This window comes from Sminthopsis crassicaudata, chromosome 6, assembly GCF_048593235.1.
Source record: "Sminthopsis crassicaudata isolate SCR6 chromosome 6, ASM4859323v1, whole genome shotgun sequence".
In the NCBI taxonomy this organism is placed as follows: domain Eukaryota; kingdom Metazoa; phylum Chordata; class Mammalia; order Dasyuromorphia; family Dasyuridae; genus Sminthopsis; species Sminthopsis crassicaudata.
Window position 1 is genome coordinate 115,471,394 of NC_133622.1, and position 144,179 is coordinate 115,615,572.

The window sequence follows — 144,179 nt, forward strand, 5'->3', positions numbered from 1 at the left end:
ACAACTCTGTGCTAGACAGAAGGAAGAGGAATTTAAAAGCAGTTTGTATTTGTCTGTTTTTGTGTGTGTGAGTGAGCCTATGTTTTGTCTTCTGTGTTTCTTTCAGCCAAATTATAAAGGAAAAAGATCTGGCCATTTGAGATTTAAAAGCACTTGTTTTGAACATAATTAGGCTTCCAAAAATAGCTTTTAGCTAGAGAGAAGAAGGATTAGTTCTCAGAAAGGGAAAGTTTTTAACTTCTGCATCAAAAAAAGAAGAAAAGAACCCAATATATTTCTGTGGACTGACTAATTTGTATTTGCAGAAATAGTTAAGGTTATAGAACTGTTAAAAGATTTCTTCAGATTCTGGGATTTTTGAGACTAATCATTAAATTGTTTGGTACTGTCTTTCAGTCAGTCAACTTGAGTTAGTATATTGTATTTTTAAGTAGTCCTAAGTTATGTGAATGGAAGACTTCTGAGGGACAGTAAATGGCTTACTGGAAAAACAAAAATAAAAATGCCCTCTTTAGGAGAGGCTTAGGAAATCTATCCCAGCTAGGTTGGTGTCCCTCACTGGTCTGTATTATTTTGTGGTTATCTTCTACATAGCCTCATCCCTGGCATTTCTGGCATGGAGGGTGGGCTAGTTACTATGCTTACAGACCTGCAGCTGGACACCTGAGTGCAAATTTCTCCAGTTCTCTCCCCCATCGTCCTAAAGTCTGCCAGTTTCTTAAAGTCCTGCTTGAAAGAGCAGTTTTCTGCTATCTTAAATTTTGGGACTGTATGTTTTTGAACATGTTTATTATGGTCTAAGATTTTAGAAATATGTGTGCATTTATACTGAAGTATTTCAAGAAGTTTAAATTTGTATTTGATTTGATTTTAACTTTAAAAAAATTCGGCATTGAAACAAAATTCTCTGGTAATTAATCTAAAAAGGCCACATTTGTTTGTCACATTTTTATTTGTCTCAGAAACAGGAATAAACCTGTTGGGAAAAAATTTAATTCTTAAATTAGATCTAGAGATAAAACATAGGAACGTGTCTGGCTGTTAGATTACATTTGTTAAGTATTGAATCCTATAGAGATATTAGACCAGAAGTTTGGGTAGGAGAAGGGAATGTTGGGGGGATGAAGGTTGGTTCAATGAAAATTAAAGATTCCTCAGGCTGTGTTAGGCAGCATCCTATCCTGATGGAGGGAAGGAAAGGACTGCAGCTGGTTATTAATCAACTATTAGATGAAGAGCCAGAGCAGTTAGAATGGTTAAAAGAGGAGGAAAAAAGATTTCTACAGGTAAAATCAGGTTCTGCTTACAACCCCAATATTGGTCCTGCCTATCCTGAACAAACCTTTCCATCTGTTTGTTATTGTAAATCAGTATTTCCCAAACTTTTGACATATGTGTACCCCTTCTATAATTTTCTTAATGCTGAGTACCCCTCATCAAAAAAGGATGTATTTTAATAACAATCAAAATATATATTTTTGATACATACAAATAATAATAAATGAAAAATAAAATTATTCATAATAAAATATAAATCCATACCAGAAAATTTGTTGCATGTGGAAGAAGAGCAATTGTTGGAATTGGCTTCAGATGGATTAGTGAAAAATAAACATAAGAAGTGTACTTTAACATCATTATGGTTACAAATGCAACATGTATATCCTGTTTTGACAGAAAAAGTTCTTACTTGCCTTTTCCAACTTCATATTTATATGAAGTTGCTTTTTCAGCATTTGTAGACATTAAGTCGAAAAAAAGGAACAGACTATTGGACGTGGAGCTGAATCTCAGATTAAAATTAATAACCAGGGAACCAAATTATGATGATCTGTTTTCTCAGCACAAACAATTTCATCCTTCTATATAAAAATAATCAATATTAGTGGGAGTTACTAAAGCACATAACAAACCTTTCCTATAAGAAAAATCGCACAAAAGCTAAAAATACACAGGTGCCTGGAGAAGCCACTAACTATTAACGAAGTAAGTTGTCTCTGTAACAAAGTGCGGTATAATCACGTCATGTCACACCGGACCATCTCATGACTCACAAGATTGTCTTGACTTGACTCATGAGAATGTAGAATTAGGTGCAGCTAAGCACGATGCAGTGCATATCCCCACCACACTCCCATGCAACTATCCCTACCAAACTCTTCCCATACCCCTGGAAGTACGCATACTACATTTTGGGAAACACTGTTGTAGATAATGGAACTGCCTTAAGGATTTTAACTCAGTTGTGGGCTAAAGAAAGGCAACCAGTTGCTTTCTTATCCAAAGTACTAGATCCCCTCTAAAGGATGTCCTTGAATGCATATAAGTAGTAGCTGCAACTGTCTTATTGGTAGCAGAAATTCAAAAATTGACTTTTAGGGGAGCATTGATAGTAAGCACCTCACATCAAATTAGGACCATCCTAAACTAAAGGGCAGGTGGTTGGCTGACTGATTCAAGAATTTTAAAATATGAATCATCATTGGTGGAAAAAGATGACTTGGTTTTAATCACTGAGAACTGTATTAATCAAACCACCTTCTAACAGAAAAATGAATCAAGTCAGGCAGAACCTGAACAGAGTTGTCTGAATGTAATAGACTTCCAAACCAAAGTTAGATTGGATTTGAGCAATGTTCCTTTTGAAACAGGAGAATGATTGTTTATAGATGGGTCTTCATGAATGATTGAAGGAAAGAGAATGCATAGTTATGCAACTGTAAATGAGAAAGATTGGTCGGTCCAAGAGTCTGAATCTCTGCCAAAGAATTGGTCAGCAAAGAAATTCTAACTGTCTCTTAAGAAACTGAGTGAGAAGGGTATATACAGACTCCAAATATGCCTATGGTGTATTCCATACTTTTGAAAAAAAATTGGGAGAAATGGGATCTCATAAATTGTTAAGGGAAAGGATTTGGCTCATGGTGAACTAGTCAAACAAGAGTTAGAAAATTTATTATTGCCGGCAGAAATAGCAGTGGTACACATTAAAGGTCATCAAAAGGGAAGCTTGTTACAAGTGAGAGGAAATAGGCTTGCAGCTGAGGAAGCAAGGTTAGCTGGGCTAAGTGACATGTTAGTTTTAATACCTCAAATAGGCCATCCCAAATTGATCCCCATCTTTAATGAAAGGGAAATAGAAGAGTCGTCTCTTCTTAGAGCGCTACTAAAGATGAGAAAGGATGGTGGGTACTCCCAAAATGTTAAGCAAAGAGATAATAAGAGACCTGATGGGAATTCTCAATAGGGGGAGTCATTGGGGAGCCCAGGCACTATGTGAAATGATTCTTAAACACTTTGGATGTATTGGGATTTATACAGTGACAAAACAAATCACAGAAAGATGTGTGATATGCCAGTAGATTAACAAAAAGGTCTTGAGGGGACAAATGAAGGGGGAAAGAGAAATCTTGTTAAGACTCTTCCAAAATATTCAGGTGGATTTCACTGAAATGCCACTAACAGGGAAACAAACATTACTAGTAATTATAGATCACTTAACTGGATGGGTGGAAGCCTATCTTCTGAGCTCAGCCATAGCAGCTGGGGTCAGTAAAATCCTTCTTGAACATCAGATCATTCCTCAGTTTGGGTTAGTGGAAAGGACTGACTCAGACAATGGAACCCATTTTACTGCTAGGGTTCTACAGAATGTTATGATATGTTTAGGAATGAAATGGAAATTCCATACCCCTTAGCATCCACCTTGCCCAGGAAGAGCGAATGAATCAAACTTTGAAACAACATGCATTGAAACAAGGTTACCTTGGATGAATATTTGCCACTAGTACTTTTTAGAGTCAGAACAGCTCCTAGGTGGGATATTGGATTATCACCCTTTGAAATGTTGTATGCTTTTATCCAGGGAGGGAAGGAGAGGTCCCATTCTTTCAAACATAGGATAGGTTTCTAAGAGCCTATATGCTGCTTATATACTGCCAGAACTTCCATTGAAAGGACTCTTTGCTCAAACTCCACCTCTTGAATTCACTGTACATCTATTCAAACTAGGTGACTGGGTAACTGATAAAATTGTGGAAAGGAGAAAGATTACTTCCTAACTGGGATGAACCATTCTGGATTCTACTAACCACTGGTTGTAGGAACTACTGAACAAGGTTAGACTCATTACATCAAAGTTAAGGGATCTCTTTCTGAACCAGGAGAATTGGAGGAATGGAGAAACCAAACAAACAAATTATGACTGGAGTGGGGGTAATTCCTACAGGAAATCCACTACAGGTAAAACTAAGGAGGGAGATTTAAAACACAAACAAGAATTTTCTAGTATGAATCTATTATTATTATTAATGTAGGATTATAGTCAATACTTATTTGGGATATGTGATCCTTGAGAACTAAATTCACCTGAAGCTTTGATTGAAGAGACTTGCTATTTGAGATAAAATCTCTTGGGACTGTAGGTTGTTGAGTTTTGAATTCAGACATCATTGCCTAACAAAGTCATCAAGTCAGTAATCCACCGTATGAGAGAAATGTGCCACTATCTACTCAGAGGAATGTGATCTTGATATGTGGAGGTTAATATCTGGACAAAAATTGGAGAGACAATCTTGACCTCTGCTTAGGTGGGATCCTTCTGACTCAGTTTCCCAGAGTTTCTTTCAATAAAAACCCACCCGATTATTTCTGAGTGGCTATAAGGTAGAACTGTTACTGCATAATTGATTATCAACTATAAACAGAGCTAAGGATGCTTTATCCTATCATGCATGTGCTGTCAGACTGAGGCCTAAAGGACCAGTTTTTTTGATTATTGTGTCCCAGTTTTTTCTTCTTATGACAAGCTTCTTTAATCAAAATAGGTGATCAATAGAAATCATGAATAAGATCTTGCACTTTTCAAGCTAGAAAATATCATTATATCCTAAATAAGTAGGTAAATGAATATTTGACTTAGTCAGTCTGTCTGTTGATAGATGCATAAATCTGTGTGAAATAAGGTCCTTAAAGGTTTACCCTGAAAGATGACTCAAATCTACACCCCTTTCCACTTTGAACTAGTCATGATTCCTGTGGAATATTGAGATTTCCATCCCTTGTCTCCAGAATTCCATCATTCCAAAGAGCAGAAGAAGGGGGATAATGGGTTCAAGCTGAGGATCTACTCAGAATCATGTACATAATTAAGGATTGTGGAACATATTATTGTTTTATCTTATTGTTTGTGCCAAGTTTATTGTATTCCTTTGTTAATCTTATTCCTTTCAGGTAACAAATTTTCAGTTTAAACAGAAATGTTAAATTAGAATAGTTATTTCTTTTATTAATTTTATAATTATAATTTTTTTCATTGTACATATGCATGGGTAATTTTTTTACAACATTATCCCTTGTATTCACTTTTCCAAATTTTCCCCTCCCTCCTTCTACCCCCTTCCCTAGATGACAGGCAATCCCATACATAATAAATGTGTTACAGTATATCCTAGATACAATATATGTGTGTAAAACCAAATTTCTTTTTGCACGGTAAGAATTGGATTCTGAAGGTATAAGTAACCTGGGTAGAAAGACAATAGTGCAAACATTTTATACTCCTTTCCCAGTGTTCCTTCTCTGGGTGTAGCTGTTTCTATCCATCACTGATCAACTGGAACTGAATTGGATCTTCTCTATGTTGAAGATATCCACTTCAATTAGAATACATCCTCATATAGGATCATTGCTGAAGTGTATAATGATCTCCTAGTTCTGCTCGTTTCACTCAGCATCAGTTGATGTAAGTCTTTCCAAGCCTCTCTGTATTCCTCCTGCTTGTCATTTCTTATAGAATAATAATATTCCATAACATTCATATACCATAATTTATCCAACCATTCTCCAATTGATGGGCATCCATAGAATGGCTACTTTTAAGGAAGATTAAAATATAGAAGAAGAATGTAAAATCATGTTAAAAGGTTTGAAGAAGGGGCAACATAAAAGATGTGGAAACCAAATCCTTATTAAAAATGAAGTGGGGAAATTGTGCAAATGCTGAAAAGTTGGGTTTCCACAGCTTGGAGGTAGTGTGGGATTGGGATAGCGTACCACTGACCAAGAGGTTTTCAGAATGTGAGAGGTTAAGGAATATTAGGATTCAAGAACAATTAAGTGATCAACAGAAGCTTTGAGCAAACAAGAAATTTGGGGCCTAGGAAGTGGCACAGGTGGATTTAGCCAACCCGAAAGAGTCTTGTGGGTTTTGAGAAAACCACAAACTTAAGATAATAGCCTATTCAGCCCAAACTGGTGAGAATCAATGACCTGACTTAACCAAATCACTCCTTATTATTATTTTATTAAGCTCCTGTGTAATGGGCTAATTAAATATTAAACAATACACCCCAGAGGAGTTTTCTGCCATTTTTGAACATGGAATGTATGGTGAGGGCAGGGGGACATGTTTTATACATAGTAAGAGAAACATGTAGTAGGTGTATCAGAAAGACTGTAACCTGGATAAAATGGATCAATCCATTTTCTAAAGGGAGGAGCTGCATCACACAAGCAAGTTTACAGGTTCCCCCAGTACAGACTCAATGCTCCCTCTTTCCAAAGAGGAGTGGGGCCCTCTTCTGGCCAGAAACATTTAAGATGATTTCTTAAGATGCTTTAATAAATTTTCCTTGATAGGTGATTTTCAGTGTCAACAGGGTTATTTCTAAAAATTACCTCTTGACAAATTCCATTCCTACTTTATTTATTTGGAAGTTTTTGTTTGTTTGTTTGTTTGTTTTAACCTGACATCAATACTAAATGCATTGCCATTTGGCTCCATTGCTCCAGGATCAGTTCTTTAGGGCCAAACAGAACAATACTATCTTTCACAAGACAGACTTTTGTATAGTCTTCCTTCACCCTATCTGGATAATTCAATACCCCCCTAACGATTCCCATTGAGCAGTTCTCTTAAGTAGCAATATAATTACCATTAATTTCCTCAAGATACATTTTTATGGGTTAAAACTCCTCAAAATCAAGCTTTATCACCCATTAAGACTTAATGTTAAAATGTTAATATTTTTGAAATTTTAATGAAGAATAAACAAAGGGAATCAAAATAAACAACAAAAATGATATAGTATCACCTAACAAGGTGACCTCAATGGAAAGGTGTTCTCTTTTCTCAATTGTTTTCTGAGTTACATGGCTTTATCACTTCTACAAACTAGCAAATCATTTCAGAAGAAAACTTAGTCCTTTTCCAACAATACAACTCTGAACATGACAGAATGAATGAGTAGCTCTCATCTCTTTGCACTTAGCAACATCAGGAATACAAGGACTTTAGCAAACTAGTCTTTGTAAAGATAAAGAAATGTCTCCTTATCTGAAGTAGTAATAACATTCTTCATAAAATCAAATTCCATGGTACCATAGTTACATCCCAGAAGTGGTCTTATAAAGATAAATCACAGCAGGACTCTTTATCTCGTTATTATTGATATGAATATCTCACTTAATGAAACCTAAGGTAACATTACTCCTTTTAGCTGCCTTATCATACTATTGGTTTTTAAATTATTTTCAATTTTCAATTATTTTCAAATCATTATGCAAACCTCAAAGCTCCATGGTAATGGTAGAGAACTACACTATTATTATCTTTTGGGGGGGATTATGTATTATCTAATCATACTTCCTTCATTTGATATTTGTGAAATTGCTTTTTCTTTTGAACCCGACTCAATCCCTTTACATTTTGACATATTAGCTTTAGTCCTAACATTTTAATATGTCAAGATGCTTTTGAATCTCCACTCTTTCAATTATTTGTTAACCTGCTTTTACAAGTTTCAACCCTAAAATTTGTTAAGCATTCTACTTATACCTTAATAATAATAATAAGAGGGAAAATAGGGAAAAACAGATGAAACAGACACAGTGGGAGTAGCTACTGCAAAGGGGAGAAAACAGGGGAAAGGGAAGAAGAAAAGGAAAAAGAGGAAGAGGTAGAAAAGGAGAAGACAAAGTAAGAGGAGGAGGAGGAAGATGGGAAAGAAAGAGATGGAAGAACAGAAAGCTAAAGGAAGGGAAGAGGAGGAAAAAGAAGAAGGAGGAAGGGAAGAAAGAGAAGAACCTAGTTCACCTTACTGGAAACCTCTTCCCAAGCTGACATTGAACATTCATTGACACTTTTTGTGTTTGCCCATCCAGTCAGTTTATATGTGCTACTCATATCCATTTGCCTCACATAAAAATAGTGAGACACAACATCAGAAACACTTTGCTACAGTTTAGGTCCTTACTCAACCAGGAATATTTCACTTCTGATAACAATGAACTCCTATTTTCAGGGTGCTGTGTTCATTTCATATTTAAGACCTGATTTGTAATTTCACTGGTGTGAAAAACTTCTGATGAGGAAACTCCCTCTTCAAATGTAGATCAAAGTACTCTGCACTTTGCAAACTAACTAAATTTGCACTAAGATATTAGTTTAATTAAATGGGGTCATACAGTCAATATTATCTCACAGACAGCAATGAAATCCAGATTTTCTTGACTTGAGATCCTTATCTACCATGGGAAATTGCTTCTCATTGCGATAAACAGAAACACAGATAGGAAAATGGTCAGTTAATTAGCATTTTTAAAGTACTATGTCAGGCCCTGTGATAATCATTAGGGATGTTAAAAAAAAAAAAAGGCAAAACAGAACAGTTCCTGCTCTCAAGAAACTCACAGTATAAGCAAGAAATAGGGTTGACAGATAACTGTTGCTGCTGACAATGATGATGATGATAACTAGCTAGATAGCTAATTAATTGTTGGCAGCTAGGGAGAATAGTGAAGAAAGTATTGAACTTGGACTCAGGAAGACCCAAATTTTAATCTTGCCTTAGATACTTATTAGCTGTGTGATTCTGGGTCAGTCATTTAACTTCTCAGCCTCAGTTTCCTCATTTGTAAAATGAGATAGTAGCTTCCAGGGCATGACAATCAGATGAAATCCCATAAGTAAAGTGCTTTGCAAATTATTCAGCCTTTTAAAAAAAAAATTCCATTTAAATTAAATGGGCTGGTCCTCCAGTTAGACAAACATTGTGTTGCAGGGCTTCTGCTTGAAATCATCAAAGAACAGTAACCTAAAAGGAAGCAAAAACCTAATAATAAATGGACTTGGAAACAGGAAGAACTGAGTTTAAATGATGACTCAGACACTTATTTTATTGTGATCTTGGAGAAGTAATTTGACCTCTTAGCTTCCATTTCTTCATCTACAAAGTGAAGGTAGTTTTAGTATCTACCTTTCAGGGTTACTGTGAAGATCAAATGAGAAAATGTAGAAAAATACCTTACAAAACTTGAGGCACTATAAAAATACTAGTTGTGGTTGGCCAACCTACTGATGATGATGAACTACCATCCCAACATCTTAACTAACTCTTGCCTAACCTTGGAAGTTTATAGCAAAATCCCTGGGGATTGAAAGGAAAATTGGTATAGCCAGCATGACTCAACTCACCTACCCTCAAGGGCAATTACATCTTCTTGACCCCCTGCAAAAACCCTGCTAGGCCTCTACTCCTCATGCACAAGCTTTGCATTCCATGTTCAATCCCCCTGTAAATACACCCCTTGACAAGGAAATTGCAATAAGCTCCTTCTTCTCTTAGGCCCCTAAGGGTTGTTTATGTTTTTCAATCAGCCACTTCCTTTGCTAACTCCCTGAAACATCTTAGGTAGTATGAGGTCTAAGGGCATCCTCAGAGAATGAACTGAAGACTGAATTTTTTTTGTTTCTGTACAACTATTGCTTATGACAATAAGGATCCCTCCTCATAGCAATTCTTGCTCCTTATAAGGTAGAAGCTTCATCTATTAAGACCTGAATGGATCCTTGTAGCCATGCTTACATGTCAATATTCCATTATTAGTAAATCAAATTCCTGTTGGGTTTCAGCTTGCATCTGTTATAGCACAATATACTGTATAGAGTATATACAATGGATGTACTGTAATACAATCCAATACAGTGGATAATTGTGGCATCTTTAGAGCGTGAACAAACTTTTCATAGTGCCTGTTTCATTTGCCTTCATGGTTATTGGAACAAATTGTTCTCAGATATCCATTTGACCTAAGGAAGTCTTTACATGCTTGGGACAGACATCTTCTTAATTCCCTGAAGGGTTTGTGATTCATCAGTTATTCTTTATCTAGGTTAGTCAGTCTGCTAAGTCTTTTTGACCAGGATATGGCCCCTGTACATGCTATAGTTTTATAAAGCCACGGATGAGAATTGGTGGTAGCTGGACACCAAAGGTGGATAAGCAGTTCTGAAAAGGACTCTACAAGGCCTCCCAGCAGAGGTGCTAATTCTCCTTAAATATTTTTAATCAGCACAATGCCTACAGCAAAGGCTTAATATATGCTTAATGGATTGGGTATACTGATAAGGAACTAAGAGCTCTGCTAGGCAATGTAATCAGTGGTATCTTCATTTTACAAATGAGAAACAGGTTTGAAGAAGAAAATTAACTTGCTCAAAGTAAGTGATAGAACAGACTTGCACTCAAGTATTTTGGCTCAAGTCCAGTGCTCTTCCTTCTACAAAACACTTCTTTGCACATACAAGCAGGAGGGAAAAGAATTATCTGAAAATATTTTTCCTTTCTACCTTTTAGTAGCAGGAAAGAAGTTGATTGAGACTACTGATAAAACAGAAAATGGGAAAGTAACATGAATTTTTAAAAAAGCATTTTTAAGAGCAGCTTTAACTGCTTTCAAAAAGATACCAATCAGAAAGTTGATATTTCATCTCTTGAACCTCTTAAGGAAAAAGAGTTTTAATTTATAGTTAATCTCTGAGAGGGGGAAAGAAAAATGAACTCTACCACCTCTTGAGATGATAATACAAAGTAGAACATGTACTGACATATTTATTAGAACTTATACAAAATTGCTGTCTACTGTATTTGAAAACTATAGTTATAGCTGAAGGATGATGATACTTAATTTAAAGTTGTGTTGCATTTTTCCCTAAAATCTAAATTAACTTCAGTTTTCCTGGATTTTGGAATGAGTCAAGACACAAATAATTAGCCCAACTCTCACCTTTGAACTAGAGAAGCTGACAAAAATAAAACCTCTTCCATATTCTCAGAGATACCTGAGTATATTGTAATTATTAGGTCCTCAGTCAATCAAATAATCAATAAATATTTAGTAAGTGCCTACTATGTGCCAGGCATTGTGCTAAATGTTGAGAATATAGAATCTAAAAGACTCTGCCTTTAAAGGACTTAAAATATATTGAGCCACATTAGTTCTGTTTGAATAGAAGTTCAAAAAGTTGTTGTTGAGTCATTTCAGTGATATCTGATTCTTCATGGCCCCACTTGAAGTTTTCTTGGCAAAGATATTATAGTGATTTGCCATTTTCTTCTTCAGTGCATTTTAAAGATTAGGAACTGAGGCAAACAGGGTAAATGACTTTCCCAGGGTCACATAAACAAGGATGTAGTAAAAGACTGAAATTTCAGCAGCGATGGGGAAGGTTATCTAAGAGAGCACTAAGATACTAGCATGAAATTCTGCTTCTGAGAAACTGTATGGAAGAATATATGCCCTTTCTAATCTGTAAGTTGCTTGTAGAAAATAATAATCCCAATTTTATAAGATACAACTTTATACCATCCTAAGAGTTTAGTTGTATAAGCATTATTTATCCCATTTTATAGATAAAAAATCTGAGTTTCAGGGAAGGTTAGTTACTTTCTTGAGTTTTCATAGGAAGAGATGGAGACAAGACTTAAAATGTTCTGACTCCACAGTCAATGTTCTTTATTGTTTTGTTATAATAAAGGGATACCCTATAGCATGGAAAAGTGGCTGGTAAGGATGGGATTTATACTACTTCATTTTTAAAATTAGGATACTGAGGCCTATGGAACTTAAATAATATGACCAATATGATCTATTGATATTCCTCTCAAATGATTTTTTTTTGCATCTGAAGCCTTTTATGTGTTATCTCTCCCATTAAAATATAGGTTCTTATAAGATAAAAACTTTTTATCTGTTGGTATCCTCAGAACATTGTTAAGCTCTGAATGTTTTCCTCTCCTTCATTAAAATGGTAGAGTCAGGATTCTGGGAAGATTGTGGAGTAGGCCAGAAAATTCCAAGCTTTCCAGATTTCCCCCATAATAACTCAAGACAAAACAAACAAGAGTTGGAGCAGTGGAGCAACACTGTCCTGTTGGGGCAGTGGGAGAAGATCTGAAGAAAAATCCCAGTACCAAGGTTTGACTCAGATGAAGTGCTTCCAGATTAGCTCCACTGAAACACCAAATGGAAAGCTTTTGTTGGGGTCACTCAAGAATTTTCAATTCTTGAACAATGTGGACAGTCCTATGTCTGAAAAGTGAGAGATTGATGGAACCTCTGCTGATAAGGAACACCAGACGCAGCTGCACTGCTGAAATGACTCCTGGGCAAAAAAGAACCAGCAAATCATGGTGAATGCAGAAGCAATGAGGAAGAGGTACTGCTAACTCTGGGAATTTACCAGTGGGTAGCATTCTCAGTTTGGGATTGCAGGCCAGACACAAGAAATAAAGGAAGTTTTAAGACCAGTGGCATTATCCTCCACTGAGTAGGCAAAGAAGAACCCAACCACAGAAAGTCATTATGGGAAGACAAAAGACCAGAGTTCATCTTCAGAGGAAAATACTGAAGTAAAAAATTCCTCTTCTACTCAAAAAAGTAACATCAAATGATCACCTCACCAAAAAAGAACTCAAATATTTTTTTAATTTAAAAAATCGAATGAGACAGATTAAGGAAAAACAAAAGAAAAATCCAAGGAAAAGAAGAGGGTTATGAAAAGAAAGTCAACTAATTGAAAAAGAAGATCCAGAATTTTAAGAAAACAACTTCTTGACAACTAGAATTGGGCAAGGAGAAGCCAACAAAGTGATGAGACCAAAAAATAATAAAACAAAATATAAAGAATGAAAAACATCTTCTAAAAAAAGCAGTTGATCTGGAGAACAGATCAAAAAGAGAAAACATAAGAATAATTGGACTATCTAAAAGCTATTATGAAAAAAAACTAAAGAAAATGATCCTGAAGTATTAGAATAGGGAAAAATAGAAATAGAAAAAAAATTCTCTTGAAAGATATCCTATGAGGAAAACCTATAGGAATATTATAGACAAATTCCCAAACTCCTAGATTAAGGGGAGAATATTCTGAGTAACAAGGGAAAAAATCAGATATGGTGGAGCCATAATTAGAACTACACAAAACCTAATAGTAATTATACAAAAAGACCACGGGTCTTAGAACACTATTTATTGAAGAGCAAAAAGAATTGGAATTGTAGCTGAAAATATTATACATAGCAAAGTTAAGCATAATCTTGAACTAAAAAAAGGTAAACTTTCAATAAATTGCCAGACTTTCAGGATTTTGTAGCAAAAAGACCTGAACCTAAATAGAAAATTTGACATAAGATCCAAGAGAAATCCAAGGGAAACATCAAAGACTGATTAGAAGGAACTGAATAAGGATAAATTGTTTACTTTTTCTATGTGGAGATATAAACTGTCTTTCTAAGACTATCATTAGAAATTGGGTATTTTTAAAGAAGGATTGAGTTAGAACTGAGTATGATGCAATTCTAAAAAATAAAACCATGTAGGAAAAGGTAAAAAGAGTAATTATACAAATGAGGTACAAATGGAAGAACCATCAGAGGAATTAGAAGAGCAAAAATTAAATATCTTAGAGGTACAGTTATATTCATTGACTGCTATTCATTGAAATTTAGGAATCAAATGAAAAATATTTATTTGAGAATTCAACAGGTATGAAACAAAATGAAATCTAAAATAAGGATTTGTATTTCTGCACTAGTAAGGTCTAGGAAAAACATATTTACCTGGAAACTTGAGGGTTTAAAACAGAGAAGGGAAAGAAGAAAACTACCATTATTTGCCAAATATGAAAAAAGAATAGAGAGAAACAGAAAATTAGGAACTGGAAAGAACTAGTAATCTATAGAAAACTTATTTTAAAAATCAGCAATAATAAAAACAGGATAGACTAAAATTATCTTAAGGCAAGGAAAATTTTTGTTACATTATGGCTATTAAAGAAAATGAAATGGGATTTGAGACTGAAATCTGTAATATAATAAAGGGGAAAAAACTATACAAACACTCATGTGTACACTAGAAGAAAAAACATTTCACAAAATTCAGGAAAAGGATAAATATAATCTAATAGCCTAATATATATATATATATATTATTTTCAAAACATATGTATGGTTAATTTTTCAACACTGACTCTTGTAAAACCTTGTGTTCCAAATTTTTCCTCTTTCTCCCATTTTTCATCCTCTATATGGCAAGTAATCCAATATATGTTAAACATGTTAAAATATATGTTAAATCCAATATTTGTATATATATTTATGCAATTATCTTGCACAAGAAAAATCAAATTAAAAAGAAAAAAAATGAGAAAAAACAAAATGCAAGCAAACAACAACAAAAAGAGTGAAAATGCTATGTTGTGGTCCACACTGAGTTCCCACAGTCCTTACTCTGGGTGTATGTAGATGGCCTCAATCATCTCATTATTGGAAAGAGTTACATTCATCAGAATTAATCATTGTATAATCTTGTTGCTGCCATGAATAATGATCTTCTGGTTCTGCTCATTTCACTTAGCATCAGTTCATTTAAGTTTCTTCCGGCCTCTCTAAAATCATCCTGCTGATTGTTTCTTATAGAAAAAGAATATTTCATAATATTCATATACCATAACTTATTCAGCCATTCTCCAACTGATGGGTAGTCATACATTTTCCAGTTTCTTGCCACTACAAAAAGGGCTGCCACAAACATTTTTGCATATGTGAGTCCCTTTTCATCTAAGATCTCTTTGGGATCTTAGAAACACTGATGGATCAAAGGATATGCACATTTTGATAGCCCTTTGGGTATAGTTCCAAATTGTTTTCCCACATTCCCTCCAACATTTATCATGATTTTTCCTGTCATTTTAACCAATCTGCTAGGTGTATAGTGGAATCTCAGAGTTGTCTTAATTTGCATTTCTCTGATCAATAGTGATTCAGAGCACTTTTTCATATGACTAGAAATGGTTTTAATTTCTTCACTGAAAAATCGTTTGTTCATATCCTTTATCCATTTATCAATTGGAGAATGGAATAGCCTAACATTTTGTAGAGAAAGTCAATTCTAGGAAAAATATTATGGAAGCTGATCAAAGAGATCTTTGAAGCTTAATTAGAAATATATTAACCAATTAAAGATTTTTTTATTTCATCTTTTTATTGATAATTTTTGATTTTATATTTCACTCATTGGATGACCATGGTCTTAAAATTCTCTTTATGTTCATTAAAGAACTTCTTTACATTTTGGGGGGTGTTAAATAAAAAAAATGGCTTATTTACATGGACAATATCTTAGTGCTCATTGTCTTGCCAATATTAGCATAAACCATGAGAATTAATTTATATTTTATTGCATCTCAGCTTTAGAGGCTTATAGAGACTCTGATAGGCTGACCACTTTGTTCAAATGCCAAATTTGTTTATCTAGATAATTTTATAGAGTACCTTGCATCAGGCAAGCCCTTACACAGAGGCCAGAAGAAGTGATTCAAGAGGGGCAGCTAGGTGGCACAGTGGATAAAGCACCAGCCCTGAAGTCAGAAAGACCTGAGTTCAAATGTGATCTCAGACACTTTAATACTTCCTAGCTGTGTGACCCTGAGCAAGTCATTTAACCCCAATTGCCTCAACAAAAAAAAGAAGTTATACAAAGGCAATCTCAAGATCTCTCTGTAGAACTTTATAGTTTCACTTGTAAGAAATGGGAGACACTGACTGACACATGACTGTCAAGCATGCTATGCCCTTCTCCGTAAAGGTACTGTGTGCTCTATTAGCAAAACAGAATTGCAATAGCCAAAGAAAATACGACACACATAAATCTAGAGGCATCTCCATTCCAAATATTCAAATGAACTATCTGTACCTGAGATGTGGCAGAGCCTTTTAAACTCTTATTGGATTAATTAGCCATAGTCCTACACACTGTACTGTTACCCTAATATTGTGATGTTATTGATGACAATAACATTGATAACAGAATCAAGGACAAGTAACCAATAAAGAACATAACAGAGTAGAGGGGAATGGAATAAGCACATATATAGTACCTACTATGTGCCATGCATTTTTCTTTCTTTATAGTGTTTATTTATTTTAATACACATTGCTTTATGAATCATGTGGGGAGATAAAATCAGAGCAAAAGGGAAAAAAACCATGGGAGGGATTAAAAAAAAAACAGAAAAAAGAAGAGTCCCAATTCAAATTTTATATTCCCCAACATGTCTTAATTTTATTGCTTTTCCACTGTTAATTATTTTCTATTTATCCTATATATAGTATGCTTTGTATATATATATATATTTGCATCTTTTTTTCCTCAATTATATTTTTAGCTTTTTGAAGGCAGAGATGTCTTTTGCCCCCACCCCTTTTCTTGGTATTCCCATTGCTTAGCACATTACCTAGTACATAGCTGGCACTTAATAAATGTTTATTGATTAACCTTGATTGAAGAATGTCAGGAATTTTGCCACCCAGTTTGAACTGAGACATAAAATAAAGGCAAACGACAACAACAAAATTCATTCAGTCTCCTTAGTTCTTTTTCTGGATGCAGATGGAATTTTCTGTTCAAAGTCTATTGGGATTGCTTTGCATTACTGAATCACTGACAAGAACCAAGCTTTTCATGGTTGATCATTGTATATTTCTACTGTTATTGTGTAACAATGTATTTCTGGTTCTGTTTGTTTTGCTCAGCATCAGTTCATGTAAATCTTTCTAGGCCTTTCTATAATCAGCTCGTCCATCATTTTTTATAGAACTATATATAATATTCCATTACCTTCATGTACCACAACTTGTTCAGCCATTCCCCAGTTGATGGGCAGTTCCATTTCTTTGCTACCACAAAAAGAGATGCTACAAATATTTTTTGTACATGTGTGCTCTTTTTCTTCCTTTATTATTTTCTTGGAATACAGATCCAGTAAAGATGCTGCTGGTATTCCCATTGTTTATAACATTATCTGGCACATAGCAGGCATTTAATAAATGTTTATTGATTGAAGAGTGTCAGGAACTGGGCCACCCAGCATGAACTAAGTCATACAATAGATGCAAAAGACAACAACAACAAAATTTTAATTTTATATTACAGAGTAAAGAAAAGATCAAAGAAGGGCAAGGACCACTATTCAGATAGATGAAATGAAGATTTTTGTATGTATGAAGATAGATAAAATAAAAATGAATATATAATACTGAAATTGAGGATAACTTAGAAGGTGGTAAGAGAGCAACTAGATCTCATTAATTTCAATACCTAAACTGAGTAATTCTATACCTAAAAGTACTGAGATAATTTTGGGAGATATGATTGATGATCTTTGAAAGACACTTGAGAAGAGCAAATGTTCCTTCATTGTTTTTCAATAATGGAAAGAAATGGAGATTGCAAATTATAAGGCAATTAACTTCACCTTGATCCTTGTTATGGACCCAGAACTCTGAACTTGAAACAAGGATTCTTATAAGGTTCTAATACAGTGGAACTGATGAGACATTGGTTACGTAATTTAGCATGGTGCTTAATTGTTCTCTAAGTTTAGTATGATTGATTTAATCTTACAACAAATAATGGTTTCCTAGTGATATAATGATTGGTTTATACTCAGCATATACTCAGCCAGGTTCATTCAGAGAGAGCTAGAGAAGACAAGCATACTGGAGGCTGAAGCACAAGGCCTTGGACTCAGATTCATTCATCCCATCTCACACCACCTTGGTGGCAGGCTCTCCTTCTTCAGTTTCTCCATTGAAACCAAGACTCTGGAAGGCCTTTAAGAAAGCTAACTGCATCCCAGGAAAAGAGACAAGACTTTGAAAGAGATAATAAAGGATTTGGACTTTAACACCTGGCTACTCTTATGGTGATTACTCTCCTGAAAGGAAGGCTGCTTCAGAGAGCATTATTAAAGATATAGTGAAAATAGGAAAAAATAACAAGGAAAAACAATGATATTTTGTAATGTCCTCTAAATTGTAATGTTCTCTGGGTACAGGTTTCTTGGGGAGCTTTTGGAGGCAGCTTTAGCTTCAGTTCAGAGTAATAACCCCCTCAAATTCAGCCAGGAGTTAAAATCCAAATCCTTTCTTGTTTCCTTTTAATTCTTGTCACTTTTCCTGGGGCCTGGTTAGCTTTAGTAGAGGCCCATCTCCTTGGTTCCAAGAGCTCTTGCTGCTAGTCCTTTGTCTCTTCCAGCTTCAGCCTCTCGTCCTCCCAGTCTCTCCAGCCATCACAAAGGTGGAATTTGGAATGAATCTGACTCTGCCTCCAAGAGAGTGGGCTTGTGGACTTCTGATTTGGGAATCTCCTCGACTGAATCCTGGCTCTGAATCTCCTGAAGTGCATCCTGGTTGAGGCTCCTAGCTTATATATGCTCTCTTAAAGGTGTGAACTCTAATAAGTACTAAGTACATTTAGAGAACTGTTAAGTACCCTGATAAACAACCATTGTCTCTATCAATTCCACTGACTTAGCACCTCATTTCAAGTTCTGGCCCATAACAATGCTTTGTCAGATCAACTAGACTAGTAAATTGGAATAATTAGTCCTGTAGATTACTTCAGACATAGTAACTCTAAGTTTGCTCAAAGCATTTTTACAGAGTTTATCATACTATTCTTCTAGAGGATAATACATACATATATATATATATATATATATATATATATACATATATATATATATATATATATATATATATATATATATATATATATATATATGTATATGTAAAATTCATAAGTTGCTAAAAAAAAAAAAACCCAAAAAAACAAAAAACAAAAAACTTCACCTAAAGAGTACTCATCAATGGGTCAATATAAATGTGAAGGAAAGTTCCTAGTTGAGTATTCTGTGGATTTTGATTTGTCCTTCTGCTCAATATTTTTATTAATATCTTAGATGAAACCAAAACTATGGTTGTAAAACTTGTTGAATAAGGATCTAAAAATTTCTCAGTAAGCTAGAAAAAGTGGGTCAAATGTAATTAAAGTTCTACCATGTGGTTCAAAGTTTCAATTTTATAAGCACAGGATGAGGTAAGTGGCCTTTTCTATAAGTTCTGGAAAACTTCTAATTGGACTGCAAGTTCTATATAAGAAACAGTATGATATGACTGCCAAAAAAAATCTAAATTTCTGTCTTAGGCTTTGTTAAGAGAGATATAGAACTCAGAATGATAGCTATTCTACTCCTACTTCAAGTGTCATATTCTATTCTGAGTACCACATTTTAGAAAGGATATCAGTAACCTAGACTATGTCTCAAAGAAAGCAATTAGGATGGTCAGATGATTGGAGATCTTGTCATAAAACCATTGATTAAAGAAAGTGAAGATGTTTGTTTACCTTAGAGAAGAAAAGATTTGGAGCAGGGAGGGAAGGGGCACAAAAGCAATTTTTAAGTATGTGAAGGATTGTTATGAAGAGATGTTAAATTTGGTATCACTAAAATGGATAACTAGCAGTTCTAGATGGAAGTTAAAGAAGAGAAATATTTCATCTTTATGTATAAAAAGCACTTTTAAAATGTAATCAGACTCTGGCAAGATGATGATATAATCATGGTCTTCAATATGTACATTTAGAGAATATTCGGGGAAGTTGATATATGGAGTGCTAAACCTCAATCATGTTGCCTTTTCCCTAGAGTCTTTCTCTCCCTTCAGGGACCTGAAAAGAATCTAGAACCATATGTCTTGCTTTTGAATTTCGGCGCCAGAAAACTTCCTCTTCTCTTAAACCTCCAATCCCATCTCTCATGCAAACATGGAAAATTAAGTAATCAGTTTTTGTCAATAAGGAAAGTCATATAAATATACTTTCAGCTGTGTGTCAAATGAAGAAGTAGAGTTATTTATTTTTTCTGAATAGAGAAGTGATCAAATCATATGACCTGGAACTTTTCATAGGAAGAAATTCTAGCTATCAATAGCCATATAAGATATCCCTAAATCATTAATAAATTAAAGAAATGCAAATTAAAATAACTCATAGTTCTTTCTTAAATTTATGAGCTAGGTAAGGATGACCAGAAAACAATTGTTGGAGATGGTATAGAAAGTCAGAAGCTTTCAGGTACTATTGGTAGAACTGGAAATGGTTCTAGTCATTCTAAAAAGTGATTTAGAACTATGTCTCCAAAGTTAATATATATTCATACCCTTTAATTCAATGAGAATGATTATCATATGTAAAATGGCTGAGCAAATTATGATATCATTAAACTGTTATTTAGAGCCTACTGTGTGCAAGGCACTGTACCAAGAACTGAAGATACAAAAAGAGATGAAAAACATTGATTCTTGAAATAGAGTGCTAAGTTTGAGGAATGGCAAGGAGACCCTGGATGTTTGAGCAATATTTGTAATAGAGTAAGGTACAAAGAACCAAAATGGTACAAGAAACCCAAATGGTAGGAGAGAGTCACAGTTAATCAACAAGAATTTTTTCAGTATTTACTATATTCCAGGTATCATGTTAAGTGCTGGAAATACAAACATAAACAAAAAGACAGTTTCTGACCTCAATAAATTTATATTCTTTTTTTTTAAATTCATAAGCCTTTAATGATGAGAGAGAGAGAGAGAGAAAGAGAGTGAGAGAGAAAGAGAGAGAGAGAGAAAGAGAGAGAGAGAGAGAGAGAGAGAGAGAGAGAGATCACCAGTAAAATATTTCAAAATATAAAAACAAATTCAGAAGGGATACAACTGGGACAATATTATTACTACTTCACTGAATGTAATTTCACTTTGAAAACACATTGTGCATAATAGTTCACAATTTCATTTTTTAAAATTAATTTTATAATTATAATTTTTGACAGTATATATGCATGGGTAATTTTTTTTATAACATTATCCCTTGTATTCACTTTTCTAAATTTTCCCCTCCCTCCCTCTCCTCCCTCCCCTAGATGACAGGCAATCCCATACATTTTACATGTGTTACAGTATAACCTAGATACAATATATGTGTGAAAATCTAATTTTCTTGTTGCACGTTAAGTATTAGATTCCGAAGGTATAAGTAACCTAGGTAGACAGACAGTAGTGCTAACAATTTACATTCACTTCCCAGTGTTCCTTCTCTGGGTGTAGTTGTTTCTGTCCATCATTGATCAACTGGAAGTGAGTTGGATCTTCTTTATGTTGAAGATATCCACTTCCATCAGAATATATCTTCATACAGCATTGATGTGTACAGCGATCTTCTGGTTCTATTCATTTCACTCAGCATCAGTTCATGTAAGTATCTCCAAACCTCTCTGTATTCCTCCTGCTGGTCATTTCTTACAGAGCAATAATATTCCATAACCTTCATATACCATAATTTACCCAACCATTCTCCAATTGATGGGCATCCATTCATCTTCCAGTTTCTAGCTACAACAAAAAGAGCTTCCACAAACATTTTGGCACACACAGGTACCTTTCCCCTCTTTAGTTAGGAAATTTATAATCTAATGTAGAAGACAACATATAATAGAAAACTGAAAATGAGTGGAAGTGAAGAAGGGGGTAGAGATGAAAAGAGGAGACAAATTATGAAGGACTTTAAAAGCCAAACAGAATTTTATATTTGATCCTTGAAAATAGAGAGTCTCTATTTTCAATTATTAATGGCATGATGTATAATGGCTTTCAAAAACTTAAACTCTCCAAATGCAAATCGACATACCGAATTAAGAAGGGGTTTATAGATCAAGACGTTGAAAATAGCATAATAAAGAAACGAGACAAAACAAACCAACAAGCCTCTCTATAACTCCTTCATGAATTCATCATGGTTAGGAAATATATATAAGTCATTGTCCATACTGGAGAACCTCTTAGAGGTAATGATATTGCTCTGAATAAATGTGTCATAGTTGTATTTTTTAACTCCAGGAGCAGGATTGGTTAGTCTTTCTCCTATATCCAAGGAAGAATTAAGTGGGTATATTTAATTTAATGATCAAATGATCTGAAGAAATTAAAGTGACATATTTTTATCGCTATATATTTTTAAAGGAAAATCAAAGTGGTGAAATTAAGCAAATATTCACCTCACATAATTTCTTCTGGAGCTATCCTCCTTCTTTTTTTTATTTCTGAGAAGTCATCTGTTTTTTTCCCCTTAGTTGATATGATCCAGTTAAATACAAACTTAGAAACACTCATATGAGACATCAATGATAACTTAATTTCTCAGCACATAAATTTAATTCAAAATCTTTTTGAGTGGATATATCTTGAACACAGTGATTTTTTTCTGGGAAACAGTTCTGCTTTCCTCTATTAGAAGACTTTAAAATAAGATTCTTACATGTTTTACACTAATTTGAATTGTTCCTTCAGGGGAGAAAAACATGTGGAGTAAAAGGAAATATATATTGCTTTAGGGTGATAAAACCTGGATTATAGACCATAACCTCAAGTCCCCCAGGAAAATGAGGTTTGAGGAACTAGGTTTGAAAAAAGCCCTAAACTTAAAATGACCCAGCAATCCCAAACCCCTTTTGCATACCGAAAAAGACCCTTGTGTCCTTTTGTCAGAATCCTCCTTGGCATAAGAATAGCAATGGAAACCTCAAGCAAGACCTCTGTCTCCCTTCTCTAGTCTTTGAAGTATTTTCTTAACAACAGCTGCAAAAATGTCAGATAAGGAAGCAGACTAACCTGTTGTCTGGTTTCTGTCAACCCTGATTCCACTAAACTTATAAAAGCCCTATGTCTTTTTTGTTCACCACCATGAACACTGGATAAGAATCCTGTGTGGTCAGTCAACTTTCAATAAATTCTCCAATTAAAAATTAATATTTCTCAACTCCCTCTATATCTTGGCATAAAAAGAGAAAAAGAATATTGAATAAAGTTCTGGCTTTCAACATTTCTTACTGAATATTGAATGGCAAATGTAATATGTATTTCAAATTTGTAATCTAAAAATCTTGTACTCAATCCATCTCTACCAATCACTACTTTAAATAAGCAATTATATTAGTAACTAATATTTCAGTATCTTTTCCCCCTAATTCATAGCCTCACCAAAGAGTTTAGATTTTTTTTTGGTAGGGTGGAGCGAATGTTTCCCTATCTCAGCCAGAGTTAGAAGTGCATTGGTCCCTCCAGGGTCCCATTTTATTATTGACCAACAAAAGAACTTTTGTCTAATAATTTCCAATCTTAATAGGTTTATCCCTCCTGGTCACCCTCTGCTTCCATTGGCTCATCATAGTGGTAACAATATAGACACCCAATTAGCTTGGCCTATTGCAGCTCAAGAATTCTCCAGCCTTAGCCTTTCCAGTAGCCATTCTAGAGAACATTTGTGTGACACCATATCTGTCTAAAAGGTAGAATTTTAAGTGCTACTTTAAAGATTATCAAATCTAACCTCATTTTACAAATGAAAGAACTAGGCCTAGAAAAGTTAAATGATGTATCCATGGTCACAAATCCAAGATTCAAACTCAGTTTTTCTAGCTTTAAATATAGTCAGTTCCAGCACTTACTCTGTCTTGCCATCTCTACTCCATTTCCAAACTGCCACTCAAATACTGGCCTAATCTGGAGAAAAAGAATGCATAGCTTTAATGAAAATTTCTAAATATTATGCAATTAAAAGGTTACCTAAATTGCAAATTGACACTCAGCTTTGCTTGTGATTATTGTTATGCAGAGATGAAGTCAAATGCAGGACACAACCTACAGATATCTGTATATACAAGATGTATAAAGTTTTAATAGAAAGCAATCTCAGAGGGATTACTGGTTTGATTTCTTTTTCTCCTATCAGAGTAATCAGAGCATTTAGAGAAATCAGACATTGTTTTGTATCACACCTTTTGTTGTGTATACACTACACAGACTCTTAGAATTTAAGAATTTAGAGGGAAGCCAGTAAAAAAAAATTCCTGTTTTAACAAATTTGATGTAGTTATGTAGTCTTTGCTTGATAACCTCTACTGTTTCTTTAGGGGAAAAAAAAAAATTAAAGCCTGGGTTTCCCTAGTTTGCTCAGGATTGACATGCAAGTGGCCCAGTTGCTTTCTGAGCACTATCAGTGCCTTGACTATTTCCAACCTTGTCCATTTTGTTCCTCAGGCAGCCTGGTATCCCCAATTCCCTCATCCAAAAGAACTCAGCATTTTAATATCAAATTTTTGTGCATTTGCTTGATTGACAGCCTCCTACAGCTCAGAGAATTCCAAAGCATAAGGCACCCACCAGCCTCAATTTCTCCAGTATCTGGAGGTAGATGTTCCAAGCCCAGCTTTTTTTTTTTTTAAACCTACCTTTTATTAGCTCCAAGTATTAGAAAGTTTTTGCTGACATCAAGTTTAAATTTTCCTCTTTTACTACTTTTACTCACTGCTTCTAATTTTGCTACTTGGATACAAACAGAACAGATAAATTCTTTCTCTTCATGATTACCTTTTTATTCCTTTAAAATGGTTATGATATTTCCCTTGACATTTCTTTCCTGTTCCACTACTATTTTACCCTCTCTATAAGAGGCAATGCCTGGGAAAAGCAAGATTATTCAGCTCTGAGTTCCTTGGAATAATGTGTACTCAACTAAAACCTAATCATCTTTTCTTTGATGGCGGGCTGCATGTATATTCCCCTCTTGCTCAGAAAATTATAATCAAACCAACAAAACCACAGTCTTTGAAACACTATACCAATGGACTTCCTTATTATGCTCTATTGTTCCACTCACTATCTCTCTGATTTTCATGATCAAAATACTCTTCCTTTGTCACCACTTCCTTTTCTGCATTATTTTCCTTTATGAAAACAAAAGTTTCATGCTTATACCTCAAAAATGTTAAACAAAGAGGAAAAAGGACTCATATTGTACATATACATTTATAGCAGCTTTTTTTGGTTGTAGAAAAAAATTGTAAATTAAAAGGGTGTTCATTGTATCATACATACAAAAACAAGATAAAATAGTTTCAGAGAAATCTGAGAAGACCTATATGTGTTAACAAAGAATGAAATGAACAGAACCACAACAGAAGAATATTTTATATAATAACCACAGCATTATAAAAGAAAACAAGAAAATAATCTTAAAAGACTTAAGAATTTTTGAGAAATTCAATAAGTAACCATAACTCAGGAAGATAGATGATAAAGCACATTGTTCTGATAGATGATCACAAGATTCTGGGTGATATAAATTTTGGATATAGCTAATATAAAAATTTGTTTTTCTTTTCTTTTTTCCCCTTTGTTTTCTAGTGGGAGTAAGGTGAAAGGTGAAAGGAAAGAATTTTAGATAAATAAATATAGATAAAGAAAAAATCATTAACATCTTTTTAAAAATATATGGAACAGAAGGAAGGCTAGAAGAAACACACATACATAGGATAGCTTTAAAAGTTACATATTGAATATATTACACATTTAAAATAAAAGTTTCCTTTATATAATACAAACCTGCATTTCATGAATTATACTTTTCTTCTATTACCTAAGTATATGGAAATACTATTTTTAAAAATTTGCCACACTCAGATTAAAACAAAAAAGAAAAAAAAAAACCATAAACTTGTTGAATACAGGGAATGGTTTTGCCTTTGTATTTGCATTCCCCAGTCCTATTTATTAAGTAGGCATTTAAGAAGAGATATTCATTATTTTATTTAATCAAGCAATCATTTATTCTTTTCCAGGCTAAATATTCCCAGATTTTTCATCTTATTCTTGTATAAGAATTCATTTCAGGTTTTGGACTTATTGGTCTAAACTTAATTGTGTAATTATGCATTGTGTATAGAGGTGATGACTTTTTTCTTTTATTCTTTACCTTTTTTTTTTTAACAAAAAGAACATTATAAAAAATTCATATGAAAGGTATGTTCCTTTTAGTTTTTGAACATACTTTAATTTTCCATGTAATCCTCTTTTTTCTTTACTAATATCAAAAAATCAGGGATTTGTTCTTATTGATCCTTGAGACCCCAGTGGACAGAGCTGAAAAAATTTTTGGTAAGGAAGTAGGCTACCCTTTGATGGAATTGGTAGTATGTTTGCTTTAGCTCTTGTGAAAAGATCTTTATAGAGCATTAGAATGTGGTGCCACAATTCCCTTTTATTGTCCTGCCTCACTTTTCCTAAATTGTCCTGCCTCAATTTGCCTGAATTGTTCTGCTCATTCCTGCAACACCACCCCTTCTTCCTAATCATCATGAACAAGATAAGGAGAAAGACCTTCTATCTTACACATCATGACCCCAGACCTTCCCTACTTATCAGAAGGTCGGCTACCTACCCCCATTCTGTCATTGTTCTTCTAGATCCCAATTTATCAGAATGTCCAGTGTCTCCCCCAACCCTGTCAGAACCGGATTGATATCTTCCCACTCTCAGTGCTCTGACCTCATCCCTGCCTCGGGAGCTGAGTACCCTGGTACTCTATCCCCTGGTAGCTTGGAGCCATGTGTATATATACTTCATGGGAAGCACATATTAATTGCTAGATGCTGTATTCTTGGAGATGATAGACTCATTCAGCCCTGGGACCATGGATCCATTTGATCCTAGTAAATTTTTCCCTTTCAAATAAAATATTAAAACTCTCTAATCACTGTCTTGCCTCAGTTTCTCCTGCATTATATTTGGTGGCTTCCCAGTGAGATATGAGAGCAGGATTAGAAATTAGAGACCTTCAGGTTTCCACCTTGGGCCTTGGCATCATTGAGGATCTGGATTCTTGGCCTGGAGAGGCTGGCCCTCTGGATTTTTCAGCCGAAGCCACGTCCAATGGTGGACACCTTCACTTCGGCCACAGGAGAGTAAGTCTGGATGTCTTAGGACATAATCTAATCTGTTTACCTGTTCTGTCTGACTGCGCTAATATCTGGATTCTCAGAATAATAAAATGCCGATGGGCATTAAATTCTGAGAATGTTATCATTTCAGGACACTAGATGATCCCTTCTAATTTTGGGTGTCTTCTAAGACACAGTTGGTCTGATTTGATTCTGAGTGCTTTTTTGGGGACTATCTGGTTATTTGTGTTAAATGTTTTGTTTAATGTTGTAATTGTGCAGTCTATGTGTGATTTGTTTTCTGTATTCTGTGTGACTTGTCTGTTTTATTGACTTAAGAGTTATGTCAAAGTTTTCAGAACAATGATTAAGAATTGGTTATTTCAATGTTGCAACTGTGCTTAGTATAAAATTTGCTTCTTTTTAACTTGTTGCACTAATTTGTAAGTAAAAGAACAACAACCAAAAAAACTGGATTATTTGAAGACTGGCAGAAGCAGTTTTCAAAGCCTGACTTAAGTGCACAAATGACTTCAGACCACCTAACTCACAGTGAATTGTCCATCTCATACTGGATACTCTGGCTAACATGGTGCTCCAACTGCAGAAGACCTGGCTTGCTAGCAACAGGGAGCCTTTGTATTGCTGATTGATTCTGGGGTGATTAGGGAGAGAGTTGATCTTGCCATAAGTCCTTGCATTTTTTTGGTTTTATTTTGGTTTATTTGCTTCACATTAGGTTGGTCAAAATTATGGTGCTAAGGCCTTCCAGGTATCTAGAGGAAGGTAATTCAATGATTTGAATATTTAGGATTTCTAAGGGAAAGATCAATAAAACCTTACCTGATTCAAATTCAAGCCTGGCCTAGGCTGGGCTGGGCAGATAAGGCCTCTGGAGGACAAAGGAGTTTATGCTACCTGCTTTGAAACTTGGGGAAAGGTTTTGGAGAACTAGTTTAAACCTAAGTGAAAACAAAACAAAACAAAACATTCTTTTGGGCAGTTTTAAAATGGTGGAAATAATTTTACTGTTGCCTATACAGGCTAGATTTGTTTATCTTGAGTATAAGATCTTAAGAGCAATGTCTTGTTAAAGCGAAGTTCTGTTAACTTGCCTGAAAGGAGTCACATGCCTTTGGTCACATGCCTCTATTTAGGTAAAGTATGTTAGCTTCTTAAACACATTGGATAGTTTGTTAACATTATAAATTATGCTTTAAATCCAGCTCTGCTGGGCATGTGGATTTTATGGAGTCATTTAGCTATTCACTATATTGTGAACTTTAAAAGTTTTGAAGGAAAAGAAAATGAAGGTAATTAAGAAGGAAGAGGAGAGACAAGAAGGAAAATTTGCATATGGAAAAGAAGTTGGGTGGCGTAGGGAGAAACAGACCTTTTGTCTTCAAAAGTGAAGATTAAATGCACCTTTCCTCTCCTTCCCCCCACTGCTCTCTGCTACTTTAGCAATGAAGCATCTAGTTAGAAAGGTTGTTAGAATTTGGTTAATGTATGGATCAGGATCCATGGTGGAGTTAGGAAAAATGCCATGTGGAATGGGGGAAGGGCGGTCATGGAAAGAGCATTGTCAAGGTATTATCAAATCCCTCCTCCCCACCCCTCCCCACTAAAAATGGCTGTCAGCTATATTCCCAATAAATGAAACAGCAATTAGATTTCATAGAACACTCTTAATTGTCCTCTCATTATTAAGTAACTTTTAAAAAACCTGAATATCCATAGACACAAATATCTAGTAATAGACAGATGACCAGGCTAAATGCTTATTTGCCTAAGTATTTAGGATATAATGATTACATATGGGAAACAGCATTGGAAATAGAGTGGAAACAACAAGGTATGACATAATTGAATTGCAATACAATTTTTATTGACTATTTGTTTATAGAAATCATTCACAGGAGGAAAAAATGCAGGAACATAACTATAACAATATAAGTGATCAAAACTCAACCTTCAATCAATCAAATCTAGCCTGCATAGGCAACAGTAAAATTATTTCTCACCATTTTAAAACTGCCCAATCAAACATGCAGGATAAAATAGCCTTAATTCAGTATTACTCCAGTTAACTGCCCCACTAACTGTCAGAGGGTGGAGTTTTAAAACTCCCAATTAGTATTAACTGCAAGCCCAAGAAATTTGCCTGTCCTGTGAGACACGCATCTCTTCACATAGGAAGCTGCTGGCCAATCTATTTTGGCCTCCCACATCTTGCAGCAGTCTTGTGAACCAAGTCTTTCTATCTCAGACTGTTCTGACTTTTATTTGTGAGATTTGTGGTTTATTTATTCTAGATTTTGGTCAAATTACAGCCATATTGAACTGCTTCTGGGATCCTTCTCAGCATACCACACCCATCCCCTGCTTGGACTGAGAGCCAGCTCTCTGCCCTTTCTCATTCTGAAGCAACATGGATAGAGACCATCACTCCTTATCAGCATGAAGTAGTTTTGAATGAGACTTCATCCCCTATACCTTATGGACTGATATGGGAATTTGGGAATGGTTAATGAAGGACTATTAAATTCTGACTAGGTCATCTATTACTGTGTGTTTTAAGATCTGGGATAGAAATTGTTAAAATTGTGTAACTATTGCTGTTATGTTTGAGGGATTTTTAGGAAAACTTATCTGTTTTGTATGTCTGTTATGTATAGAAATTTTGATTCACTCTTGGGATTTCTATGTGGGAGGTTATTTGATAATTCTTTTCAATGAGGAAAAAAAGAGAGGAAGAGATAGGAAATTGGGGAAAATGGTGAATCTTTCTCAATACCCAAAACAATGGGGGGAACCCCTAGTTCCTATTCACTTTGCTTTAGGCACTTCTGCTCCACTCCCTATCTCACTAGTTCAGACTGAATTGTAAGTCCTTCCAAGCAGTCCTTTAAACTTACTGAACTATGATTGGTGGTTATGCTTTAGTTTTGGAACCCCTTATTCCATTGAAATTGCCCTGGCAGACTCAGTTTTGGGGACTATTTTTAAGAAAATTTCCAAGACAGAGACATCTGTCTTGGGACTGGCAACCTCTCTGATCTGTTTTTCCAGTCCTGTAACGTCATTAGTATTTCAGCATTCTCAAAAGACCTTGCAGTTTGATATAAGGCCTCTAAAAGTTCAGGGTTTGCCTTCCTTGATGGTTTAACTGTGCATACTCTGATAACTCTGCTCAGAAATCTGGATCCTTTCTGTATCCTAGTAGCAGCTCCTCTTCTGAGTGGGGACAGGTGGAGCTATGCCAGGCCCCACTCTTCTCCCCTCTTGGAGCTTCTGGCAGTCCATTTTAGGATGGGCAGCAGGACTGTCTTGAACCCTGCTACTCCTTATATAAGCAGAGGCTGACTTAAGTGCACAAATGACTTCAGACCACCTAACTCACAGTGAATTGTCCATCTCATACTGGATACTCTGGCTAACATGGTGCTCCAACTGCAGAAGACCTGGCTTGCTAGCAACAGGGAGCCTTTGTATTGCTGATTGATTCTGGGGTGATTAGGGAGAGAGTTGATCTTGCCATAAGTCCTTGCATTTTTTTGGTTTTATTTTGGTTTATTTGCTTCACATTAGGTTGGTCAAAATTATGGTGCTAAGGCCTTCCAGGTATCTAGAGGAAGGTAATTCAATGATTTGAATATTTAGAAGAGAGAGAGTATGGAATGTTGTGCCAAAGTTGCCTTTTATTGTCCTGCCTCAGTTTGCCTAAATTGTCCTGCATCAGTTTCCCTGAATTGTTCTCCCTCAGTTCCTAATTGCTCTGCTCAATCCTGCAACACCACTTCTCCCTCCTAATCATCATGATCCAGGTAAAAGAAAGACCTTCCCTCCTTATCAGAATGTTGGGTGCCTCCCCCTATTCTTTTCATTGTTCTTCTTGATCCCAACTTATCAGAATTTCCAGTGCCTCCCCCAACCCTGTAAGAACCAGATTGATAGTCTGTTCCCACTCTCAGTGCTCTGACTATGCCCCTGTCTCGTTCTACCCCTTGGTAGCTTGGAACCACTTGCATATATACTTCATGAGAAGCACACATTAGCTGCTGGATTCTGGATTCTTGGAGATAATAATCTCATTCAACCCTGGAGCCAAACCTTGGATCCATTTGATCCTAGTAAATCTCTTCCTTTCAAATAAAATATTAAAACTCTCTAATCTCGATCTTGCCTCAGTTTTTCCAACGTTACAAGAAGAAAATTGTTCTCTCTTTAAATTAAAACAACAACAAACCTTACATTTTGCAGATTATGAACTCCTACAGCCTTTAAAAATGGTCCAGTATTTATACCTAGGTTAGGTGTGGATAATAGTCCAAGACTTGTGTTGGGGTATTGGCATGGCCAAGATGAAACCATTTTCACCAATAACAAAAATTTATTTGATAATATCCCTTTGTTAAAATTGTGAAGGTACATTTTCATATATTGGTGTTACTGAAAGCAAAGAGAGCTATATGACTTGATTATATAATTATAATGTCTAGGAATATAGAGCTTGGCTTTCTATAATAATCTTTCTTTCCTTGAAATTGTATTTAATTTAATTATTTAATTTACAAATTTAATTTAGTTCAATTACTACATTTAAAAAAATATTTCAACTATGAGTTGAAATAACTAGTATATACTAAGTAAAACTACTGTATACAATATCTCTCATCTGTCAATTTTATCTTTGTTAACATCTCTCAAATACATCCCTGTCTCCTCCAGCATTATAATGTAGGCTCTCATCATCTCATACCTCATTATTGCAATAACCTGTTGGTGGATATGCCTGACTCAGGACTTTCCTCACTACAGTTCTTTCTCTTTTTAGTCACCAGAGTGATTTTCCTAAAGCATGGATCTATGTTAATCCACCTACTCAATAAACTCCAGTGACTTTCTATTGTGGTGGCTACCGTAGTAGTGGCCATAATAGTGGAGAAAAGAGAATAGAGACGAAAGTCATTGTAAGGGTATAAACAATTATTCACATAATCTTTAGCAGATGTACCTTTCTCTCCTTTGACTACTCGTGATGAGTACCTGGACTACCTCTATACATACATATATGTGTGTTTGTATGTACATGAGTATAGTTACAAAATACACATCTATATCTACATCTATACATGTATATACAATACACATACATACATGTGTGCATATTCTGCCAAATTCACATTGTTTCAGTTCATTGTCTTCCTAGATTTCTCTGAAAATATCCTTTTCATCTTTTTATATGGCATGACAGTATCTCATAACATTCATATACCATCACTTGTCCGGCTAATTTCCAATTGATGGGTACCCCCTTGGTCTCCAATTTTTTGTAACCATGAAAATAACTGGCATAAATACTTCTTTACATATGAATTCCTTTTCTCTTTCTTTAGGAGTATATATCTAGCAATGATATTCCTGAAAAATGAGGATATACACAATTTAATAGTTTTGAGGGCATTTGAGGGATCAGCTTAGATGTAGGAGGTTGCAAAGGTTTGGAAAAATTGTTAGATTGAGTAGGATGTTGCTTTGTTTTAGTAAAGGTTCAATTGAGATGATAGAACTGGGCTTAAATTAGGAAAACCTTAGTTCAAAAGCTATATGACTCTAGGCAAATTATTTAACTTCAGTTAGCCTTAATCCACTAGAGAAAGAAATGACAAAAGGACTCCAGTATCTTTGCCAGAAAACTTTATGGGCTATGTTACACCCCTATGGACTACTCTAACTTGGTAGCTCCCCTTAGAGCTACTCTTAATGCCTGTCCGTTGAAGGCTCAGCTAGGCCACACTTAACCGTAGAGACAGACCACCAAGAGGTTGGGGTGAAGGGAAAGAGAACTTTATTCTGAGATAGCACATATTCATACCCCACTGATGATATGGGGGAAGGGGGAAGTCCTCTAGGAACCTGGTATAATGGGATTGGCCCAAGAAGAAGGAGGGAGGCGTGCTAGGCTTTGAGAGTACTGAGGAGGGAGGCCTGATACCTGGAGCCTCATGGGGCTGAGCCCCACTTCCACGTAGGACTTGCCTGCGCCTCAGAACCTCTCATCCCTCAGGTCCTCCCACATGCCTTGAACTGCATTCCTTGCTTCTAGAGGCTTTTTAACCCTTACAGGCTACATTGACCTACTATGGTCCTTAGATTACAAAAAGTTGAATATGACCAAACTACTACTATACTACTATGCTCCTACTACTACCACCACCACCACATGATCAAAGCAGAATTACAGTAGCTTAAAAAAAATGTAAGATGAGCAAAATGTAGAGTCACCTCTACTCCAAATCTTCACATGAACTCTTTGTGACTGATCAGTGATAGAACCCTCTGAGTTCATATTGGTATGATCAGTTACAGCTGAACACTTTGTACTTTGATCTCAACATAGTGATGTCATTTTGATCCTCTGAACACAAAGACCACCAGCTATCAATACCAACACCATGAAGACAACTACTTCTATTACAACTACTACTGTTACTATCACCATAGCTATCACTATTGCTATTATTAGTAATACTTACTAACACTACCATAACCATTACATCTATTAATTCAGAATGTGAGCTCCTTGGGAGCCAATTCTAATTAATCTTTTCTTTCCAAATTCTGAACAAAGTGACATTTAAAGTTGAATTGTTATTTCTTACTAGTTTGAATAAAAATTTTTTTTTAAATCAAGAAATAGATAAATTGAACCATAAAATAAATAGTTAAGGAGGTAAATAGAATCCTAGAAAAGTTTGGAGAAAATTGAATGGAGAAAGAAAGAAATAATACTTTTTTCTTGGCAGCACATGGAACCTAATAAAAATTGACCATGTAGTAGGGGATAAAACCTCAAAATTAAATGCAGAAAGACAGAAATAATAAATGCATTTTTTCAAGATCATGATGCAATCAAAATTACATGTAATAAAAGGACAGGAGAAATAGACCAAAATTTAATTAAAAACTAAATAATCTAACCATAAAGAATGAGCAGGTGAAACAAATCATAGACACAATCAATAATTTCATCCAAGAGAATGACAATAATGAGACAATATACCAAAATTTGTTGTGGTTATTAAGGGAAATTTTATGTCTCTAGATGCTTACTTGCATAAAAAAGAGAAAAAGAAAATCAATAAACTGGGCTTGCAACTAAAAAAGCTAGAAAAAAATTAAAAACCCCCAATTAAATACCAAATTTGAAATTCTGAAAAAAGGGGAGATTAACAAAATTGAAAGTAAGAAAACTATTGAATTAATAAATAAAATGAGAAGTTAATTTTATGAAAAAAAACAACAAAAATAGATAAAATTTTTAATTTGGTTAGAAAAAGGAAATAAGAAAATCAAATTGTTAAGTCTCAAAAATGAAAAGGGAGAACTTTCCACCAATAAAGAAGAAACTAGAGCAATAAAAATTGTATTTTGCCCAACTATATGTCAATAAATTTAGGATCCAAGTGAAATGGAGGAATATCTACAAAAATATAGATTGGGGGCAGCTAGGTGGTACAGTGGATAGCACCAGCCCTGAAGTCAGAAGGATCTGAGTTCAAATCTGGTCTCAGACTCTTTAACACTTCCTAGCTCCTATATATATATATATATATATATATATATATATATATTCAACTCCCTAAGAAAAAAATCTCCAGGACCAGATGGATTTACATGTGAGTTCTATTAAACATTTAATGAACAATTAATTCCAATACTATGCAAACTATTTGAAAAAAAAAAAAACAGGAAAAGAAGGAGTTCTACTAAATTCCTTTTATGACATAGATAGGGTGCTGATACCTAAACCAGGTAGGGTAAACCAGAGAAAGAAAATTATAAACCAATTTCCTTAAAGAATATTGATATAAGAATTTTAAATAATGTATTAGGAAAGAGATTACAGAAAGTCATCTCTAGGATAATATACCTTGACCAAGTAGGATTTATACCAGGAATGCAGGGACTGGTTCAATATTAGGAAAACTATTAGTGTAATTGACTATATTAATAACCAAACTAACAAAAATCATATGATTATCTCAGTGGATGCAGAAAAAGCATTTGATAAATTCTAATACCTATTCCTATTTTTAAAAACACTACCAAATATAGGAATAAACGGTGTTTTCCTTAAAATGATCAGTAGCATCTATTAAAAACCATCAATAAACATCATATGTAATGGGGACAAACTAGAACCATTCTCAATAAAATCAGGAGCAGACAAGGTTGTCCACTATCACCATTACTATTCAATATAGTATTACAAATGTTAGCTTTGTCAATAAGAGAAGAGAGATTAAAGGAATTAGAATAGGTAATGAAGAAACCAAATTATCACTCTTTGCAGATGATTTTATGGTATTCTTAGAGAACCCTAGAGAATCATCTAAGTAACTACTAGAAACAATTCATAACTTCAGCAAAGTAGCAGAATACTAAATTCACAGAAATCATCAGCATTTTTATATGTAACCAAAAAAGTCCAACAACAAGAGATACAAAGAGAAATTCCATTAAAAATAATTGTTGATGATATAAAAAATTGGGAATCAATCTGCCAAGGCAAAGTCAGGAACTATATGATGAACACAAGTACAAAATACTTTCCACACAATTAAAGTCAGATCTAAAATATCAAGTGCTCATAGGTGGCTTAAGTGAACATGATAAAAATGACAATACTACCAAAATTATTCAGTGCCATAACAATCAAACTCCCAAGAAATTATTTTACAGATCTAGAAACAATAATAACAAAGTTTGTCTGGAAGAACAAAACAATTTCAAAGGAATTAGTGAAACAAAATGCAAATGAAGATGGCTTAGTTGTCCCCAAACTCAAACTATATTACAGGGGCAGCTAGGTGAGGCAGTGGATAAGAATACCAGCCCTGAAGTCAGGAGGACCTGAGTTCAAAACTGGCCTCAAACACTTAACATTCCTAGCTCTGTGATCTTTAGCAAGCACTTAACCACAATTGCCTCAGAAACAAACAAAAAATAACAAAACAAAAACTATATTACAAAGTAGCAGTCGTCAAAATCATTTGGTAGAATAGTTGATCAATGGAATAGATTAGCTTCACATGACAAAACAGTCAATGAATATAGTAATCTAGCATTTGACAACCCAAAGATTCTAGTTTCTGGGATAAGAACTCAGTATTTGACAAAAACTGCTGGGAAATTGGAAACTACTATTGCAGAAACTAGGTATTGACCCACACTTAACACTATAAACCAAGATAAGGTCAAAATGGATTTATGATTTAGATATAGTGATATTATAAGTAAATTAGAAGAACAAAGGATAGTTTACCTCTCAGATCTGTGGAGAAGGAAGGAATTTATGGCCAAAGAAGAACTAGAGTATATTATTGAACACAAAAATAAATAATTTTGATTATATTAAGATAAAATACTAGTGTATGAGATAAAAAATACTAGTGTAGACAAAATTAGAAGGAAAGCAATAAATTGGGAAAACAGTTTTATATTCAAAGGTTATTATTAAAGCCCTCTTTTCTAAAATATGTAGAGAACTGACTCAAATTCATAAGAATTCAAGCTATGCTCTAATTGATAAATGGTCAAAGGATATGAATAGACAATTTTCAAATGAACAAATTGAAATTAATTTTGGTCATATGAAAAGGTGCTCTAAATCACTACTGATCAGAGAAATGCAAATTAAGACAATTCTGAGTTACTACTACACACCTCTCAGATTGGCTAAGATGACAGGAAAAGATAATGATGAATGTTGGAGGGGATGTGGGAAAACTGGGACCTTAATGCATTATTGGTGAAGTTGTAAACTGATTAAACTATTTTGGAGAATAATATGGAACTATGCTCAAAAGGTTATCAAAATATGCATATCCTGGGGGGTGGAGCCAAAATGACGGAGAAGGCACATGTGAGATTTTGAGCTCCTCTCATACCCTCATTACCAATTTTTAAAATTAGCCTCAAAAATAGCGCTAGACTGGTAAGGTTCACGAAGATTGGAAGTACAACAACATACCAGCCAAAGATAATCAGGAATATCACCAAAAAAGGTTTGTCCTGAGTGGCAGGAGCAGACTGAAGCAGAGTAGGGATAGAATAGGGAGCGGGGTGGCCTCTGCAATTGGAAGATTTACATAGAGCTCTCTGTCATAGCCTGACTGCTTTGCTTTGGTCACAGAGTAGTGGACCAGCAGAGAAATCAAAGCCTGGGGTAGAGGGTACGCTGAGGAACGCCAGAGCAGGATCTGGCTGCGCCCACACAGGACCAGAAGTGACTCAGGGTAGACCATAACACAGCTCTTTGTAGCATTCAACAGCTAGGGGGGCTTTTGTTGGGGGGTAGTCACAAATCTACACGGCAGGGGCACAGCCCCGGGCAGCCTCTCATCTGCACAGTGAGGGGCTAGGCCTGGGGTAGTGGAATCTCACCAGCTCAACTGCGCTGCCCAGGCAGAGACACATCTGGTGCGGTGAGGGATAGGGCAACTGCTAATACTTAAAGTGGGCATTTATGGGGGGGGGGCAGTGATACTTTTGCTGCTTAACCTCTAGCCCCAATCAGACTCCCAAAAAACTATTTTAATGACCTAGAAAAAAATAACAACAAAGTTCATATGGAAAAACAAAAGGTAATAATTTCAAGGGAATTAATGAAAAAAAAAAAAAAATCAAATGAAGATGGCCTAGCTGTACCAGATCTAAAACTATATTATAAAGCAGCGGTTACCAAAACCATGTGGTATTGGCTAAGAAACAGACTAGTTGATCAGTGGAATAGATTAAGTCCAAAGGAAAAAATAATCAATAACTTTAATAATCTAGTGTTTGACAAACCCAAGAACCCCAGCTTTTGGGATAAGAACTCAAAAATTGCTAGGAAAATTGTAAATTAATGTGGCAGAAACTAGGCCTTGACCCATACTTAACACCATACACCAAGGTCAGATCAAAATGGGTCCATGATTTAGGCATAAAGAATGAGATTATAAATAAATTAGAGGAACATAGGATAGTTTACTTCTCAGACCTGTGGAAGAGGAATGAATTTATGTCCAAAGAAGAACTAGAGATCATTATTGATCACAAAGTAGAAAACTTTGATTAAATCAAATTGAAAAGTTTTTGTACAAACAAAACTAATGCAAACAAGATTAGTAGGGAAGTAGCAAAACATTTTTACAGTTAAAGGTTCCAATAAAGGCCCCATTTCCAAAATATATAGAGAATTGACTCTAATTTATAAGAAATCAAACCATTCTCCAATTGATAAATGATCCAAGGATATGAACAGACAATTCTCAGATGAAGAAATTGAAACTATTTCTAGCCATATGAAAAGATGCTCCAAGTCATTATTAATCAGAGAAATGCAAATTAAGACCACTGTGAGATACCACTACACACCTGTCAGATTGGCTAGAATGACAGGGAAAGATAATGCAGAATGTTGGAGGGGATGTGGGGAAACAGGGACACTGATACATTGTTAGAGAGCAATTTGGAACTATGCTCAAAAAGTTATCAAACTGTGCATACCCTTTGATCCAGCAGTTTTACTACTGGGCTTATATCCCAAAGAGATCTTAAAGAAGGGAAAAGGACTTGTGTATGCAAGAATGTTTGTGGCAGCCCTCTTTGTAGTGGCCAGAAATTGGAAACTACGTGGATGCCCATCAATTGGAGAATGGCTGAATAAATTATGGTATATGAATATTATGGAATATTATTGTTCTGTAAGAAATGACCAGCAGGAAGATTTCAGAAACTTACAAGAACTGATGCTGAGTGAAATGAGTAGGACCAAGAGATTGTTGTATACTTCAACAACAATACTAGATGATGATCAATAGAGCAGTAATGAACTGAACCAGCTATACCCAGCAAAAGAACTCTGGGAGATGACTATGAACCATTTACATAGAATTCCCAATCTCCCTATATTTTTGTCCACCTGCATTTTGGATTTCCTTCACAGGCTACTTGTACACTATCAAAGTCCAATTCTTCTTGTACAGCAAAACAACTGTTTGGACATGTATACATATATTATATTTAATTTATATTTTAACATATTTAACATGTATTGGTCAACCTGCATGGGGGGGGGGAAGAAGGGGGAAAATTAGAGCAAAAGGTTTGGCAATTGTCAATGTTGTAAAATTATCCATGCATATATCTGGTATCCTTTTTGATCTGATTTTTCTTGTGTAACAAGATAATTGTATAAATATGTATGCATATATTGGATTTAACATATTTTACCATGTTTTACCCATATTGGATTACTTGGCATCTAAGAGTGAAGTGGAGGGAAGAAAGGAAAAATGGGAACACAAGGTTTTGCAAGGATCATTGTTGAAAAATGCATGTATATTTTGAAAATAAGTTTTAATAAAAAAATAATTGTAACTTGAAAAAAATTGACTTGAATTTCCTCAACATTTTGTTCTGACATTAATAGGTTATTCTAGGTCACATCCTTTCCCCATAGAATGGAAGTTCCTAGAGTACAGGAATGTTTTATTTATATTCTATTCTTCCTATCTCTAGTGTGAGGCACAGGTCTGCTGCAAGACCCTCTTCCCAATTAACTAATCAGAGACAGAATCAGGTAGAAAGCAAAAGCATTTATTTAATCCCTGAAGGGAGAGGCCCAGATACACCTGGGAGCCATCCCAATTCTCCCCATGTGCTCCTGGAACTTGGCCAGCTTCGAGCTTGTCCAGGGTTTAAAAGCAAAAGACTCGAGTCTTCTCATTGGATAGATTAAAAGGATGTAACTGTCCTTGACCAATAGTCATCAGTGCTGGCTGCCTCCCACAAATCATGTCATTTCCTGCAACTTCCAGTATCTCCAGGTTCAAAGTTCATTTCTCCAGAGATCAAATGACCTCCCCAAGGTCCTAGTTCTGAAAACAGGGATTATGTGACAATACTGAGAAATACTTCATCCAAAGATTTCCATTCACTAATATCTACCGCAGTATCTAGTACTCTTGGGGAAATTGTGGCTGTTTGTTTGCTTTTTAACATTGTTGATATTTAATCAGGTGTTTTAAAGAGTAATGTCTATAATATCTAAATTCTGCTGGTGAGCAGCACTGCCCATAGTTAGAATGTATCCAGTTAGATATTCCATCATTTTATTGTCTGGAATCATTGTTTTCTGGCCCTCTGCAATATATGAGTTCAAATGACCCTGACTGCTTCCAGTGTTCCCATTTTGATTCAAGGCTGACAAGTGGCCCAGAGTCAGGTGCTAATTAAATAACAATATGGCACTCCAGGCTCAAGGAGAGTTGTAATCCTTTAGAAAAAATGAACTCCCCAAAGACACTTAATAGAATTTAAATAATGACTAGCATAATAATAGCTAGTGTTTATATAGCACTTTGACATTTGTAAAGGCCTTTATAAATATTATCTCATTTGATTCTGACATCAACCCTGGGAAGTAGGTGCTATTACTATCCTTATTTTCAGGTAAGAAAACTAAGATAAAAGTTAAATGAACTAGAGTTCAGGGTATAGTACATGTCTTAGGCTGTATTTGGACTCAAGTCAGCCAGGGTCCAGGTTCAGTAGTCTATCTATTACACAATCCAGCTGCCTTATATGAAGAGGTGTAGTCAAAGCAATCTGTTTTTATTTCAATATTCCTTAGTAAAGATTGCACCAGCTGCTTCTAATGTTCTTTCCAACACCAACATTCTTTTTCTTGCATATAAAAATTTTTCAGACAGTTATACTGGGTTGATTTTGCTGTGAGGATGGAATAGAGCAGCATAAAAAGTAATGTTAGTTGAATAACACATATACTCTGGTCTTTCCTGGAGCAGTCGGTCACCTGCTTTTCAGGGTTTCTGAGGACAAATTTAGTGAGTGGGAGTGCCTCTTTTATGATGTAACCAGTTCACATCTCAACTCACTCTCTTAACCCCTCCCCCATCTGTCTCCTCCCATTGTTAGGGGCCAGTGACAAACACACCCTCCTCCCATTCATTTCATCATTTAATATTGATCAACTTTTACAAGGAATTTACTTCAGGGATTTGCCACGGACAAATGTACTAACATTTCTCCTGATTTGTTATTTTGTCATTTTAAGTCATTAAGTTTAAGACTTTTCATGAACTTTTTTGAGGTTTTCACGACAAAGATACTGCAATGATTTGCCATTTCCTTCTCCAGCTCATTTTACAATTGAGGAAACTGAGGGAAATCGGGTTAAATCACTTACCCAGTGTGGCACAATTAAGGAATGCCTAAATCTGGATTTGAACTTATCACCGTGCCATCTAGCTGCCCTTTCTCCACATGCCTCAGTATATCATTTTACTTTGTATCATGCTAGATGCAGAGGAAAAGGGGCAGAGGTGAAGAAACTTGGTTTAAATTCCACATTAAATTCCCACAAGTGTTAGTTCAAGGGCAACATCATTTCCCCTAAGTCCTTTCATCGGCTTTGAGTCCCAAAGAAGAACGGCCTTGGGGGCATGAACACTGCCCTCCCTGGAAAACCCGGCCTACGTTCCCACTCCTGGGTTCTTTTTGAAATTTTCTGGGGATGATAATACATTCTGACCTTTTCCTTAACGTTATAGTGCCTCACGAGACTACACAGATCTAAGAGTCACTGAAATTCTCCAAGATAGACTGAAGCAAAAGGAGCAGTAACTGATACTAACAGATTTTTTATAGTGAGAATATCAACAGTTAACGGCAACTCAGCGAATAATCTCCCGCGGACCCATCGCTCTTTAGGTCCTTCCGCTGTGGGAGGCGTTAAAACTAGGTGAGCCTTGCCCCTACCCCCAGTTGGATGCTATATCTTGGTGGCCGCCCCTGTGGCAACATGTTCAAGGTCATGCGGTGGTCAGCTGCTTCTGCCAGCCTGAGCCTTCTGTCCTTCAGAGTCCATGCAATTGGTAAAAAAAGGGAAGAGAACGGTTCTCCAGTCAGAGTTGATGAACTTTCTCTCTACTCAGTTCCAAACTTTGACTCCAAATTTGTGGAGCAACCACGAAGCTCTTTGGAGGAAGGTATCTATAGACTTAGAACAGCTGTCGAATTGTATGCATCTATGTTTCAGGCTATTTACAGTAAAAGGAAGCCCACAGTGGATGATGGCATTCAACAGGGAATAGGAAGCTGTGATGATTTTCAAAAGTCACCTCCGCACATTTTGAAAAAGCTCAGTGTGATTGGTTTTTCTGGAATTTTGGGATACTTTTTTGCTAGATCTTCAAAATTAAAGAAACTCATGTATCCAGTGGGTTTCATGGGCATTACTTCATCTTTCTATTATCCACTAGAGGCTTGCAATATTGCATCAGTCTTTGGGGAAAAATTGTATGATTGGAGCTTGGTAGTCTTCAAGAGCCTACAAGATGCGTTTAAAGGCATACTTTCAAAATAATATAAACCAGGAGAAGATTGAAGAGTGGAAAGATTCAAGAAAACAAAAAAAGAAATAGGATGGTACCAATGCTGTCCATTTTCAACAGATGTACTCTTGAGATTTCATGTAAAAACCAGTATTTTGAACAGATTGAAAAAGATACTAGAAATGTTGATGTTGAACGCAATAAAGGCTATGCTTGTACTATCTTCTCTGGTGATGACATACTGCTGAATGGACTGGCTTGATATTCTTTTATCTATAAGTCTCAGAATTTCTTGTTCTTGTGTTGTTATTCATATACAAAATTGAAATTCCAAGTTTTCTTTTTTATTAAAGTCTCCTCTCAAGCACATCATCAACCAGAACCAGTTTTAGGCTGTCTAATATCCTCTACACTTCTCTCTAAGATACTGCTTTTATAAGTCATCATGGTCCTCCTGAAAACAATCACTTTGGTATTCTTCACAGGGAGAGTTGGTATCATCTGATGGAATTTACACATGCAAATTCAAAAAGTTCCTCATTACAAATTGCTTTCATTTATGTTCCTCAGTCAGATAGATTAGATGCTCCTGAAACCTTTTCTAGATCTAAGATTCTCTTTCCTACTAAAAATATTTTTTCAGGATAGTCATACTATTGAAGAATTGAATTTTTATCATGGCTTTTTCTCTTTTCCTCCTCTTCCCCAATTTCTTAAGGTTGTAAATCCTAAAATTGAAAGACATCTCAGAAGTTATCTATTTAAATCTCTTCCTTTTTCAGATAAAGAAATTATGTCCAAGGGAAGTTCAGTGACCTGTTTTAAGCTCACCTGGAAAGTAATCATCAGAGATGCATGTTGAATCCTATACTTTTCACTCCTTAAGGTGATATATAACTGGGTTATTAAGTAGCTAACAGTAGGTTGCCTGGGGACACCAGAGATTCAGGCACTTGCCCAGTGTGTCACATATCCAGTATGGGTTAGAGGCAGAATTTGAACTTAGGTGTTCCTGACTCCATTGCTCACGTCTATCTACTATGATGTTCTTCCTCTTAAGATCTTAGTTTGCATAGAAAGTCTGATTTGAGTTAGTTGGGAGAGCTTTTCACAAGGAGATCTTTACCCTAATGAAATTAGACGTAAGATTTTTTTTAATGACTCCATAATTAGAATTGTCAAGGGAAGTAAATGTGTCTAATCAAGAAAACATGGCCAAAAATAATGTTATTTTCTCCACACCTAAGCCTGATTTCCTGATTCCCTGGATTACTAATCCAAAGCAGGATATGGATAGAAAAGACCTTCATGCTGTTTTTACCATCAACAACTTTCTGGAAATGAATATTATACCCTGAGGGTCTGTTAGTTTGAACTACCAAATATTTTTTAATGTCTTAGAATAATTTCCATAAACCATTCTTTCCTTCACAAATCCTTTTAAGAGGCTTTTGAGGACAGGAGGAATATAAAAATGAAATGAATTGCATTGTGAAAAGAATCATACCACCAAAATGCTGGAAATGTTAAATACAAAAGAAAAGTATTACAGGATCATGAAAGCATAAATGGATCATAGATATACAACTGGTAAGAACCTTTGAAGTTGTAGGAGCAAAGATCTACAGCCAGAGCCAGTTTAGATATCAGATCATCACAGTCCAATCCTCTCATTGACAGATGAAGAAACTGAAGCCCAAAGAAGTACTCAGTTGTATCCAACTTTTCATGATCCTTTCTGGGGTTTTCTCAGCAAAAATACTTGAGTGGCCTGTCATTTTCTTCTCTAACTCATTTTATAGATGAGGAACTGAGGCAAATAAGGTTAAGGATCGTCCAGGTAGTATATGTCTAAGAAAATTCCTTAACATTCTTCTTTAATAAATTTTCCTTGATATCTGATTTTTAATGCAGTTCCACAGAAACAACATTCTCCTGAAGACAAAAGATTGCAAAATTCAATACACAGTGCCTTTTACCAATCTTTGTCACTGTTATGCACACCAGATTTCTTTCCTTGTCTCTGTGTACTTTTAGAAAAAGAAAAGTTTCTCACTGGTCATTCTGTTGTTACTCCTTTGCTATTGCCCATATTTATTCATTTCTGTTGTTTTGGGATATTTAGGAAGCAAACAATCTCTTTGGTTCTGGTTTTCTTTCTCTCGTTGTAGAGCTGTCACTGGGGATCCAACTTAAAATTGATTAGTTGGGCAACATCAAGATTTTCTTTCTTTTTTCCTTTTTTTTTTTCTTTCTTTCTTCCTACATATACAAATCTGCAGGTACTCTGCTCAAGAAATGCATTTTTTTAAATTGTTGAAACCTCCCAAAATATCTTAAGATTTACTGGCTAAATTTCTTTCTTAAGAATCATACCTTCAACTCTGGCCCTCATTACCTGGCCAACAATACATCCCAGGCCAAGCCCCAATTGATCACTGTTTGGACCCTAATTAGCTCAGAAAGTAAATAGCAATTATTTCTATTTTGGCCAGAAACTCTGAGGGTCTTCCTCTCCCACATTGTATTTTTTGACTAAATAAAAGAGGACATTCTTTGTTTCAAATCTTACCTAGCCTTAATCTGTAAGTGACATTGGGTAGGTGGAACTGAGAGCTATTAAAGACCTTCCCTTAAAAAGTCAAGATTACCCACTGACTCCAAAGAACATCTCCAATTATCCCAATGCAAAATCTTTCCACTGGACCCAGATGGCTTTGAAGAGAAAGTGAGGCTGGTGAATTTGCACAATTTACCTTTTCTAAAATCCCAATTTACTTACATGTCACAGCATCACCTTCCTCTTCAAGAATGAAGGACAAATAAAAACAATCATCTATTCTGCATGTATCTTGAACATATATTTCAAATTTCTTTACCTTTAAAATGGCAAATCTTTAGAGTCAAAGGATAATTTTCACTTCTTTTCATTTTTTATCCCCAGTGCTTGGTTTCTGACACATAATTATAGATTTTTTAAAAATAAGATTGATTTTTTAAAAAAATAAACCTGTTGGTTAATTTCTTGATTAGTAATTGAGGAGTGTGACAAACTGAAAGACCCCAACTTTTGGAACAAGAATTTACTATTTGACAAAAACTGCTGGGAAAATTGGAAATTAGTATGGCAGAAACTAGGCATTGACCCACACAACACCATACACCAAGATAAGGTAAAACTGAGTTCATGATCCAGGCATAAAAAATGAGCTTATAAATAAATTAGAAGAACATCGGATAGTTTATCTCTCAGACCTATAGAGGAGGAAGGAATTTGTGACTAAAGAAAAACGAGATCATTATTGATCAAAAAATAGAAAAATTTGACTATCAAGTTAAAAAACTTTAGTACAAACAAAAATGCAGACAAGATTAGAAGGGAAGCAATAAAACTGGAAAAATATTTTAACAGTGAAAGGTTCTGATAAAGACCTTATTTCCAAAATATATAGATAATTGGCTCTAATTTATAAGAAATCCAACTGATAAAATGATAAATGGAATAAAAGGATATAAACATACAATTTTCGGATAAAGAAATTGAAACTATTTCTAATCATATGAAAAAGTGCTCCAAATCACTATTGATCAGAGAAATGCAAATTAAGACAACTCTGAGATACCACTACATGCCTTTCAGATTGGCTAAAATGACAGGAAAAGATTTTGATGAATGTTGGAGGGAATGTGGGAAAACTGGAACACTGATGCATTGTTGGTGGAGTTGTGAATGAATCCAAACATTCTGGAGAACAGTTGGAAGTATACTCAAAAAGTTCTCAAACTGTGTGTGTTTGATCCAGAAATGTTACTACTGGGTTTATATCTCAAAGATATAATAAAGAAGGGAAAGGGACTTATGTTCAAAAATGTTTGTGGCTCCCCTTTTCATAGTGGCTAGAAACTGAAAACTGAATTGACATCCATCAGTTGGAGAATGGCTGAGTAAATTGCATATGAATATTATGGAATATTATTGTTCTATAAGAAATGACCAGCAGGATGAATACAGAGAACCTTGGAGAGACTTACATGAACTGATGCTGAGTGAAATGAGCCAAACCAGAAAATCATTATACACTTCAACAACAATACTATATTAGGATCAATTCTGATGGAAGTGGCTATCTTCAACAATGAGAGGATCCAAATCATTTACAATTGATCATTAATGAACAGAACTAGCTACACCCAAAGAAATAACACTGGGGAATGAGTGTGGAATACAACATAGCATTTACACTCTTTCTGTTATTGTTTGCTTGCATTTTTGTTTTTCTTCTCAGGTTATTTTTACCTTCTTTCTAAATCCAATTTATCTTGTGCAGCAAGATAACTGTTTAAATATGTATATGTATGATGTAGTTAACATATGCGTTAACATATTAACATGTATGGGGCTACCTGCCCTCTAGAAGAAGGGGTGGAGGGCAGGAGGGGAAAAATTTGAACAGAAGATTTTGCAAGGGTCAATGTTGAAAAATTACCCATGCATATGTTTTGTTAATAAAAAGCTATAATAAAATGAAAAAAAGCTTTAAATAAATGAAAATTTAAAAAATTATAACCAACAAAGAGGAATAGAATAAAACACTCAAACTTAAGTGAAAATTTTTTTAAAAAGTAACTGAGGAGTGAAGGTTGGTAAGTAGGTTTTGATGATCAGTGAGGAAGATATTCCAGCTTGCTACAGAGAATAGTAATTAGCAACTTAAGGAATATTGAAGAAATACTGTGTCTGAGTTCTTTTGTTTTTAATTAGCTATATGACCTTTCTTCAAATTCTCTACACTTGTTTCTTCACCTTTTAAATGAGGAGTTTAGACTAGATAATCTTTAAGATCCCCTCCAATTCTGAAATTTCAATGATTCTAAATATTTGTTAAGAATCTTTTAAACCACCTTCTTCATGCCAGGCATTGTAAAGGATATCAGAGAAGCAGAATACGTAATCACCATCCCTAAAGAGATTAAAGACTAATTGTAGAGATGATGAGAACATATTTTTAAAATAGAGTCTATTGTTAACTAATTTGTTGGAAATACAAAGGGGAACAAAAGAAAAAAAAATCCTTGTGTTTAAGTACATTTGGAGTAAATTCCAAGTGAGGCAGGAGTAGATAGAGGATCATAAAAAAAATTCATGTAGGAAAGTTTGATCAACAACAAACATTTATAAAACGTTTTTGAAGTGCCAGGAACTATGCTAAACATATTGAGATAAGCATAGAAAAAGGCAAAAGAACATCCCTCTTTCTTTTAAAAAGTTTACATTCTAATGGGAGATATTTAAATAACTAGATATATGCAGAATAGTTCAAAGTAAATTTAGAAGGCATATAAGAGATGAGGGGATGGGAAAGACTTCCTGAACAAAGCAGAATTTGAGCTGACTATTGAAGGAAGCAATAAAAATAAATGATGATAAGAGGGCAGGGAAAATCAGAAATGGGGAACAGCCAATGCAAAATCTTAGTACAAAGGAATAGAGTATTGTGTTTAAGTAAATTCAGAATTGTAGAGTGTATGAGAGGAAGTAAAGCATAAGATAATTACAGTGGGATGAAGAGGCCAGGTTGTGGAAAATTTAAGATGTAAAGAATTAGGTGGGAAAAGTTAGGAGGAATTTCAATCCAAACATAGGATATAAATAGGAGTAATGCTGTGTATGAGAATAGTAAATGCTACAACTAGAGGAATGTAGGTATGTGGGTCTGATTGTGGGTGCATGATAGAGGGCCGGAGGGAGACATAGAGAGAGAGAGAGAGAGAGAGAGAGAGAGAGAGAGAGAGAGAGAGAGAGAGAGAGAGAGAGAGAGTAGAGAGAGAGAGAGAGAGAGAGAGAGAGAGAGTAAGGAGTATTTTGGGAAGGAATCATAATAGACCTGTGGTAAGGTACCTAAATTGTCTAACCAATTATAACTGTGACAGGAGTTCAGAAAAGGGCATCATTGTGTACTGAAAAAGTCTTCAAAAGCATTCACAGAGTAGATATGATTTGATTTGGAATTAGAGATATGTAGAGAATTGTACTGATGTTGAAATTGAGGTCTAAGAGGTGGTGTCATACTCAGTGGATAGAGTGAATTAAAAAAATGATAACAACGTGATTTTCCATTTTTTAATTATTATTCACATTTTCTTGAGTTGTGAAAACAAGAAAGGTTAGCTGAATATTTTAAGCACTTTGAAGATAAAGGAGATGGGCCATGGAAATTCTAAAGAGGCTGAGTTATTCCAGAAGAAAACATCTTTGGAATAAAGGGAGGAAATGAGTAACGAAACAAAATTAATGGCAGGGAAAACATTGCTGAAAGACTGGACTTTACTGCCTCCTATCTATATGAACTTTGAGATTCTCTGAATAACTTAGCGATATTACAACAAATATATGTGTAGTGTTTGAAAGTAAAAGTAGAAAAATCAAGGGCCATAGAGAATGACAAAGGTGAAAACATAGACTATTTTTCAATCTGTGAGGAGTAAAAATGGAGATGCCGGAGAAAAATATGCGTTAAAAAGGATAACAAAAATGCATTTTATGTTTCTTCCATAAAAATCAGATGGGGAAGAGGACATCATAATACAGTTGGGATTGAAACACAAATCTTTGATCTAAAGTCTCTAGCTAAACAAAGATTTAGTTCAATTCAACATGTTTTTATTAAATACTTACTATGTGAAAAACATAATTCCAGACATTGGAGATGCAAAAACCAAAATAGAAGCGCTCATTCATTCAAGGAATTTACATACAACTTTAGATGATATAATATTTTTAAATAATTAAATGCAAAGTATATACAAATTAACAAGTGTTCTTTAAGCACCTACTCGGTGTAAGATATAAGTAGAAAGGATACAAAAATAAGAGTACTAACAAATAAGAGAATCAGAAAGATTTCATATAGGAGAACATATTTGGGCCGAGTTTTGAAGGGAGTTAAGGTTTCCAAGAGGTCAAGGGGAAAGTTATGAGAGGGAATCAGGAAAGGTATAAGAAAAAATCTGGACAAAGGCATGTTAATGGGAAATGAAATGCCTTATAGGGTGAAAAGCAAATTGGACAAACTGATAATAACACTGAATGTTCATGAAGCATAGTCTGGTAAGTTCTTTCAGAGACAGAATGAGAAGAGCAATGCCAGGGAGAGAACATTATCATTTGTATAGAAGAATGTGCCCCACTGAAGATACTTGAGAAGAAGAATGGAGCGGAGATTGGAGGCAGAGAAGTCAATTAAAAAGCTGTTACAAAAGAAAGGAGAAAGTGATAGTATGACTATAGAAAAGAAGGGAAGAATGAAAAGTTAGGTTCCTTTCTTTCATTTCTAAAATGCTGATTGAATACTGAGTATTGTACATTGTATATTCTGTGATTTTAGACATTTAATTCAAATAATGTTTAAAATATACAGATCTAATTGTTGTTTAATGATTCATTTCATAATTGTTTGACACACAAATACCTGATAACAGTAAAGCATGATAACTCTGAATCTTTTTCTATAAATTGTGAACTAGCAATAACTTCTCTAAATAGCGATATGATTATTTTTTCTATTACAGGATAATTACTTCAAAAATATTCTTTGTGATGTGTTCAATATTTACACACACACACACATCCTCTGCAACCACAAAAAGAGTAGCTAGTTGGCATCAAGGATAGACAGCAGGATCTTCTTTACTCATTCTTCCAGAATTCAAATATGATCTTAGACATGTACTAGCTTTTTGACCCTGAACAAGTCATTTTACCTTATTTGCCTCAGTTTCCTTATCTGCAATGAGAGTTAGAAAAAAAAAATGACAAATCATCACAGTACCCTTATGAAGAAAACCCCCAAATGAGGTGACAAAAAGTCATATACAACTGAAATGACAGAACAATAACAAAAAACAAAAAGTGCTCATGCAAATATTCTGGTATATATCAAACCTTTGTTTCTAGCTCTTTGGAAAACAAAACTTCTATTTCTAAATATATAATTACAATGATAGTGGTCATATGGTTCTTGTGAGAATGAGTAACTCTAGTTACACTTCCTCTTCTACTCCCGGAACTAGAACTTTGGCAGTTTCTGGCTCTCTAATAGCCCTAACTAATCTATTTAAAATAGGATTGTGCTGTCAGATAATAGCACCATTCAACTGAGGATCACATTGGCAAAAGACACATTCCACTTGACACCCCCTACCAACAATCACTTGTCTCCTGGTTCAAATTATCTGGCTTCATTTAAAAGAAGACAGTCTATAATTGTTCTTTCTTTTCTTGGATTTTTTCTCAAGTGTTGGAAAATTTAAAAAACAAAACAAAACGTGTATGAAATAAAATCTGAAAACTAGGCAGATTTAATTTCATCCATCTTCAAAAATGTTCAATTGTTCTTCCTTCAAAATTCAAAGTGAGATATTCAAATGTATTATATTGGTCTAAATTTAGAGTACTCCTGAATATCAGCCGCATCTATATCTTTGAAAGAAAAAAATAACATATATTGTTCAGGTATGCATTGAAAAGTAATGTTCTTCCAAGTGATACATTTTTAATAGAGAAAAGTAACAGGCTACTGTTACTGTTAATTGAATGTGTTAATGTGAATTTTTGAATAGCACATTGACATATCTTCTGGGATACTCATTTTTTAAACCCCATTTAAAATATTCTTTAATGTAATGACTATTCTTTAAAAAAAACAGACTTGGGAAATTTAACTGTTTGAATTGGTATAAGTTGTTATTTTAATCTGTCAACTTTAAAGTATTTGGTGGGAGTATATATTAAAGAAAAAACATGACATTCATGAAACTTAAATGTAATTGGTTTATAATAAAAATTTTGTTTCTTTAACAAAAACAAAAAGAAAGAAAGAAAAGTAATGCTCAAAAAGTTATCAAACTGTGCATATTCTTTGATCAGCAGTGTTTCTACTGGGCTTATATTCCAAAAAGATTTTTTCTATTATAGCTTTTTATATACAAAACATATGCATGGGTACTTTTTCAACATTGCCCCCTGCAAAAACTTTTGTTTCAATTTTCCCCCTCATTCCCTTCATTTCCTCCCCTAGATGGCAGATAGTCCCATTCATGTTAAATATGTTAAAGTATATGTTAAATACAATTTATGTAAACATATTTATGCAAGTATCTTCTTGGACAAGAAAGATCAGATTTAGAAAGAAGGTAAAAATAACCTGAGAAGAAAAAACAAAAATGCAAACAAACTATAACAGAAAGAATGAAAATGTTATGTTGTGGTCAATACTCATTTCCCACTGTTTTTTCTCTGGGTGTAGCTGGTTCTCTTCATTTCAAATCAATTGGAACTGATTTGGATCGTTTCGTTATTGAAGAGAGCCACTTCCATCAGAATTGATCCTCATATATTATTATTGTTGAAGTGTATAATGATCTTCTGGTTTTGCTCATTTCACTCAGCATCAGTTCATATAAGTCTCTCCAAGCCTCTTTGTATTCATCCTGCTGGTCATTTCTTATAGAACAATAATATTCCATAACATTCATATTGCACAATTTATTCAGTCATTCTCCAACTGATGAACATCCATTTAATTTCCAGTTTCTAGCCATTACGAAAAAGGCTGCCACAAACATTCTTGCACATACAGGTCCCTTTCCCTTCTTTCATATCGCTTTGGGGTATAAGCCCAGTAGTAACACTGCTGGATCAAAAGGTATACACAATTTGATAACTTTTTAAATATAATTCCAAATTGCTTTCCAGAATGTTTGGATCTGTTCACAACTTCCACCAACAATGCAGCAGTGTCCCAGTTTTCACACATCTCCTCCAATATTTGTCATTATTTTTTTCTGTCATCTTAGCCAATCTGAGAGGTATGAAGTATTGTATTAATTTGCATTTCTCTGATCAGTAATGATTTGGAACACCTTTTCATATCACTAGAAATAGTTTCAGTTTCTTCATCTGAAAATTTGTCTGTTCATATGTTTTTATCCCATTTATCAATTTATCAGTTGGCGAATGGCTTGATTTCTTAGAGAGTTAATTCTCTATGTATTTTGGAAATGAGGTCTTTATCAAAATCTTTCACTATAAAAATGCTTTTCCAGTTTATTGCTTCCCTTCTAATCCTGTCTGCATTAATTTTAGTTGTACAAAAGCTTTTTAACTTAATATAATTGAAATTTTCTATTTTGTGATTAGTAATGATCTCTAATTCTTCTTTGGTCACAAATTCCTTCCTCCTTCACAGGTCTGAGAGATAAACTATCCTATGTTCTTCTAATATATTTATAATCTCATTCTTTATGCCTAGATCATAAACCCATTTTAATCTTCTCTTGATGTACGACGTTAAATTATAGGTCAATGCCTAGTTTTTACATACCAATTTCCGATTTTCTCAGTAATTTTTGTCAAATAATAAGTTCTTATCCCAAAAGCGAGGGTCTCCCAAAGAGATTTTAAAGGAGGGAAAGGGACCCACATGTGCAAAAATGTTTGTGGCAGTGCTTTTCATAGAAGCTAGAAACTGGAAACTGAGTGGATGCCCATGAATTGGAGAATGGATGAATAAATTATGGTATATAAATGTTATGGAATATTATTGTTCTGTTAAAAAACGACCAGCAGGATGATTTCAGAGAGGCCTGGAGAGACTTACATGAACTAATGCTGAGTGAAATGACCAGAACCAGGAGATCATTATACACAGCAACAACAAGACTATACGTTAATTCTGATGGATGTGGCTCTCTTCAATAATAAGATGATTCAAACCAGCTCCACTTGTTCAGTGATGAAGAGAGCCATCTACACTCAGAGAAAGACTGTGGAAACTGAGTGTGGACCACAACATAGCATTCTCACTCTCTCTGTTGTTGTTGGCTTGCATTTTGTTTTCTTTCTCAGTTTTTTTTTCTTCTTTCTTGATATGATTTTTCTTGTGCAGCTAGATAACTATAACTAACTATATAGGATTTAACATATTTAATGTATTGGACTACCTGCCATCTAGGGGAGAGGATAGGGGGAAGGAGGGAAAAATTTGGAACAAAGATTTTACAAGGATCAATATTGAAAATTTACCCATGCATATATTTTGTAAATAAAAAGCTTTAATAAAAAAAAAAGTTGAAAGGTTTGATCTTTAAAAAAGAAAAGAAAAAGAAAAGTAATGTTCTTTACTGACACAATTCTCTATGTTTATTTAAATTGTATCTAAGGTAAAGTGTAGCCTAGATTCACAGATTCACAATACTACTTGCTGCCAGGCACCAACAAACACATGATAATGCTTGACAACAGAAATGTAAACTTAATACCCTAGTATTAGCAAATTGTTCTTAATAGAATGCATCTACCTATGTATGTCCTGATTTAATTATAAATAATTTGTGACGATCTTAAATATCAAGAAAGATCCTGATTAGGCTGTAAATCTAGACATAATAGAGAGACAGTTAAAATGATTTTGGATTTTGGAAGAATGGAAAAAGAAGGGAATAAACATTCATATGTCTCCTAAGTGCTTTTCACAAATATTATCTTATTTTAAATCCTCCCAATGATCCTGTGAGATGGCTGCTATTATTTCACCCATTTTACAGTTGAGAAAAATTGATATAAATAGAAGTTAAGTGATTTGCCAAGTCACACAGCTAAATCTGAGGCCAGATTTAAACTTTGGTCTTCCTCATTTCAAGTTCAGAATGCTGTTCCTTGTGCCATCAATTGCCTTAGATTTGGAAGAAGATTAAGATTACAAAGGAGAATAGGAGCAAAGTCATATATATGTTCATGCTCATATTCCCATTCACCACCAGTGAATTTTTCCAATTAAAGCTCTCCTTAATTTTCCCACTTTTTGGAGGTTGCCTTGGAATCAGAATCAGAACAACCCATCTTCATAAATTTGCTTCAGTTCCTCATCTGTAAAATGAGCTGGTGAAAAAAAAATGTCAAATCATTCCAGTATCTTTGCTAAGAAAACCCCAAAACAACTCAGTAGGAGCTGTACACAACTAAACTGTAGTCTCACTTTGCCTCATCAGTTACTTTCCTCAGCAAAATGCTTCCCTTTCTCATTCAATATTGCTTTAATATTTATGTTGTTAGTATGTACAAATTTATGATTTAAAATTTTAAAATGCTTCAGTGGATCTAGGATCTCATTAATATAAGTATTCCATTAATACAAGTCATCCAAGCTTTCTTGTTTCCATGTCTTTCTATAAGCCCCATCAAAGTTGAATGGATTAAATGAGTTGTTTGTGAACAACTCTGTCAAAGTCTTTGATGTTCAATATAGTGTGTGCTCAGTTATTCTCAATATCTACTCAAAATCATATTTTAAAAAGTGGCTACTTGTTAATATCTTTGGAACCAGCATTCCTGTTGCTGGATGTATTACAAAAGGAAGTCAAAGACAGAAATAAAGTTCCAGTATATAGCAAGTAATATACAACAGTACTTTTATGACAGCAGAAAACTTTAAAAACAAAGTGAATACTACAAGGTGAGAAATCAGGCTGTCCAAGGAGAAAAAAGAGTGGGGCAAAATCTTTATGTCTATGAGGAGCGGGGTCAAGTTCATCAGTGGTGATTGTACTTCCTGCAATAGGAATAAGAAAAGGAGGAGAAAACAAAAATTTCAGAGAAACTTTGTGAAAATTTTATGAACTGCTATAGAGTACTGAGTATGACCAAAAGAGCAACACACACTATCACAAGCCATGTGAATGAAAAGAAAGCAAAAATCTGCAAAGTTAAAAAAAATCGTGATGCTCCTCAACACTGAAAATGAAATACACCTTCCATATGATGATGGAGAGTAAGAAAATTCCTGAGGTGTGCACTATAGGTATGGATACTGTTAATTGGATATTTTTGTTTATTTTTCTTTGCTCCAAAGAATACTTTGATTTGGAAGGGGGAAATAACTAGAACTCTAAAATGTTACATATTTTTGAATAAAAACATTTTTGAATGAATGCATGTATAAATGAAAAAGCATGGATTTTGCACTTATAAATGGAGATATTAGGAAAATATTGGCTAAAATTCATTCCTTTGATCATCTGTAGATTTCATTTATCCACACAGCAAACCCTAGTACCAAGATAATTGAAGATTAATGTGGAAAAGAATGTTTATATATTGTTCTGTTTAAATGGGGGTGCTGGTAAAGAAATTAGTCTAATACAGCTTTCCAGATTAAATAGGAATTTGTTACTAATTACTAGTAAAGTTGTCATCAGAAATCACAAGAAACCTTGTGCACACAAAGAGCTACATTAACATCACATTTCCTCCACTAGCTTTTACTTTTACAAATGAAATGCTCTCCATTTGCATACAGACACATAATGTTTGAAAGGGGTATTTGTATACCAGTAATAAAAATTTTTTTGAAATTCTTCCAGGCAACTGGTACTCCTGATTAATTCAAACTTTTTTTTTTTTTTTTTTTTTTTTTTTTTTTTTTTTTTTTTTGATGATCAAAAGCCAGGATATCCCTAGAGCCTTCAATTGAGAAATAGCTCTCTCTTCTATATTAGCACTTTTCCTTAGCAGGCAGGGCTCTGGTGCATTTTACAATATACCTTTCAGTGAACACTTTACCATTCTTCCTTTTGCGCTGCCCTCATTAATAGGTCACCTAAACCCTGCTCAAGTAGCAGCACCAGAGCTGCCCCAATTGAGGAGAGCTTGTAGGGTTAATTTTGTCATTTATTGATATGAAGCATTTTGCAGCCTTCAACTCGAAATATAACTCATGATCTTTTAATCCCATATTAGGTCAACATTTTATCAACTTAATCTAGCATGAAGATTAATTACACTAGTTACCCATATATACACACAGGCTATTTGCTTTGGAGATACATTTAATCAAGGAGCAAGTCCTTTACTACATTAGGTAATTTTTCACTGTTTCCTTAACATTTCAACCTCAGTTAATTGTGTGGGTTTTTTTTTTCATGCCAGTATTTCCAGAAAAGAAGGATAAATTGGGTTTTTTGTTGTTGTTGTTGTTGTTTTGTTATTGAACTTTCTGCAAAGACTGATTTAAGAAAGAGAAGAACCATTATAAAGTTAGCTAGATCAATTGAAATCAGTATTAGTTTGGGGAAATATTTCAGAGTAAGAAAAAATCTTTGGAAGATAATGTAATTATTAACAGAACACTTGAGAAGTATCAAGATTCCTCAACATTGTAAAGGAATGGATGAAACTATTTTGAAGAGGTGATAGGTACAATGCTAGATAGTGGAGTAGTAAAGAAATGCCTATTTCATCTTTTTTTGGGAAAATTATTTATTTTGAAAAAAATTCTTAACTTTATTCTTCTAAAATTGCTCAACCTAAAGTTATTTCCCCCCACTCAAATGGTAGCATTTAATCACACAAATGGTAGCATTAAATTAATACATTATATTGGTTTTTTTGAGGATTACTCTAACATCATCTCCATTTTCCAAAATCAATAAAATTTTGAAAATATTACTGCTTTCTTCTTTCACCTAGAAGTCCTATAAAGCTGGGAAGAGGGAAGGTGAAATTTATTGATCCAAATGGAATGAATCTGCTAACAAGGATCGTTAGCCTGGATAAATGCTTTTCTCCTCTCAGTTGCTTAGATAAGAGAGCCTATCTCATAGTTAAAAATTCCCAAAAGTCATCTGGATAGTATTACAGGCCCCCCTGGAAGGTGGAACAGAGTTCATGCCCTATTTCATCAAATATGCAATGACATTTTCCAGGGGCCATACTAATTATAGGGATTTTGCAGACAATGTTTAAGAACATTTGATGACAAAATAGTGGTCTTTGTCCTCAAATATTGGTTTTCTGATACATTTGGCTAGTGAAAAAAACAAAATGTTAAAAAAAATGCACAAGTTTTTTTTTTTAATTTGTCTTATATATTGAAACCAAAGTCTTTATCCAGAGACTGACATCAGCAACAGTAATACAATATCAAACATCTCTATAATTGTGCATTGTTGATGTTGATGACTAGAGATCAATTTCAAGCTCAGAATTTTGGCTGTCAGTCTTGCTACCATTATATGAAGTTCAAACAAGATGTACTGAAGAATCTTGCCAAGGAAATCTCAATTCTTCTTCCCTGCTGCAATTCAATATTCTTCTTCCAATAAACATTGAGGCAAAGCCCTATTTATCTTTCTGGAAATCATCCAAAAAAAAAAAAAAAGATGTACAGGTAAGGGAGCAGTCCCACATGAGATCAAATATAATTGTATATTGTGTTTTCTGTATTACAACTTGCATGTGTTGTCCTGATTTATATTATAACTGATTTAATGTTATTTGAAATATTTGCAGTGACTTTGTTAAAGATAGGTGTCAACCCAAAATGAGCTAAGAATAAATATTTAGTCATTTAAATATTTCATTATTTAGTATTCCCCTGATTGCAGAGTTGTTGTATTTAAATGATACTCCAATTTTCATTGTCATGCCATTTTCTAAACATTATTCTAAACATAATTAATTAGGAATAAAACATGATAGGATATCATCTAGCACTAAGGCTGGGAAATTAGTTTTGTTTCTGTTGTCTGGGTATCAGATGAAGGCTACATAAAAGCAAAACTAATGTATACATGTTAGTTTTTCTCACAAATATATTTTGGAGAGAGAGAGAGAAATATCTTAATGTGAAAGTGACGACCTTTGGATAACATTACAAAAAAAGAAAAAAAAGTTAATCGAGAATTATATTGTATTGTTAATTTTCTTAATTAGAATTTTTTTGGTTAATCTAGAAAATATTTCTTTAAAGTATCAAGATGTATTAGTAAATTGAGAATCAAATTCGCTCTTTAACATATCTGACTTTTTAAAAAATGTTCTGATATTACTCAGATGGAATAATCAAAAGATGTTTTTTTTTTTAAAGCAGAGAACTTTGATCATATAATTAGAAACTGCAGAAACTTTAATGATCACACACACACACACAGACACATACACCTCATTTAAAAATATGTAAACTGAGGTTCAGAGAAGGAAAATAGCGCGATATTATACAGCTAGTACTTGGCAGTGTTGGAATTCAAACCCAGATCTTCTAAATTGAAATCCAAAGTACCTTCCACTAGGCTTCAATGAACTCTATTATTATGAACAACTGAAGCAAGAATTCTTTACCTCTGTTTTTTTTTCTTTGTATTTTTCCTTGAACGTATTGTTAATTGCATTTTAATTTTGAAATTCCAATACAGTATATATTCAACAACAGAGACTTCATCAGACTGCCTACAGGATCCATGGTACAATAATGTGGAAAAAAATGTTTATTAACAATTCAACAGCAAAGGTTTTCCACACTATTAGAACTATTGTTTTCATTTGTTTTCTGGATATAAACATTTTACTAGAATATGTATATATTAGGTATAAAGGTAAGTTTTTTTTAACTCATTTTACTCTAGTTCAACTTGTTTTATAATTCTTTTCTTCCTTCCCTCCCTCTTTTTTCTGCCTCCTTCCTCCTTCCTTTTTTCCCTTTTTCTCTTTACTTCTTTCCTTCTCTCTTTTTCTTCCTTCCTTGCTTCTTTTCTTCCTTTTTCCTTCCTTCTTTTCTGCCTCATCTTTTTCCTCTCTCCTTCTCTGCTTTAGGTACAATTGGTGAATAAACAAACATGTAACATTTGGCTATATCTTAACCTAAAGTAACCTGAAGAACAAATCCCAAAAGATTAGAACCTTAAACCACATAGAATCATAGATTAAGAACTAGAACAATCTCAGGGATCCTCTAGTCTAACTTCCTTGTTTCACAATTTAAAAAATGGAGATACATAGAGGATAAAAGACTTTCTAAAGGTCACCTAAATTAGAGGTGGTATTCAAAACCATAGCATCTAACTCCAAATTCATTGCTCCTTCCAAAGTTTCATATTATTTCATCCTCTATTTTCTTTTCATTTACTAAATGGTTCTATTCAATGCATGCTAGAAACTAGGAAAGAGTGTCACGTTGAGAAAATAGAGAAGAATGAGCATTTTAATATGTGCCTTGGAAGCATGGGATGAGATCACAAAGTCATAACCCAGGATTCTCACTCAATGAATTTACTGCAGGAAATTGTACTAGAAACTGTCTTTCCAAAATATTCTGAAAAGCACACTGCCAGCATTTCCTGCTGTAGCATTCCAAAAATTTTTGGAAGGAGCTATGATTCAGTGAACCTGGAGTCCCCAAATCTGTTTATATCTCAGTTCATCACTTATTGCTTATGTGATACTGAATGAGACACTTGCTTTCTCTAGGCCAACATTTCTTTATTTACAAAATGAAAAAGTTGGACAAGATGTTACATAGGCTCCCTACCTGTCCTATATTAATGATTCTATTATCATGTGCAGCTTCAGCAGACCCTTCAGGCTTGAATACCACCTGACCCTCGAACATTCACCTGACAGGCTGGATTTTGAACTTATCTTCCTGACTCCAAGTCCAATGTTCTATCTACTACCCAAATATATTATTAGAGAAATTTGTATGTATCTCAACTAATCCATAACTGGAGTTTAGAGTGACTTAAAACATCTTTAACCATTGGGCAGTTAGATGGTGCAATGTATAGAGTACCAGCTCTGAAGTCAGAAGGATCTGAGTCTGGCATTAGACACTTAACACTTCCTAGCTGTGTGACCCTGAGCAAGTCACTTAATCCCAATTGCCTCAGCAAAAAATAACATCAACAAAACACATGTCAAATGAGATGGAAGAAAGGGGAGTAGTCTGAAAATTGACATGAAATTCTTGCCATGAAATATACTTATTACTTCTAGAATTTCAATTTTCTTACACTATGACCTGTAAAATGAAGACATTGGACTAGGTGATATGTGTGACCTAAGGCAATGTAGTCCCTCTAGGCCTGGATTTACACACACACACACACATAAAAAGGAGAGCTCTTTTCCTCTTTTCCTCCTTTCAGTTTGTTTTTCAACATTGTATATATTTTTGTGTGTCTATATGTGTGTTTATGTGTGTGCATCATAGGCCCCTTTGGCAATCTGATGAAGTCTATTAAAATAAAATTCAATTATATTGAAAAACCAAGTTCATGAAGACTTACATGAATTGAAGCAAAATCAAAGAACACTATACACAGTAATAGCAACATTGTGCAATGATCAACTTTGATAGACTTAATTCTTCTAGGCAAAACAAGATAAATTCAAAAGATTCATGATGGAAAATTTTATCCACATATAGAAAAAGAAATGATGGAGTTTGAATATAAATCAACGCATACAATTTTCACTTTTTTTTTTTTTTACTTTTGTTCTGTTTCTTCTTTCATATCATTACTATTATGGAAATATGTTTGACATGATTGTATATACCTAATCAATAGCAAATTGCTTATTAATTTATGGAGGATGAAAGAAAGTAGGAAGAAAATTTGAACTCAAAATTTTATTTTAAAAGTGAATATTATGTTCAATATATATTGGATATTGTTGAGCAAGGAGCAATGATTTGTTATCATGGGAACAAATGTAAGCCAAGGGTCACAGCTAGTTGCTCATGAGCAGGGATCCCTTGACAGGGCCTTTCTCCTGTGAGTGAGTTGTTAAATTGCTGGATTGGCTCTCCTCCCATTGGTAGATACCATTCATACACAAAGCCCACTAGTTGCTTCTCTGACACGCTGATCACGCTTGTAAAAATATATATCAACAAGGCTGTATGGCATAATAAAATGGAGCTCTTTTCATACTCTGTGAGTCTCCTGCCTCATTCTGATCAAAGGGCTCTTTTTTGTTTTGAGCTCTTTTTTTTTTCCTTTAACAAGTATATTTTTCAAATTTTATAATTATAACTTTTTTTGACAGTACATATGCATAGGTAATTTTTTTTAAACAACATTATCCCTTGTACTCCCTTCTGTTCTGAATTTTTCCCCTCCTTCCCTCTACCCCCTCCCCTAGATGGCAGGCATTCCCATACATATTAAATATCTTATAGTATATCCTAGGTACAATATATATATGTGCAGAACTGAATTTTGTTGTTGTTGTTGTTGCAAAGGAAGAATTGTATTCAAAAGGTAAAAATAATCTGGGAAGAAAAACAAAAAAAATGGTTTTGAGCTCTTAAAAGACAGCCAAAACAGGAAATAACAGCACCTACTTTCTAGGGTTCTTATAAGGATCAAATGAGATGATATTTGTAAAATACTTATCACAATGCCAGGTTACCAAATGTACAAAGGCAAGTAATCAATATAAAGTACATCAGAGATGGGAGTACCTATCAAGATAAAGTCATGCCTTCTTAAAAGATTGGAATAATATACATATTAAAAACACAAACTATTTCTATAAATCATTCACACAAGGGATCTAAATAACAAAGAAACAATGGGCTTATCTTCCAGGTCCCTTAACAAAGGGGAAAACAGCAATCAGTTGAGGTATAAATACGATATAAATTTCATTATAAATTCTTTAAACTTTAGAAACTACAAGTCAGAGAGTTTGATTTTTTTTCCTGGTCTAGTGGCAATTTGATATAGATACTTGTCAGAATGACAGCTTATTAAATACATCTGGAAAACTCAATATCAAAATATTTTCATTACTAAATTATTTTTATGAGAACATTATATAATTTTAGGCAATTTATTAAGAATAAATTATGAGGTAATAATGAAAACATCCTATTTATTTCTGCTTACAACTACCAAATAGTTACTCTAGAATGGACTCTATAAGTTTATTAACGTGACAAAATATTACTTCCCATTCTGTTCATATATTTCATTTAACTTCCTTTCTCTTATGATCTTATAATCATCACTTACAATTTTATATAGTTTATGGTTATTGGACAGAATCAACATTAAGTGAAGCTTTGGTGGATTGGTTTGTAGTAACTTTCTCATAATTTCTCATGCATCACAACTTTAAAGCTGTGGGGCCTATGTGTTCATATGTAAAAAGAAATCTGTGAAGAGTTATACCAGAGTGAAGAGGCAGCTAAGTGGTATAGGAAGACTTATCTTCCTGATTTAAATTCAATTCCATTCATATTCATTAAATACCTATTATGTGCCAGTTATTCTACTACAAGCTTAAGTATATATATAAAAAAAGAGCAAACTAATATGCAAACTAACATATACAAAGCAAGCCATGTACAGCAGAAAAAGGAAAAAATTTAAAGAGGAAAAGAACAAGAATTAAGAGAAGTTAAAGAAGACTTCTTGCATATGGTTTTTAGTTTTTAGTTGTGACTTAATGAAAGTCAGATAAGTCAGCAGAGATGTAAGATGAAGTCAGTGTAATGCCAGAGAAACTAAGGCAAGATAGAGATTAGAGAGTTTTTAATATTTTATTTGAGGGGCAGAGATTGTGCTGGGATCAAATGGGTCCATGGTTTGGTCTCGGGGCTGAATGAGACTATCATCTCCAAGAATCTAGCCGCCAATGTAAAGTTCCCATGAAATATGTATACATACATCTCCAAGGCTATCATCTCCAAGAATCCAGCCACCAATGTAAAGTTCCCATGAAATATGTATACACACATTGAAGTGGAAAAGTACTCCAAATGGGACCATGAGACACATAATCTTGAATCTTTATATTTAGAAGTTTATTATTAGTTTTTCACTCCCTGTGGCAGATGATATTCTTACACCCCCAGATGTGCTGTCCTGAAAGAACCAAGACCTTGACAACCTGATAAACTTGCTGCTGCCTGAGCATGACCCCTTTAGAGTGATAACTTTTTTGCCTCCTGTTTAGAATAGACATTCCTTTATTATGACAAATGTATCAAGAAACATTTTGATGTTTCTCTCTTCTTTCTACAAATAGGTGGCCCTGAGACCACTCATTTTCTGATTCCCCTGTTCTGGTGGGGTGCAGTCTCTAGCTAGCAATAAACGCTCTTAAATTTTCATTATTTTGGCTGTCCCGTTTTTCTCCCACCTTGGTACTTCAACATCTCCAAGCTATCAGAGTAGACCAAGGAAGGGGTGGAGTCAGAGCACTAATAATAAATCCCTTGGGATCAAGAAGAACAATGACAGAATGGGGGAAGGCACCTGACATTCTGATAAGTAAGAGTCATGATGTCTAAGATAGAAGGTCTTTCTTCTTATCTGGATTAAACATTTTCACTTTATAATCTTAGTGTAGCCAACCCTAAATTATATCATTTCTAATGATCAGGAGGGAAGGATGGTGTTACAACCAGAAGGATTGAGGCAGAACAATTAGGAACTGAAGCAGAACAATTTAAGGGAAACTGATGCAGGACAATTAGAAGGAAACTGGCACAACAGTCAGGAGAGAGATTAGGACAAGAAAGGTAAATTTGAGAATCATCAACACAGAGATGATGATTAAATCCATAGTAGCTGATGAAATCACAAGATAATGCAGAGAGAAAAGAAAGAGGATCAAGGATAGAACTCCTGTAATCAGGAGGAAGAGCCAGCAAAGAAGACAGAAAAGAAGTGGTCAGCTAGGTAGGAGGAAAGCTGGGTGAAATTCATGTGCTGAAAAACTAGAAAGAAGAGAATATCATGATCAATGGTGTCAAAGACTGGAGAGAGGTGGAGGAAAATAAGGATTGAGACTGAGCTCTGTGGTCTCAGAAAGAAAATAACATACAGGAAAAAGGTGAGGAGAACAGAAAGATTGAAAAATTGAAAGAGGAAGGAAGCCTTACTTTAGAAAGTGAATTCCATTGATGAATATTTTTATGAGTGAAGAGAGATGAGGTCCTCACACTGAGGTCAGAAATTTAGTGCTTGAAAAATATACTTGTTTTGTTTGTTGGGAAAGTTGCCACCCTTGGGGCAACTAGCACTTGGAGGACTAGATGTCCATGGACACAGGAATGAGATTTTCAGGACAATGTGGGATAAGAATAAAAGGTCAATATGGGAAAGTGTAGATCAGGAGGGAATGTTCTCTACAATGGAACAGTGTTCTTTTTCTGCAATGATACATTATTCTGAAAATAAGACATTTTGGAAAAGGGGAATCCATAGGATTAGCCCCACCACAAGGCTGTGACAGAAAGAACCTGAAGAATAAACTTAGAAACTTTGAATGTTTTTATTCTATGAAATATGTAAAGAAAAAAAAGAGACCAGATGTGTAGAGAGGTTATGAATAAAAGAATGAGAATCTAGTTAAAACAGAAAGAGAAGATGGTCAATAAAGAGAATGAAAAAAATCATTTTTGGAAAGGAGAAGAAAAATAGATAAAAAAAACCCCACCAACTAATGAATTGAAGGGGGAAAGAGGAAGGTGAATCTACATGAGTAACAAAGAAGAAAAGAGGGAGAAATTTAGAATGAAACGATACTTGAGAGATAAGCAAATCTCTAGAGAAACTAGAGTTAAAAGATTTATGGTATCTAAATGGGACAACAAACAAATATGCACATTTCTCTGCAACACATCACACTTCTAAAAAAATTAATACCTAGGACTCAAAGATACTGTAAACAATTGTAAAAAGACAGAAATAATATGTCTTTTTATTCCATAATGAAATAAGAAGGGAAATTAATTCAGGGACCACAAATAAAATATACAGATTCAATGGAAACTTAAAGTGACATATTAAATCATGACTGAGTCAAAAAGCAAGTCACAAAAATAACTTTGTAAAAGAAAATGATAATGAAACAACACCCCAAATTTTCTGGGATTCAGTTAAAGTAATATGATCACTTTAACATTAAAATATCAAATATTAATTATATTAATATTAAACACAAATAATATTATTATATTTTATTCCTTATTCTATACTTTTTAATACAATAATACTTACCTTCTGGCTGCTCCATAAAAAGATACTCCAAATACTTGGGCTCAGAACATTTTCAATGGGTACTTCTATTCCTGTTATGTCCTCTCTCCTCACTTCTGCCTAATGCCTTCCTCACTGTTTTTGTTCAGTTGTTCCAGTCACGTCTAACTTTTTGTGATTCCATTTGAAGTTTCTTTTTTTTTCCCCATAAAATTCATATTATGCAAGAAAATATAGATTTTTCACCCTAATAAAAAAACTCCTCAAAAATTAAATTGAATAAAAGAGAGGAGAGTAATTCCAGAGAAACTGAGGCAAGACAGAGATTGTTTTTAAATTTTTTTAATTGTGGAGAATTTTTAAATTTTTTTAATTGTGGAGAATTTAGGCTAGCTGACCAAATCGAACTCATGTTCAAAAACTCATCTGGTATAGAGTGACTGATAAACAACATTTGTGTAGGATTATAAGCAGGTGACATAGAAGCAAAAAGAATGCAGTTAGGTCATCAGGCAGCTGCTATATTAAAATATATATGTATATATATTTCTCACATCCTAAAATAATAACTGGATGCACACAATAAAGGGAATGAGTTTGGGATGTATACAATAGTGGGAGTAATAGGATGCATACAATGATAGGGATGAGCTTAGGATTTATACAATGGTGGGAATGAGTTTAAGGGGACCTTCCAAACTCAATATTTTTGCAGAATAATAACTGATCTTATATGTAGAAGCATGTTATAGGTATGATATCCAGTAAGCAGAAGAACAGAAATAGATAAGGTCACTCTATGGTCATGCTTATCACTTTGATCTAGTGTGTGAGGCTAAGTGGCTCAATGATAGAGAGAGGGAGAGGGAGAGGAGAGAGGGAAAGGGGGAGAGAGAGAGAGAGAGAGAGAGAGAGAGAGAGAGAGAGAGAGAGAGAGAGAGAGAGAGAGAGAGAGAGAAAGAGAGAGAGAGAGAGAGAGAGAGAGAGAGAGAGAGAGAGTGTTTCAATCTGAATTTAGAAAAAAATCAGTTTCTTCTTTCTTCTCTCGGTATGGGAAAGATTTTTCATCGTAAGTCCTTCAGAGTAGTTGTGGATCATTGTACTGGTGAGAATATCAATCATTTATAGCTGTTCATCCCAGAACATTGCTATTATTTTGTATATTTGTATATTTTCTGAGGGCAACCTTCTCATCATTTCCCATAGAAGAATAATATTGCATGACAATCACATATCACATTTTTTGAGCCATTCCTCAATTGATGGGCATTCCCTCAATTTCCAATTTTTTTGTCCTAAGAAGAAAGCTGCCCCAAATATTTTTGTATGTATAGATCCTTTTCCTTTTTAAATTTTTTATATCGCTTTTGGAATTCATGCCTAGTAGTGGTATTGTTATGTCAAAGGATATGCATGAATTTATAGCCTTTTGATCATAGATGATGTCTTTTGATCATTTATCAATTGAGACATGGACTCTTCATATAAATATATATATATATATGTATATATATATATATATGTAAATTTGATTCACTCTGACACTGTCTTTCAAATGAAGAGGGGTTGAGAAAGATTGTTTTAAAAAGATCAAATTGCCTTTTAGCTCTCCTAGTTTCCAGAATATATAATTTATAACTACTTTGTAGAATCAGAATAGCTTTTAACTAAAAATTGAATCATGCAAAATTTATCTATCCTTTTTCTGGTCTGATTGTCCAGTCATACACACATAGTTCATGTTTCCTCTTATTCCTATGCTTTCCTTCCTTTGAATATTTTCTCTTTAGGAGACTTCCATTATAGACTTCATGGGAGGATTACAAAGGGTTAAGATCAATGTTTGTAGCAAGGTTTAAGTTAACTCTTTTTAGGAGCTTTTCCCCTGTGGTTCAAACAGTGTGGGGAAGGTACAAATGCACATAGTTTCTAAACAATGTGGAAAAGATAAGAATATGGAATCATTGTAGACTAGAGTCTACCTCATCATATTTGTAAAGTTAACTGTTCTTAAATTCTATCTCTTACAAGATGCATTTCAATATGATGGAGATAGTAGATTCACCTTAACTTTCAATAGCCTGTTTTCACAATTTCCCCCCTTTAGTATTTTTATTTCCTTAAAGTGTCTTCTATTCTCCTCTATTCTATAAGTATATCAAATTAAAAGAAACTAAAAGATATAGTAAAATAGAAAACTCACAAAAGAACAGTGAAATAAAAGGAAACAAAAAATGTAAAAGCATGGCTAAATGGATAGAATGCTGAAATTGTCAGAAAAAAAATGAGTTCAAATTTTTCCTCAGAGACTTATTAGCTACGTAATCTTAGGTTAGTCACTTAGTCCCTCCTCATCTGCACAATGAGGATATTTATAGCATCTACCTCTGGGTTATTATGAGGGTCAAATAATCTATTTCTGTATTTATATCTAATCTATCTCTGCAACCCTTTAAAATGAGTTAGAATATAAATGTTATCTGTCACCATCATCATTGTTCTTATTGTAATTGTTTTTGTCAAGGTGTTTTATCCTTTTTATGGTTGAAAACTGGATCTGCCCATATTCAGTTCTGCTGTGACAAGACATCACTAAAAATAATCTTGATTAATCCAGATAGAGAATTTTCATTTAGGTCTCCTTTGCTAAAATGAAGCACAATGATACAGCAACAGATTCCAGTTTGTCTCTGTGAGTACTCTTTTAAGAAGTGTTTCCTGTTTCCCCCACATGTTGGTTCAGTCCTTTGAATCTTGACTACCCTCCCCCCCAAATCATTGTCTATTTTTAAAAAAACTTCTTGTATTTATTTATGTTACTATAATGCATCCTTCTACCCCCCTGCGCCGTAGGAAAACAAACACTTGCAAGCATTGTTTAACTTTTTTTATTCTTAACAATACATCATTTGGAACATAAATGTTTCTTGACTCACTAATCTAGTATGATAAATTACAGAAAAATCGAACACAAAAGCCTGAAGTCTATTTTCTACAATTTTTAAAATGAATTTGAACAGTTAATATATTTAAATATATAGGTTCTTTCTATTACCCCTCACCTCACTCTTTTCCTTGTATTCTAATTTATGTACACAGAATCCCAGAACTAAAGACTTAGATATTTAAGGGATTTTGATGACTATCAAGTCCAACTCAAACCTAAAAATTCCCATTCCAACATACCCAATAAATAGTTATTCAGCTTTGCTTAAAAGCATATAATCAAGAAGAGCCTTCTAACCTAAGAAAGCCCATTTTACTTTGGAATACCTTTAATTATCAGGAAATTCTTTATTCATATCAAATATAAATTTCCTTCTTTGTCAGTTATACCTCTAATTCCTAATTCTATACTTGAGTTCAACCAAAAAATAAATAAAATAAATCCTGATCTCTGTTCACATAAGAACACATCAGTTATTTGAATAGCTATCAAATCTTTTCTAAGAATGCTCTCTCCAAACTGAACATATTCCTATTCTGTCAACTGATCCCTATATGGTATAGAATTAAGGCTTAGTAAGATGCAATATTCAGAACAGGGACTATGCTTTTCACATATGGTAGGTAGGTGATGCAGTAGATAGAGTGAGACCTGAAAATCAGGAAGCCTTAATTTCAAATCCACGCTTTGACATTTACTATGTGATTTTGGAAATATCACTTATGCCTCGGTTTCCTCATGTATAAAATGGAGATAAAAATAGAACTACCCTTTCAGGGTTGTCTTATGGATAAATAAGATAATATTTGTTATGTATTGTACAAGACTAAAACTCTGTTGTTCAGTAATTTCAGTTGCGTCCAATCTTAATCCCAATTGAGGTTTTCTTGGCAAAGATGCTAGAGTGGTTTGCCATTTTCTTCTCCAGCTCATTTTACAGATGAAGAAATTGAGGCAAACAGCCTTAAATGACTTGCCTAAGGTAACACATCTAGTTAATGTCTGAGACCACATTTGAGCTCAGAAGGATGAATCTTCTGTTGTGTTCCCTTTTGTGGTCCTGCCTCAGTTTGCCAAATTGTTTTGCCTCAGTTTCCCTGAATTGTTTTGCCCCAGTTCCTAATATTCTGCTCTATCCTATAACACCACCCTTCTCTCCCAATAATCATGATTCAGATAAGGAGAAAGACCATCTATCTTAGACATCATGACCCCAGACCTTCCCTACTTATCAGAATGTCCAGTGCCTCCCCCATTCTGTCATTGTTCTTCTTGATCCCAATTTATCAGAATGTCCAGTGGATCCCCCCCCTCTGGGTCAGAACCAGATTGAGAGTCTGTTCCCACTCTCAGGGCTCTGACTCTGCCCCTGCCTCGAGAGCAGAGATCCCTTGTACTTTACCCCCTGGTAGCCTGGAGCCATATGCATATATACTTCATGGGAAGCACACATTAACTGCTGGATGCTGGATTCTTGGAGATGACAAGGGACCAAATCTCAGATACATTTGATCCCAGTAAATCTCTCCCTTTCAAATAAAATATTAAAACTCTCTAATTTCTATCTTGCTTCAGTTTCTACAGAATTATACTTCCAGACTTAAGACCTAGCTCTCTCCATTGCACCATCTATAAATGCTAGGCAGTATTGTGATGCTTGTTGGATTTGGATTTCATTAAACAATTCAACCATCCCTACTGATTTAGATATCATGGGTTTTTAGCTGGGGTAACCTCAGAAGCCATAATTCTCACAAACTTATTTTACAGAAGAAATTTGAATTTGAGAAAGTTTAAGTGATTTACCTATAGCCTCATAGCTGGTAAGAAAATGACCAAGCACATTTCAAACTCAGGTTTTGCTGACTCCAAGTCTAGTGTTCTAGTGTAGATACCTGTGTCATTACTTAATATCAATATAGCTTCTTAAATTCTTTTTGATCCTTTTAGGGATATTTTCTTTACTATTACCCCGTTAAATTATTCTCTGCCTTGTCTGTCTCTATTTCTACCCATTCTCTACTCAACTGCCAAAATGAATTTCCCCAAAATGTAGATCTGACCAAATCACCCTCTTATTCATTAAACTCCATAGGTTCCCAATTATATCCAGGATCAAATATAAATTCTTCCTTTTTGGACTCTAAAGCTCTTCAAAGCTTTGTGTCTTCCTATCGTTCTAGTCTCTGGACCAAAAAGAAAAAGGTAAAACAAAAAACAAAAAACCACAAACAAACCTAGATAAATGTAATGCTTCTTCAAATAGCCTTAAGACATATGAATAACTTAGAAAAAAATCAAAACCACACCCACAAAACAAAAGATTTTAAAAATTAATTTTATAATTATAATTTTTTTGATAGTACATATGCATGGGTAATTTTTTTTTTTTTACAACATTATCCCTTATATTCACTTTTCCAAAATTTCCCCTCCCTCTTTCTACTCTCTCCCCTAGATGACAGGCAATCCTATACATGTTAAATGTGTTACAGTATATCCTAGATACAATATATGTGTGTAAAACCAAATTTCTTGTTGCACGGTAAGAATTGGATTCCGAAGGAATAAGTAACCTGGGTAGGAAGACAATAGTGCAAACATTATACGCTCAATTCCCAGTGTTCCTTTTCTGGGTATAGCTGTTTCTATCCATCATAAATCAACTGGAACTGAATTGGATCTTCTCTATGTTGAAGATATCCACTTCAATTAGAATATATCTTTATACAATGTCATTATTGAAGTGTATAGTGATCTCCTGGTTCTGCTCATTTCACTCAGCATCAGTTGATGTAAGTCTCTCCAAGCCTCTATGTATTCATCCTGCTGGTCATTTCTTACGGAAGAATAATATTCAATGACTTTCATATACCATAATTTACTCAACCATTCTCCAATTGATGGGTATCCATTCATTTTCCAGTTTCTAGCCACTACAAAAAAGCTGCCACAAACATTTTGGCACATATAGGTCCCTTTCCCTTCTTTAGTATTTCTTTGGGATATAAGCCTAATAGTAGCACTGCTGGATCAAAGGGTATGCACAGATTGATAACTTTTTGGGCATGGTTCCAGATTGCTCTCCAGAATGGCTGGATTCTTTCACAACTCCACCAGCAATGCATCAGTGTCCCAGTTTTCCCACAGCCCCTCCAACATTCATCATTATCTTTTCCTGTCATCTTAGCCAATCTGACAGGTGTGTAGTGGTATCTCAGAGTTGTCTTAATTTGCATGTCTCTGATCAGTAGTGATTTGGAACACTCTTTCATATGAGTGGATATAGTTTCAATTTCTTCATCTGAAAATTGTCTGTTTATATCCTTTGACCATTTATCAACTGGAGAATGTTTTGATTTCTTATAAATTAGAATCAGTCCTCTATATATTTTGGAAATGAGGCCTTTATCAGAACCTTTAACTGTAAAAATATTTTCCCAATTTGTTATTTCCCTTCTAATCTTATTTGCATTAGTTTTGTTTGTACAATAGCTTTTTAATTTGATATAAGCAAAATCTTCTGTTTTGTGATCAATAATGATCTCTACTTCTCTTTTGGTCATAAATTCCTTCCTCCTCCACAAGTCTGAGAGGTAGACTATCCTATGTTCCTCTAATCTTTTTATGATCTCATTCTTTATGCCTAAATCATGGACCCATTTTGATCTTATCTTGGTATATGGTGTTAAGTGTGGGCCCATATCTAATTTCTGCCATACTAATTTCCAGTTTTCCCAACAGTTTTTTTCAAATAATGAATTCTTATCCCAAAAGTTGGTATCTTTGGGTTTGTCAAACACTAGATTGCTATAGTTATACCCTATTTTGTCCTGTACCTAACCTATTCCACTGATCACTAGTCTATTTCTTAGCCAATACCAAATGGTTTTGGTAACCGCTGCTTTATAATATAATTTTAGATCTGGTACAGCTAGGCCACCTTCATTTGATTTTTTTTTCATTAATTCCCTTGAAATTCTCGACCTTTTGTTCTTCCATATGAACTGTTGTTATTTTTTCTAGGTCATTAAAATAGTTTCTTGGGAGTCTGATTGGTATAGCACTAAATAAATAGATTAGTTTGGGGAGTATTGTCATCTTTATTATGTTCGCTCGGCCTATCCAAGAGAACTGAATGTCTTTCCAATTATTTAAATCTGACTTTATTTTTGTGGCAAGTGTTTTGTAATTTTTCTCATATAATTCCTGACTTTTCTTTGGTAGATGGATTCCCAAATATTTTATACTCTCAACAGTTATTTTGAATGGAATTTCTCTTTGTATCTCTTGCTGTTGCATTTTGTTGGTGATGTATAAAAATGCTGAGGATTTATGTGGCTTTATTTTGTATCCTGGAACTTTTCTAAAGTTGTGAATTATTTCTAATAACTTTTTGTTAGAATCTCTGGGGTTCTCTAAGTATACCATCATATGATCTGCAGAGTGATAGTTTGATTTCCTCATTACCTACTGTTGTTCCTTTAATCTCTTTCTCAACTCTTATTGGTGAGGCTAGCATTTCTAATACAATATTGAATAATAATGGTGATAGTGGGCAACCTTGTTTCACTCTTGATCTTACTAGGAAAGGTTCCAGTTTATCCCCATTACATATGATGATTACTGATGGTTTTAAATATATGCTCCTGACTATTTTAAGGAATAGTTCATTTATTCCTATACTCTCAAGTGTTTTTAGTAGGAATGGATGTTGTATTTTATAAAATGCTTTTTCTGCATCTATTGAGATGATCATATGGTTTTTGTTAATTTGATTATTAATATGGTAAATTATACTAATAGTTTTCCTAATATTAAATCAGCCCTGCATTCCTGGTATAAATCCTACTTGACCATAGGGTATTATCCTGGGGATGATTTTCTGAAGTCTTTTTGCTAATTTCTTATTTAAGATTTTAGCATCAATATTCATTAAGAAGACTGGTCTATAGTTTTCTTTCTCTGTTTTCAACCTACCTGGTTTAGGTATCAGTACCATGTCTGTGTCATAAAAGGTGTAGGTAGTACTCCTTCACCCCCCTTTTTTTTCAAATTGTTTATATAACATTGGGGCTAATTGTTCTTTAAATGTTTGGTAGAATTTATATGTAAATTCATCTGGTCTTGGGGATTTTTTCTTGGGGAGTTGATTAATAGCTTGTTCTATTTCTTTTTCTGAAATGGGGCTATTTAATGGGACTATATACTTCCTCCTCTGTTAATCTAGGAAGCCTATATTTTTGGAGGTTGTAATCCATTTCACTTAAGTTTCAAATTTATTGGCATAAAGTTGGCAAAGTAACTCCTTATTATTGTTCTAATTTCCTCTTCACTGGTGGACAAATCCCCTTTTCATTTTTAAGACTAACAATTTAATTTTCCTCTTTCCTTTTTCTGATCAGATTTACCAAAGGTTTATCTATTTTATTGGCTTTTTCATAAAACCAACTCTTAGTTTTATTTATTAATTTAATAGCTTTTTTACTTTCAATATTATTGATTTCTCCTTTTAATTTTATAATTTCAAGTTTAGTATTTGGTTGGGAGTTTTTAATTTGGTCTTTTTCTAGCTTTTTAAGTTGCAGGCCCAATTCATTGATCTTCTCTTTCTCTATTTTATTCAAGTAAGCCTCTAAAGAATAAAACAAAAGTTAAAAAAAAAAATTAAAGAATTCTTTCCTCTCTGTAGTGCTTACCTTTTTAAAAAAGTTAATTGCAGCTTAGAGTTGTACTTACATCTGTTTAAGTTCTATGTTCAATTTTCCAAAACAAAAGGATGACAAGATAATCAAGTTATTCTATAAATGGTTTCAGAAAGGAATGCCATTTCTAAGTTTCTCTTAAAATTTAGGCAACTGCAACTCATCATGATGAACTAGTTTTTCTTTTTTTCTTTTTTTTTCCTCTCTCTTATCTAATTTATTTGAACATGATAGATAAGTATGAATGGATTGAAATGTGCCTGCTTGTAGGGGAAATGTACATTGATGAGAGCACAGATCCATGTAAGTGTTTCAGTATCCAATTACTTAAAATAACATGATAAAAATAGATTTCAGTCAGGGATTTGTAGAATGGTAGAGCTAGAAGGAACACAAAAATAATTTAACCTACCAAATGAGGATATGAAGATATATTCACATGTAGTTGTTTATGAAAAACAAGTCCAGTCAATGATAAATGAGTCATTATATGAGTCAAAGAAATTTTAAAAACTCAATCATACTTATTTAAATCCAATTTTTGTTTTGCATTTTCACTTGGTTGTACAGTCATTAGTACTGTATTATTTAAAGGTCAACATTTTCTTGAAACCTGGTGAGTATTTCAAGAGTTGTCTAAAACTCTGAGTAGTTTAAATACTTAGATATGGTCACTTAGTTTTTTAATGTTAAAAAGTTAGATTTGAATTCTGGTTGGACTTTCAGGAACATATACAATTAGATCTTAAATATTATACCTGAAGTCAGAATATCTTGACTCTTAATTCAAGAGTCAATATCTTGACTCTTAAGTCATAACTCTGTTATGCTTCCTTTTTCATTAAGTATATATAATGGGAACTTTATAAATGCTTGTGGAATTGAATTACTTTTAGAAAAGTGGAGAAAGAGGAGATTAAGTTGAAGTACTAGCTATGGCATGAAATGACAATTTGAAGTTATGAAAATTTTCTTTTTAGAAATGATTTCTGAAAAGCAGAAAGGAAGCAACCTGAATTTATACTGAGAAGACCAGGCTATATTTAATTAGCTTGTATGGGGGGAGGGTGATATATATATATTTTTTTACCAGCAATGCTGTTCTTTTCTCACATCAAACTGTTTCATTCAGAAACAGTAGAAAATAATTGCTGTAGTAATCTTGAAAATCATATAAACAGGAAGCTCCACTCTGAGAACATGAAAGTAAGTTATCTCTTTTATTTAATCCATTTGTTCTTAACTACTCTGAGATGACCCAAAGTCCTTTGAATAATCAGAATATCATCTCTTCTTATATTTCAGAATTATTTGTGAGAGAGGATAGATATATTTTTGTTTCAACTGGTTTCAAATAAAAGCTCTTATTTGATCATCTTTTGAAAATCCAAACTATAGAGTACAGCAAAAAGGCCAACTTGACTTCCTTCCCATATTGTTTAGCCCATATGCTAAGCACTAAGGCACTTTTAAAAATAATTGATCTCAATTCTAGAATAGCCTTTTAAGTTTGTAGGGGAAGCAAAGGAATTAATTCAAGGTTTCCAGTTAGATAAAATATGGATATATTTTTTTATATCGAACTGTTCTCCCACAATCCTTAATGGCTACTGTCAACTTGGAATATCCTAGCAGTCCACTCTCTACCAAGACAGTCATTTTTCTTGTCTTCTAGATGCTTAATGTTTCTAGTAGCAAATAGATAAAATGCTTAAAGCCACTGAATCTCTGAAGATTGGAGAATTAAATGTCCCTAGGATTGAAGCTAAAGTTATTATGAGGAAAAATGTTCTTGATTCATATTTTATGATGTTCCTGAAAATGTCCAATTCTTCTTCTAACAGTTGTTGTAGAAGGATAGGATTATCATGAAAAGTTATCAAATAGAAAAGAAGGCAAGCTCATGGACTTGACTCATTCCACTTGATTCATCTGTATCTGCTCTTTATGTTTAGCAAAAAATGCCCTTCAAACCAGAAATCTTATAATGCATACAATTTCTACCTTTTTTAATGTTTTGATGAGTGGGTTATTGTTTTAAGAATCCAATTTAATATCTTTGTCACCATCTGTCACTGGGCAGAATAGATATAAAACAGTGACAAATTCATGTTAAAAAGACTGTCTTGGGATAACAAAAAGAAAAGTTAATGGACATAGATTTACAAATTATTAATGATTTTTCTTGTCATTTCTTGAAAAATGAAAGCTATGCACGCTGCCTCTCTCCCCAAACAGATTGCATTTTATTCCTCTGCAGTTTGTCCATCAGGCTTCACTCTGACAACATAATCCAAAAGTAATCCAGAGCATTCAGTTTTCCTTGTTGGCTCTCATGCAGACTGCTTAGACAAATCCTGCTACCTGTCAGCCCTCCTGTGGGTGCCAAACAGGCTGCCAGGTTAACCCCTGGGGAAGGTGGAAGACCTGATGATTTAACCCCTACTTCCCTTCCAATAATCCACCATAAATACAGAGGACGTTCGCAGGCTAACTTTTCTAATCAGGGTTGGATCCCTCAAAATCTGTTTCATATACTATCTCTAAGAACTACAGATTTGAACTTTACTGCTTGAAGGTATAAGTGACTTTCTACAGTAATACGAACTTTAAACAAGCAGATGAATTGGATGAAAAGAGATTTTAATTCTTTGAAGTAGTATATGTACATTTACTCATATATATGTATACACATACACATATGCACAAATCCATACATACCTGTACATATATGTGTACACACACATATATAGTATTTGGCCATATCCATTTCATATATCTATCAGTATTGGGCCACTTAAATGCTAATAAAGTCTTCCCAAAATACCAAGACAAGGTCAAAACCTTCTGAGTAACATGAAAAAAAAAGAATTTTAATTATAATTTCTGTTCCCATTTTGTTTCCCCATTTTTCTCTCCCATCATCATCTGCCTTTATTTTTTTTCCTTTAGCTCTTGATGTGTGTGAGTGAATTTGAATATTGTTTACTAACTGGTCTCAGATGGTTTTGGTGCAGAAGAGCCAGCAAATAAACCACACAAAGTTTTTGAGTGAGTAAATAGCAAATAATTTTACTTGGCAGCTTAATGGTCCCTATTGAATTGATCAATCAAGAACATAGAGAACACATGGAAGCATAAGGGTTTTAAAATGTTTTAAAGGGTTTAACATTGTTTTCAAACGATACTCATTTTTTTTTTCTCTACACAACAAAACAGCTTCCTCTTTGTTAGAATTCAGGGCTCATGTCTTTGTCAGATTGAGCAGCATCAACAATTCACAATAGCAAATGACTTGAGCAAGCATGGCATATATAAGGTATCCTTAAGTGCTCCACTGTATGAAGGAAACAAAACATCTCCCAGCTCATTTAATGTTTACCAGTCATAATGTCTAGGTGAATTTTTTTAAATGAGGAGCAGATGATCCTGTGGGAAAGGAACCTGAATTCTTATCACCAATAAAACTTCTGAAGTACAGTAGTACTCCTGATAAGAGCTTTTATTTTATTCTCTCTTTTCCCCACCCACACTTAATTTCATTAATTATCATAAAAGGGAAAAATGAAAAGATTTTCTTTCCCTTTTTTCCCCCTTCCCACATAGCACAAAGGGACAGGTAAAGAACCCACCCTTCTCAAAATGTAAACTTTCAGCTATAGGCTCAAAGAAATATATGCACACAAATTGTAGTATGAGAAATCTCAGATAGCAGAATGAAAAATTGTCTCTTCACTATGCTATCCTGTGTTCTTGTTCAATTGTCTCAGTTGTAGCCAACTCTTTGTGACCCATTTGGAGTTTTCTTGGTAAAGATACTGGAATGGTTTGTCATTTCTTTCCCCACTTCATTTTACAGATGAGGAACTGAAGTAAACATGGTGAATTAATTTGCCCAAAGTCACACAGCTAGTAAGTGTTTGAGGCCAGATTTGAATTCAGGAAGATAATTCTTCCTCACTCCAGGTCTAACATTTTATTCACTATGCTACTTACCTGACCATGCTAGCCCATAGAATATTATATTTTTACTATTATCTGTTATTAAATTGTATTATACTCAAAAGCCAGTTTTAGAATTCTTTCTTTTTCTAATAAGTTGTTAATAGTTAATCCTTCTAATGACAGCTATCATTTACATAATGCTTTAAGATTTGTGATCTAAATTGATATATACATATATGTTCATATATATCATATATAAATAAAATGCTTTTACTAGAGATTATATACTTGGATGTGGAGAGTATGTGTGTATATCTATATCTATCTATCTATCTATCTATCTATCTATCTATCTATCTATCTATATATCTTCCTATCTATATAAATATACATACATATATACATCACACACACACATCAGGTATCCTATATTAGCATTTAATTAAAAACTTTAAAAATTATTAATGATTTTTAACTTTCTCATTTTTGTTGGATCACTCTCATTTCTCATATCTTTCATATTTTCCCTTCTTTCTTTCTTCCTTCTTTCTTTCTCTTTTACCTATTTGATTTTTCTTTCTTCTTTCCCCTTTTTATTAGTTAACTTTTTGACCATAAAATTTAAATGGATTTCAGCATTTTGTCAACTCCCATAGTTAAGGATAGAGCAGTAGTTAATTGTCAACCACCATACCAGATAAGGTTGTTCTAAAACAGACCACTCCTTTATATATGTTTCTTAGTAACTAGATACTTCATATATATTGGCATTTGAATAATAAAGATGTAGGATAGCAAAAAAACAAACAAAAAAAAAAAACAAACAAACAAAAAAAACAAAAAAACCAAAGAAAATAGGAAAACTTTTAGCATAAAATTCTTTTCCATGAATGTTGTGACTTTAAAAAAAAAAAAAAAAAAACTAGTATTTTATCTTTCCAAATATATGCAAAGCTAGTTTTCAGCATTCACTTCTGCAAAATCTTGTGTTCCAAATTTTTCTCCCTCTCTTTTCTCTCTCCAGGAGAGCAAGCAATCTGATATAGTTTAAACATGTGCAATTCTTCTAAACATATTTCCATGTTCGTCATGCTGTGTTAGGAAAACCAGACCAAAAGCGAAGGGAAAAATTATGAGAAAAAAAAAGCAAACAAACAACAACAAGGTGAAAATACTATCCTTTGAACCACATTCAGCCTTCATAATTGTTTCTCTGGATAAAAATGACACTTTCTATTTCAAATCTATTGGAATTGTCTTGAATCACCTCATTGTTGAAAAGAGCCAAGTGTTATGGGGAGTCTTTTAAAAATAGTTTATCTCTTTGAATGATTAAGTATCTTCAGTCAATTATTCAACATAAATCTTATTTTATAATGCTCAACAAAACCTTTGTCTTATGTAAGAGATAATTGGTCTGAGATAAGATGTTGCACCATGTTAGGATTGCTGATCTATTTGATTTTATATGCTCCTATATTACTCTGATGGCAAATAATTCTGTGTTTAAATCATTTTGCTCTATATTTATATCTGGTCAGCTAGATTACATAGTGGACAGGTAGCAAAATATCTTTGGAGTCAGAAGGACCTCAGTTCAAATTCAGTTGCAGACACTTACTGTCTATGTGACCCTGGCCAAGTAACAACTCTGTTTCCTTCAGATTCTCAGCTATAAAAGAAGATAGAGAAAGAAATGGTAAATTACTTCAGTATCTTTGTTAAAGAAACCTCAAATAGGTCATGAACAATCAGATACAACTAATTGACTAAACAACAAAATTTATATCTGCTCTTTTTAAGGAGGGAGGTGTTAAAGGATTAGTGATTTCATTGGTATGAGATTCTGAAGTGAGAAACACTCCATTTGTTAATGTAGATCCAAATCTCTTCCTCATAAAGTGCCAAATAATTGAATTTTTATTAATAGTAATTATTGTTTTTTTAATAATCAGTAGAGTCCATTCTAAGATGATTTGCTGAAGACATTAAATAGTAACATAAATATTAATAGAAAAAATCATCTTCTTAGTCAATAAACATTTATTAAACACCCCACACTGCTAAATTATAGAAATTCAGATAAAGGCGAAAGATAATTTTTGCCTTTGAGTAACTCACAATATAATGGAGGAGAAAACATGCAAACAATGTACAAAACAATATATTCAGGCCAAATTGTTCATACTGAAAAACTTTCATTTATTCTTTGGTATCAGCAGCTATACAGATATCAAAAAGTCTTGGTGGCAACATTAAGTTTGCTTAGACTGTTATGACTGTTGCATGCTTGATCAGCATACTGATAACATTGAGTTATCAGTTGGGTAATTTTTTCTTTCTATGATACCAGCAGTAAAATCTTATCCTGTTTTTATGTTCCTTATCAGTTCTGCACAACATAATGTTTGTATGTTTGTATGTATATGTATGTGAGTATATGTGTATGTGTGTGTAGTCAGTGCACAACCAAAACAATGTGAAATCAATGACCTTCTAAAATGTTGATTTTACACAAAAGTACTACATGAATAAAAACATGTTGATAAGTCATTAGTCATGATTTACCCTCTGGAGAACCGTGAAATAACTAAAACTCGGTAAATGACCTGGTACATTATAAATTCAAAGAAAGAATTCTTCCAAATGATCAAAGGAATGGAACTGCAAAATGCAATGGGAATGTGATATAATTGTTGGGGGAATTTCCTCCAATAGTGTATATGTCACATTTGTAGGTAGTCATTGTTTATTGAAGTGGGTCAAGCTATGTATGATTGTATAATTAGAGGGCATTCATATATCCAGTAAGCATTTTATTGCTTGATATTATTAGTATATCCACAACACAATGTTAAGTGTCACAGGTACTCAGACTCATTATGAATTGTGCCATGTCCTAAGGACAAAAACAGGTGTATATTTTTGCTTTGTTGTGAAGAGAAAGATAAAGGATTAGGGGTCATTGATGTGGTGGATGGGATAATAATAATATGATAGAGAGGAAATAATTTTGCTTGACCTATAAAGCTACAAAACCTAAGGGAATAATTTTTAAAATTAGATTTATTTTTTGTTTACATCTTAAGTTTCAGGTTATCTCCTTCCCTCCCTCCCCAATATTTAGAGAAGGCCACCATTCATATATATACATATAATATGATATATATTAAATACATTATGCTATAATATAAACATTAAATATTCATGAAATATTATTAAAATAATAAACATACTATAACATAAACAATATATTTATTACTATATTAATTATAATTATGTGATATTTTATAATATATTATAATAATTATAAATTGTTAATGAATTATTTATTAAATAATAATATATATTGTATATATATACACACATATGTATGTATATAAAACCATAATATGCATACTTCTATTTATCAGTTCTTTCTCTGGAGGTAAATAGCATCCTTCTTCATAGGTCCTTTGTAGTTGATTTGAATATTTGCAGTAGTAAGGATAATTTAGTTATTTACATGTATTCTTTGAACAAAATTTATGTTACTATATACAAGGTTCTGTTGGTTCTGCTCTCTTCACTTTTCATTATTTTATGTTGTCTTTCCATGTATTTCTAAAATCAACCCAGCTCAGCATTTCTTACAACACAGTACTATTTATATGTGTTATTTTCAAATGTTATTTCATTTGATTCTTTCTTCTATTTTACACTTAAGGAAAATGAGGTATATCAAAGTTTTGAGTTGCTCACAGTCACATTTATTTTCTGTTCTGAGCATACATATATTATTCTAATATTTTCTACCACTTCTCATGAAAAAGTAAACTTAGAATATTTGCAGTCAATGCAGATAAAAAGATCATTTTAAGAATAATGAAGAAATTACCTGTTAGATGCATGGATTGAGGATGATTTTTAAGACAACAGGAAATAAAAAGGATTGCTGAAAACAAAATACTCAATTTTGTTTATATAACATTTAAAAGCTTTTGCACAAACTTAAAAGACTTTTGATACTCTGGTTCATACTTATTAGAATTCCAAAAATGTAAAGAGGAAAACGACTAATGTTGAATATACTGCTGGTAAAGTTAAGAATTAGTCTGGACTCTGTGGAAAGCAGTTTGGAACTAGACTGAGAAAATTAACAAATTGTGACACACACCCTTTCACCCATAAACTACTATGAGGTATATATTCTAAAGAAATAAGAAAATAATTTACACACCCACAAAAAATTATAGCAGATGTTCATAGTAGACAGAAATTGGAAATTAAAAGAGTGTTATATTAGGGAATAGTAAAACCAGCCATGGTATGCTGTATTACTGTGAATGGAATGCTATATTACTGTATCATGAAAATGATACACTGAATAATTTTAGAGGAAAGTAGGAGGGCCTTTATGAATGATTGCAGGGTGAACTAAGCAGAAAAATTATAAAATGATAACAACATAATAAAGAAAAACAGTCTTGAAAGAATTTGGAGTTCTGGTTGAACAAAAATGATAAATTACCTCTTGGTAGAGAGGTGATAAACTTAAAATTAAAGAGATATACATTTCCTGACAAAGTTAATGTAGGAATTTGTATAGCCTGAGTGTGTACATATATAATGATATATATAGATAGATAGATATGTAGATAGATATATGTAGATATATAATGATAGATATATAATTGTCTTTTTTAAATTCTATGAGTATAGGAAAACTGGGAAGAAAAAATTAAATTAAGAAAATACTTTTACTTGAAAATGTAAAAGTTTTGAAACAATATACTAGAGCCAATATATTTTTGATCACCTAAAACTCTAGAACTTTTGCGATTATAGTAATGTAATATGGTTTAAAGTGCTGGTTGTTCCTTACATTTGAAAGCTGCCTAATGGTGACCAAGTTACTTTAACTGTGATCTCATATTAAATAATACTAGAGGGACCCAAATGCTTGTTTCTGGGATAAGACATTCTGCATTCCCTTAATCACATAAGGTGACATATACAATAGAACTTAGGTACCTGCTCAAATCACCTACGATGAAATACCCAAATGAGAAATGCCTTGGATTTACTTTTAAGATAAAACATCTGTGTTCCCTATCATATAGATAGAATCAATTTTGAAGCCAGCAGAAAAAAGCTACTCCCATCCATGTGGAATGTTCTCCTAGAACCAGCTCCCTGCCATCTACTCCTTGGATATCTCCATCTTAGATGATATAGTTATACACCAAGGCCCCATTATACAAATGGTAGTTGTTAAAAAATTTTAATAAAGATTAGAATATAATATGTGAATCATAAAGTGGTATTATTAAGTCTTTTACTAATGTTAGAATGATATACTTTTGCATAAGTAAACTTGAAAAGGAAAACTTGAAAGGGTTATATGATTTCCAAAACTGCATTTCAAGTCTATCCCTTTCTTTAATTCTGGGATCACTTTATCATCTAACTGTGGTTCCTATCCATAACATAAATATTGATAAATACAATATAATTGGTAATAATTCAGTTTGGGTTCCCCATCCAACTATGTTTCTTTGTTTTGTTGTATGGATAGCAATGTCAACATCATATGTATGGTAATACATAGAAGGACTTGTAGTGTTCAAGATTTTGGTGTAATCATCAACTATGTCATCTGAGAACAGAAATAACTTATGAATTTCCCAAGTAGGAAATTGTTTTTCTATTTGAATTTTGTACAAGTTATCCACCATGATACTACTTTTAATTGTCAATTATTTTCCATTTTGTGCCATGTTTGATTGATCCTAAGTGGCTTTAAATAAAATGATGTCTGTGGATACATCTGTCATAGAATCTTGTATAATTTTAATTTAAGAATGACAGCTGCCCTATTTCAAGACACTCATTAAACTTAATTTTTATTTTAATAAGTTAAGTAGGGGAAATGAACAAAACAGTTAAAAGAACCTGACACTAGCAAGAGAAGTTAAATCCAAATTTTAGCTTTGCTTTGGATAAATTATTTAAAGTCTCAGTTTCCTCATCTGTAAAAGGAAAGGATTGAATTAGATGCTTTTTGAAGTATCTCTCAGGTCTAAAGCAATAACTTTTTGCTATAATCTTTACTTTTTGTGTAGCATATGTGCTATCATAGCAAGTAAAATCTATTTTCTCTCCTACTCAATCAGCCCAGTCCTTCTAAAGCTATGATCTATTTTAGGAAATCATATGCAAAGCTTACTTGTTTGTTTTTCATGTTTTCATCAAGAATCATTTTCTATGTGCTTGTGTGTATGTTTGGGGCTGTGTGTGTGTGTGTGTGTGTATGTATGTGTGTGATTCAGTGCTCATCACATTAAACAACCTCTTATTCTTCTTGAAGAAAATATCTTTGATGATGCATATAGAGGAGATTTTTGCATAGTATTTTTGGGGTCTCTAATTCCTTAATTAAAAACCATAATTTCCTATATTTTTATCTTCCTTAATAATTCTTACTTTTGTATTGGAATTAACCATTATCAAGATATATCTTGACTTAATATAAAAGAAAGATTTTTACATAATTTCTCCACTTCATATTTTACAATAGATACTGGCACATAAGCTATATTTTCATGTTCTCTTTCTTGTCTCTTATAGACTCATTGTGAAGACAAACATATGACCAAGTTTTATATGAAATATAGCTTCTCTTGGATTTTAGCTACATATTGAAACAACCATGATCATCTCTCTTTTTATAACTTGGATGAGTTACTCTGGTGAGAGTTTACTATAATTCACTTAACTCAGATCCAAGACCCTGCTGCTTTCTGTGCATTTTCAAGTCAAATTATCACTCCCCCCTCCTTTGCATATGGAAGCAATAATGAAATCATTCACCCAGTCTTTCCTTGAAAAGGCATATCAATCCTTTGGCTCCAATCACTATGCTTTGGATAACTCAGTTCAAAAAACACTGATCATGACTCCCTTACCTGTTGTCTGATTGTTTTCTGTTGACTTACTTTAACTGCTTGAGAACATCATAAATATGTATTTTCCTTTATGTTTGTATCCTCAGTATTTGGCAAAGTGCTTGATACATTGTAAGTGCTAATTGAAAGTATTTTTTAATTCAACCAATATAATTGAATGTGGGGGTCACAAATATCAACTCTGAAAAGTCTAGAAAAGAGAATTAGACTTGCTTGAATTTTACTTAATTCAGTTTATTAGGAAGCATCATGACAGTCTCACAAATGGGAAGACCATTTTTCCACATTCTGAAATTCTTGTAGAATTGTTTCAAAAACTGAATAGGCCAGCTAGGCTGGATATGTCCTATTTTGATGTGTCAAGTTAAGTCTAGCCTTGATGGACTCAGCATCTTTTGTGGCATAGGCAAGAAACATTTCATCATCATTTTAAATTACTGGTTCTTTCTGTCTAATAAAGTGATACTTTATTTTGTAACTGGTAAGGGGCAGAATGTCACAACTTTCTCTGAAAAATATTTTTTGTACAAATGCTAAATTTTGAATCTCATGGGAAAAATGAGAAATTAAAATGAGAGAATCAGAGAAAGTTAGACTCCCACAATTATTATATGCAATGCAGGAAAATTAATAGTGTCAAAATTGAGGTCATTTTTCCTATTGTTGTGTGAAAGTCATTTGCCATGTGTATGAACTTGAATCTCCTTGTCTGCCACAACCAGCCTTCTTTGCACAAATAATTTTGTGAAAATATTTAGAAAGCTCTTGGGATCTGACCTCACTTCTCTAGAGATGTTATAAAGGTTTTCAGTTGTAAAAAGAAAAAATGTAAATTTAAAACTCTGATATCTTAGATTTTTAGCAATGTGGATTTGAATAAGACCATTTTTACCACATTTATGAACAGAAATGAAAAATAATTTTTCTTTAGATCTTGGGGCAAACCATTTAGAAATGTGAAATTGTAACTGTCTAGTAATTGTCACGCATGCCTGACATGGTTGTTACTACTTCAGCCTTTGATATATCCTGTGATTGGTGTTCATTGGATTACATTTTAATATTATCCTGGCAGCTTAATTATAAAGGATTATCCATAGATCATAAGAGGACTACAACGAGATAGGGTCATGGTGAGTGAAATATTATGAGCCGTCTAATCTCTGACTCATATCTCTATATCATTTTGGAATCTTTACATAATATAAACTAGTACCTGTGTCTGTAAGATAGTGGCAAGATTTTCTTTTCTTTTCTTTTCTTTTCTTTTTTTTGCAGGCATAACAACTTTGATTGTTGTTTTTGTAGCTCCCACATATACTTTTCATATAGCACTTTTGCTATTTAGCTTCCATTACTGTGGACTCTCAAGATCTACTTATGGAGTGACTGATGGGTCAATTGACAGAAAGATCCTGGCAGTTATAATGTGAAATGAGACCATGGATAGGGTAACTATGGCCCACTTTCTTTCATTTGGCCCCAGATAAAGAATGAATTAAAGAAATTTTGCAAATATGTGTTTGAAAAACCCGAAACTATGTGTGCAGTATTGGAACTTCAAAGAAGAAACAAGAGTGGACAAACTTTTCAGGGGATGATAGGAGGAGTCCATAGCATTAGCAGAGTGTATAGCAATGTCTTTAAATAGCACTTAATGTTGTCTTTTGTTCTGTTAACTGCAGGAACTTTTGGGGAAATACATTTAGGTACTTGAAGATTATAAGTTAAGAGATAAGACTAGTTGGATTTGTGAACAGCTTGTTGGAGAGGTAAATTGTGTGCAGAAACTAAACATGACAGGGGAAGATAAGACACTTATTATGATTAATACTAGGAGTTGTAATGGGAGCTTTGGTTATTGCAACCCCAGGAACTCTCACTTTTATCTGATAATGCTTACAGCTCCAGCTGCACTTCTGGTACTGCACATTTTCTGAATGATAGGTCACCACTCTTGGAAGTATTATGGATCTGTTGGGAACATGTTAACCCAGGTCTCTAGAAATACCTAGCAGCAATTCTGCCAACTAGTCCTTGTGACTTGGTGTGGTTTATTGCACAGAGAACTGGTCTGGAGTTCAGAATCCCAGGGTTCAAATCATGTTTCTGATACTTTATTGGCTGGGTGACCCTTGGCAAGTCACTTAACTCCTGGGCATCTGAAATAGAAGCACTTAAGTGTTTTCGCTACACTTATACTTCTAGCTTTAGTAAATTTATAAGTTCTTCCTTCAAATACATACCATGTTTAGAAAGTACTGGTTAAAAGGTTAATGGACTTGTGAAAACAAACTATGTGTGCAGTATAATTTCCTATTAATTACTACATGTAAGAGTTCTCTGACATGTGTTAGTCTATTGGGAATTTTAAGATCTAGAATTCTGAGTCAGATAACCAATGCAATATAACTGCTGATTGCTTGAATTAGAAGGTGAAGATGGCATTAGCAGAGATATTTTATTTCTATGCAAATATCTCTGTCACATCTTTCTTTTTAAATTTTATTAATTTATTATTTTTAATTAACATGCTTTACAAAGCATATGCATGGCTAATTTTTCCAATATTGACACTTGTAAAACCTTCTGCTCCAAAATTTTCCCCTCCTTCCTCCCACCCCCTCCCCTATCTGGCAGGTGGTCCAACATATGTTAAATATGTTGAAATACATGTTATTTACACACTTATCTTGCTGCACAAGAAAAATCAGATCAAGAAGGAAGAAAAAGAAAAACTGAGAAAGAAAACAAAATGCAAGGAAACAACAACAGAGAGAGTGAAAATGCTATGTTGTGGTCCACACTCAGTGCCCACAGTCTTCTCTCTGGGTGTAGATGGCTCTTTTCATCACTGAACAAGTGGAACTGATTTGAAACATCTCATTGTTGAAGAGAGACATGTCCCTTGTATAGTCTTGTTGCCATGTATAATGATCTCCTAGTTCTGCTCATTTCATTTAGCATCAGTCTCTCTAAGCCTCTCTAAAGTCATCCTATTGGTCATTTCTTACAGAACAATATTATTCCATAGCATTCATATACGATAATTTATTTAGCCATTCTCCAATTGGTGAGCAACCACTCAGATTCCAGTTTCTTGACACCACAAAGAGGGCTGCCACAAACATTCTTGCATATACAGGTCCCTTTTCCTTCTTTAAGATCTCTTTGGGATATAGGCCCATTGCTGGATCAAAGGGTATGCACAGTTTGATAACTTTTTGAACATAGTTCCAAAGTGTTCTTCAGAATGGCTGAATTCTTTCACAACTCCACTAACAATATATCAGTGTCCAAGTTTTCCCACAGCCCCTCCAACATTCATCATTATTGTTTCCTATCATTTTAGCCAATCTGACAGGTGTGTAGTGGTATCTCAGAGTTGTCTTACTTTGCATTTCTCTGATTTGGAGCACCTTTTTGTGTTACATCTCTTTCTTTGTTTCTCAGTGTCTCTTTGTCTATTTTTTTCTTTGTATCTCACATACTTCGAACCTCTGAAACATTTTAAACATGCATAAAAGAGAAGGAACTTTAAGGGCAAACACACAAGCAACACAATTTAAAACATTTATATATTGAATTTATTGTATTTAAACTGTACATTATAAAATTAACATTTCACATATAATTCTCTTTTCCTATTGCACTTAGATCATAGAAATATCATTTCATGTATTCATTTAATTAATGCAATAACCAAAGCTCCATTACAACTCCTAGTATTAATCATAATAAGTGTCTTATCTTCTTCTGTCATGTTTAGTTTCTGCAGGCAATTTACCTCTCCAACAAAAAAATTCTTGTTGAGCTATGGAATAACACTATAACACTGGAAAGTATTGTTCAGATGCTGGTGAGTTTCTTTTGAGGTAATTTTTGAGTTAATCTAGGGTGGAAGTAAGAGCCAGGAAATGTTATTTGGCCTTCTAAAAAGAAGATAGGTGCTATTAGAGGATCAAATAGGTGTATATTCAGTAATAAAAAGAGCTACACTTCTCACCATCATATTATCAAATACATTCATTATGCAAATTGTAATAATCAGCTGCTATATTGGAAACATGGAATATTAGAGAGGTAAAGATCATTGTGGCAGGGCAAAGAATTTGAATTTATGAGAACTGTGTTCAAATTGCAACCCTATTATTTATATGCTAAATAAATTAGGCTGTTGTGCAATTTTGTCTTATACTTTATGATCTGTTCTGGAGTTTTCTTGGCAAAGATACTAAAGGAGGTTATTTCCTTCTCCAGTTTATTTTACAGGAAAGTGAGGCAAACAAAGTTAAATGACTAGTCCAGGTTCATTAAGTTAGTAAGTGTCTGAAGCTGGATTTGAACTCTGGTCTTCCTGATTCCAGGCCCAATACCCAATACTCTATCCATTTGAGCTACCTATAGCCCTCAACTATTTGAATTAGGCCATTCCATTCTGAATGTGTTACTCTGACTTTATAATTTTTCCAATTACTTTTCAATAGACTCGTTAATGCAATGTGTCCACTTCATATTAGAACCTTTTTGCAGATCATTGGTAAACAAATATAGTTAAAAGAATTACTTTTGCCCCAATTTCCCTACCCTGCCGTATTCAACAATAGCTTATTCAGTTATTGAACCTTCAGGTTAAGAGGATATACGTCTATCTTTCCTCAAAAATATTTGGAATTCTACAATCCACAATTATAGTATCACTAATACTTCTAATATTGATAAGATCAAACTAGGCTAAGATGAAGTAAACTGTCCATGCCTAGCCTAATCCATTCATTATGAAAAAAAGGAGGAAGAGGAGGAAGACTCAAAAAAGTTAGAGAAATAAGATGAATTAAGAGTAGTAAGATCAAAGTTATCCTGTAGAATGGAGACATTGTTTATGAAGATGTCTGATTCTTTGTGATCAGTCATGTCCGAATCTTTGTGACCCATTTGAGGTTTTCTTGGCAAAAATACTGGGAGTGGTTGGCCTTTCCTTCTTTGGAGCATTTAACAGATGAGGAAATTGAGGTAAACAGGGTTAAGTGAAAAATGCTGCTGCAAAGCTTCCCCTTTCTGGGTAATAGTTTCTTTTCAAATTTCAATTATACTATTTCTATTTGGGTAAAAACATAATTTTTTTCAACCAAAATAGTCAATTATGTGAAGACAACTCCTAAAACAGTTGTTAACTTGGTTTCTTATACTCCTCATTTTCCTGGCATGCTTCTGGTAGGACTGTACAGGTTCATAGGCATACAACAAGTTCAGTTTGGTAGTCAGTCTAATATGTCTCCTTTTCCACACTTTCCTTTAGAACCTCTCAAACACTGAGTTACCTCTGGAAATGTATGTGTCAATTTCATTATCAATGTGGAAGTCCCTGGAAAGTATACTGCCAAGATTCATGAACTTAGCCATAACATTCAAAACTTTGTCATTTGCCGTAGCTGATGATGTGTGTAGCTGTTGTAGGATCTTTGTTTTTGTGGTGTTAATTGTTAGATCAAAATTAGCACAAGCAGTGGAGAATCAATTCATGCTGAATCACTTCCATTTGAATTACTTTAGGAAGATTCTGAAGATCAACTGACAGGATAAGGTACTAGACACTGAGTTCCTTTATCTAAAATAAACTGCAGAGAGCACAACTCCCATGAGAGTTGGCTAGTCACATTGTTCAAATGCTAAATGTATCCTTGCCAAAAGATTATTTTATGGAGAACTCACACAGGGCAAACACTCACCAGATGGTCAGAAAAAGTGAAACAAGGATACTCTCAGGGTCTCTTTTAAGAATTTTAGAATTGATTGTATGACATGGGTTACACTGGCACAGGATCTTTCAGCATATGTGCCCATATCAGCACATATGAGCAAAAGAGAATTGAATTAGCTCAGAAGAAATGTGAGATATACAAAGTTAGAGTCATCTGAAATGATCATAGATACTATTTGTGTTTGACTTGTGGCAGAGCACAAGTCAAGCTTATATTAGTCTGATCAGCCACAGTTGGACACATTGTCACTCAACTCTAACATAGTGAGGTCATTTTGGTTCTCTTGGAGAATGATTTCTATATTGATTAATTAAGAATTACTTTGGATTGATTATTCGATTAATAATGAATTATTTTATTTTATAATAAATATAACCAAAGCTGAATATATGTGTGTGTGTGTAACCAAAATGAATATTAATAAATATCATAGCATATAAGATAGAAAGCTGGTCTGAAAGACAATAAAATTTGACCTATATGACTCTGAGTTAATTCTCAGTGCTCTCCATAGCTCCCTGTCTATGAAAAAGGTACTGAGCTGCACTGGTAGAATGAGTTTCTACATCCAAGAGATTCTGATGCCAAGAAAATCACAGGTTGAGTCCTCATCCCTGTTTTAAAAAATAGCTTTTCAATGCTCATAACTACAATATCTTTTTAATGATGTACTGAAAAGATAATAAATCAATAAAGTAGCTACTAATGAAACAGAATCTGTTCACTTTCACAAAGTTCCTTTACCTTATTTTGTGAAAAAGGCCACCAATATAAAAGTGTCATCTTTATATCCTGATTAATATGCCTAATTTGATTGACAGGAGGTTGCTACAGATAGATATTTCAGTCTAATCCCAATTCTGTTACTGATTACCCTTACCTCTCAATCTCAGTTTCTTCATTTGTTAAATGTATTGGATAGTATAGATGCTTTCTAGTGTTGTTTATATTTTTTTATTTCATATTGATACTTGAGAGCATGAATAACAGAAAAAATAAAAATACAGAGAGACCACTTATTACAATAACCATAGTATAGTATATATAGTTTCAGCTATAAATATGCTTGTTATCCCTTCCAAATTACTGACATGTCTAAAACCATTATCTCACACCTTTGTTTCAATCTTTTATTTTTCTTCCAAGTCATTTTTTTTGTTTGTCCTAATTTTTCTCTTCTTAAAGTCTGGAGGTTTGTCGGGGAAAGAGTAAGGATTTTTCTGTAATTTAGGAACAAAATTATTCCTTCACTTTATCAAAGTAAGACGGATATTGTCATTGTCCAGTATTTTCTTCAGTTTTTCCCAATTATAAATGAAAATTGCCTGCCTTCTCCTTGTCCCATTTGTCTTGGGATCATTGATTGACAGTGAGTTTTTGTCTTTTGAAAAATAAGCAATACCTTTCCCCCTCCACTTTAACTTAGAAGCTTTTCTTTTATCAGACTTTCTTAGCTTTTGTTCAGTCCATTGTGCCATACAAATAAATTTCACAGTATTATTACTATCAAGTTTAGGGCTTAAGGTATTCAACAATCACATGTTAGTACAACCATCTTCATTCTCCAAATCCTTCCTTTAAGTCACCTTTGTATTTCTTGGGGAAAAAAAAAAAACCGATGAGGGGAATTATTGGACTGATATTTTCCTGATTTTCAGCAGTCACTTGTGACTTCCCTCTAAAGATTGAAAACCCTACTATAAAGATTCCATAAACCCCTCCAGCTGTTTAAGTCAAATAGCATCTATTTCTTAGTCCTGCTAGGATGCTTTGATAGATTCTCTTTTTTGCAGGATATTAAAAAGTGTCATTGTTTTGGTACTTAGTGGCTCAACAGATCCCTTAGGAAATGATCAGAGTCTCTTCCTGTGGTTTTCAAAGGACAGCACAATTCCTCTCTTCTGCAACTGAAAGTGAAGGAGGTAAGAAGGAGGAGCTGCTGCTAATTTGGAAAGCTTGTGCAGGAGATATTTTAATTAGTTCATCATTCTTAAAGAAATACTGTGTTCAACATACATCCTATTCAGTGTTCAAAACAGAATTCAGTCATGAACAAATTGTCTACATCATGGTATTCCTTCATGTATGAGAATTAATACATTAATTCCCAAAGCTAATGATATATTGAGAAGAAAGATATTGGGAGGTAAAACGTAGCTACATCTGCCCTTTAAACTTCAAAATGATTAGCCAGATACAAACACAGACATAGATACACACACACACACACACACACACACACACACACACACAATCTTCATTTTTAGCCAGGCTATATTAATTAAAGATGCTATTTCACTCTCTGCCATCTTTATCCTCTTGCCAAGAATTGGTAAAAAAAAAAAATTATAGACTCAAAGCTTGAATGAGAATTTTGAAAGCCAGGAGGTTGACTGATACAAAGGAAAGAATGCCAGCTATGAAATCAATGGACTCCAGTTCAGATCCCATTTCTGATGTATGAAACTCAGTTTATCTCTTCAGGTTTCAGATTTGTCAAGTAGAAACAAGAGAATTGGAATAAATGGCCTCTGAGATCCCTTTACAGCACTAGAGTGATGAATCTATGATGCTGGCTTCTATGAGAAAGCAGGCAAAAGATCCAATGTTAAAAATAAAACAATCACAGAAAAGCAGTCCTTTTTGTTCCTCGTGTCCCCACCATTTTTCTTTCATCTGACTTTGTAACTTGTACTTATTAAATTATTTCCATTTTTCTGATTACAGAAAGGCTTTCCTCAAAAATCTCAAATGCCATCCTAGACATAAGTTTGAAAATGTTTTATGATATTTCAAATACTCTTTAATTAAATATTATTTTTTACTAAAATGTCTGTTTTAATCTTTCTCTTAAAAACTTTTTTTTCTTTGGATCTTTCTATGTTGATTCTCACATAAACCTATTTCCTCATCTATAAAATGAAGAGGTGGGATTAGAATAGGAGCTCTTAACCTGTGATCTATGAACCAAATAAAAAAAAAAAGACAAATGTGTTTTGATATAATTGATTTACTTTGTAATCCTATGTATTTTACCTTGTGCATTTAAAAACTTGATTCTGAGAAAGGGTCCTTCAGTTTCACCAAACTGACAAAGAAGGTCCATGGGCTAGATGATTTCTAATGTCCCTTCCAATTTTACCTCTATATTGTATGGAAAGAAGAATAATAGAAAATAGATTTTAAAATGACTGCTGATGCTTACTATCTTTGTGAATTTAGACAAACTGTTTGACTTCAGATTCTGCAGTGAGTAACCTCCTATGTGATAATATCTAAATTGGACTAGATGGCTTTTTAGATTTTTTTCAGCTCCAAATTAATGATAGGAAGCTCCATCCTAAAAATCAAATCCCTGCTCATCTATGAATCAGTTAATCATACTTAGAGATTTATCACTTAAACCAAGTCACAGCTCTTATTTATCAAAAGCAGGATTCCACATCTGTTCAATTCCAGTTCTTGAATTCTCCACCAAGAAATCAGACTATCTCTCATTTCCATAATAATATAGAATTATGGCGCTAAGTAGATCTTAGAAGAGAACACAGAAGTCAACTAGTCCTGGCCTCTTGTAATTCAAGTAACTTAGATCCAGGTTTTGCTCAAGGCCACACTGGTGGAAGTGTAAAAGGTGGACCTTAAACCTAGGTTCCTTGTCTATAGCCCAGAAACACAAAAAGAAGATTTCTGGGAATATGTTTAACATTTTAGCTGTGCAAAAATATTATGATATTAATCTCTATGATGAGAAACATGCCTCCTAATGGAGGCATAAAAACTACATCTATATTGGGTGTACATACTCTTAAGATTTCCTTTTTCAATGTTTTTGTCCATTTCATTGATTTCTCCCCTGACTTTTCATTGCCTTTTTGGTTGATGGAACTAATAGAATAGAAACTTGTCTTCATGAAAACATAGGTCCATATCATATTTATTTAGTCACCAGAAACACTTCCTCAATAATATTAACTTTTTTCACACAGAATTCCTTAAGAACAGAATATTGGATATTCCATTGTCCATATTCCATAAGCAGAATCTAACACAACTCAAATCCTAATTCAAATCTAGCTTCTGTCAAAAAGTCTGTTGCATTTTTTTTGACATGATAAACTTCACCCTCTGTTTGTTGGAGTAGAAATATTATTACTGGATTTTGATTAGGGAGGGAAAACTAGTCTTTGGGAAAGTTCTTTTGGGATGGGATATATTTGAATGGGGAAGTCAATAAGCAGAGAAGAATATGGTAGTAAGGAAGATTGGATTGGTAGAGACTTACTAAGGAAGAACAGTTTCATGGGGCTAATTGTCCCTAGGGCTTTGGAAGCATGTGAATAGAGATGCTTGCTAGAAATCTATCAGAGAGTAAATGTGCATGCTGCCTCTCATGTTTAAGTTCCCTTTCCCTCTGTCCCTCTCCCCCTACTCCACTAAAAACATTATTTCTTAGATATTTAATCAATGTTTTCCCCCCCCCTCCCCTCAGGCTAGGGTTAAGTGACTTGCCCAGGGTCACACAGCTAGGAAGTGCTAAATGTCTGAGATCATATTTGAACTCTGATCCTCCTAAATTCAAGGTTGGTGCTCTATCCACTGCGCCATCTAGCTGCCCCTTTAATCAATGTTTGAAATAGGATCATAAGATCATGGATATAGAGCTAAAAGTGACCTCAGGGCCATCTAGTCCAATCCTTTCATTATATAGAGCAGAAAACTGAAGACCAGTGAGGTTGTTACTTGTTTTCTAGATGGTCCTTAAGTCAGAAAGACTTGGTTTCAAGGTCCATATTTCATATATATTATCTGTACCACTCTAAAAAAAGTCACTTAACTGTGTGTGCTCCAGGAAATTCTCAAAGTTGGTGCTGATGAATATTGATAGAGGGAATCTCCTTGTGGGAAATGCTCCTGCTTCCAAAAATCTCACAAATATGATCCAAAAAGTCTTCAAACAATTCTATCCCTCTCTTCTTTCATGTCCTTAATCTAGATTTTCTACTTAGTTGTAATTAATCTTAGAGTCAGAAAAATAGATTATTGAATTTCCTCATCTCCACTCCCTATCCCAGTAAGTTGAACAATACCCTGCACATAGTAGATAATTCATAGAACACTGATCTTAAAATTACAAAGCTTTGTGTTCAAAGATTAACTAAAAAACTTGTTCCCTGTGTGACCTTGTTATTGTTCAGTTGTGTCCTACTATTCAGGAGCCTATTTGTTTTTGTTTTGTTTTGTTTTGTTTTTTTGCAAAGATACTAGAGTGATTTGCCATTGCCTTCTTCAGTTTATTTTGTAGATGAGAAACTGAGGCAAACTGGATTAAGTAACTTTGGAGATGATTCAAGCCACCTTTTGATTCTTTGCAATTTTTCTCAGATTTCTCTACTGGCTCAATCTCAATTGTTCAAACAATCCTATTGCCATTTGGAACTTAATGAACATAATAAATCTCATTAAAATGAATAATCTTGACACACATTTGGACTTTCTTTTATGCTAACTTTTGGCTTTAATTGTTGTCATTTGATAGCTATGGCAGAAAAAATAACAACCATTAGATCTTTTTATTTCCGTGGTATATATTCCAGTTGAAAATGTCTGGGACAAACTCAGTTCTTCCTTCAAGTGCCACATTGCCTAAGAAGAAAGGGTGCTGAAGCACAGAGTGCTTGTGAATCCTATTCATTATATTCCTTTGAGAAAGTCTTTGGACAAGACTAGAAGGAACTTTGTTTCCTTTTTTACTTTGAGTGGATGACAGATTGATGAATTTTGAAGGAGCAGACTCTTGTCATTAATAACATGGTTGGACATGAAGTCATATATAGAGCACATTTCTGGGAAAATCCACTTTTAGAGAGACAAATAATCTGAGACTCAATGAAAAAAAATCAAATTCTTGCTTAAGTTGCATAAAACTGAACAACTTGTATATAAAAATTTGTCTTAATTAAATTTTTTTAAAAAATAAAAAATTTGAAAATCATTAAAACATTTTTTGTCTCATTAGATTTCCCTTTGGACAGGGATTTAAAAAATTATTAAAGCTTTTTATTTATAAAACATAGGCATGGGTAATTTTCAACAATGATCCTTGCAAAACCTTTTGTTCCAAATTTTCCTTTCCTATCCCCCACCCCCTCCCCTAGATGACAGGTAATCTAATACATATTAAATATGTTAAAATATATGTAGGGATTTTTTGATATGTTAATATTGCTAGTAGTACACCACTACACCAATAATGTATCACTCTAAAGGAACCCTCTTTTTCCACTGTGATCTCTGTAATGTCTGCAGATATGTAATAAATTAAATTTCATCCGAATTCTTTCCTTAATCCTAATCCTTTCCTAATCCCTCCATTTGATTGTATTCACTGAGACTTAACTTGTTCCTGATGACCCAGCTTCTCTAGCTACCCTTTCCAATATTTACAATCATTTCTTTCAACTCACAAGATATAGTGAGGGAATTAGATGTTATTCTCCAATGGTACTTCCAGTCTCTTCCTCTACCACCATTACTAAATAGCTTCTCCTCCTTTGAGGTTAATTTGATCAGTATTTGACACTTAATTAGATTTTAATGGTTGATCTACTAATCTCTAAGGGACTCTTCTTCCTTCTTCAGAGAGTTCAATGCCTAGATCACAGTCTTTCTTTCTCAAGTACTTCATAATAACTTTAATAACCTAATTTGTCATGATCTACTCTACTCCACTGTAATAATATATAGAAATTATTATACTTTTGATCTTTTCATCATCCATAATTGTTTTATATATATATATATGTTAATGGAGTCTGAAATTCCTTTACTTAATCATATCTATTATCCTCACTCCTTTATCTGTCTTGCAATTTTAAGACCAGTTCTTCAGCTTCATCATCACATTTAATTCCTTTGCCCTTCAGTTTCTTCTTAAGATATCATACCTGCTAGATTCCTTTCCTTCTCATATTTTGACCCTTTGGTAAACCAATTTAATTTTACCTACTCTTATTCTTTTGAAACCCTTAATCCTTTATTCTATCAAAAATCTTACCCTGCCAAGCCTTAACCTTGAATTATTCCCACCATTCCCGCCTTTGTTCTTACTCATGTGTACTCATGTGCTGTTGAAAAAAATAAAAAAATAATTAAACTGCTGATTGGGTCCACTCAAACTTATGTCACAATCTCAATTGAATGCTGAAGTTAGACAATTCTTTCATACGTTTCTAAGCAATTCACCATCCTATTTATCAATGCAACATTTCCAAATTTTTTCATTCCTCTTTATGCCTTTTATAACTCATCTTACTCTCTTTCTCCTAACTGAAAATCTTGCCTGCTATTTCACATAAAATTGTCTATTCACAGAGAACTCCTTTTTTCTTCTCTCATTCTCTCACATCCCTCAGATATCTTTCATTACTAATTCTAACTTCACCCCTTGGTACACATGAAGAGATAGTCCTTCTTTCCAGGAAAACACTTCTGAATTCATAAGTGATCCCATTACACCCTGTCTCATTCAGCAGATTTCCCCTCTTGTCATCCCTTCTCTTATACCAATCTTCAAACTCTCATTTTAAGATTTTCCTACTACATACTTATATCTTTCCCATCTACAAAAATAAAATAAAGTAAAATATACAACACAAAAAACCTAACTTGAACTATCTATCCATCCTTCCTAGTTATCATCCTATACATCTCTTTTCTTTTTGGTGGCTAAAGAGGAAGCGATATAAATGTCTTCACTTTTTTTTTTTTCTTTACATTCTTCCTTACTCTGAAATCTGGCTTCTAAGAGCATCAGAGTTACCAGAGATTTCTTATTTGTCAAACTTTATAACTTTATTCTAAATCTTTATTCTCCTTGACCTCTCACAAGTCTTGATCCCTATTGCATGTCTCAAACTCTTTGTCTCAGACATTATAAAGTCAAGTATTCAGAATTGACTTTATTAATCTTCCCCCTTCCTCCAATCCATTCCTCTTCCTAACATATTGTTATTGAGAACAATAGTGCCAAACTCAAATATCAAGGAATCCCAGCAAGTATCAAATCATTAGAAAACCACAAATTAACATCATCAGTGCTTTGTTGCATTTTTATTTATTTTGTTAAATATTTTCCCATTACATTTTTATTTGGTTTGGAAAGGACTCTGATGTTTTGTTAACAGAGAATTTCAAACCTCTGATAAGGTTTGAATATACCTTCTATACTCCTTCTATACTCCTAATCATCCAGGCTCAAAATAAATGTCATTCTTTACTCCTCCCTCTCTCTCAATCCTATTCCTCTCCCACCTCCTATTTCAAATCAATTACCAAAGCCTGTTAATTTAATCTTTGTAATATTTCTTTTATATTTCTCCTTTTCCCCTCTGACAATGGCACCACTTTGGTGCAGGTCTGCATCATCTCATGCCTAGACTATTAGAATAACCTGGTTTTCTTTCCTTAAATCTCTCCTAACTTCAATCTATCTTCAACTCATCTCTCAAGCTGATTTTCTGGAAGTGTAGTCTAAGTATATCATCACCCTAATCTCATTCAATGAGCTCTACTGATTCCCTATCACCTCCAGAATCTGTTGACTTCATATTTTGGTCCTTTCTTCCACTCTAAGGTTCTGATCTCTTATTTCTATCTACATACTCTGAAATTCTGTAATACCGATATTTTTACTCATATTTCTTAACTGCACTCTGTCTTCTAAATTCAGGTATTTTCATTGGTTGTTCCCATGCTTGGTACTCTCTCCTTGTCTCTCTCGGCATGTCTGGCTAAATTCAAACCTTGGCTAAAGTATCACTTCTCAAAAAGTCTTTTTAAGAGTTCCTTAATGTCTTCCCTCTGAGATTTCCTCCAATTTATTTGTGCATAATTGTTTGTATGTGGTCTCTTCTATTAAATTGAATTCCTTGAGAGCAGGCTGTATCTTCTGTCTTACTTTTTATTTTCAAAGATTAGCACAGTGTCTGACATAAAGTAGATGTTCTGAATATGTTTACTGAGTGAATGAATGAGTAAAACAAAAAAAAGAGAGTTTTTTTAAAAGTTGAAAATACCAGATAAGTTGTTGAATTGAAGTTGTTTGAGAAGTTCTGTTCCTGTTTTTATATATTCAGTCTCATTTATTGAGAACAAAAGTGTATAGTCAGAGGGTATATCCCTCTTCCTAATTTATCTCATTTAATAAAACATTTCTCTCCTGACTCCAACAATATCACTTTTTTCTCATGTTCTTTTAGGAAAACTTTCTTCCTCAGGGCATAAAGTTTACATTGGTAAAAACATAATAATTTGACTTTACTAGATGGATCTTTAAATAATAAACACATTGTCTTTAAGTCAACAGCGAGTGATTTTTTCCTTTAGAGCTCATGAGATAGTCATGGCACAAAGGACCAAAAAGCTTAAAGCAATCAATTTCTAAGACTACAGGATGGTGGTAAGGGAAGTCTTTTTAGGGTTATCATAATAGTTTGGGCTTATGGCTTCATAATAGGTATAGAATAGTATTTCCTTCTATTTAAGTGAGTTTTATTAAAGGCAAAATAACTACTATTCTTCCAGCAGATAGAGTTCACTCAGAACTTTATTCCTAATGTTGAGTTTAAAGAAAAGAGAAATAGAAAAAAAAAAATAAGTTAGATTCTCTCTCCCTCCCATAATCCTTTTGATGAGAGATAGGAAAGAGGGAACCCTGTTGGTCGGCGCAAAGATCCCATGAGGCGCAGTGTCCCCTGTAAATGAATTTACAGGCCCGAAAACCTAGATTGATAAATAAAAGATTTATTGTAGAAATTTGGAAATAAAGTTCAGTTAGAAAGACGCCAGGGCCAAAGGTGGCCGCTGAGCGGGCAAGAACCTTTACATGGCCGGAAGGATACCATGTGTTGGGGGGAGGGCTCCTGTAAAGAGAGAACTCCAGCTTGGCTCTTTTATACCTAAAAGGGACTTGTGGGCGGTAACCCAAGTTCTGGCGGGCTTTTCAGTTAGGTCAGAACCGGTGGGGGCTGGGGAAAGCCCAGATATCATTGGAATTCAAAAGGGTGCTTTTTGACCCAGGATTTGTGAATCAAAGGTCAGCCATGAGGGTTGGGAAATCAGAAAGGAATCTTAAAGAGACCTCAACCCCTATCACTTTCATTTCAGGTTTAAGGCCCATTATTCAAATTAAAAACAAACAAACAAACAAACAAAATCTGGAAAACTTCTTTATTCTTAACTGCAAATTACATTTAGCATATAGATGTTATGGCAGATGTTCTAATTTGGGCCATGTTTTTCTATGCTAATTATTGCATTTTCTGTTTCTTAATATATAATTGCATGCCTTTTGAATGGATTTAAATTATGTTTGAGTTTTTTTAAATGGGTCAATTTAATAAAAATAAAATATTTTTTAGAGAAAATGAGAGCTTTTCCAAGAAATTTTATGTATATTATTGAACCAAATATTTCGATCCAATTTATTTTTAAGTCCAAGAATAAATGTTTATCGACAATTCATTTCTTTGATTTCACCACAATTTCTTATTACATATTTTAAAGAGTAATTTTCTGAATCTGCCTTGTATATATGGCAAAGGGTATCATCTCAGCCACTATACAGTTTTTTGATTTTTGTTTTTTATCATGATTTTTCTTTGGGAGACTAGTTACCAATAAAACCCCCAGAATCTATCAGTAATTCAATATGTAACATTTCTGGCAGCTGTTTGATATAATGAAGAATGCAATGAAATTGTCAAAGCAATTATATGGAATCATAAAATTATAGAGGGTCTTGCAGAATCAAAGGACTTTGAGGACCATCTTGGTCAAACCTTATATTTTTTAAATGAGGACTTCCAGGAGGTCTATATAGATTTCTAAGGTTGTTCATTATTATTGATATTTAAAATTTTTCATGACAAATGAATTTTTTCTATCCCTGATGTCTTTCCAGTTGTAGACCATTCAGACGTGTCTCATTCACTTGCTCTAACACATTGGATTATTGTGTAGGATCACACAGTTAGATCTGGAAGGAAATTTAGAAATCACTATACACCAAAGTTGTCAAATTCATACCAACCTCTCTGGAAACTACTCAGTGGGGTCAGAGCAGTACAGAAAATGGAGTTTTCTAATATCGACCAATGGTATCCAATCCAAATTGAAAAGCAGCCACAGATCAATTCATAAGGTGGTTGCATATTGATTTAGAAAATCAAGTATTAGCTTATCTATGTTTTTTTTATTTATTTGGTTAGATATCTCTTAATTATATTTTAATCTGGTTTGGGCACATAGGGAATGCCACATGTGGCCCTTATATAGTTTGTTTGATATCTCTGAGCTAAATCAATCCCATCATTTTGCAAATGAGGAAAGGTTGCAAATATGAACCAATTTGTCCAAGGTCATGGAAGTAATAAATAGAAGAGTATGAAGTTGAACATAGGTGCTCTGCCTTTAAATTTAGTCTACTTTCTATTATACTATAAGGTCCAGTGTCAAAAAGAGTGCTAAAAAATGGTAAAAACCTGTGGGTCTATTCAAGGATGCCTTGCTATCTAAATAATAAAAGGTCAGTTTACTATTTAAGATGGCAAAGTTACCACTGAACATTAGTTATAGAATTTAGCATTTATATAGTTTTAAAGCACTACATATGTTATTTGGTCCTTTTAATAACCCTGTGGGATAGATATTTTTGTTATCTCTATTGTACAGATGAATAAACTGAGATTGAGAGAAGTTAACTGATTAGCCAAAAGTCATACACTTTTTAAATGTATGAGACAAGATTTGAACTCAGGTATTACTGATTTCACGGCCAGCACTGTATCCACTATGCCACCTAGAGAATTTGGTTCCAGCCATATGAAATGAGAATAACTTTTATTTTTTTTTTAATTTGCCATGGAATAAATTGTGGTTATGGGTAAATGGCTTCCATCTGTTTATTTCCCAAATTGTATTATACTATATATGGGGCTTTTTTGAACAACAGATAAAATTGCAGAAAAGTCAATCACTAAAAAGCTAAATGTAAGTTATGGATTCTGCAACTGCAAGTATATATATATATATATATATATATATATATATATATATATATATATATATATATATATATATATATATATATATATATATGTATATATATATATATACATATATATATGTATATATATGTATGTATGTATGCATGTATGAAGCATTTTTCTTTTTGTTGAAAAAAATATAAATTGTTGATAGAACGAAACTGGCAGAACACCAAAATATCATTGATTCTAATTTATGATCAATGCATAACTCCCTACAACAATTAAGAAAAACGAGTGGGTGGGACTGAAATCTTGGAGCTCTGGCTCATTATCAGCTTTAAATTATAACCAGATAGACCATGCTAAAATCGAAATGTTATGTTTTTTTTTTGGGGGGGGGAGGAGGAGAAAGGGCAGTTAGCTGAATTTGTTCCAAATTACCCTCAGACAGATTGAAATTCATTGAATTAGTGTTAGAAATCACTTTTCATTGTACTGTTTCCATGTGTTCTGAGCTGCAGTTGACACAGTCCAGTTGTGTTTGCAGCCTCAGCAGAAGCCTCACAGGTGTAGCTGGAGCTGCTCTTTGGGAAGAAGCTACTTAGAATACACCTGGGGTTTAACTGCTTTCCATTTTAGGGAATGAAAGGAAAGAAAATAAAAGGAAAGAAGGTGAAATCATGCTTTGCTTTGTGATCAAGAATTCCATTTAGATTCTGTTCTAGGATTTAAAGTAATATCAATCTTTTTCCAAGCAAACAGTGACATTCACAGTGAACTCAAAAATGACTCCAGCCAGATCCTGATGCTTGCACTCTTAGGTATCTGTATATTCTGCAAGATAATGCTGATAGCAGTAAAGAGAATAGGAGAGGTTTCTGCATGCCAAATGTCTACTTTTTACCACTGTCAGCATAGTCTTTTAGAAAAATATGATTTTTCCATTAAAAAAATAAAATAAAGCTTCCCTCTACTCTCTGTCCTGTTCATTCTCTATCCCTACCCAGAAGCACTCACCATCAGTCCTTTAGAACATCAACCACATTGCTTATCTGGCAAATGGTCATCAGTCTGTCACTGTGCCATACAGTGATTCAGCCACTTTAAAAAAATATTTATGCATACTGCCCATTAAAAGTCTTGTTTTAGCCCATAGATGTAAATTTAAATTTAAAATTATTCTAGTCAGCATGACACAGTAGAAGTAATTTTGGATTTGGTCTCAGTAATTCTGTTCAAATCATAGTTGTATTCCTTTTTACACTTATGACCTATACAGGGAGTTGGACTATATGGCCTTTAAGCTTCATTACAACTCTAAATTCATAATTCTTACGATATATAAAGTATTAGATGAGTGAGTCCTTTTTAAGATTTCTAAATAGTGTCTTTTTGTGCTAAAATTTGTTTCTATATTCTTTTCTAAATGTCTTGCTTTTCCTATTGATATGTAATACACTTAAAAATAAAGAAACCTTCCTCTAAATTTCAAAATTTCCTCTTTTCCTTTTGTTCTATTCTTGCCAGATGAACATAAATTTAATAAAATAAATAAATAATTAATAAATTAAATATTTAGTTATGAAGAACTTATTACATGTATAATACTTTGCTTCTGTGTGATAGGGATGAAAAGACAAAAAAAATAAATAAAACTATTGCCTTAAATAGATAAATCAAAGCTAATTTGAAGAGGTTACTAGCCTTCAAAAGATAAATTAATTAGCCAGAATTTCTTAAATGTCTTGCTGTTGTTGTTCTGTCCTTTCAGTCATGTCTGAATCTTTGCATCCCATTTCTTGCAAAGATACTGGAGTACTTTGCCATTTCCTTCTCCAGCTCATTTTACAGACAAGGAAACTGAGGCAAAGTTAAGTGATATAGTCCAGAGTCACATAGCTAGTAAGTGTCTGAGGCTAGATTTAGACCTAGGAAGATGAGTCTTCCTGATTGTAGATCTTGAAGTCTACCTACTGCTCCACCTGCCTGCCACAGTTGTTTATAGATTCAGTTAAAGAGAACTGATACTGGGTATAGTAGGTAGTGATATAGTGATATGGGGTGGTAAGGTGGATCTGTCAATACTTATTAGATGTGTAAATCTAGAAAGTTTAAAAAAAACCTTTCTAAATCCTTTTGTCTGCAAAACAGGAGTACAAATAGTATCTACTCTCCAAGGTTGTTGTGAGGATCAAACATGATTCCATGAGTCATTACGAAGGGGGAGGGAAACTGTTCCCTTTATTGAAACTGTGTTCCCTTTAAGATTATCACTCTGAAACTGTGTTCCCTTTACTGAAATTGTGTTCCCTTTGATTTGTTATTCCTTTTGGAGTCTCAGCCCCTCCTGGAGAAGGCATACCCCCCAGAAAAGTTATCTTTTGGGAATGCCAGATCCTTTGATTCAATTAGAAATCCTGGTCCAAAAGTATCTCTTTGAAGTGTTGTTAATTCCAATAGGAGATCTGGTCTGGATATTGATAAGCATCTAGACCTGGGACCCTTGGTTTCCTGAAGCCTCAAGACTCCTTTTAAAGGGCAATTTCTAAAGTCACTCCTTGTAGAGGCTTAAAGAAAAAACATGCCATGCCAAGGAACCTCTCTCCTTGGCATAGCTGCCTGCAAGGACCCTCTGCCTGCTGAGAAGGCATTCTCTTCTTAGTGTCAGCCTCCATTTCCCTAATAAGACTTTGCCACTATACAAGTTAGACTCTTAGCAAAACTGGCTTCCTGTCCAACAATAAACTTTCATTTTTGCCAATTAATAATTCAAAGTTTCATAAATTCTTTCATGAAAAACCTGCACCAACCAAAAGGGGATTTTAACAGCTCTCTGATTGCCACTAACCTCATCAATTATGGCAGTGAATCAATACCTGGAGGGAACTCTTCTTTTAAAATATCATTAACTTCAATGATTTTAATGACCATCTCTATGCAGAAGATGCCTTAGTTTCTTTATCTGGTCTGAACTTCCATTCCAAGTTCTATTTTTGCTTTTTTTTTTTTTTTTTAACTCCTGACCTCTTAATAAGCTGAATCACTAAAATTTGGCACTACACATATCCCAAACTTAACTGCTCTTTCTCCCCAGCTCACTTCTTCCTCATAATTCCTGCATTTTTATTATGATATCACATTCTTCCACTTGTGAAGGTTTCAAAACATGTTACCTTCACTGACTTCTTCACTGTTTGCTAAACCCAATGTATTGTTAAACTCTATTGATTCGATTCCCTCAATACTTGATATGCATCCCTTTGTTTTCATTATTGCTGTTACCTTCCTAAATTAGGCCCATATCACATTTCCTCTGGTCTTTGCAACTACCTCCTAATTTGTTTCCCTTCCTTGAGTACTTCTCTCTAATTTATTCTATGCTTTGTTACCAGAATAATCTAATTAAAACATAACTTCATAGAATTTCTGTGCTTTAGTGTCTGTCTACTCTCTACTAATTAAAAACTAAATATATCAGTTTGTAATTCAGGGACTTACATAATACAAACTGAATCTTTTTTCCCATTAGCTTATTTCCCATTAATTTTCTACATGTACTTAATATTCTAAACCAAAACATGATTACTTAGGGTATCTTTTTTTTTTTTTTTTTTGAGGCTGGGGTTAAGTGACTTGCTCAGGGTCACACAGCTAGGAAGTGTTAAGTGTCTGAGAGCAGATTTGAACTCAGGTCCTCCTGAATTCAAGGCTGGTGCTCTATCCACTGTGCTACCTAGCTGCCCCTACTTAGGGTATCTTAAGATGGATTCTTACTTTCCCATCTCCAACTGTTTGCTTATGTTCTTTCTGCCCTCACCATTCTCCATTTGGAACTCACCCCCAACAAAAATTGCTGCCTCCACAAAAATTTCCTTGAGTATCTGACATAATATGATCTCTCTCTATCATTGGAACTGCTATAGTCAGGGGTATTGTGAGATTATATGTAAAGTACTTTGAAAACCTTAAAATACTGTATAAAATGTCAGTTATTATTATTATTATTATTATTATTATTAGAAGTAGTAGTAGTAGTAGTAGTAGTAACAGTAGTAGCAGCATAAAATAAATTAGAGAAGGAAATGGCAAACCACTCCAATACTTTTACCAACAAAACCTCAAATGGAATCATAAAGAGTGATTACTGCAAACTGACTGAACAACAATAACTAATGGTTGTATTAATAGTAGTAGTAGTAGTAGTAGTAGTAGTAGTAGTAGTAGTAGTAGTAGTAGTAGTAGTAGTAGTAACAGCAGCAGCAGAAGTAAAAGTAGCCTAGAGTTACTAGACCTCAAATTTAATAGTAACTTTACTTCTTGAGATGACTTCTGAACTCCAGCTTAATTTACAAAGCAATCCAGGGATGTGTTAGTAAATGTTTAATAATTAGACTCTCCAAAAACATATGAATACATATCTATATCTAGTTCTTTTAAACATTTAATTTTATACTTTGGTTGGTATAGTGCATGCCAGATTTGGGAATATGGAAGGGGAATTTATTAGGGTAATGCTGGTCAATGAGATATATAAACTCCTAGTAACAAGTTAATCAAAAAGGGATAAAAATAGTAAAATATGCACTCCTATTAGATTGTCTATATAATCTCCTGAAGCAAGAGAGAGCAATATAAGTTCTACTGTCTTTTCTTTTGAACTACCAAAATGTGGAGAGGAAAATAAAATAACTTTTTGAAGTTATTCTTTGTATAAGACAGAGAAGGGCAGAATGCAACCAATGAGAACCATTTCTCCAAATCAGACAGGTGTCATGACCTCAGATCCTAACTTTTTAAATTTTGTGTTGGAAAAAAGGTTTTTCTGGAGGTAGTTTACAATACATGGAGATGATATATGATAAACCTCTAGCTGTTTAAATTACCTATGTCAAGTAGAAAAGGCCAAGCTCCATAATTAACATGTATGTCAAACAACACAGAATTCCTCAAAGAATGTACTTCAGGCTTTTTAACTATGTGACCCAAGTGTGTGTGTGTATATGTGTGTGTGTGTGTGTGTATGTGTTATGTGTTTATGTGAAGTCTTTCTAGAATTCTTCATTCTTCTTTCCTAAACATTTTGTTTAATTTTTATCATATTCAACTCTCACTCTTTTTATTCTTCCTTTTTCATTGAGGAATAAAGAGAATGTTAACACTGCTTATCTTGACATGGCAAATAAAGAGTGACTTGCCTAAGAGGCTCTAATCTGAATCAACTGGATGATTTCTGTATATTTGCTTCCAGTTTTAAGCAATGATTGCTTACTCTTAACAGTAGCTATAAAACATTCAGTTGAGGGCAAAGCTCTAATCTCATAGCCAACTAAAGTAATCTTATTCTGCAATATGACTGTAAGTGAAATTATACTTTACAGTTGCTGATCTGCTGCCCATGGAGGGGGAGATTAAAGAAGTAGAATTATAGAAAAATTAGAAGCAATTCTCTATAGTCAGCTCTTTTCTATTAGCATTATTTACTATGACTCTCCTTTCTATTGCTGCCATTGTGAACATTTTTAAAAAATGGTCATGTTCAGAGATTTAATTGTGATACAAATCTACATAAAAATATAAAGAACTTTCCTGAAGAAAATGAGCATTTTGATTGGGATTAGATATGCAAATAGTACCTTTAATTTTTTTTATTGAGGAGGCTACCTGAATTCATGGAAGCTCAGATATCATTTTTATGATACCTAATGTTGGATCAATATAAAAATCCCTCAGTAATTCTTCTTATGAATATTTCAAAAATAATGCACTCTTGAGGACCTTGGAGTTAATAACAGCTTATAGAACATTTCATTTGACCCAATGTTGGAATATTCATTTTTTCCCTCCAAGACACATACTTACATCATGAAGCTGATATGATCATGTCCTAAATAATTTATTCATTTGAAAATTTTTTCAGGTTTCATTAACACTTGTATAGAAATCATTGCTCTGAGTCAGATGGGAGCTACATTAGAAAATTAGTTGATTACATTCTACCAATTCTACATTCTAAAATAATATGTCATTTACTGAATGAAATCCCACCACTGATGAAGTCAAATAAATAAGAATCAGTTCATAAGTTGTGTAGATTTGATGATTACATATTTAGTAAATTTTCTATTTGTTTAATTTTTATGTCTTGATTTGCAAATTATCTTGAGGGCATCACTATCAAGTACATAGCAGAAATGAACAATCAGAATCCCTCAGCAAAAAGGCATCTCATAATAACAAGCTTACTTTTCAAGGGTTGCAAAACACTATTGTTTCTTTTCCATATTAATAATGATAATCATAATGATGATAGCTAACATTTATATATACTTTAAGTTTTGCTGAGTACTTTTTACATACAAGTTGTCTCCAAAATTTTAGTGCTGTTTAAAAATTTAATAGCACTAAGACATTTGACACGTTTTGTTTTATCTCATTTACATGCATAACTACTATTTGAGTTTCATGTTATTATTATTATTCTCATTTTATAGAGGAGGAAATTGACAATGAGACTTGTTAAATGTCTTGCTGAGAGTTATATCTATCACTTAAATCACTTATGTCACAGTAGGTTTCTATTGCAGCATACTAAAAATGTGCATAGTACATAGTACAGGACAATCCCCACCCCAACTCTGTAATACTACATACACCTAAAATTTCAAATGCCTTCTGAGGTAGTTAGACTCCTATTGACTGTTACTGATCACACCATTGAGTTGATAGTACTAGAGTTTGTAAAGGAGACTAATATATTTTCTTATAACTAGAAGGCATAGGACACAATACTGATAGATGTCAAAGGTTAGTTATTTTGGACTGAGGAAAATTTTTAGTATATCTTAACAGAAAAATATTTAAATACAAAGAATGTGTTATTCAAAAGAATGTATCAAGTTAGCCTCTCTTTTATCAATGCATTTAAAAACAATTCTTTTCAATATATTCATATGAACATATTCACATTATTTTTTTCCAAAAAGACTCCAAATAGCTATTTGATGACTTATATATTGATAATAAATATGGTGGATATTTGCTGATAGAAACCAGCAGTCCAGGACTGAGTTTGTCCAGAACACTTTAGCAAGTCAAAATTATTAATTGTCCATGGGAATCGTTGTGAACTATCCCACAAAAGGAAACACCAGCATTTTTTTCTTTTTTAATAATGAAGTAAAGAGTAAACGGGTTATTTATTAATTTGCATCACTCAGGTGAAAGCTTGTGTGATGTAATATGGAGGAGTCTTTAAAATCAATTTGTAATTTCAGAACTAAAGTTGCACAGTTAATCGAAAAAGCAATGCTATATTTCAAATGAATTTGAATTATCTTTCAGAAGGAAAGGCTTTGTACCAAAGTTTGGTGCAGGTATTTACACAATCGTGTGTGTAAAGATCAAATGCTTTATTATCTAGTAATTCTATTTTTTAGCTAAAAACCATGTAGCAATCACATATGTATATGTTTTATATGTGCATTAAAATATTAGGACAGATAAAATACGAGAAAGACAAGAAAATACTTCAAAATTTCAATTGTAAAACAACTCTATTCAAATTATTGTTGAAAAATATAATTATATATGCATCTATATTAAGTATATATATTATATATATTACCTATATATTATGTTATACATTATATTATATCACTTTTTACAGATTTAATTGTGATACAAATCTACATAAAAATATAAAGAACTTTCCTGAAGAAAATGAGCATTTTAATTGGGCTTAGATATGCAAATAGTATTTTTTTTTTTAATTGAGGATGCTACTTGAATTAATGTAAGCTCAGGCATCATTTTTATGATGCCTGACGTTGGATCAATATGATCCAACTATATATATATATATATATATAATACATAATCATTATGTATATAATTATATCTATATCTATATCATATATTATATCACTTTAAAGTTTGCAAAGCACTTAGACATACATAATACAATCCATAAAACTGTTCCCTATTTTGTAGGAAAAAAGGGAAAGTGATGTCCATGGTCATGCTATTAGTAAGTTTAAGAGACTGACTTTGAAACCAGATCTTCTTGACCTTAAGTCCATCATTAATTTTATTATACCATGCTAGTTAGAAATAGATATAAATATATGTACATACATGATATAAATGAAATGTACATATACACATACATCTATATATGCATATATGCATATGTATACATATATTTCATCTTATACATATCTATGCTCACAAATCTTTGTCCACAAAAAATTCTTATTACTATGATAATAATTCTTTCTGTGAGTACAGCTAAAGAATGTGAAATTTTCCCTTTGATGAAAAAGTTTAAATTTGCTTATAAAAATAGTAGCAAACAAAATGTATAAAGAACATGTTTCTTTCCATTGTTCTTTCAGTGAACTTATCCCACTTAACTCTCAACACAAGCATATCTGAAATAAGCCTGGAAGTAATTTGAATTATTCCACCCAATTGCCCCTGATAAAACTGCAGGCATTTGAAACATAATTATACTTTTTGAACTTGTCCAAAGAACAAAGAACTTGTCCAGTTCTTTGATGAGTAGAAATAATCCATGTAATGTTCATCTAAGTAGGGAAACTTTTAGGACTAGGAATAGGACTCAAAATACATCCAAATACTCTTAACATGCTATGGGTCTCTTGTTCATATTAAAGAAGAATTCTCAAAAGTAAAAGAATGAAGAGGTGATATTTAGATTTGGAGTCTTAGATCCTGGGTTCAAATTCTGCTTATAAGACTTATTATTTTCTATGTACTCATTGAACCTTTAGGTTTTGATGTCCTCACCTGAAAAGGAGACAGTCGGTTTAGATAAACTTTGAATTTCTTCCAGCTCTAAGAAATATAATTTATGATAATTCTACTGCATGATCTTTAAGTGCCAGATGTACCATTCAGATTTTTGAAGAATGGGTTGCTCATTAGTAGATGTCTTCATTTTCTGCGAGCTCTGATTTTAAAAAAATTACCAATAATTATTTTTTAGTTTTAGGAATTGTGTGTCTATGAGAGAAATTTATTATACCCTGAGCAGTGTTATATAGATATGGTCCCAAATCTTCCAAAGGTTACATAAGTTTTTTTGTGTCAATTAAGAATTTCTAATTTACATGAATTAATGCAGAGATGAAGCGAGCAGAATAAAGAGAACATTGTAACAGTAACAACAAGATTATGTGATAATAATTGTGATTGTCTTGGCTCTCTTCAACAATGAAACAATTCAAGACAATTCCAATAGACTTGTGATGGAAAGTGCCATCCACTCAAAGAGAGAACTATGAAGACTGAATATATATCAAAGCATAGTATTTTCAACTTGTATTTTTTGCTTGTTTTTTTTTCCCTTTTGATCTGAATTTTATTTTTTGCTCAGCAATAAAAATATGGAAATATGTTTAGAAGAATTGCATGTTTAACTTATATCAGATTTCTTGCTGTCTTAGGGAGATGGGAGGGGATAGGAAAGGGAGAAAAATTTGGAACCCAATGTTTTTTTTTTTTTTTTTCCCCTGAGGCTGGGGTTAAGTGACTTGCCCAGGGTCACACAGCTAGGAAGTGTTAAGTGTCTGAGACCAGATTTGAACTCCCGTACTCCTGAATTCAGGGCTGGTGCTCTATCCACTGCGCCACCTAGCTGCCCCTGGAACCCAATGTTTTGTAAAGGTGAATGTTGAGAGCTATCTTTGTATGTATTTGGAAAAATAAAATATTATAACAAAAAAAAAATTTCTAATGCAAGCATTGCCTAAACAGTCACTGAGAAAAAAGAAAGCTACTGGAGAATCTAGTATTTAATATAACTGACCATTCTTTACACATACACACACACATATACATATACATATATATTCATCTCTATACATCCATGTATATATTGTCATGTTGTCAATGACTTCAAGGAGGAGAAACATGGAATCAAGGTCAGCTACCACACTAATAGTAAATTTTTCAATTTAAAAAGGCTGCAAATCAAAACTAAAGTGGAGGGAGTGTTGGTGCATGATTTTTTTTTTTTTTTTGGTTGGCAAATGATTGTATACTCAGTGCAGCCTCTGAAGCTGAGATGCGACAAAATATAGATCAGTTCTTTGCAGCTTGTGTTAATTTTGCTTAACACCAAGAAAAGACAGGTCCTCCATCAGCCAGCACCACATCATCAATATGTAGAACCATCACTTACAGCAGATGAACTTTTGAATGCTGTGGATAATCACTTCCCTTGGCAGTATACTTAGTAATTGGTATACTGCAAAGGAAAGTGTGGGAGAGGAAAGATATTAAACTACCAACCTGAAGGTCTATAGAGCCATTGAACTGACTTCATTATTTTTATGCCTTTGAAACATGGACAGTATACCAGTGCCTTGCCTAGAAATTTAATACACACACGCATGCTCGCGCACGCGCACACACACACACACACACACACACACACACACTTTCACACACACATACACATGCAAAAATATATTTTTTGCTCTTCAAGAAAATAAAAATGATTAATACTCTGAATTGTTTCCATTATTCTATATTTCTTTTTCTTCTTCCTATGATCTCTTCCTGCACTTGAAAATATGTTTTTCAATGTGATAAGGTTCTGATAAGGTTCTAGTAGAATGTAGTTATATTTTGTGCTGGTAAAATTGCAAATAAATGAATAAAGTCATTGAGATAACAATGAGCTTTTGATTCAATTGTTTGGATAATTGTTTAATTTTTCTGTCTCATGTCTGTGAAGATACAATCAAAATTTAGAATTATTTCTATTGTTTTCAAATAATGGTAACTGTGCTACTTTGTCCAACAAAGTAAAAAAGTCAGGTTAAGTAAAACCATTTCCTCCCTTTCTCTGATTTTCTCATATAACATTTCTTATTGGGATTTGAGGATTCACTGGTTAGTAAAACTAGTGAATTGCATTTAGTGTAAAGTTGTCTATTCTCATTGACAACAAAGAATATTCTTAAATTAAAAGTGTATGGGGAAGACAGAACCAAAAAAATGGGGTGTTCATTTGTAACATGCACTCCTGGCAGTTACAATTACTAGTCTGTCCTAGGCCCAACAGTGTACCTTTGACCACTAACCTTTGCAGTGTCAACTCTACCCAGCTTGCCTCCTCTGAGGCCTTCAAAGGTCTCTGATGACAATGATTTCTTGAATCTATAGTTTAATAACCGGTAGCTCACTTGAGAACAGCCACGTGTAATCTTATTACCTACTCACATAATGCCCTGACTGATGCCCTGACTTGTTGGTTCCCGAGTGAACACCTGATCAGAAGACCCACGTGTTCACTTCAGAAGGAAAAAAAAAAAGCTTTCAAATTTTTATTTTCATGGTTTTCTATGTAAAATCAATAAGTTGATAGACTGTGTGACTGTCTTCTTTCTCTTTTAAATCGACACCCTTCCAAGAAAAAATAGTCAATAAACTTCAAGCTGAATTTTTCTTTCTATTACTTATGTAGCTAATACTGATCATTGTTCTTTATTCTTTATTTCCTAGACTTCTCTCCTCATTCAAAGAGAGAAAAATATAATAAATTCTGCTTTCTTTTGAGTCCTAATTATCCAATGTTTTTCCAATGTTTTTATTACAAACATGGTTTTCAACTTTGTCAACAATCAATTTGTGAAATTTAGTTCCCTAGCTCTTCAAGTAGATGTTCCTCAACTAAAGTAAGCCATATTACTATTATCAGTGTCACTCTGTTTTGTGAATTTTATCAATCACTGCAAGGTTTAGTGAGAAAAGTTAAAATAATTCATTAGAAAAAAGTAAATTCTCTGATTTGGCCCCATAGCTTGTTTATATACAATCTCTATATATGATATGGACAATGTTGTTTTTCTTCCTCTTTGCAAACTATTTTGAAGCATATAAGCTGCTTTGTATGTCATCTAGCAATCAATAGCATTCATTGTTTTTTATTGTGTGCCAAGTGTTGTGCTAAGATTTGTGAATAAAAAGAAAGTCAGAAAAGTTCCCTGCTCAAGGTAATTTAATATCAGGAAAACTCTTACCGTCATCGACCATATCAATAACAAAACCAACAGAAATCATATGATAATCTCAAAAGATGCAGAAAAAGCTTTTGACAAAATACAACATTCATTCCTATTAAAGACACTAGAGAACATAGAGATACAGGAAGTTTTCCTTAAAATAATCAACAGTTATCTATCTAAAACCAACAGCAAGCATTATTTGTAATGGAGAGAAGCTGGATGCTACCCAATAAGATCAGGGATAAAACAAAGAAGTCCATTATCATCACTATTTTTCAACATTGTACTAGAAATGTTGCTTTAGCAAAAAGAAAAGAAAAAAAAAATTAAAGGAATTAGAATAGGCTACAAGGAAATAAAGCTAACACTCTTTGCAGATGATATGATATACTAAGAGAGTCCTAGAAAATCATCCAAAAACCTACTAGAAACAATTCACAGATTTAACAAAGTTATAGATGTAAGGATCCTTTAAATAGGCAGCCACAGTGCAAGGAGATTGAGTGGCCCAGAAGTAATCTCTGTGGATATAGGATTGCCCTTTGGGTGGGATCCTGGCCATATTGAGATAGCTTTGTAATGGGTGACGGTTCTCTCGATTGATTGGCTGTGTGTGTGACCTCACAGGCCCTTTATAAGCCCACTGCAGGCAGCAAGTCGTGTTCTTTAACCTGGCTCTCTAACCAAGCTGATGGATAGCCAAGAGAGGTAAGGAGTTTGGTAGTGAACACATGGATCTTCAGACCAGGTGTTAACTAAGGAATTAACAAGTCAGGGCATTAAGTCAGGGCATTATGTGAGTAGGTATAATAAAGGCTTTTAAGATTATAAGTGGCTGTTCTTGAGCGTGCTATCGGTTATTAAACTAAGATTCAAGAAACCTGATTCAAGAAAGCCAGAGACCTTTGAAGGCCTCAGAGGAGGCGAGCTGGGTAGAGTTGGCACTGCAAAGGTCAGAGGTTAAAGGTACTCTGTTGGGCCTAGGAACAAGGACAGACTAGTAATAGTAACTGCTAGGAGGGCATGTTACATATAGGATATAAAATAAATAGGATATAAAATAAACCTACAGAAATCATCACCATTTCTGCATATTACTGACAAAGCCAATCAGCAAGAGATAGAAAGAAAAATTCCATTTAAAATTCCTGTAGACAAAATAAAATACTGGGTGGGGGTTCTACTTCCCAGCACAAACTCAAGAACTCAAGAACTATATGAACACATTTACAAAACACTTCTCACACAAATAAAATAAGATCTAAACAATTGGGAAAATATTGCTCATGTGTGGGCTGAGCTAATATAATAAAAATGACAATTCTGCCTAAATTATTTTGCTTGTTCAGGGTCATATCAATCAAACTGCCAAAACATTATTTTATAGAACTAGAAGAAATAATAACAAAATTCATCTGAAAGAACAAAAGGGCAAGAATATCAAGGAAATTAATGAAACTGATGAAAAAAATAATAAAGAATGGTGGTTTCATACTAGTAGGATCAAACCTAAAACCATATTATAAAGTAGCAGTCATCAAAACCATTTGGTACTGGCTAAGAAATAGAAAATAATATGTCATATCAAAATAAGATCAAACTGGGTACATGATTTGGGCATAAAAGATGATACCACAACAAATTGGGAGGACAAGAGATAATTTAGCTATCAGATCTCTGGAGAAGGGAGGAATTTATGACCAAAGAAGAACTGGAGAACATCATGAAAGGCAAAATGGGCAACTTTGGTTACATTAAACTAAAAAGTTATTGTACAAACAAAACCAACAGAAACAAGATTAAAAGAGAAGTATAAACCTGGGAAAAGATCTTTACAGCCAGTGTTTCTGATAAAGGTCTCATTTCTAAAATATATAAAGAACTGTATCATATTTATAAAAGTACAAGTCATTCCCCAATTGATAGTCAAAGGATATGAACAATTTTCAGATGATGAAATTAAAAGCATCTATGGTCATATGAAAAAAATATTCTAAATCACTATTGATTTGAGAAATGCAGATTAAAACAACTCTGAGTTATACCTCTCAGATTGACTAAGATGAGAGGAAAATATTATGACAAATGTTGGAAGTGATATAGGAAAACTGGGATACTAATTTATTGTTGGTGAAGTTGTGAAACGATCCAAACATTCTGGAGAGCAATATGGAACTGTGTGTACTCTTTGACCCAGCAGTGCCGTTACTGGGTCTGTATCTCAAGGAAATTATAAAAGTGGGAAAAAGACCCACATTGCAAAAATGTTTGTAGCAGCTGTTTTTGTGGTAGCAATGAATTGGAAAAGGAGTAGATCTGTATAAATTGGGGAATGGCTGAACAAGTTGTGGTATAGGAAAGTATTGGAATATTATTCTTATATAAAGATTGTGATATTCTCTCTAAAATGCAGTGTTCTCTTGTTGAGGTTTTCTTGGGGTCTCTGGAGGCAGCTTTTGTTTCAGTTCAGTAATCACCATAAGTGCAGCTGGATGTTAAAATCCAGATCCTTTATTGTCTCTTTCCAAGTCTTGTCTCCTTTCCTGGGGCCTGGTTAGCTTTCTTAGAGGCCTATCTCTCTCTCCTTGGTTCCGAGAGTTTACGCTCCTATGGCCAGTACTTTGTCTTCTCTGCTTCTGCCATTTTCTTGAGGTCCTCCTGAATGTGTCTTGGTTTCAGTGGGGGAGGCAGGAGGACTGCTACCACTTCTCTGGTCTTCTCTAATTCTCTTTCTGGCTGAGTTTGTTCGAGCTTATATCCTCTCTCATCATAGGTGTGAATCTTGTGGAACTATAATAAGTAATAAGTACATGTACTGAACTAGAGAACTGTTAAGTGCCATACTAAATTAGATAACTAGTGTCTCTATCAATTCTACTGACTTAGCACCTTGTTTCAAGCTCTGGCCCATAACAAAAAAAATGATAAACAAGTTGATTTTAGAAAGGCCTAAAAAGATTTACATGAATTGATACTTAATGAAACAATTAGAACCAGGAATACATTGTACATAATAATAGCAAGAATGTGCAATAATCTTCATTGATTCTTCTCAGGAGTTCAGTGATCCAAAGTAATCCCAATTTCATTTTAAAAAAGAAAAAAAGAAGAGAACATAGCATTTGTTGATTTACACTCAGTCTCCTTAGTTATTTTTCAGGATGTGGGTGGCATTTTCTGTCCAAAGTCTATTGGGATTACTTTGGATCACTGAACTATTGAGAAGAACCAAGCCTTTCATAATTGATCATCACATATTCTTCTTGTTATTGTGTACAATGTATTCCTGGTTCTGCTTGTTTCATTCAGCATCAATTCATGTAAATCTTTCCAGGCCTTTCTATAATCAACTTGTTCATCCTTTTTTATAGAACAATAATATTTCATTACCTTCATGTATCACAACTTGTTCAGCCATTCTCCACTCATGGGCAGCCATTGCTTTTACAATCCTTTGCTACCATAAAAAGAGCTGCAAAAAAAATGCACATGTGAATCCTTTTCCTTCTTTTATGATTTCCTTGAGATACAGACCCAGTAATGGCACTGCTGGGTCAAAAGGTATGCACTTTTGTTTTATAGTTTTATAGCACTTTGGGCATAGTTCCAGACACTTCTTTTTTCTTCTCGTTTTTTAATCTCTTCCATGGTTTTCCCTTTTTGCTCTGATTTTTCTCTCCCAACATGATTTATAAAGCAATGTGTATTAAAATAAATAAATTAGTATAAAAAAGGGGGAAAATGTTCCCTGTTCTTAAACAGCTCAAGTTAATTGGGGGAAATGATGTGGAAATAACTATAGAATAATAAGATAAATTGAAGGTAGCCTCAGAGGGAAAATTTAAGATTAGGAGAGTTTGGGAAATGTTTCTTATGGAATATGGAACTTTAGCTGAGACTAAACTTGAAGGAAAACTTGAGAAGGGAGAGAATTCCAGGTATAAGGATAGCTAGTGAAAAGCTGAGATTTGGGAAGAATATCATGTGTGAATAAGGAAAAAGCAGTGTCACTGGATTGTGAAATAGTACAGGGTTATAGATGTAAAAAGCCTAGAAAAGTTAGAAGGGGTGAGGTTTTAAAAATACTTGAAAGCCAAATGGATGATTTTTATATTTGATGCTGAAATTAATAAACAGTGATATTTCTTCAGTTGCAGTGCTGCTGCTGATGGTGGTAATATGGTCAAATCTTCACTTTAGAAAGATCAATTTTGAAAGTTGAGTGGAGCTAAGTGAGGCAGGGAGATCAACATGAAGACTCTTGTAATAGTTCATGCTTGAGGTGATGAGAACCTGTACCTGGGTAGTGGCCATGTTAGAGGAGAGAAAAGATATTATATTTCCCTGCTTCTGGTTTAGATATTGCCTTCTTCCTTGAGCCATTGTATCCAATTATATTCTAGTCTACAGAGATTTTTTTTCATTAACTTTTCATTGTTCCTGAAAAAATAACTCCTACTCATTATTCTTATAATTTTTCAGTTCAAAATATCCTTATTCTATGCTACTCTTCCACTTTTACCATCTTCTCCATTAGAAAATAAGATCCTTCAGGACAGGACTCAGCTGTTGCTTTTGTATTTTTACTTAGCACAGAATTTGGTATATTCTCAGTGGTTAATAAACTTTTTTTCATTCTTTCAAGTCCAATAGTAATAACAAAAATTTATTTACTGTCTACTATGTGTCAGGCAATTTATATACCCGGAAATATACTTCTACCTTCTCAATTTTGGGTGTTCTTGTTCAGTAACTCTGAAAGGAACCAAGGCCTCATTCTCTACACGTGGAAAATCTCATTCCCAGCTGTTGAATAAAACACAAATACACAAGGAATAAAGAAAAAAATTAGTTTTGAGTCATACCTTGCTTTTAAACTCCAAATGGATGTATCCAGTTTGACTACCCATTTTATACACCAGACTGGATTTTGAGGATCTATAGTCTATTTCTAAAAATCTATTTTTCAGGAGATTTCATGAGCTCTCTAATGGAGTAACCCATATAATTCCTGGCTCTCCTGGAGAGACTGCCTGTCTCTTCCCTCCTCCTTAAAGAGGCAGAGTATAAGGTTATCTTGGGACACAGACAGTCTGACTTCATCTTTTAATCCTAATCCCTGTTAGGACATAGGCACTGGCCTGAGTGTTGACAGTGATATTAGCCGATTTTACTTAGGATCAAATTCTTAGAAGTTTGGAAAAGAAAGCATTAGTACAATTTTGAACCCTCTGCTTTGGTAATAAAGATTTATTTGTCAGTTCTATTGATAGAGGGACTTTATCTTTTATTGTTGGCAAGGATTTTACCAATTGAAAAAAAGCACGAATTATCCTTGAAATCTAGCTGATGCTACATAAATGATTCACTGTTTCTTTAGGTAAGCTTTGTGTTTTAAACCTTTAAATTTAGCATTTCATATAGTGCTTAAGAGTTTCCAGACTACTTTTTAATATAGTTTCAGTTGATTCTCAAAATAATTCTGTAAAATAAGTACTATATTTTCACAATTTTATTGTTAAGGAAACTGGGTATGGAAAGTTAATTGATCATACAAATAGTGTCTGAGGTAGGATTTGAACTCAGTTGTTTTTGACTCCAAGTACAATGCTTCTATCCACTTTAGCATGGTACGTCACATATGCATATATGTGAATTGTTGTGAATTCTTAATTCTTTATAAATTTGCTAATTGTAAACCAGTGCATGCATATGCATAACATTTAATCATCTAGAGATAGAATATTCATTCGTCCATAATAAATAAACAAATATAAAGATATATGTATAATTTGCAAATATATTTTGTTTACATAGGTGCCATGTATGTTTTAAATGATATGTTTTCGATGTGCTTATATTTAATTTTGTGTGTGTGTGTGTGTGTGAGTGTGTGTGTGAGTGTGTGTGTGTGTGTGTGTGTGTGTGTGTGTGTGTGTGTGTATGTGTGTATGAAGAGAATAATATCCTGCCCCTATATGTTTTATTCTGGGTAACTACTTATACCACTACAACTATAGCTAGCCAGGCACTTGTGGAGTGAAGTCACAGGGATTAACCACCTGTGCCAAATCCTATACTTTTTTCATTTTTGCATTTGCCCTGGCTTCATTTCTTTGTTTTGCCTGACTGGAAGGATCAGGTATCAAAGTGCTTCATTCCATCTTTAGTTCTAGTCCAGGACCCTACTTCCTAAAATGGTAAATAAAAACAAAAATTTCTGATATATAATATAGTTCAAAAATGAAACCAGTATCTTATTCTCATAAGGGAAAGGAAATAATAAGTAATAATCATGAAACAATCAGAGAGGAATTCAGTAAATTATCACTAACAGAACTCAAATATTATTGACATACTAGGTTTCTTTGAAAGTCTTTTATAGTTATAACTTTCTTTCACAATTTTCCTGTGAAGTATGCAAGTATTGTGATCTCTATGTAAAGTAAGAAAAATGAGGCAAATCTCTAAGTACCTTCATTATATGAACAAAAATGTATATCTTATCCATATATGATATATATATGTCCCTATACATAGAATTTGTTTTTATCTATTTATATATACATACAAATATCATGTAATACTTTTGCATTTCTTCCTTATGAAACAAAATTAATCATGTTTCATAATGAAGTTCAATGTTGAAAATTTGTATCCCAAAAGATATAAAGAATGTAAACATGTACCAGGAAAAGATTCTATATATACATAATGAATAATGAAAATACTGGATTGATCAGCCTTGTGATTTTAAAAATCATATTGTGCAATACATATGACAGCAGAGCTAACATATGGGTGATAGCTTCATTTTTAATGATTTTTACAACTATTAATCCATTCATCCTTATAACATCTGCTACCAAAAAAAAACAAACAAACAAACAAACAAACCCTCAAAAGTATTGCCATGGAGAATCATTTACTTTTGTAATGTTACTATGAATATACACATTAAAAGATAGAATTAAAATCAGGGAAATCTTTTTCTATCTCTGATGTTTAGTGTCTTCATTTGTAATATGAAGATACCAGATATTGAAAGTCCTCTTTTAAGCTGAACTGCTCAAGCATTGAAACTATTATAGAAAGTGCAATTCTCATGGGCTGGCTATGTAGTCCAAATAGCAAATGTTCATTTGTCTAAAAACCTAAAAGAGAACTCACACAAAACAAGTGCTCACACACAAGGTAAGAAGAAACAGTAGAAAAACACTCTCAAGGACTTTCTAAAGAACATGTGTCAATTGAAGTGGGAAGCACTGGCATAGGACCACCCAACATAATATAAGTGCATCAAAGAAGGCTCTGTGCTTCATGAGAAAAGCACAAAGGAAATATGAGAAGTGCAAATCTGGTGAAATCTACATCCCACATATGTAAACAGATTATCTGTGCCTCAGTTGTGTGGTAGAGTCTCCCAAGCTTGTATTTGATTCAGTCATAATTGAACACCATGTACCTTGACCCTGATATCATGATGCTATTTGTGGTCGTCTTGTACATAGCATGAACAGTAAACCATAACAGCATGAGGGGTGGACTAATTGACCTACCTTTTCCAGCTCTATAATCTCATGATGTCATGAGTTTATGGCTCTTTATTCTAAATTCAGACTATCCTTTTCTAAGCCATCAAATCTAGGTTGCTGATAGAATATATGTAATATGAGAATAAGGACTTTAATAACAAATACATCCATAGCAGAGATATGTTGGTGGTTCATAGGTACTTGTAATGCATTTGATTGACTCTAAAATGAATGGTATGCAATGTGTGCTTTGATTTTAAACAATTGTCTTTGAGGAAAATTGAATAGTTATATTCTAATTCTTTTATTTAAACCATTAAACTTCTGTCAGAAGAATTTGACCAAGAATTTTTCTTTCCAGTACAAAAAAAAAAAAAAAAGATGGGACATTCAAATTTTGCAAAATTCAATACGTTCTCAATAATAAAGTTTCTCCTGAGAAAACATTTTCATAGATTATAGATTGAAAATTAGAAAGGACTTTACAAACTAGATAATCTTCCCCTCTTCATTTTACAGAGGAGAAAACCAAGGTCAAAAGAAGTTGAATAATTAGTCCAACATTACCCACATAGAAAATAGAAGATCTAGGATTCAAGACCAAGTCCTCTGAGACCAGTCCAACCTTATTTTCACTGTATCATACTGCCCTTAGGTTGAGGCTTTTGACTTTCAATTCATTTATTGGAATTTTTTCTCTTTGAGTGTCCTATTAATTTCTCTTCTCAGTAATTAAAAGTCTACATCTTCAAAGATTCAATTATCTGAATCACTTAGATAAAGCCTTCATATTACATGTTAATTCACTAGTCAATTAAAAGACATTATTTAGGGCATTAAAAATCCAGATTGATGCTTCTAAACAGTCTGGTTTACTCCACATTCCTAAACTTTCCATTCTTCTTCATATTAATCTAAAGAAATCTCTTAGAGGGTAAGCTCCTTAAGGGCAGAAGCTATTTTGATTTTGATCCAGGACTTAGGACAGAACACTGCAAGGAGTGTTTTACAAATACTCTATAATGATTATAGGGTTTTAAACTATAGGAGATGTAAGTCCCTTGAATTCTGAAAAAAAAAATCTTCAATTTACATTATTACCTCCTTTTATTACTTACTATGATTTTTATTTTTATTCATTTATTAATCTATTAATTAATAGATTAGTCTATTTGTTTTTAGAGGGGCTAGGTGATAAAGTGGATATAGTGTGCCCTATCAGGAGTTAGGAAATTATCTTCCTCAGACTAGCAGTGTGACCCTGGGCAAGTTACTTAATCCTATTTGCTTTAATCCATTGAAGAAGGAAATGGCAAACCACATCATAATTTTTGCCAAAAAACAAAACAAAACAAAAACCCACAAACACTCCATTATAGTATCTTGAATAGTCAGATATAACTGAAAAACTATTTTATCAAGTATAAAATTAAATATCCCAATTTTTAATAATGCTACAAGTGGTAAAATAAGTTTTCAATGACAAGATCACAGCTAAAGGCTTCAATGGACCATAGAAATGATCTGTAGTCTAGGTTTATCTTACTGATAAAGAAACTGTGATGTAAAGTTCTAAGTTCATAGAGGTAGCAAAATGGAATAAGTGGGGCTCAAACCCAGGTTTTCTAACTTCAGGTATCATGATCATAGATCTAGAGGAGAAAGAGTTCTTAGCAGATAGCTAGAGAGTAAATTGAGACCTAGAGAAGTGAAATGATTTGTTCAAGATAATTTGTCAGGGATAACTGAGAGATGCTGAATTTGATTCTATATTTCATACTCTTTCTAATATATGGGATAAAGCAAAGTAATTTCTATTGAGTTTTTAAGATTAGTAAGTACCAGATCCAGAGTCAGAAAAATCTAAATTTAAATTTAGCTTCAGATATTTAGTATGATATTGTACAAATCATATAACCTCTTTTTGCCTCAGTTGCCTCAGCTGTAGAATAAGGATAATAAGACTGCACATTTCAATATTACTTGTTATGATATGATATTTATAAAGTGCTCAATACATTATCTGGCACATAGTAAGCACCATATAAATATTGGACAGCTAGGTGGCACAATGTAATGGACCTGGCATGAGCAGATTTTTCTTCCTGAGTTCAAATCTGGCCTTAGACATTTCCTAGCTTAATCACTTAATTTTCTTTGTCTCAGTTTCCATGTCTGTTACATAAATGGGCTGGAAAGGGAAATAATAAAGCATTTAGTATTTTTCCCAAAAAGGCTTCACAAAGAGTTTGACATAACTGAAATGACTTGAACAACAATATACATATCATTTATTATTATTATTAATTGAATAAATTAAAAGAAGAAACAAGATTTGAAAGTAGTTTATGGAAAAATCAAAAGGTCACAACTGTTCCCAAAGGATTGCTATATAAATAATTCAAGAATGTCTGAGAACTTTTTGCAAAAAAAGGTGTGGGAATGATAATGTCAACAAAACATCATTGTGTCTGGTGCTATTATTAGCATAGCATTTCCTCCAAGAAAGTACAGCTAATTAGCTTAAAGCTGTAAAAGAAGAAGTAGATAAAAATGAGTGCTCACAACTTAGCAGCAGCTTTGAAAGTATTGTCAATAAATGCTCCAGTTTGAAAGGAGGCCAAGTGATAGCATGGGGTAATACTGTCCAATTGAAGTGGCACTTCACTATCTAATCTAAAGCTTAGAAAAGATCGGGAGGTTCACACCATTGAAACTGTGTCAGGGCTGAATTTATCACTCTTCTCTGTTAATATAAATAACAGTCACAGATTAGCAGAGGCCAACTATGATCCAGTTTACTGCAATGGTCCTATGGTAAAGTCAAGGTAACATAATCTTCCAGAAAGAACAACAAAAGAGATCCCCACCCCCATAAGAAAAAAAAAATTGCAATAGAAACTGAAGCATCTGTTTCCCACTATCACCATGTTTGTATAAATGTTTTCAGAGATCTAGCTCCTTGATAACAACCTTTAGTAAATTCATTTAGGAATAATCTGGTTCTTCATCAAAATACTATTTCACAGCAAGGCTCTGACATGTGAAGGACCCAGTTTACAGGGCTCTGTTCTTTTTTTTCCTCCTTTCAAACTTAGCATGTTGATAAGATAGTCCCATTGAGCTCATTAATGGCAACCAGGAAATCTGAACAAAAGTGTGTTCCCATTTCACAAATGGAAAATACATGGAGAACAGAGAGGAGACAGAGAGTAGAGAGAGACATTGCAGGGAGAAGGAAGAAAAGAAAAGAATGAGGTGAAAGAGAGAATACAAATTGAAAACAGAAACTTGAATGAGAAGATACTATTTTAGAAAGTAATCGTTTAAATTCTGCTTTCATGTTGTGCCTTAGAAGATGTTCAAGTATCAGCCAAATAACAAGATTATGTCTGATTCAGCGACCTTGTACTGTCATGGCATGTTAGTGTAATATCTATAATGTATTTGGTGTGGTTATGTAATGCTAGAGAAACTGAGGCAAGATAGAGATTAGAGAATATTTACTATTTTATTTGAAAGAGAGAGATTTACTGAGACCAAATGGATCCATGGTTTGGTCCCAGGGCTGAATGAGATTATCATTTCCAAGAATCTAGCAAACAATCTGAGTTCTCAATGACATATATATATATATATATATATATATATATATATATATATATACACACACACACACACACACATACATACATACACATACATGGCTCAGACAATAGTGTGGGGAGGCACCCCAAGATGGGGAGAGGCATCTTGATAAGACAGTATCTGATATTCTGATAGCTTGGAATGGGGAGAGGCATTGTGATATTCTAAAATAAAAGATCTTTTATCTTCATCAAATAGTCTGATTAAGAGGGAGGGGTGGTTTTGCAGGATTGAGCAGAACAGTTATAAATTGAGGCAGAACAATTAGAGAAACCAAGGCAGGACAATTTAGGGAAACTGAGTCAGGATAATGAAACAGAACTGTGGCATAACAGTTTGCTTTGAAGCAGTAAGGAATCTCTTTGCTTAGCATAGATTGATTACTAGGCTATTTTTTTTGTCTTGCTGAAGTTGCAGAAAATTTCTCCTCTCCTCCCTTTCCCTTTCCCACTCCCTCTTCCTCTTTCTCTCTGTCTCTGTCTTTATCTCTGTCTCTATCTCTCTCTGTCTCTGTCTCTCTTCCTTCCTTCCTTCCTTCCTTCCTTCCTTCCTTCCTTCCTTCCTTCCTTCCTTCCTTCCTTCCTTCCTTCCTTCCTTCCTTCCTTCCTTCCTTCCTTCCTTCCTTCCTTCCTTCCTTTTCTTTCCTATTTCTGTAGAGTGGCAATATTCTCTTATATATAATAGTCTGGGAATCTTGAAATGAGATATAGATATTCTTTGAAATGAGATATTCTTTGAAATAATGGTGTATCAATATTTCCTTAAAAATGACCCTTAATTGAATAAATTAAATTAAAAGAAGAAAACAAGGACTCTTTTTTAGGAGGTCTATGAACTTGGTAAATTTTATAGTGATTATTAATTATAATTGGCTTTCTTTTAAATTTTATCCATTTTATATTAATCAATAATTAAAACTAATTCTTAATGATATTCATCATAATAATTATTAATGAAAAAAATTTATTGCTATTTTAAAAATGCCTGATCTGTGATTTTACTGATACACAGAATTCCTCCTCAAAAATTCAATCCATAAATATTGATCAGTAAATCATCTATCACTTACAGAGAATTATCTGGAGCATAGAATGATGAAATGACTTATTCCCAGTCATGTAGTGAATATATTAATGATTAAATTATAGTCAACTTTTCTTCTGAAAATTTAATACACAAAAAAAAATTGACAAAACGCATTTCAACAATTCTCATAATGGGTTTATAGACTTTCCTTTGACTACCAAAGTAGTCCAGAATACCAAAAAAAGATTAAGAACCTGTGGTACACATAGATCTATGCAGTGAGAAAAAAAGTCAATTAGTTCTTGACTTTGAGCCTGCTCTCAAACAAAGGATATAGGGTCAATTCTCATTGCTCCAGTTTTATAAACCTGCCTTTTTTCTTCTTTGTCCATATGTACAAGAAGCACTTTTTAAAAGACATATTTCTTTCATTCATGAGAAATGAAATCCAGATTTAAAACCTTTTCTCTAACCCACTACTGTTTGCTTTCTTTAGAATGATGCTGTGACTGAGCTAGGCCCTGAAAAGTATTGCAACATATGTTGTCAATCTTGCAAACCAAGTTTGGAGTCTCTGGGATTCACTATCAGGATATTTATTAGGAGCAATGTTTGCTTTTTAGAGAGCTTTTTTTGAGAGCTTTTTAGGTGGGGCTCATGCTAAACTACTTGCAGGGTCAGTTTTTTGTTTATCCCCAGGGATACTTAGAGCAAAGTTAATCCACTCACTTCCTGTGGCGTCCCACTGAGATACAAGTCACTGTAATAATAGCTTAGAGATTTGAACATGATTTCCAACAGAGATATAGAATACTTTTCAGAATCTTCTGGGTTGATTTTTATTAATATAAATAAAAATGGTTTGAGAAAACAAAACAAAAAAAAAAAAAAAGGATAAGGTAAGATGGAACAGTGGAAAGTTTTTTTTTTTTTTGTTTGTTTTGTTTTGTTTGTTTGTTTTTTTGTTTTGTTTTTTTGTTTTAATATGGTAATACTATCCACCTGACAGATTGGCTAAGATGATAGGAAAAAATAATGATTAATGTTGGAGGGGATGCAGGAAAACTGGGACATTGATGCATTGTTGGTGGAGTTGTAAACGAATCCAACCATTCTGAAGAGCAATTTGGAATTATGCCCCAAAAGGAATCAATCTATACATACCTTTTGATCCAGCAGTGTTACTACTGGGCTTATATCCCAAAGAAATACTAAAGAAGAGAAAGGGACCTGTATGTGCCAAAATGTTTGTGGCAGCTTTTGGTGGTGTCTAGAAACTGGAAAATGAATGGATGCCCATCAATTGGAGAATGCTTGAGTAAATTGTGGTATATGAATGTTATGGAATATTATTGTCCTGTAAGAAATGACCAGCAGGATGAATACAGAGAGACTTGGGAAGACTTACATGAACTAATGCTGAGTGAAATGAGCAGAACCAGAAGATCATTATACACTTCAACAACAATACTGTATGTATTGTATGAGGACGTATTCTGATGGAAGTAGATATCTTCAACAAAGAGAAGATCTAATTCAGTTCCAATTGATCAATGATGGACAGAATCAGCTACATCCAGAGAAGGAACACTGGGAAATTAGTGTGAACTATTTGCATTTTTGTTCTCCTTCTCTGGTTATTTTTACTTTCTGAATCCAATTTTTCCTGTGCAACAAGAGAATTGTTTGGTTGTGCAGACATATATTGTATCTAGGATATACAATAACATATTTAACATGTATAAGACTGCCTGCCATCTAGGGGAGGGGGTGGAGAGAGGGAAAAGAAAAGTCGGAACAGAAGTGAGTGTGAGGGGTAATGTTGTAAAACATTAGCAATGCATATGTACTGTCAATAAAAAATTATCAAAAAAAAAAAGAGAATTAAGATACAAAAATAAATAAATAAACTACTGGGGACACCTCAAACAAAAAAAAATTGGTAATTTATGACTTCTAATATTCTACATTTTAAAAAATTAAAGATAAGGTTAATTATAAACTGTTTGTAGCATTTGTTCTATTTTTAAATGTAGCAAATTAGGTAAGCGAAAATTATAAACATAAATGATCTTTTTATTGGTGAGAAAATATGAGTAATTCTTCAGTAAAAACAAAACAAAGCAAAACATTGCAAATTCATACTCTTATTTTGGGGTATATTCATTCCTTTCTATAGCTCAATGCAGGACAATCATCTCTAAAAGTAAAGGTATATAAAATCTTAATGTTACTTAGTGTAATTGTTGTATTTTAGTTCTGAAAGGGATATCAAGAGACCATTTAGTCAACTCACTTATCATGGGCCTGTCATATTTATGAGCCTTACTGTTCAAGTTTTTAAAATGGGTTTACAAAACTTATACCACATATCTTATAATTCTTTGTTATACACATAAATGCATATGTATATGCATATGTGTATACATGTATAGATATAAAATGTACCTCTAGTACAGGATATTAACTAGTTAATATCTGTTTAGTATTTATTGTAATCTAATTCCTATCTAGATTTTTAGGATTATTATACATGTATTGCTGTGGTTCAATTGTTTCAGATATATCTGACTCTTCATTACCCCATTTGGGGTTTTCTTGGCAAAGATACTGGAATACTCTGCCATTTCCTTCTCCAGCTCATTTTACCAATGAGCAAACTGAGGCAACAAAGTTAAGCAACTTGCCCGAGGTAACACATCTAGTCATGTATCTGAGGCTATATCTGAATTAAGGAAGATGAGTCCTGACTCCAGACTCAGCACTTTAGGCACTGCATACTTAAGTGCACTTCTTTTTCTTCATGAATTCTTGAATTCAACCAACTGGTCTCCTGGTTGCTCCTCAAACTCTCCATCACTTATTTCTGGGCCTTTGCACTAATTGTCCTCAAATGTCTAAAATACCTTCTCTTTGCATTTTCATCTTTCAGAATTCCTGTGTATTCTCAAACCTGAGTTCAGTGGTTACTTGATATATGAAACTTTTCCTGATTTATCTAACTGCTTGTCCCCTCATGAAAATACTTGGCGTTTGCCTTCAATATATATTTTTTATTTATAAGTTTACAAGTGATTTCCTCTGATAGCATATAAACTTCTTGAAGTTAGAGACTATTTTTGCCTTTATATTCTTAACATCTTTAATAATGCCTTGGACCTAGTAGGAGCCTAATAAATACTTGTTAATTAAGTAAGTAAGTGATTAGGATGTCCTAGTAGTTAATGGCAGAGACAAAATTGTAATCTAGATTCTTTGGCTCCCAGTACAGATGTCTCTCCTTTTTTGCATGTAATTTTTTGATTGTATTTAATAGTTTATTCTAATTTGTTTAGGAATTTCCATGATCCTAATAAGGAAAACTAACCTAACAGCTGTATTAATATTGCTCCCAAATTCTAGAGGACTGAGGCAAGTTGGACCAGATGATGGTACACAGCTTGTTGAAGATGTAGTCAATGACAATTTGTGAAATTTCATAAATGTAGGTACAAGGGACTTCTTTAAGAAGAAATGTTCATTCCTGCAGTAGCAATATCTTCCCCACCTTGTTAAAAAAAAACAGAATTATTCAGAGCATAGAAAAAGAACTAAGCAAAATGTGGTCTTGGGGAGTCTCCTTTATTTAGCTTTTGAAGCAATTCTTTAGCTTATATCATTAGACTTTCTCATATCTTTCAAATAGAGGATATCCTAATGTGTGTTTGAAACTCTTCTCTGCATTCAGACTTTCTTACTCCAATGACTCCTGAATGTTTCTCACACCACTCTAATATCCTACCTACACATACAACAACTCTTTAGAAAGCATTAATCTTTTAAAATATCCCTTTCATTATATTCTCTCTTACTCAAAAATCTTCAGTATGTTTCTTTTTTATGCAGAATCAATAACAAAATAATAGCTGCAACAATAGTCAGAACCAGGAATGTTCTGGGGATTAGCTTGTACTAAGTCATGAGAGCCTATTGTTAAATTTTTAGTGTGAGCATTTGCATCTGGAAAACTGACAGATGCTATATATCAGGGCTAGATTTATGATTTTGTAGTTTGTCTAGACTTAGTGTATACCTTTTTTCCCTGTAGATAAGGCTGGTAAAATTTTGTTAGAATATCCCTGATATCATCTCACATTTATATAGTGAATAGAGACTTACAAAAAAAGCAATTTCCTGACAATAGCATTAGGCAAATAGCAATGTAAGAATTATCACTATTCCCTTTTACCAGATGAGGAAACTGGACATTGGGCAACACAGTCAAATAAGAACTAGCATTGTATTGTTCCTTTCCTTCTCCCTCTCTCCCTCCCTTCCCACCCTTCTTCCTTCCTTCCTTCCCTACTTCCCTCCTTTTCTTCCTTCTTTCCTTCCTTCCTCCATTCTTTCCTCCCTTCCTCTATTCTTTCCTCCCTTCCCCTTCCCTCTCCCTTTCCTTCTTTTTTCCTCCTTCCTTCCCTCCCTCCCTCCCTCCTCCCCTCTCCCTTTCTCTCTCTCTCTCTGTCTTTGTCTCTCTGTATCTGTCTGTGTCTGTGTCTGTGTCTGTGTCTGTCTGTCTCTCTCTCTCTCTCTCTCTCTCTCTCTCTCTCTCTCTCTCTCTCTTCTCTCTCTCTCTCTCTCTCTTTCTCTTTCTTTCTCTCCCCTTTCTGATGGTTAATATAGAGACTAATAAAGTCTTGTAATCAAGTAGCACTTGAATTCAAGTTCTTCTTCCTTTAAATATATGTTAGGCTTTTAGAGAGAATATTATGGACAAGTTAAATGTTAGAAAGACATCAATTGAAAGGAGAATGACATCCATCCAATATGTTATTGTTGAAAAGCATCGATATTCTTTCTTTATATTACTTGAGAAGCTCCATTAAGAGACAAATTTACAGTCTTTCCACAACAGCCCATACCTCTTCTGGACACTAATCATTAGACATTTCTCTTACTCAAAAACCTAAATGTATCTCTTTATAGTTTCTACCCATTGCTGTTCTGTCTTCAAGACTGAGAAGAGCCACAGAATTGTAGAATGTTAATTTTGGAAAGTATGTCAGTAATCTAGTCCACTCTGTATAAGAAAAGAATTTCCATTCTAACATATTGGAGGAGTCATCCGGCCTTTGTTGGAAGACCTTCAGTGATAGGAAACCTGTCACCTTCTCAAGGCAGCTTTTGAATAGATCCAACTAGTAGAAAACTTCCTGACATCAAATCTAAATTTGTCTCTGGGACTTCTACCAGTTGCTGCTCGTTCTCCATTCTGGGACAAGCATCTCCAATTCCCTGAGACAACCCTCATCTGGCTCTCCATCATTTTGGTTGCTTTCATCTGGGTAGTCTCCTATTTAACAAAGTCTTTCTTAACATGTGTCCTAGCACTATATGTGTTCTAATCAGAACAGAGTACTATAGGTCTGTTAGCTCATTATTACTACTGTTCCATAAAACTATTAACTCATTTTTACTAGGCACTGTATGTTTCTTAAAGCAACCTAAATTTGCTTCAACTTCCATGTATTCCATATCACAGAGTTGATTCGTTGAGATTACAGATCACTAAAATTCCAAGACTTTTTCAAATGACCTTCCATCTAATAACAGTTCTGTCATTTTATCCTCACAATTTTGATTTTTAAAAATTCATTGTGAAAATATTTAGCCTTATTAAATTAAATCACATGAGATTAAGCTGAATCTTGTTAGATGAGGCAGCTAGGTAGTGCAGGATAGATCAGAGGAGTTGCAGTCAGTAAGAACTTATTGGAAACCTGTCTCAGTCATTTTCTTGCTATGTGACCTGGAAAAATCTGTCTCAGTTTTCTTATATGTATAATGGGAATAACAATAGCGCCAATCTCACATAGTTCTTGTGAGAATGAAATCAATCATATGACATTTATACACATAAAGTATTTTGAAAAACTTAAAGCACAACATAATTAATATTACTACTACTGCAGCAGCTTTGTGAGTTCAGATTCATTTTTAGACACTTATTATCTGTGTGACTCGGGGCAAGTCATGTAACCCTGTTGGCTTTATACTACATCCATAAAAAGAGCTGAAGAAGGAAATGGTAAATTACTTCTGTATCTTAGCCAAAAGAAACCCAAATGGGGTCACAAAAAATCATATGCAACTGGACAACAACAAAATAATGATAACACTTATCATTTTATTCAGTCTAATATTCTAGTCTCTAAAAATCTTTCTATGATCATGACTTTTTTGTGTCATTTAACATTTTTCCTATCTTTTTCTTCCAGCTTAGTGTCAACTGAAGATTTGATGAATACTATTTGCTAAATCTTCCTTAATGGAGGTCACTGATAAAACTCTAGCAGGTTACAGTTAAGTACAGAACTGTATATATCACTCCACTGGAAGACATTTTCCAAGCAGACATCAAGCAATTATACTATTCTTTGGGGATGATCATTCAATAAGTACTAAATCCATCCACCTAGTTAGCTTACTTTTCTATCTTTCTCACAATAATAGTCTGACTGTGGCTAAAACCCAGGTAAACTATTTAATAGTCTAAATTTACCAATTTGGCAATCTTATCAAAGAGGAAAATATTATTATTCAGGCATGACCTGCCCTTAATGTAGCCATGGTTTGATCATGATCTCTACTTCTAGAGTTCATTAGCCATTCTTTTAAAAATAATTTAGAACATTCTATCAAAATTGAGATTAAATTGAGTGTTCTATTCTTTGTTGATTCCAGTCTCTTCTTACCTCCCCAATTAAAAAAAAAAAAAGGCAAACATCCCATTCTCTTTTTATCTCCCCATTTTTTAAAAAATAAAAGACAAATCTATTATTTTGTAATTCTGTGATGTCTTTCCTATTTTCCATGATCTTTCAAATTTTAATGACTGCAATTCAGAAATTTTAATTTTCATCAGATCCTTTCAGTAACTGATTGCGTAGTTCAGCTGGATCAAGTGATTTGGACTCATGAAAGGAAACCAGATGTTCTCTTACCTTCTATGTGGTGATTATCAATTTCTTATTAGACAAATTTTCTCTGTCTTTTCCAGTTCAAAGATAATTTTCTTTGACAGAGAAAACCCCCCCAACAAATTAATAATTAAGTGGTCTTGCTCTCTCTCTCTGGTTTTAGTAAAAAAAAACAAAAAACAAAAAACAAAAAACAAAACAAAACAAAAAACCAGTTCATTCATTATAGTGACCCTATTCTTTCTTTGCTCCTCCTATATTTCCTAACACAGATTATAGATTATAAAGTAATAAAAAAATCTACAATAATCATCTTAGTAAACTGCTACCACAAGCCTTTTATTTATTTTCTGCTTTCCTTGACCATTTTAGTTCATTCTGAGCTTAGGATATTTGCTGAAGATAAAGTTCACAATGAAATAAAATAAATCCTCATTTTTTTTTTCAGAAAAGAATTAGGGAATTATCTAACCTTTTATAATTTACAATCTTTTAAAGAAGCATTCCAACTTCTCACAAATATCCAGGCAAGTTCTTGCAGCTTGCATTTGATTGGGATGAGCAAGAAATGAAAACAAGGTATCATTAAACATCAGCAGATGCCATTTTTCTATCAAAAAAGTCATTGGAAAATGTTTACAGTAACAACTGTCACATTTAAATTGTAAGCTTCTAGGGGCCAGGAACAATGTATATTTACTTTCCTCAATAAAGAATAAAAAAGATGGAGCATGTAGGAAAGGGACGTCCTGGTGATAATGATAACTACATTATAATTAATTGGTCATATTGTATAATGTTTATGATAATTATGATATACAGATCCTAAGCTTTTAGAAGACATGTACAATGCCTATTTATTTTAATTTGTTAGTTGATTTATTCTATTTATTTTAATCTCATATGTATGAAGAAATAGAATATAAAGCTGCCACCTCATCATGATAACTATGACTAATATTATAATTAAACTTTTTGCATACTGTCAAGTGATTTATGTATTGGTAAACTCAAGGCATTTTATCAACATTCTTTATATTCCCTGTTTTCAAAATGGTGCATTCTAAGATACAACTTTATCATGAGAAAGGTATGCTTCCACTTGGTCACTTTTTTTTTTAATCATACAGGCTTGAGATCTTTGGAAGGCAGAGGAGTTTATTAAAGTATTTCAGCAAAGAAGTTCCCATCACATTTCTGTCTTTGGAAAGTAACAAGAGTCCCATTGACAAGATAATAAGCAATAAATGTGTGTAAAATTTAGAATGCTGGATTCTAATAAAAACATGATGGGCTATGTGGAATGCATGTTGTTCTAAGGATTCAGCTTACTAAATAAAGACTGATGATAACACTATTTATTTTTATAAGGCCATTATTAGATAATTGTCCATTGAAGAAAGAAGGCTGAGTATAGAAAAACATTAAGGACAAATTTCTGGCTATTTTACCTTACCATTTCAGGGAAGCACCACTTTTCTTTTAGCATTTATAACATTCATTTTGTCCCATAAATGTAATGATTGTTTACTATGATATATATTTTTGGTCTGAATATGTTTATTGGATATGGAGGTCATTTTTTTAAGGGCTGAAATATTATTGATGGTTAAATTTGGTGTCAAAGGATCACAGATTTAGAGTTAAAATGGGTCCTAAAGTTTTTGAGACAAACTTTATTTTTTAGATGAGGAAAGTAAGGCTTCAGATATTAAGCAAATTGCCCAGAGTATTTGGAAGGATTTGAACCCAGGTCTCCCTGATTCCAAGCACATTACTCCATTATATCATGCCTCACCTAAAACTAAGGTCTTTACAGGGCAAATAACATAATCTCAAATCACACAGGTAATAAGTAGCAAAATCAACATTTGAATGTAGGTCCTTTGACTTCAAAAGTATGCTTTCCCCTGCATTGTGTCCCAAAAGTTTAGCACAGAAACTGACTTTTACTTTGTTACATTGGATATATTCAATTCAGTGACCTTGTCCAAATGGAAGACTGTTTGAGGAGAGCCTGTTAAAAAGGATGTTTTTATAGTTAAGAAACAAGAAAAAAGAGCATTCCATGTGGTGGAATGACTCTTAAATTAGTTATATTTACATTTTCATGAAGATATCATATGTTTTTTGAATTGGTAAAATAGTGTAGAAAAAGTACTGATTTTTTACTCTTCAAGACAATTACAGAAAAGCACCATCTATTTACCATTATTCTTCCCATTATTATTTACTATTAATTTTTCTATTTTGAGAATTTTCATTAGAGGCTTAGGCTTTCTTCTTTGTTTTAGATGTGTTCTACCATGGTTACCTTCAGTCATCTTAATGTAGGTACATTTACACTAACATTTTTTTTAATGGCTATTTCTTGACACTATAATTTTTCACAGCCTACAAGTGAAGCCTGTTAAAGAGCAAATGCATTCTTTACAGGCTCCAATGGAGGATTCATGCTCAGATGACCCTTGACATTTTCCAGTCTTTGAAAAAGACTTTTAAAAAAGCTTTGTCCCCTCTTTGAAATAATCTAAACATTGATCCCAATGAACAGAGGAGAACTTTAGATAAGGGAAAGAAAAGTGTCTATGGATATTTTCAGGCCATCCAACCTTTATTATTTACAGCCAATACATATAAAGTAAAGGAAAAAGGCTGGAACAGACTCTACTACTACTTGGTGAAGCCAAAAAAGCAGGGGTAGCCATCCTGATCTCAGATAAAGCAAAAGCAAAAGTTGATCTAATTAAAAGAGATAAGAAAGGAAACTATGTCTTGCTAAAGAGTACCATAGATAATGAAGCAATATAGGTACTAAACATATATGCACCAAGTGGTATAGCATCCAAATTCTTAAAGGAGAAATTAAGAGAGCTGCAAGAAAAAAAAAACAACAAACAAACAGCAAAACTATAATAGTGGGAGATCTCAATCTTGCACTCTAAGAACTAAATAAATCAAACCACAAAATAAATGAGAAAGAAGTTAAAGAGGTAAATAGAACACTAGAAAAATTAGGTATCTTTGGAGAAAACTGAATGGATTCAGAAAGGAGTATGCTTTCTTTTCAGCAGTTCATGGAACCTATACAAAAACTGACCATATATTAGGACATAAAGACCTCAAATTCAAATGTAGAAAGACAGAAATAATAAATGCACCTTCTCAGATCACAATGCAATAAAAACTACATTAAATAAAAAGCCAGAGGAAAATAGACCAAAAAGTAATTGGAAACTAAATAATCTTATCCTAAAAAATGATTGGGTGAGGCAGCAAATCATAGACACAATTAATAATTTCAATCAAGAGAATGACAATAATGAGAAGTCATACCAAAATGTGTGGCATGCAGCCAAGGCAGTAATAAGGGGAACTCATATCTCTAGAGGCTTACTTGCATAACATAAAGAAAGAGAAAAATCAATGAATTAGGCTTGCAACTAAAAAAAGCTAGAAAAAGAGCAAATAAACCCCCTATCAAATATTAAACTTGAAATTCTAAAAATAAAAGGTGAGATTAATAAAATTGAAAGTTAAAAAAAAAAACTATTGAATCAATTAATAAAACTAAGAGTTGGTTTTATGAAAAAAAACCAACAAAATAGACAAACCCTTAGTAAATCTCATTAAAAAAAGGAAAGAGGAAAATCAAATTGTTAGTCTTACAAATGAAAAGGAAGAACTCACTACTAATGAAGAGGAAATTAGAACAATAATTAGGAGTTACTTTGCCCAACTTTATGCCAATAAATTCGATAACTTAAATGAAATAGAAGAATACCTTCAAAAATATATCTTGACCTATTAACAGAGGAAGAAGGAAACAGTCTAAATAGTTCCATTTCAGAAAAAGAACTAGAACAAGCTATTAACCAACTTCCTAAAAAAATCCCCAGGATGAGATGGATTTACATATTAATTCAACAAAACATTTAAGGAAAAATTAACTCCAATGCTATAAAAACTGTTTGAAAAAATAGGGAATGAAGGAGTCCTACTAAATTCTTTTTATGACACAGACATGGTACTAATACCTAAAGCAGGTAGGACCAAAACAGAGAAAGAAAATTATAGACCAATCTCCCTAATGAACATTGATGCAAAAATCTTAAATAAAATATTAGCAAAAGGATTATGGAAAATCATCTCCAGGATAATTCACCATGACCAAGTAGAATTTATACCAGGAATGTAGGGTTGGTTCAATATTAGGAAAACTATTAGCATAATTGACAGTATCAATAACCAAATTAACAAAAACCATATGACCATCTCAATAAATTCAGAAAAAGCATTTGACAAAATCCATCTTCCATTCATATTAAAAACACTTGAGAGTATAGAAATAAATTGACTTTTCCTTAAAATAGTCAGTAGCATCTATTTAAAATAATCAGTAGGCATCATATGTAATGATGATAAACTGGAACCATTCCCAATAAAATCAGGAGTGAAACAAGGTTGCCCACTATCATCATTACTATTCAATATTGTATTAGAAATTCTAGCTTTAGCAGTAAGAGATGAAAAAGAGTTTAAAGGAATTAGAGAAGGTAAGGAGGAAACCAAATTATCACTCTTTGCAGATGGTATGATGGTATAATTAGAAAACCCCAGCAATTCGACTAAAAAGCTATTATAAATAATCCACAACTTTAGCAAAGTTGCAGGATAAAAAAATAAATCCACATAAATCATCAGCATTTTTATACATCACTAATAAAATCTAACAGCAAGAGACACAAAGTGAAATTCTATTTAAAATAACTGTCAATAGTATAACATATTCGGGAATCTATCTGCCAAGGGAAAGTCAGGAACTATATGATCAAAACTACAAAACACTTTCCACACAAATAAAGTCAGATCTAAACAGTTGGAAAAATATTTAGTGTTTCTGGATATGTCGAGCGAATATAGTAAAGATGACTATGCTAACTAAGCTAATCTATTTATCCAATCAGACTCCCAAGAAACTATTTTAATGACCTAGAAAAAAATAACAACAAAATTCATCTTGAAAGAACAAAAGGTCAAGAATTTCAAGGGAAATCAAATGAAGGTGGCCTCGCTGTACCTGATCTAAAACTAAAACAGTGGTCACCAAAACCATTTGGTATTGGCTAAGAAATAGACCATTTGATCAGTAGAATTGATTAGGTTCACAGGACAAAATAGTTAATATTTTGACTATAGCAATCTAGTGTTTGAGAAACACAAAGACCCCAGCTTTTCAGATAAGAATTCATTATTCGACAAAAATTGTTGGGAAAAAATTTTCTTATGCAACAAGAGGACTGTACAGATCTGCACACATATATTGTATTTAAGATATACATATATGAGACTGCCTGCCATCAAGGGGAAAGGGTGGAGGGAGGGAAGGGAAAAGCTGGAACAGAAGTGAGTGCAAGGGACAATGTTATAAAAATTACCCATGCATATGTTCTGTCAATAAAAAGCTATAATAAAAAAATTGCTGGGAAACTAAGCATTGATCCATACTAAACACCATTCACCAAGATAAGGTCAAAATGGGTTCATGATCTAGGCATAAAGAATGAGATTATAAATAAATTAGAAAAACATAGGATCATTTACCTCTCAGACCTTTAGAGGAGGAAGGAATTTGTGACCAAAGAAGAACTAGCGGTCATTATTGATCACAAAATAGAAAGTTTTGATAATATTAAGTTAAAAAGCTTTTGTACAAATAAAACTAATGCAGCCAGGATTAGAAGGGAAGCAATAAACTGGGAAACATTTTTACAGTTAAAGGTTCTGATAAAGGCCTCATCTCAAAATATATAGAAAATTGATTCTAATTTATAAGAAATCAAGCCATTCTCCATTTGATCAATCATCAAATGATATGAACAGACAATTTTCAGATGATGAAATTGAAACTATTTCTACTCATATGAAAGTGTTTCAAATCACTATTGATCAGAGAAATGCAAATTAAGACCACTCTGAGATACCATTACACACCTGTCAGATTGGCTAAGATGACAGGAAAAAAATTGATGAATGTTTGAGGGGATGTGGGAAAACTGGAATACTAATGCATTGTTGGTGGAACTGTGAAAAGATCTAACCATTCTAGAGAGTAATTTAGAACTATACTCAAAAAGTTATCAAAATATGCCTACCCTTTGATCCATCTATGTTACTACTGGGCTTATATTCCGAAGAGATATTAAAGAAGGGAAAGGGACCCGTATGTGCAAAAATGTTTGTGGCGACCCTTTTCATAGTGGCTAGAATCTGGAAATTGAATGGATGCCCATCAATTGGAGAATGGCTGAATAAATTTTTGTATATGAATGCTATGGAATATTATTGTTCTATAAGAAATGACTAGCAGGATGAATACAGAGAAGCTTGGAGAGACATACATGAACTGATGCTAAGGGAAATGAGCAGAACCAGGAGATCATTATATACTTCAACAACAATACTATATATGCTATATGATAATCAGTTCTGCTGAATGTGGCTCTCTTCAACAATGAGAGAATCCAAATCACTTCCAATTGATCTGTAATGAACAGAACCAACTACACCCAGAGTAACAACACTGGGAAAAGAGTGTGGACCACAACATAACATTTCCACTCTTTCTGTTATTGTTTGCTTGCATTTTTGTTTTTTCTTCTCAGGTCATTATTACCTTCTTTCTAAATATGATCTTTGTTGTGCAACATGATAACTGTATAAATATATATACATATATTGTATTTAACATATACTTTAACATATTTAATATATATGGGACTACATGCCTCCTGGGGGAAGAAGTATAGGGAAGGGCGGGGGTGGAGTTGAAACAAAAGTTTTTGCAAGGGTCACTATTGAAAAATTACCTATACATATGTTTTGTATATAAAAAGATATATAAAAAAAATGTACAATGATCAACTATGAAGCTTGGTTTTTCTTAGTAGTTCAGTGGTCCAAAGTAATCCAAATAGAGTTTGGCCAGAAAATGCCATCTACATCATAAATTAAAACAAAAAAACAATGTTATATTTTACATGCAATTGAGAAATATTTAATGGAATAAGTAAAAATACATTTTGGGAAAAACAGAAATATGAAGATGGAAAACACAGACAACTCAGAGAGACATAAATATCTGTTTCTAAAAAATAGTCATCACCAGCTATTATACTTTTTGACATAATCTATATTTCATGTGATATTGTATCCTGATTAAATCTGAATAAAACAATCAGAATTTTTTTTAATGAAAAACACCATGGTCCCAGTAATTTTTTTAATTTTAGTGGTAAGAAAAAAAGGAATCCCTCAAAAGTTTTAAAAAACAAACAAATTGAAAAAGGAAAATAAAGAAACCTTTCAAAATATGTTTAAGGAATAAATATAAATATTTGAATGCATAAATTAAATGGAAAGTTCTTGTCATAGAATCAGTTAAAAAGAATTGAGCCATTAATAAATTATTTTTTAAGTCACTAATATATGCCAGACTTCATGTTAAGTACTGTGGACACAAATAAAGGCCAAAAGACAGTCCCTACATCCAAGGAACTCACAGTCTAATGGAAAAGACAGTGTGAAAGAACTGTGTACAAACAAGAGATAGGCAAAATAACCCACAGAATAGAATAAGAGAGACTGGAAAAAGCTCCCTGTGGAAGATGAGTTTTAGTTAATACTTCATCAGAAAGACAACTAAAATTGGCATAAATTTGTATATGTAATATTTTGTCATTCTTTCATGAACACTTGCTATTATTCATATAAGAGGGATCAGAATGGTATGCAATGAGGAGAAAGGATTTGGAGTAAAAAGAATTGAATTATCATCTTGCTCTGCTACTAATGAGATCTTGACCAAATCATATAATCTTTATGACAATTTCTATAGTTATCGCTATACACACACACACAGGGTACAAATATAATTTAAAATATTAATTGTATGTAAGAAAATTTTAACTCCATGCAAGGGGCATTTTTCTAGCAATTTGAGTAGTACCAAAAATAGAATGGAAAGTTTGAGGGAGTAGTGTTTTTTTCAATGAAAAATGGCATCTCATATCTCTTCCAGAAGCATATCTAAAATCTTATGATGCAGTTCTTCTGGGTAAAAATTATAAGAACAATTCTTATGAGATACACAAATTTTTGTTAATAATTTGAGAATACACTGCAAATGCAAAACAACAACATTTATAAGAGTTAGGAAATATACTAAATACTAAATAGATCCATACATTTGCAAAGGAATCTCCTCTACATAATTTTCAACAAGTACTAATACTTCTGTTAAAGGAGACCATGTCACTTTGGAACAATTCAAGAAATCCTTTTCTTAGATGGAATTGAAATCTGTTTCTGACCAAAATTTATCAAGAAATAATGATCAAACTTACATAGCAGTTTTGTAATCATAATGACACATACATGAAGTTTGCATTTACATTAATTAATATTTCAGTTTCATATATATTGTTACAACTAATTGAAAAAAAACCTCAACTAGGGATCCTAAAAGATTAGATAGTTCCCCCATGGTAAATCTGAGATAACTCTTCTAAGTTTCCCAAAAATATGGACAGTAAAAGCATGTGTTTTGATCTGCATCCTTAGAAAGAATATTCAGATTGATAAAACCACAGGTCACCCAGACTATTTTTGCACTGGCCTTTCATTTCAAAGTCCAGTAGACCAACAATTGGACTTTATCATCTTTCTTTGATTAGTATTAATCATGAAGGGTTTGGGTTGTCAGAGTTATTGTTCTTTTCATTTTTTTCCTTTAAAAATCAGGCAATGTCATTAAAAAATAATGAATATCTATTTCCAGCATGTTTTTATCCTGATCAAGTGTCTTATCAAAATTCAGTTGGAATTAAATTTAACTCTAAAAAATGAAAAGTATATAGCCTTCAGACATGCTAAAGTAAATAATATCAATGCACAAGTGTCCTCAGAAAATACTCCTATTATTTCACAATCATCTTTAGAGAAAATTATTCACTGGGGAACTTTGCAACACACTATTTCTGCAGAGCTATGCATGATTTAGTGACAATGGTTTTCTTTTTAGTGATTACAGGTTTAAAGGATTACTTAGCCCTTTAGATTTTAAAACAACAGAAGATCCAAGAGGATTTGATTTTCAACCATTGTTTACTTCCTAAATCATGTACTAATGGGATGTTTGGATATAAACTACCCAGCACTAAATGTTCTAGTGCTGAATCAGGGCCATTCAGAATGTAAAGCTGAGAACTAGGCTATTTCCCTCTCAATTTTTCTATGAATATGTGGCAAAAGATTTTTAAGTGAAATAACAAAGTTGAGAATTTAAGAGACATAGCATTATAAAATTTTAGGCCTACCAAAATAGAGACATTTGCATACATGGATAGATTGCTAAAGAAGTTTGAATCTGGAGGGTAGTAGAAAAACCAGGGTTTCATTAATATTTAAGAGGAGCACCATTATCAATCACAAAAAGACTTAAAGTCAAAGTAACATGCAAAAGGAGTGCGTGACAATATGCATTTATTAAATGTCTTCTATGTGCTTCAAATTTTCTAAGCATTTTACAAATACTATTTCATTTTTTCCTCACAATAACATCACATGATAGGTGCTATTATTATTCCCACTGTATAACTGAGGAAACTGAGTCATAGCTTAAGTAATTTAGAGTTACCAAGGTCATAGATAGTAAATGCCTGAGGCTGTATTTGAACCCAGTTCTTGACTCTAATCCTAGTACTCTAGCCATTGTGTGGCTCCAATTTTCTTAATAAATATGTAATGGTCAAAATGACAGAAATCTTCACTACATGCTTTACTCAAGAAAACTTAATTGTTGGGAGGCATATGTTATTTAATTTTCTTTAATAGAATTTTTCATTGTGGACAGATATTAAGTGTGATTCCCTCCGTCCCCCATCCATGATCTTTTAAAATATATGGTTTAAATCCTAAACACTGTACTCATTCATTTATTCATTCATTTATCTATTTATCATTTTGTTACCTCTTCTGTAAAACCAGATTTGGAAGCCAGGTGGATATCAAGATTTATTCTCCTTTAATTCTACCATTCAATTATAATGTTTGAGCCTACAAGGTGCCAGTTGCTGTGATCTCTTAAAGAAAGGAATGCTGTGCTGGCCCTGTCTCAGCATTAAGAATGCTTGAGTATAAAAGTTATCATTGTCTGCCATGTATTTCCTATCAGAAAAAGACAAATGATGTGTGAGAAGGCATCTTGCCATGAGGAAATAACAGGTTTGAGTAGGCAGCTCCAAGCAATAGAAAAGTTAGTGGGAGGTGGGACCTCCTATGCTGAATTGTCTTTAAGTATAATTATCTGTTCTTACTTTGCACCTAGTTGTCTCTTCCTATTTTTAGGATGGTTGAGATGAACCTCAAACCAGTGA

The 144,179-nt window shown here is 33.6% G+C and overlaps 1 protein-coding gene across 1 annotated transcript; it reads left to right on the plus strand.

Annotated features, from left to right (window-relative positions):
• The first annotated feature begins 41,700 nt into the window (after window positions 1-41,700).
• Window positions 41,701-42,596, plus strand: LOC141545369 (MICOS complex subunit Mic26-like). Its single transcript, XM_074272349.1, is given in 2 exon segments — window positions 41,701-42,368; window positions 42,370-42,596. Coding segments are annotated over 2 exon segments (654 nt in total). The 5' UTR covers window positions 41,701-41,792; the 3' UTR covers window positions 42,448-42,596.
• Window positions 42,597-144,179: the final 101,583 nt, after the last annotated feature.